This window comes from Acanthopagrus latus, chromosome 11, assembly GCF_904848185.1.
Source record: "Acanthopagrus latus isolate v.2019 chromosome 11, fAcaLat1.1, whole genome shotgun sequence".
In the NCBI taxonomy this organism is placed as follows: domain Eukaryota; kingdom Metazoa; phylum Chordata; class Actinopteri; order Spariformes; family Sparidae; genus Acanthopagrus; species Acanthopagrus latus.
In genome coordinates, this window is record NC_051049.1 from 16,813,504 (window position 1) to 16,957,682 (window position 144,179).

The window sequence follows — 144,179 nt, forward strand, 5'->3', positions numbered from 1 at the left end:
ATAATGCATAGTATGAACAACAAGTCCTCCAAATTATACATCAAAATATGTAATCTATCCATGCCCTCCAGTGCAACAGACATTCGTCCTTTCGGGTTTGGCACCACATTTTACAGGGTGGCATCACTGTATGATAATTAGAGCCATTTTCTTAGGAAATTAGAAACACAATACACTTTTATGGTTAAGGTTTGGATAAGTTTAGAAAAACAGTGGTGGTTTGCCGACACTGTCACAATAATAACTACTTGGTAAGGCTATGAAACGAAATATTTGTCACAGGTAAAAGATAGCATCAACTGTAAGAAATAAACAGCAGTTTGAGGCTGTTCCACATAAAGATAAAGAAAAAAATAAGTTTTTCAACATTTTCTAAAATGACTAATGCTCTTGAATAGAGGTTTTATAACTTCAGATGAACTTTATTTTATCAATCACTGATATGTGCACTATTTCCATGCTTTGGGCTGGATAGATTCAGTAACTCTCTCTTGTGTTTGTGTTTGAATTGTCTTCACCTTTTCAGGTTAATATACAAGTTTAACTCGCCAACGTTTGTGACAGGTGTGTTTTGTTGTTGCAGGGCAACGAAAAGCCAAACAGCTGTAGCATGGCAAGACATCAAGTTCCTGCCAGGTTTGCGCAGTTTCACCAGAGTGTTGTTGTTTATTGTGTCCCAAGTTTTCGCTGCTGCTGCTAAAATTGAATTTCCCTCCCGGATAAGTAAATTACTCGTCTATTATTTCAGAGAGGGGAAAATGGATGCTCTTGATTAAAGTTGTTGCCTCACAGGCAGATTGAAACAAAGGCATTAGATCAAAAAAGCGGCTGTGCTCCGACAACAAACCAATCTTTTACATCATCCCTATTTATTTGCCATTCTCTGCAGTTTTAGCAATCACATGTAAACACATCACTACATAACATTCATTTTAGAGGATTTATTGATCCAGTGATATTTTGATTTGAACGATTTTCAAACAGATTTATGCATTTTACAAGACAATAGCAGGCTGAATATACACAGTGACATGATAACAATAAAAAATGAATATTAGACAGGCAGGTGAACAGGAGCCTATACAATAGAGCATGGGTATTCACTTAAAATTCAAAGAGGCCCAGTTTGAGAAAAACGTCCTCAAGTGAAGGTCCAGAACCTCATAAAGTTTGACTTGCATTATGATTCAGTGCCATATGCAGTAGCCTTCATTGAAGTAGTCTAGTTGTGTAAACATCTGTTTATAGTCAACAACTGACTGTCAAATTAAATCAAGTGCAGTTCTATATTTTCTCCTAGATTTTATATATATGTTTCAGCAATATTATCAGTTTTCAAATTGAACTGCAGGGACTGTAAGTAAGTACTTCAATAACAAATAAGTGTTCTTTTCTAATTACATGTAAAATAAGGGTTGCATCTTGAAATAGAATAGGTGAGAGAAGCGAGCTTCAGCCAGGATTTTGAATCCTCATACACGTGTGTATGTAGGTGTTCAATGTGACCCTGGAAACAATATTTTGTTCAAATAATGTTCACAGTGGAGAAGGCTGCTCTATCTTTGGTGCCCTTAATTCGGATTTGAGTGGGTAGGTTTGCTTAAAAGACTTGTGCTTCGTCTCACAGAGGCACTTCACATTGCTGCCTTTGATAATCAGCAGTGTTATAGAACATATGAGACATACTGATTTTAAACTGCCCATGAGAAGAATAAACATGTTGGAGTCCATTCTCGATTAAAATCTCTGTTTTTGTTATCCACTTCCCACGTTTAAGAGCACAGCATGTGAGATACCTGTTCTCTGGCTCAAACTTCCTCTGACAGGTGTCTGTGTGTATTTTTTTGCTCACTCAAGTCGCCCCGTTCGTCAGAATGTGCTGATTTGATTGGCTACTCTATAGTTACTTTGTTGTCTGTGCCAGGATCACGGTCTGCCACTTGGTGACTTCTGAGATAGAGGATCTGAAATGCTTGATAAAGGAAGTCGGGGACACTGAAGGTTGATCTAATCTTGCTCGTCGATTGTCCCTCTGCTTTTTGTGGGTGTTGTTTTCATATGCTGACCAACAGTCAACCTCAGCATTAACTGAAAACAATACAACTCATTCTCACAGGAAGAAAACCGACAATTTCCTCCTAATGGTTTCTGTCTGTACATCTATACAATAAAGTCTGTGCATCTTGCTTTCCTTTATATCCGCCCCACACTCTGCAAATGGTTGTTTAACGAACATTTTCCCCTTAAGAATTCCCGACCACGCCCTTGAGTCCAAGATATCACAATCTAATCTCAAGCCTCAAAGTTATGTCTGTGTCTGGCAGTCTGCAGCGAAGTTAGAAGCCCAGTTGTGTTATTACATTTCCTCCTGCCAAGAGGGTGTAATGGCTCCCAAGAGCATTTATTCCTGAAATTACCTCTGCTGCTATTAAAGCAAGAGCATAGTACTCCAACTCATTTTATAGACGGATTGTGTGATTGAATTTTAAATGTGAGTCTCGTTTATTAGAGAGCTGGCTTGACCATGCAGGTCATGTGTTCCATTTCAGAAACGCTAAAATCTCAAGTATTTGGTCAAATTCCCTCTGATCAACTGGCATTATTATCCTACAAGCAGTCAAACTTAATAGTTTGAAGGCTGAACTGATTACCCAGGTATGATGACTAACTTCGTATTTACCAGAACTTTTAATGAAGGTTTTGAGCAATGTGTTCAGCCTAATATCATGAGGCTATAAGATGCACAAAATGATTTCCTGCAAAAGATTGAATACGTTACGCAAGACGCCTTTTTGTCAATAGAGACGACAAGGAACTATTTTATTGCCACGTAGCAAGAAAAGACTCAATATATCTGTCTACAGTTGACAGCAGCATTGATCAAAACCAATGACTCAGTCTGTGGTCTCTTATTGAACCTGCAGAACTGCTCAACCAGGAGGGATGTTAATGTAGTGTGAGTGACCGTGTTGTAAGACCTTGTATTTGTAATATATTGAATATACAATATAACACAATCAAGTTTAATAACACCACAAGCTACAGCCTCAGAATTGACCAGAGTTGAATCAACACATCCCCAACACAGTCGAAACAACATCATTATAAAGGATTCAGTGCTCTTTAAACAAGGGAGTGTCAACATTGACTGAATGATGCTCATTTTTTCAACTTTGCGAAACAGATAAATCATGCAGTGACTGATCAGGTGTGCAGCGTTTATTCACTCAGCTGCTTTACTCACTTCATTTTGTAAGAATGAGTACAACGCCATGAATGCCTTAACATGCCTGCCAACACTAGGCTGTGATAAAGAGGGAGATTTACAGGGATGTGAGAGTAAATTCACTCACAGTAAAGTTTAAAAAAAAAAATGTGTCAAATAAAATGTACAAAAATTGAAAACTGAAAATTTCCCATCGCAAAAGTAGCAACACTACAGTCTACAAAGTGGTGGCGAAGAAGGAGCAAGTGAGGCAGGCGGTATATTTCAACAAAGGGGAAAGTCAAGTGGACAACAATCACATGTCACTGTTGAAAAATGAATTTCATGATGTGACATTATGGTTTTGGTTTGGTCTCGGCACAAAAGTTACTCGGTTAGCTAAAGGAAATGGGCCTGGTTTGGATTATTATCAGTACTTGATTTAAGTTAATGCAACAGTGTAGTTCTGGTAAAATGACCCCAAGATTAGAGGAACGTCGTCATCATGTGTGTAATAATACACACGTGGTTAAGGATAGGGAATGATCGTTGAATAGATGACACTGACTTTTGGTTTGACAACTGGATGTTAATGTGTGCCTCCTCCTAACGTAGACTTTGTTGACTTGTGAACTCTGTTGCCCCCATTCTCCCTTTTACTCCGCAAGAAAAGCATGAAAGCCTCAAGTGCCCCTTTAATAAAATGCATTTCTGCTGATAGTTGCCTACATTACTATGAAAACATCAACCTATATGACCTCATTATTATCAGGTTATTACCCAGTTTTTTTTATCCACTTGTTGCACTGATCAGACCATTTTTTGATAGCAGGTAAACGTATTGTGAGCATAATATTACTAAATAGTTTGGCCTTGTTGCCACAGTTCAATGTGTTCACCATTACTAGTCCTTCTATTTATCTCCTTTATACCCCAGTTACATCAGTGTCTGTTTGATATTACCCAGTTGTGGATTTCCAATGTTCATTTAGGTGCATTTGCCTCCCCTCACTTAAATTCACCAAAAATAGCTTTCCTTTGGTGGTTTTCTGATATTCTTCTGTGTTTTTGTTCAGCTTCTTATTTCCAGTTGATCTGTAATCAGTCCCTTTGTCTCAATGATTGTATCAGAGTTATTTGTAAAACTAGTTGTTTACAGCACCGGTCATTCATGTAGTTCATGAAACTTAATTATACGGTTTAATTCTGCCAAAACACAACTATCAAACTGTGGCTGAAGAGCACTATTATGTGAAGATTAATGTTTTGTAGTAGTGAAAGTAGTGAAATTTAGTAGAGTGTGTGACAAAGATGATGCCTTGTCTTCTGTAGTTAAGTTAATGCAACAGTGTAGTGGAGCTAATGGAGATGAGAAAACTGGAAACAATTTAAATTTTTGTAAATGTATATTTTGTCTTTTTCATCCACTAAACTTTTTATCCATGCTAAAATTGTTTCATTCAGTTTAAACTCAACTCACTTGATTTAATGGAATCATTAGAAGACATAAATGATTGTCTCATAGCACACTGAATAATTGATACTCTGAAGCTTTATTCATATTGTTGGCCAAAGCTTTTGTATTTGATGATCGATGAATGACACCCAACAATCAACTATCATTCTCCAGAATTTCTCACCTCAAATATGGCTGTCTTGCAGTTATCTAACGGCTTCATTAATTTTATCTATATAACCACAATAACAAAATAACATTTGTTTTCAGCTTTCACATTATTATGATACATTTCTAAAGTCTTCTTTAAAAACTACATATACTGTATATTATTTATTTGCTTGGGGTTCAAGATATCTGACGAATTTGATCTGATGGTTGATGAATTTATTTTTTATCATTTGTATTTAAATTGAGGATTTTTCTATTTTTTAGGTTGATAACCTCATATAATATGACAAGAGACATCTTCAGCTTCATTGTAAAGCATCAGTAGAAGCTTTGAATGTAAAAATAATCATATTCCCTCATATCTAAATTCCTATCAGATCCATTGTCAGTGCCCAGTACAAGCACCAAACAAAGCAGTGACAGGCACTAAAGCTCGACAGACAGAAACATGAATTTCTTTAATTCCCTCAGACACTTCAGATTTAAAAATAGCACTGTATTGTCATCAGTGTTTGACTTAAAACAGCAATGAGTAGTTTGCATCAAAGATGTGATGTACCACAATCTATTAAACAAAACATCTCCAACATTACCCCAACAGGCCTGTTCTAGTCTTTTCTATTTTCCTTTTAAAAATCCTCTCCCTTGTCATCTTTTTCCTGTTAACAGAAAAGTTTACAATTTATCATCATCACATCATCAGTTCAATAGATATAAAAGCCACATATCAAAACCTTAATTTCCTTTTAGTTCAAAGATCTGATGCAGTGTCCCGATAAAAACAGAGGGAGTCGGGGAGCTTCCCACAGCCAAACGAAAATAATCGTGCGCCTCATAATTTTAGATAGTGGTATTTTGTGAGCCTGGCGGAGGTGCATTACTGCTGGGGAAAAGTGATTTATCAATGGAAAGAATAATAAACCTTTACTGGCATGCTCTTTCTTTTGTCTTGTTATAGATGGAAGACTCAAGTGAAGGAGTGTTAATTTATTGTTTTCACCTCATTTAAAGAGCTATTCTTTAATGTGCCACCATATCTGAGAAGCAAGTGAAGCATTCATCAGGATACAGTGAGATACTTTTACAGTCCTGTGCTATAGGCTTGTTGTTCCCCATCTGAAGGAATATAAATGTATAGTAGATTTCCAGCCATTAACCAGTTTACAGTGATTGATGTAGTCAGGCCATATGGACAAAATATAGAATTCAGGACATGCAGCTCAAGGTTATATAGGCCAGGCTTTTGAAAGGATGCAGCTGCTGCTTAGCATGGTACTGTGAAATAAGGAGAGCAACCTGGTTTGGCTCGTGACTGGACTTCTAAACTTCAGTGTGTTTTTCTATGTCCTCTGATGGAAATATTGACTTTGTTGAAGGGTCTGAACAAGAAGTAGATTTGACAAAGTTTGTGAAAATAAAAGAAAAAAGAGTAAGAAGTGTGGCCATCTCATCCACATTTCACAGCCATGTATTGTTTTATTTTCCTCTATCATAAAAGTTTCACAGCTAGTCTACACCATGTCTCAGTGAAAGAACCCCTAATCCAATTACTCCTTCTGAATTTAAAGCTCTTAAGCACAGTTTGAATAGTGTCTGGATGTCTCAGTGGGGCCCTGGGTGATCAGAAGGCTTGGAATCCATTAGCTCAATATTATAGCAAAATAGATGAGAATGCATTTTCAGTCTGCAGTAACTCTTTCAGGATGACAGCCAAATGGCACGGAGCCCTTTTGTCTGCCACAATCACCTTGAAGCCTTCCCTTATTCAAAACCCTCTGGGTGAGCCCTGATTATACGTACACAGTACAGATTTGTCGTGGGATGAGCTTGATGGACAGATGTATGGCCAAGGAGAAATAACACAGATTTTGTTCCTCTTTTTGTTCCGCTCCTCCTTGTCTTTATCAACTGATGCTGGCATAATTGGCCTCACACAGAGTATTTTTTAGTCTGGCCTGTAGTTGTCTCGTAAAAGTTATTTTACTACTTTTTATTTGTTACTGTTAGTTGATTTTTTTGTCTCAGCAGCCTGATAAATTGCCATACAATTTAACAAGTATTTAGATTATATATCCTATGAATGTGTGACTTTTAATGATCCCTCAACTTTCCCTCAATGTATCTGTAAGTACAAGCATTAGATGATTGCCATTATATTTTGTAGTCCTCATTCAGTGTCCCCAGAGGATGAATTGGTAAAAACTTTGATCCCTGGTCTTTTGTTCACTTTCATTTCCAGGTTATATGTTGTTGTTTATCCATTATTTTGCTTTATGAAGATATGCTGGTAAATACATATGATATGTGATATGCTTGTGCTTTGTTCATTAGCAAATGTTAGCCTACTTGCACAGTAATCTAAGATGAAGAAGAAACGCTACGCCTGCTAAACATCAACATGCTAGAATTAGCTTAAGGGGCGTTTTAACCAAAAACTCAGTTTAGCAGTTGTTATTGTCGACCGGAGTCTATTTTTTCTGCAGCTGTAACAACATAAGGCATCTGGTTCAGAGGCTGTTCAGAGAGTTCAAGAATTGAAGAGGGTTGGCAGCAGTTTTACCAGGAGCCTTTTTATTTTTGATTTGCCACTTTTTCATGTCTGACAGACTATAAAAGGAAAGGAAAAAATTCTCCCACTTCACTCGTCAGCAGGGGCGGCTGGCTGCGTAAATTCCTTTAATCCTTCCCCAAAGCAGGTGAGATACTCAGGAGAGAAATGGAGTAGAAAAGCTTCTGTTACAGCCCACCATGTTGTCAGGTCAATGGCCCTTTGAAAAGGCCAGGCGACTGAAGTTCCCTGCAGCTTGTTATCTCTTCATGCTCAGTGAGCGCTGGTGGACATTGAGTGAAGCCAAAGAGCCAAGAAGCTGTCAGCGAGGGTCAGCTGTGACACAAAACAGATACATAAGTCATTCCTGTGGTTCAGCTCCAAAGCAGCTTTTTTAAGCCAGTGTCACACACAGTGTTTAAAGTCTGTTTCTGTGCAACATTACGGCAAATGTCGCTCATAACTGTTACAACATGTGTGACTCTCCAGGGGAAGAAAGGATGATTAGATATTGAAACAGGACTTCTTAGAAATAATGTGTACAAGATTAATTGAAGGATATACAGAAACACAAATAGAAGGAAGGGGGCATATTGAAGAACAAAACACCACAGAGGAGGTCACTCACCTCTAATTTACTGTATTTAACATAAGCGAAACTGCGACACATAACGCAGTAACACAGTCTTACCCAGAGAACACAGGTGGGGCATGTTTGTATCATAACCACTTGGTACCTGGACATCTGTGTTTTCAGTCACAGCTAGTTCTCATGAAGAACATCAAAAATAGACAGCAACAAGAGTAAAGTGTATTTGGTATAATTACACAAAGAGGGTAATTTCAAAGAACAGGCTGGTTCAGTTATTGTCCCAAAATTTCCCAGTAACCATGACTGCTTGAATGAACCAGGGTCAGGACCTTGGACAGCTCCCTCTTTGCTGATGGGAGCAGGGTCAGATGCAAAGAAAAGATAAGTGATTATAATTTTAGCTTCAAACATTCTTGCTGAGATTGCTGTCTAATTGATGGCCAGATGATTCTGTTACAAATTGTAGGTATAGTTGGACCCAGAAGTGGAAAACAAGGCAGGGAGTAGTGTAGCAAGGAAATGTATTGAAGCTTCACAGGGAGTATGCAGGTGTGAGGAGTGACCGGCTCTGGCCAGAGAATCCACAGGAGAAGAAGAGATGGAGAGGTTGCTCACGGTGGCGCCGATGGAAAGCGTGGAGTGAGGAGCTCAGGGGAACTCAGGGCAAAGTTGTTGGCTGCAGAGGTGCTGAAGGCTGGGTAATTGGAAACAGAGCTGCTGGTAGATGAAACAAGACCACTGACGGCAAAAGAGCAAACTGTATGGTATAATCCACAGGGGCAAAACACGAGAAAACAATCCCAGAGATTAGCACAAGCAGAGGCCAGGTACCACACAGTACTGAAGAAATTACTTGGTAGCATGTAGAGTGAAGACCAGGGCTTTTCAGCAATGTGATGCAGGTGTGTGCGTGTCAGCAGGTTTGGTGAGAGGAAACCCAGCCCAGCCTGTCAGTGCACCTCAGCGAGTACAATAAGCACAGAAAAAAAACCACCATGGTAAATGGCAATTGTATGGACCCAGTGGTAACCTGAACATTGTCATTCCATATATTCAATTCAATATATTATAACGACTCAGCATTACAGACTGTTATGTAATTTTGCTATACATTTTTGAGGATAATCCAAGGTCTATTACATGTCTCTCACTGTAGCAGTGATGCTGATAGATATTGTGTACGGTTATTAAAATACGAACTTCTTGCTCCAGGAAAGAACAAGGAGCAGCTCTGGCTTCTACCCTCATGAAGAAACGACCAGGCCTGCAGAGCTGGAATATCCTCCCCTATCAAGCAAGTCTAAAGTGGCTGAAGATCTCAGTCAGTTGTACTTTGTTAACCATGTGTCCTGTTAAAACTAAGTGGCTGGCTGATAAACATGTTTTTCCCTGCATTCCATGTTTCTGCTACATGACAATACAAAATCATTAGTTTTGTACCCGATTCAAGATTGCGGGGCGCTAAACCCGAAGTTAGCCAGCTCAGTTGGCGATCTAGGTTTTCATAGTCAGGAAGACGAGCTTCTAAACACACACTGAGCTGCTTTCATAGGAATGAGCTGGGCTCCACCTCCAACACCTTCCTTCTTTACACGCCACCACTGGATGTTGGTAATACGGCATTTCTTTGTGCAGTGGAATTTAGCCCGTTGACATTACCTTGTCAGTGGTCACATCAGAGAGTTAGGATTAACAGTGAGGACAACTACTCCCACTCCCCACACCATTGACATCCTCCAAGAGTCATAAATTGCATGTGTGCTTAACTGCCATCTTATTTTTTAAGTAACCATTAATCAGATTCTTTACAGTGCAGCTTTTGTTTATGTTTGTCAGCAGCTGTGATCATTTACTGCAGATGTTTAACTTTAGTCGTGATTAGCTAATTAATTCTCCGTGCCTCCCACAGACTTGCATAATAACTCTAATTAAGATAATTACACTGACAACATTTTCCTAGAACTCAAAGCTTAATTCAAGACATTTCAAGACAATCTCTTCAGCACATTGTTTTACATTTGAGCAGTTATCCTCTTGTCCACCTCCACGGGTCATGCCTCGTTTTGCCACTTAACAGCACATTTTAGAAAGGATTACGCATCAACAGTAATTTAAAAAATTAATAAAAAACAATAAAAAACAGCTGTTACTAACATTCGCTCACAGAATAAAACCTCTGAAAGAACAAATATCTTGTTGATTATTTAATGATCACAGTTGATGCTTGGACTACGTCGGTATCATTACGCTGTAGTCTACTGAGGTGGACAATGTTACTGAGAAGTGCAATTAGGCATCCTAAGTCAATATTGAGTAAACTGGCAGAACATCTTGGCAGCCAGTGTAGTTTAAATAAAATGCTGTGATAGCTAACTGTGCTTATTTTCTGGAGCCAGTAGGAGTTCAAGTGTATCGCTTTAAGAGCTCAATTCAAGAAGGCGGATGTTTGCCAACATGGGGGCTTGAACCCTGCTCCTCTTGGTGAAGGATTGTTAAATTACTTTCCTCCCCTCCCTGCTGTCACGGAGGAATGTTGGCAATTGTTCAAATAGTGAATTACTACCCTGAACAGCTTCTGAGAGCACCTTGGAGCTTTCATGAAATGTGGAATGGAAAAAATCTGAAATCTAATGCTGTCTGCATTTACTGTAAGAGCCTCAGCCATGAGGAGGAGAAACACGGGGACAGGCTGTCTAAATTGAAATGTAACTAGATAGGCCGATGTGTGTGACAGCGCAGATGGAGAGTGACAGGTCAGAGAAAACAGCTGTATAAACATGATAACTCATCACTCTTTCAGAGGAACAAATGGTTTGTCATCATATTGCTGTGAGCACCATTTTTGGTTCTAACCTTCATACAGCAGAGGAGGATGCTCGTTATTTAAAACATCTGAGTTCAAGTCCCCGTGTAGTGCATCAGCTGTTTATAGGCTTCACAGTCGCTGGCTCATTTCTTGTTCAACAGGATTGCTGTTGAAGCTCCCTCCAACACCCTACCCTCCTCCTTCTGTGGTATTTTTGGTTTTGTTGATTTAACTAAGATTTATGTTCATATGATATGAAGGCTTTTATCTCAGATTCTTTGACAACTCCCCAAAACAAGAGTGACTTTCTTCCAAACTGTAAAATAGTTTTCTGTACACTACTTACAATGTTTGTTTACAACAACTTCCAGGTGATAAAAAAAAACCTGCATCATGCACTAGTTTACACACAGTATAATTATCTTTTCTCATTGTTTCAATGTGAATAAGTCTAAATTATCAAAAATAAAATAAATACATGCTTTTATTTATATATATATATATATATATATATATATATATATATATATATATATATATATATATATATATATATATATATATATATATATATATATATATGCTAGTCAGTGATATGTAATCTTTCTCTTAGTAAAAATGAAACACTTGAAACAACTGATATCAGTTGCATCTGATATCTGAGGGGAGGAATAAAGAGAATATCTTTTGTAGGTATCAACAAAGGATCATGTAATCATTATTCTTTCATGAGACACCGTGTACAGACCTCCTTTCTCAGAATAGCAGTTATTTATATTTAAACAGCTACAAACCAGTCAGAGCTGTCCAGAACACGCTGGCTTCAGTCTGACATAAATCTCTGCCTGAAGACGGTAAATGAGCAGAAGTTGTTTAGCAGAGAGGAAGTGTTACTCATTCACTTCTCAAGCCAGCATGGGGATTGAAATCATCAGTCATCTGGAAGCTGACACACTTCTGTGACCCTTGAGTACATATGTGGGACTGGACAAAAAAATGAAAACTAAACAGCTGTTCAATCTGTGTATTTCATTCTCAGTCACAGAAGAATTTTGATCTCTGGGCAGATGGTTCAATAAAGTAATCAAACAATTTTACTGCCGTGTGCAGATTTTATGAGTCCAGACCTTTCGCTGGACACAAAAATACCTGCATGCCACTAATGCCCTGATGTCACAAAGTGACGGGCTGCTTTCTAATTGCCACACAGGGAGAGAAGTCATGGTTCACAGCCAGCAGCATCCTGGCTTAGACTCACTGCTTGTTAGCTAATCGGTTTGGGTAAGCGACTGAAAGAGAAGTACTCTGTCCTGCTGTGGTCTCTATGGAAATCCTCCCAGAGAATTATCTTCTGTGCACACCCGTGGTGCTTCTGACAAAAACAGCTGCAACCCGCAGTTAATGCTATTTCCCCTCATTTGCAGCATGTTCTTTTTGTGATTGCCCTGAATGGATCATTGTTGATGAAAATGGATTCCTTATCTTCAGATCAAGCTGCAGCATCTGTAGCTCTTTCAGCAGTCTGGAAAAGTCTGTCAACAGGGAATGTTAGACAGTTTCAAGATGGGGCTGATATTCCACAGAGCAGGAAAATTACACAGTGAATGTTCCCTTTTTACTGCAATAAGATCGTTGTAGCACCATTTACTGACATTCATCTACACAGTCACTCGATACTAACCTACAGTCAGCTTACCTGACTGGGGCTTTAACTGAGGATGTTTATACTTTGTTGGACTTGAGCCCTGCATAGCAACTCTGTTTGCCCTGGCAACAAATGTTATGAAGACGCTGTTCAGCCTGCGAGATGCTGAATGCTTTGCAGCTCGTCCAAGCACACAGATGTGTGCTGGCTTTTCACATGGAGTTGGGATTTAATGGAGCAGCTACAGTGATAAATCAATAAAGGTTGGTATAGAAACTATGCAGCCAAGTTGTAATAAAAGGACCGCTGCACATCAAAGTTAACCGCCGTGCTGAACAGAGGCCAGGGTTGGTTTTTGATTACAGCCGTTAGGTATAAGGCTGTTAGTGACTCATGTGTTTCAGTAAATCATAAACCAATTACATTAAAACAGACGGCCGGCTCGGTGCATGGAGGCCATTGGCTTTGGTTATTGTGTTACCATTTGTGGTGGACCACTAGTGCTCCAGCCTCAGCAATCTCATCATGTCAGAGCCTGACACTGTAGTTGCATGAAAGCTAAGATCAATACTAAGCGAGTCTATACTACATAAATAAATAAATAAATGAATAAATAAATAAGAAACACTGTAATTACCCCTTGTACAATAGATTTTATATCATGGAGTTTTAATGGTATTTGAGAACAGAAGACTTGACAATCAACTACATAAAACATTTCGATTTACACATTGTACACTCACAGGACAGCAAAAAAAATCAAAAATGGACCGTAAAGAACTGTCTCCTCCCTGAATCCATAGATGTTAACATTTGGAGGCATCACATTTTATATCTCAGTTTACAGTGATTCGGTAAAAGGTCTCATGCTCCTGACCCGAGATTGAACTGAATTGCAATGAGACTATACTGGACCAAATGGAGGCTAATTTGCTTAGCTTGCACATGCCAACTGGATAATTGCAGAATGTGCTGTATGATAAAAGGCTGCTTTGATTGGTGAATATGGATCAGATCACCTCCAATACAATTGAAGTGTCCACAATAGAGGCAGTGAGGGTTGTGTTAGTGTATAGCTTCTCCAGGCTCACTGATGCATCTAGAATTCTGTTTAATACCATTAACAAAGCTGTTTATTCTCCATTCCTGCTCCCGATTATTCTCTCGGAGACTGTGATAAAGTCCTTTAATTTTCTACGCTAATGATGTTCGGGATCTAGGGGCCACAAGGCCTGGCTTTCTGCAATTTAATTTCAATGCATTTGCATCATTAACTTTGTTTCCTGTTTCTTAGTTATCATCACCACACAACAACTGAAAGAGGTCAGGCCCCTTCTGACTTATATCAGACATCACAATGGACTTCACACTGAAGAAGCAAAACTAAAGTGATGACTTTTGCACGCACCTCAAAAGTAAACCTGTTTCCACCTTTGTCTTCAATTCAGTTCATCACAGTGACTTATTTCATGTAGAGCACCTGATTATGTATGCCAGTATACAATGTTACTTTCTCTCCATTTTGCCAGCACCTTTTTTTGTAAGGGCCATCTTTTCAGCAGTGAAATACTTTAGGCAGCTTTTCTTTTCTCTGTTTCATACTGCCACTGCTGTAATGGCCGTCTTTGTCCCCATCACTTCTTAAAAGTATCATTTGTGAAGATTTTTGGAAATAGCTTACACCAAGAAATGTTAACTGACAAATGAGAATAGACACTTTGCTCTCTATCAGTGGTACAGTAACTGGCTGCTGCTGCTACAACATATACTGGAATATCCACATCCATAATCCCACATGTGCATACCACAGTAAATTTAGTCTGTCCATTACGTTGCCTGAAATTGCAGATGCTAAAGTTAAAATAAGTTTTTTTGTTTTGTTTTTTTTGTTGTCTTTCTGAGCCATAATGCCACTTTTCAACACAAAGTATAGCAACTAGCAAACATGACTGTTGCTGTTCAGGTCAGCAATAGAAGTTGTCTCTGTTAGTTTTGCTCTACCTGTTCTTCTTCTCTTGCTGCTTACATTATACACATACCAGGTTCTTGCTTCCTTCTTTTAGATTACTTGCATTTCAAACACCTTGAATTGAGTTGTAAAGGGTTAACTCCACTGATGGTAAACAAGTCTGCTAACAGTTCTTGAGGTAGTACTACATATTGTATGACATTTGATGTATTGTGGCTCCCGATGGAGCTTTAATTGCCTCAATTAATCACTTATGATAACAATATCTCTCGCTCTGCTGAATTGATCCTGGTCCTATTGGAAAAAAAAAAAAAAAGACACATTGTCAGGATGATGCTGTTTGTGAAGAGTGAAGCTTAATAATTGGTATCTTCTTTAAACCAAACTTTAAAAAAAAAACTGAACATCAGCTCTGCTTCAGAGAGGTGTGGAGCTGATTTCCCAAACAGCAAATGTTTTAATTCATCTGGCCATTTTGACAGTTTCACTCGATGTCTTTAAGTTCTTGAAGTGGTGTCCTCTCCATGTTAACTGTGTACTTTAGTATCAGAAAACCCCATGTCAACGTTCACTAAGTGCTTAGTTTAAGAAGTGCTGGGTTGGAGCGCGTGCTGCAGATCCATAATCAATCCTGCCTCTAATGACTGTGAATCTTGTGGTGCTTTTTCCCCAGAAACAAAGCTGCACCCCCAGCACATTGAGTTACTGCAGCCCAGGGAAGCTTGAGCTCCTGTTTAAACAAATTAGCCAAAGGCAAAACCTTGAATATTTTACAGCTCGCTGCACAGACGTGTTCATAAAATCATCCATATCAATGTTCCTGAGCCTGAGCTGGTCTGCACTTTCTACCAGATGGCTACAATCAGTCAAAGCCACACCAGATGAATGCAGCTCAGTTTTATTGGCTTAACTGATGGAGATAATGGGTGTTTTTGCTTAGTAATAGGTCCCTGCTAATGCTGCAGTTATTTATAGAGGAAGGATTTCTATAAACTGAAAGTCTGTGAGCAAACATGTTCTTTATACTGTTTCGCTTTTATTGATCTTAACAGTGGGCATTACAGTTGCTTGAATAAACTGAGTAGATGGTACATTTACACTGGCTGTGGCTTAGCTTTTCATTTCATCTGGCTTCAGGACGTTTTACACCACGCTTTTGACATAATGACAACCACTGGCCGGAGAAGGCTTGAACATTTATCTGCACACATTTCTGTTTTTACATAATTTGCACTTTCAAAAATTAACTGCACCAATCTTCAAAACCTGTGTAAATGTCGCATCAAAAGTATTGGGGGAGAAACAGAATTTCGCCTGAAAAAAGATCTACAGCAGATCTGACTCATAATCTGATTCAGACAATCACTGACACTGTTTACCTTTCTTCTTGGACATTGCAACATGATATATTTCATATTTAGGATCATGTTATGGCTTTTTGCATGTTTGATTCCATTAAGGAGTAGTAGTGTAAACTAATAATTGAGTTTGAGCGAGTAGTTGGCTGAAACAAATATACTGTACAGATCAGATTTAGGATACCCAACCTGAACCCGTCAGGAGCCGATGGGACCCAGGCTGTGCCAGGTTTGGCTGAAATGACATCCAGGTTCAAATCTGGTCCTATCATGTCAATTGACATGGTGCATTCAAGTTCTCATTCTGAAAATAAAGTGTAAAAATAAGTGATTTGAAGTGATTACTGATAATAAGTGATGGACGCACTTACATTCCAGGTTGAGTTTGGAAGGGAAATGTGTCCCATTCTGCTAGAAAATGCATTTTTAATGAGTATCGTCAGAGCGAAATGTGTCAGTATTAGGCGTGTGCATCTATCCCCTACATAAAGAGCCTCGATACAATTCAGGGATGATACATTTTTATTAAGGGATGATTTGGTGCAATGTTATACAACCTAATCCCACTCTTACTATTTGTATGTGGTCGTTCATTTTTCCATTAGAAATTTTAAAAAGCCATATCCATAAAACTTGTGAGAGTCTTGCTTTGACCTTTGACCTTAAAGGAGATTGGAGACACTGTGCAGAATAAGCAGCCATGCTTCAGTCAACTGATTATTTATTTAAAATCAGGCCATCGACCGGTTCTTAGTACAGATTTACATCGATCCATGGTCCACACATCCATCTTCAATCATGAAGGCCGATTTTTTAAATGTATCATCTGTCAACATCGGCCTGCTCAGTCTCGACACAAAAAGTACTGTAGACAGTAGATCATGGATCACTGTGATGACTGATGATAATGACTACAACGCCTTCTTGTGCCTTCAGAGTCATCAGTTCTATTGTTCAGAGGTCACAGTGTCAGGGTTACCTGCGAGCAGAGGCTGACAGTACAACAGGTCATGGCGACAGAGAGGAAGTAATGGTAATGAGATACTGCCAGAGAAAGACAGATGATTAAGTGTCATACTCATGTTATCCTTGTGACTGAGTGACTAGTTTTATTGATAGGCTAATTGAGATGAGGTACAACTTTTTTTGATAAAGCCTGCTCAGTCACAGCAATATGCAAAACGGAATCCAAATAGGAATCTTACTACTCAAGATGTTTATTTATTAAAGAACAGAGGAAATTATTCTTTCTTTATAAGCACTACTGAAGTCCAGCAATCAAATATCATTTCAGCAGTTTCACTTCTTCAGAAACAAACAGATTTGATTTTCCATTAAGCAAAGTGGAGACACTTCTTTATTAATTTCCAATTGCTGGCTTCAGTTTGTCAAGGCCAATCAGCTGATGCCTGAAGTCAAATGACTAAGTAACAAATCGTGAGAGAAATGGCACTAGTTTGTGTGCTTTTGTGCCAAAATATCATTTTGTTCTGAAGTCAGCGACAATGACAGATGTGCTGATTGATTTTGTCGCTGAGACTTTGCATCAGCTTAATGGCAAAACAAGTTTGCTGACTGAGGGGCATCACTTACCCACTCACGCCACCGCTGGTCAATAAAACCACAAGACATGAGTATTTGAAAGTGTTCCAAAATTGTGACCTTAAAAGTGACTTTTATATTCTCAGAAATCATTGTTTTAAATTAAGACTATGGAGGTTTTTATGACCAAAGCTTTTGTGAGATTATAAACTAGTTGAAGATAAATCTCACTGACTGATTGAATACAGAGAAGTGTTTTATTTTTTTTTAATTTGCAGAGTTAATTTTCAACCCAGCTAGCTTTAATAGATCTGATGTGTTTGGCATGGAGCATAAGGACATCATTAATCATCCCAACACTTTAATCTTTAGCTGAAAAGAGTTTCACTATCTTAAACATGGAAATTAGATCCTCATAAGTGGATAATCGTGAACAGAGTTTATGGTTTTTGGGGGAGGATGTGTCTCTGGAGGATAACAGACTGGCATTTCAGTTAAAGAAACGTTTCTAAAAGGCAAAGCTGCTTCGCCTGATGTAATCATGGAGTTAGACCTGAATAAACTGAGACAAACTACTGCAGAAAAGTCCATCCCAATTCCTGGCCATAGCTTTAACTGGAAGCTCAGTTGAAATGGAATCAGCATCATCCCTAAACCTGATCATCATGTGGTGGTGTTGGTGAAGATGTCTTCCTGAGGAGTAGGGACTGTGTTGCAGGTGCAGGTAATTGAGCTGAAAGCACATTGGTTAGCATTTGATTCCTGGATGAGTCAGACAAGAGGCAGTGGTACTTCATGGCTCACTTAATCTGTTTGTGTGAAAGGTCTCTAGGCACCAGGAGGATTTTTTGTATTTTCTGTGATATTACCCTGCAATATGAGAGAATACTCTACTATAATAGCTTAGAGCAGACCTATTCAGCTGGCGGTCCATGTGCTGAATACAGCCATGTAGCAACCTCATTTCAGCCCCTTGATCATTTTGTTTGTAGGCTTAATTAGTCCATTCATTAGTTATGTCTGTTGCTAAGCACAAAAGAAAACTTTTCGGGAATCAAATTGGCAACCTACTTCCAATATTAAAAGGTGCATTTTCTTTTTTCTTTGAAAACTAGTAACATAACATAAGTGGATATTGTTTTAGCACATATAAATCCTGAGTTTTACAGGTCAGACATAGGAAATGTAAAAGTTCAGCCTCTTTTAGGAGGTATTTTTTGGCCGTGTCTTTAATTGGTCTGGTGGGTGTCTGAATTTTTAAACCAAAGCTAAACAATGGCATTCCGGTTCCCCCTTTTCGGCATCAGATCTTCTTGGGGTTCTGTTTCTGTATCGGTGTCTCATGTGACGTTACTAGTAAACGTTATTTTCGTCTTCCATTGCGCTCTCCTGCATCTCCACCATGCTGCTTTGCCTCTGTTTACCATCGAGCGACCAGTGCTGTAAATGGGTCCTTCCAGGTGACGTAAAAATGCTACCACTAAGGAGGAGCGTTGCTGCAGTTACATTAGTGTTCATACAACGAACTTGTTTTGAACTCAAAATTTGGACATCCAAAGGTCATTCCGACATTTAGTTGTTCTTTACACAGCGTGTTAAATCACAACCATAATGTACGTTAACATTAGTGTAGCAACAGTGCTAAACATGTCTCAACAGAGACACAGCCAGTAACCAATTTCAACCCAGAAGATAAAAGAAAAACCGATACAGCAGGTGTAGAAATTAGACACGTGAGGCATGTTAACAGAAGCATGTGAGAAAATATCATCAGTCAGTTCATGCATGAACAGCAGCATAAATGGAACAGGTGGAACAGGAGCGTCTGCTGGTGCCCCTTGGTACATTCAGCCTTTCAACTCGGGCCAAACCGTGAGTAATTGATTATCATAGGAGCTCCTTCAAACGGAAGCAAGAAACTCAAAGGGATGGTTCTGTTTTCTGATGTCTTTATGGCCTGCACATCATAGTTCAGTATTTTTCATCACGAGTCAAATTTGAAGGCAACTCCAAATGAATCACCTCAGTGTCTTTGAAGTGCTGCTATATTCCCTGCACATCAAGTGCTCTTCAACATCCGCCTGTTAAACACCATAGCAGCTTGTAAATGTCAGGCTAATAAATGTAAGAAATAGTTTGTTATCCACCAGATGCACAAAGGGAAAGTAAATCAACAGATATTTTTAATTTTTCCATGAAAGACATACAAAGACAAGCACAGAGACACAAAGACAAGCAATACATGGAGGAGTTGACATAATGCTCATATATATACATACATTCACACATACTTGTGCAGATCACTGTAACCCGGTCCATTGATGATGTATCCTTTATTTATTTAGGGAAGGTCAACTGAGCAAGCTCTCTTTTCCAGAGATGCCCTGAGTACAAAATACATGAAAACCCATACACAGTATGATCATAAATCACAATTACAGACTTCAGACCATTGAAAAATAAGCACTTGAAACTATCTAAAGAAATAAGATGATTTAGCTCAAGAGCACGCTGTAAGTCTTTCCACTTCTGAGGGGCATAGACCTGAAAAGCAGTCTTCCCCAATGCGGTCCTTACATTGGGAAAGTTTAAAATCAAGGACTCTTGTGAATGAGTGTGCAAATTACAAGTTCTAAATGAGATAACATTGGTGAGACAGTTGGGTAAAACATGCAGTAGGGCCTTGTGGATAAAAATCGAGTGCTGTTCCCTCCTTACAGATAAAGATGGCCTAAAGAACACAGTGATGAGTTCTAAACCCATCACCTGTAATAAAATGAAGTACAGAATGAAACACTGCATCAAGGGGCTTCAAAGATGAGAGAGCAGCATGCATGTAGATAACATCAGCATAATCCAGAACAGGTAAAAAAGTACTCTTTAGTTTTTTTAGTTTAGTTCATAAATATGATTTTAAAAGACAGCTTATCATCTGTCCAGATGCCCAGATATTTGTAATTAGAAACCCTTTCTGTTTAGAAGAGATGAAGGTGACAATCCTCTGAATAACATGCATTTTGTATTTTTGGGATTAAGTAGTAATTTGAGGTCAGTTAGTGCTTGCTCTAGAATGTGAAAATCAGACTGTAGCAGAGGTGAGACGGCAACTGTGTGAATGGAAAAGGCAACAGCGTGTGACAGGTGTGTGTCGGTCTGATGGTGTTCAGTCTGACAACTAAACAGATCCTTCTGTCATCAAATAGATAGAGAAATGTCCCATATTTCAACCCACAAAGCAAAGTTACGAGACCAAACAAAAGTCATGTGGTCGTGTCTTCAGCATCTTATATGAGGATAAAAAATACAGCATCCATAAGTGGCAAAGTGTCTCTTGTCCTGTCTGTCCTACAACTATTTGTCACATTTCTGGCTGAAAAACAGCGTCTGTGATGTGATAATGTGATGCGATTTAGAGCAAAAAACTAAACACACTATTGTGTTGTTGTAGTTTTTGTCTCTGGCAACTTGTCTTGAAAGAAAACACCACGACGGTCAGCCTTCCTGAGCACGACGGGAGTGAACTTTTCCCCCAGAAAACAGTATCCTTTCTCGCAAGTGACATTTAGACACAGTTATCTGTTCACTGATGGCGATATTGTAATTATGTAAAACATTTTTGATTTTCAACCAATCATCAGACACATTTTTAGATTAATAGGTGGAAACTGGGGGGAAAACATTAAAATAAACACACAGATGTCAAAGTTATGATGTGTACCGCCACGCCTCCTTTGGTTCCGCAATGTGGGCATGCTGCATCAAATGACACTGGAGCGCCTTGACACCAGGGGACCCTTCTTTGCGGCAATCATGCAGATTCTCTGTGTGTAAAAGTCTAATTTATACCAGCATAGAAAGGTTGTATAACAGTGGAGGGCAAAGAGTCTGACGAGGTGGTCGGTTTGTTGTTGCCATCTGCCTGCAAGCAAGAGCTGACTAACAGAGAATTTATTAGCTAAATTGATTCACCTTAAACATGTCCGGCCAGACCGTTTTTCTAGGAATATCAACAATGTTTATTTACAGCCTGCAGTATGTTCTGTCGACTTCTGGCTCGTGAACTCTGAGAGCACTTGAACTTAATTCACCTTGGAAAGATCTCAGAGTGAAACTAAAAGGGAACAATTGGGTAGAGGGCCGAATATAAATCAGATATATTGTGTATTTGGACTTAAAGCGTTAGGCCTAGCTAAAGAGAGTCCTTAACCAGGATTTACTACCCAATTTGACTTAATGTACAATGTGTTTTATGAGCTATGACAATATAAAGAGTATTATTTTGACCTGAAAGATAAAGGAAAAAGAAAAGCAGTACAAGTCTATAATTTATTACACCCTTACACAGCAGTAGAACAACTTGTGAAACAAATCATCTACAAATATGCTTCCTCTGGCCCAGACTCTCCTCTCCGCGCCGCTCATGCATGCTGTGGGAGAATAGGCAGCACTCTAAATGGCATAGTAAATTGGTGATGTCAAGAATGTAAATTCAGCATAAATGGGGTGTGTCTTCTGTCTTTTTAAAGTGGCTCTTTTTCATCATAATGTCCATCCAGCAAATAGCTCTTTGTGTAACTGAAATCGATCCAGATCTTAAAAGAGTCACCAGGTTAATGTTGAGAAAGCATTATGTTAAACGTTTGTCACTTGAGGAAAAGTCAAAGCAAAAGTCCCATTACGACTTATTATGGCAAACTACTGAGTTACTTACTCAGATCTGTGTATGTAAACATGTTTTTATAATCTCAAACATCACTCATTACTTCTGTGTTTTTGTCTTGACTTTTAATCTGAAACACCATCGTTTTGTTTTTGATTATCTCTTGGATTACTGACGGATTTTGCTTTAATCAGATCTGTTTCAGTATTCATGGCTCTCGAGCGTTGCAGTATATTCATCTCTGCTGTTTATCATGATGCAAATCAGCCGATCGCTTCCCACCGATTTTGTGTCCATTGACCTGAGGAGATGGGAACCACATTAACATAATCAATTATGGCATGTGCATACGTTATATTTAGTTGGCTTTTTTGGCTTCATTATGACTTTGAGAACATGTGGCACCATCAAATAATCACTTGTGGAGTTAGATAATTTAAAAAAGGGCCTGTTAATGAATCATGACATAAGTATATCACAGTCTCACATCAGAAAGTGAAATCTATGTCGCACTTGGGGGGGATATGTAACTGGTTCAGATGATTTATCCTTATCCTAGAAAAAAGTAGAGCCTGCTTCTGAGCATTTCCATGCAGCCACACCCTTGCACCACTGCAGATCTGTCCGTTTCAGTAAAGGCCCTTATAAATCAGATGTGCCCTACAGGTCCAAGTATTCAGCTTTATGTTGCTGATTCAATTCTCAGCAGCCCGAGCAAGAGTCTGGCACCTCCACACCTCTGGCACAATTGCCCAAATTGCCCAAACTTCGTCAAATTTGAGTGGAAAGTACCAGAAGGCAAATTTGCGCAACAGAACAACCCGATCACCGGACTAATCCTGGAATGAAAACCCCTTTCAACAACCAATGCCACCGTTCTCAAATGTCTTTCTCTCTAAAATATTTGTAAAATCCGATCTTCTGCATTTAATTCAATCTCACCCCACATCTCGGGGGGGAGTCTCACAGTAGAGAGACCAGGCCCTTTAACACTGATTTGGGCTGGCAACAGTCCCAGAGAGTTTTACTGGAAAGTACACCGGTGTTTAAAGAACTATTAATTATAATTGGTGCCATTTTCTGTGTGTAAACCCATCTCCATCATGATTCTCTTTTTTTATGTAAAATAGTCAGTAGCAATCCATCACCAAATGATACGCGTTCCCAATACAATAGCCAAAATAATCAATAAGAATCCATCACATTATTGATGAATAATATAAACTATTGTATAATAGTGTGTGTGTGTGCTTCATAACTAGTAACAAGCACACACTGGGGCCCGATTCCCTGAAACAGTGTGACTTTTGATGAAATGAAATCAGTAAATTCGACAGAGCAGGCTTATGTTTTGTTTTTTTTTTCCCACCTGATCTACGCGATGTGACAATAAAGGTGCGTTAGAAGAAAAAGATCACACATCGACAGATCCCTTCTTCTGAGCAGAGGGCCAGATTTGCGCCTGTTTTCCACATACAGATATAACGCATTCTGCCCCACACGCTGTATTTATCAGACATACTGGCAGTCACAATTTGTGCAATTCTTTGAAAGGTGCGACTCTCACCTTTATTGGCTATGCATGTGTATACATAACCTTTATTTTATCAGGTAATGTAATTGAGAGTGAATATTTTCTGCCTGAGAGACCTCAGCACAGCAGGTTTCAGGGAGAATCAAAAATCAAGAGGAGACACTAATTGGATGTCGATGATGGATTCTGTTGGATTCACTGTCGCAGTAAATCAAATGCTGAATACATGCAGACGGCAGACCACCACTGCTGTCCGTTCATTCGTTAGGATCAGCAGGACACAGACATTCAGTGTCCATGTAGTCTGACTTACCTGACGTAGACTGTCAGTATAAAGCCTGTCACTGGGCGCCCATCACCCCCATCTCCCCACATTCAAAACTACTTTTCCCCAACAACATTTTGCAGGGGGCAGCTTCACTGCATCCCAGGTTAAACACCACCCAAGACCACTGTGATTGGTTTAGGGAGATGAACAAGCCAGAGCGCTTTTTCCCCCTATACCAGAATTAGAGTTGGCGCAGCCAGCGATGACACTTTGGGAGACTAGTGTCCATGCTTTTCAGTATTTGTCACTCGTGTTGATGTGTTTGCACATGTCTTAGGTCTGGTTACTCTCTGTTTTTCTTTTCAAACACTTCTGGATTCAGTTTGACTTCTGATTTAATTTTATTCTCTTTGATGTTCCCCCTGCCTGACTGCTACTCACTCAAACATGCAGAATATTGATTCACTTGGGCTTGAATCATGTTTATGTCAGTCTTTACACATATAAATGTTATGGAGTAGTAACCCATCAAAAGAGACTGTCGGGAACAGAAGGCCACAATAAATCTGCAGCATCACTCACCAGCTGATGGAAATGCAACAGGCCTGAGACACAAACAGCAGGTTTGTGTCTGATGAGAACGAGCACACTTATCGTCTGCCGACAAAGATGTTTGATTGAATGAGATCCACAGTGTGTCTTTCTAAGCAAACGTCACTTAGATCCAATTTAAACTGTGATAGATCTGGAACATCACTGGTGAAGAAAATCAATAAAGAGAGATAGAAGATGAATTTTGGGCTGTTGCTATTGCCAGAAAAAGTGAAATGACTTTGGCTTTGAGTCAGTTTCATTACTTAGCGAACATAGTTAAATATTTTTAAGAATGTGCTCTGCTCATAATAGTTAAGGGTCAAAAACAAAGTTTTGTTTCAGTCATTCAGTGACATTTTTATTTCTCCTTTTTTTTGTTTTAGTAAAGCTACACGAGGAACATTTATGGACTACAGCCCAACCAATAAATCAGATGATATTAACTTACCTCAAATATATGTGTCTGTGTGTAAAACGTGGATCTGCGAAATGTCATAAAACAATTATTAGCCCTGGCCTTTTCACATTGAGGCCTTGAAAGTCGATCTCCAGTCTGAAAAATGTAATAACAACTTTTAAAAGTCATCTGAAGCAGAAAGATCAATCAATAACTGCCCTCCACAGGCAGGACGGACTGATGTAGGAGCACAAATATCACGGTATCCAGTGGCCTGGAATAGAAGTTAGTTACAGTCCAGTCAGAATAACATGTAGGGACACTGCAGATGGGCGACGAATTACTGAAAAGACAAAAACAACAACATTCAGCCACTTCTTTCATTCTTCATGAAAGCATCTGAATACATTATGTTTGTTGGAGCATCTGTTCAAGTCTCATGCACAGCAAGTGTTGCTGTGAACGCACCTGCTGAGTTGCAGGTGTTAAAGAAGGAACATTATGACTCATTTCATTCCACTCATCACTTATAATTTCTTCCTGGGGTCCACGTCAATATATTTACAGTCATGATACTTTCATCATAGTTAAAACTGCACTGTGACATATTCAGTGTTATGAAAAAGATAAAGAGATATGACCTAACATTTGTAATTACTCAACACTCAAACAGCGTCAGTTTACTAGTTTAATGACGCTAATTATCACACACAGATTCAGTAAAGTTTCCATGATGCTTCCAGCAGGTATAAAGCAGGAAACAGCAGGGACAGTGATAAATGGCAGAGCAGCGTATTTGAACAGCAGGAAGCACGACCACACATTACCTGCTTGTTTTTGAGATGCAGATGCTGTGATGGGCTCCCTCAGGAGGATGTCCATTAACGTACTTGTGTGTCCCACGCATCCCCGTCCAAAAATGAAAAGCTTCTGGGATTTTGTTTCTGCGTAGAAACTCACCTCTTCTGGGCTTCATTATGTACCGAGTGCTGTCAGAGGAAAGTTGTTGTGGCCCTGGCACAGACATGTTTACCTGGGCACATCAGAGAAATGTTGGAAACTGAATAATAACTCCTTTGATGAGCTTGCACAGTAGGTACAAGACCATCTGTCTTTGTTTTTGAGCTTGGGAAAACTAGAGAGAACTGACTGTAAATCCAATAAAGGTTTGTGTAAATAAATGTACATATGTTAAGTGAAACCTCCAAAATTGAGTTGTAGCTGTAACTAATAATTAAAGAGTTCAATATTTACTTTATATACATAAAATATCATTTTACTTTCGTGGTTCTGGATTTTCACCAATGGAAAGTCAACTGAAGAGACTTTCACACAGTGCTTCCTCTTCACATTTCCACGTATTCACACCCGAGAGACCCAATCCAGCAAAAGTCTCCTGCTGTTAACCACTGAGCCAGTGATGGGGCGTTCAGCGCCTTGTTTAAAAGCACATTGATGGAAATTGTGATGAGAGAAACAGAGTGTTTCTCATGCACCACATTTCTTTCTGGTTTCTGTTGTGTGAAATGCTGTCACAGAGAATACAGATAAATTCTGAATGTGGATCAAACCCGTCATATTGCGGTATATTTCTTATAGTTAATGATTTGATATTTATTTGTAACTCTTTTATCCTAATGTTCTTCCAAGAGGTCACCTCCATGGTTCGCTGCTGCAGTTAGGTGCAACAGAAGCAAAGATAAAATCAACTTTTTAATCCAAAAAGTTAAAAAGTAATTTCTGAGATCTTCTCCCGTCAGTAAATGTCTCAGATGTAACTTTGGGTGTTTATTCCTCCAGAAGGTGTGGGTCTGCACCTGACTACTGCAGCCGGCTCTGAGCAGCTGCAGCCCGGCCCGGCCCTGCCCACACAAAGCTTGGTGTATGTTTTGATTTTTAAAAAAAGAAACACTCGGTGGCAGACATGACAAACACTACAATCAACTGCATACAGAGTGCAGCACACAAAAATAGTGATAAAATAACAGAGTACAACAATGAAATGCCTGCATCCAGCAGTGAACTGTCCTTATATAGGGGGAAATATGTCATAAACTACGTATTTCCACCATTTCACATACACTAACTATATTTAAACTATGTGTATTCATTGCCCATTTTCCAAGTAGTTTGAGCCTGATATGAGAATCCTCTTTTACAAAGCTCTAATTTTGGTTTTGGCAAGACTTACCCGTGTTTACTGAGTGTCTGTCTCTCTCCACATAGAAATACCGCTACTGGCTCGTATTTGAATGATTTCCTGATACACTTAATATCTCAGTTTTTCTTTGTTATGACAAACAAAACCTAATGGATTTTTCTTGGGCTAAATTGTGTACACAAGTTTGGAGAGTCGCCCCGCGTTTGCAAACTGTCCCTGTTTAAAGACACTGAGCCGAGCTGTCGTCTGGTTTAACAAAACATTTATCACAGTATTTGTGTTACTGCTCTCAGTATCTGGCTCTGAGTCACGACAGTTTGAATGACTGAGGATCAGACTCGGAGGGGGCGGGCTGCATCAACCCTTACTGTAGGTCAGCCCGATGGGATGCCTTTTTTTTTTTTTTTTTTTTTGTAATACTTACTGGATGATGGATTTAGAGCAGCAAAGACAAGGACTTCTGGGAAACAAATGAAACATCAGACTGAGATAGATCCACACTGAGAGAGAGGAATCTGCTGTCTGTTCTCTCAGCAACACAACACAGCTCAGGAGCGTGAATAATTCATACAATACCTCACCTCGACAGGGTCAGGAGCAGGAGAAATATTCCCTCCAGCTCAACCTGCCATCAAATCCATCCTCTCCATGTCAACGCTGACAAAATCATTTCCTTACTCGAGGACTTACTTGCTGCTCCTCTAACCTGATGGACTCTAGTTGGGTCTCTCAGGGGAGGTTGCAGGAAGTAACACATGGCCGACTGATGACTCCTTAGAAAAAATGGGCACATCCAATATATCTCAGCAGGCAGAGGGTGATAATGAGAAACAAGAGGCAATTTTCTGCTTGATTTATTTCCACACATGTATATAGAAGACAGCTTGTCATGCTGTGGCGGTACAGATTTTAGCCCCAAGTAAAGAACATGCACAACATGTATTGACCTTTGCTTGAGATTGGTGAGAGTTTCTTTACATACAGGAACATAAAGCATACAAACAGTAATGTATCTATGGAAACTATGTGTATGTTGCTACGCAGGCAGCCGGTGAACACAAAAATGAAAATGTTGCTCTTCACCTCTCTCTTTTTCTTTTGTTTTCTATAGATTTCTTTTATGGCAGTCAGTGGAAAATTGGCCATACTGTTCTTTTGTCTGATGTGATGTTACATTTCTCTGAAATAACACAGACTGTCGATTGTACGATCAGATGAGTGTGTGTGTGGTGCCTCTAAGTGGGGTTTGTTTACTGCGTTCATGGTGTGATCCCACTTCAGCTATCCTCGTCTGGCGTATTAAGTAGACATTCTCTGATACTGCTGTTCAAAACATACGCTCATGTTTTTAAAATGCAGGAGCCCATGTGAGCTTGTCCTTTTTTTGTTTGTTCCTCCACTACATGTAAAAAACAAAAATAATACTGTGCAGTAATGTGATATCCTGTCATTGTCACACTCTCAACGCATGTTTAATCCATTACACCAATCGACCATCCAGGGACCGTAATTGGCCATTTTTCAGCATGGCAGGCCACGACCAGACGATCATTGTCAGAAATATCTGATTGTGTGATGGTCAGATGAACACAGACATTGAATTTTCCAACAAAAAAAGGGTACAAATCTGTAAACTGTAATAGTTCTGAGTTCAGAATTGGCAGTTCAGACTCTTAAAGGACCCGGCCAGGGAAATTGTACCAGGTGCATCTCTCGTGTTATGTCTATAAAATGCTAATAATTTCAGTCAGTATTTCCTAAAGAACAGTACAACATCCTCAACAACTCAAAAATATCCAGTTTACTTTCATAGAGGAATAAAGAAGCCAGAAAAGATTAAGATTGAAGAAGCTAGAATTAGAGAATTTAGACTTATTCTTAAAAAAAAAATAACTCAAATCTAATCAATTATCAAAATTTCACCGGTTGGAAACTAATCGAATATACGATTAATCATTGTGTCACATCGTCCATCACAATCTTGTAAGCATAGTACATAATACATACAATATATGCTGTACTTAATAACTACATTTTAAGGTTTGCTCATCTTTGCTGAGCTTTACGTCTGTTTTTGTATTCCTCTGTGTGTACTGTAAGTGAATTGACCCCTGAGGCCAAACTTCATCTGTGTGTCATCCTGCCTGCCTACTAACATTGAAAGGGAACAAGGCAACTTTGTTTGAGTGCTCTGCTGCTGCAGGTAATGCCAAAAATGTATGAACTCTGCACTCATTATGGATAGAAGTAGCCGCTAAATGGTGCATATGTAAGCACAATTTCATTATCCTTGCAGAACTGTCTCCTGCCAGCATCACTCGTGACCTTTTCTATTCAAAGCCACTGAGCCGTGCTGCTGATCAATATCTACTGTAACAAGGATGCAGATGCTTAAAGGCTCATGTGGGCAAAGCAGCTGCTCTGCCTTTATTTACACCAATGCTAACAATAGTTTATTTTCAGTATGTTTGTGTTGCCAGTTTGAACCGTATAAGTTAAATGTTACCTTGAAGATGAAAAGCTGGTGAGGACAGCCCATTGCAGCGGGAGTTTGACTGGAAGGTGAAGATGTGGTATGTCAAAACTCTATCTAACCCTAACCCTCAAAATACAGTAACACATCTGAACTTTACCGGAGAGCATGTGGATTAATAACGGACCTCACACTCTGGGATTTCCAAAAACTGCTCAATTTCATTGAACATTTGGGGGGAGGTCGGGCAGATTTTAGGCATTTCTTTAACTTTGGATCCTGCACCATTCTGGGTATACCCCCTGAGGATATGACAGACAGAGGCATGATCTCCTTATTATTGCAATGGAAAGACAGGGCACAACATGTCTACATCGTGGAGACAATCACAGCCAGATCCCCGGTGAAAACAATCCGGCACCTGTGATACAAGCAGTACCAGAATTATAACCATCTCTTTTTTCTTGTCTTCTTTTTGGTCATTTTATTTTAGTGTTTCCATTTGTATTTGTGCTCTGGACAAACGTACGTCCTTTCATCTTTTTTTCTGTAATTTGGGCCTAAAATGGGACCGTCTAACTGTTGTCAGTATAACTGTTGTTACTAGGGATTTACCCTTAACAAAGGGAAGAGGACTATTTATATTAACATTCGCAAAGACTTGAAGGGACTACTGACTGGACCAGGGGAACGTGTTTATACATCTCCACATTGTTATTTGATACGTATTGGGTGTTTTGCTGACAAAAAGGGAGTTCAAAAAGAAAAGAAAAGCTGGTGAGAGTCAGTATGTTTTTTGGTATTAATTCAGCCATTTGGTTAGTACATTTGATGAAACTTTTTGCCCTGGGCCATAGTGATTTTTCCTTTCCGGCCATTATATTTAATAGCAGCGGTGATGTGTTTCAGCAGATAACATCCACCATGAGTCAGATTACACAGAAGCACTGGAAAATGTCCTAAAAAGGTCTGTTTTCAGGTGGCTGAGCCCTGCTGCGTGTATGTGTTGAAGTAAGCCACCACTCACAAGATCGACCCCTGCTGCTGTTTTCTAGTTTTCCCAGAACAGCAGCAAAATTGACATGATTTAAAATCAATACAGGACTAATTACGTTCTTTTCTCTTTTTTTGATGTAGAGTGGTTGAGAGAAGAATGGGATTGAAACCATTCAGATGTGTAATCGTTTTCTGTCCATCTGACTGTGTTGAATGGAAGACCTAATTATAGATATGCTTTTAGCAAATTGTTGTAGTGATTTTCTCTTTTTATAGGCTGTCAAATGATAAAAAAAAAAAAAAAAAAGACTAGAAATCCGAGTTTTAAAATGCACCACCAAGAAGAGGACAATATGTTTAGCCACTGCTTATGTCTTTTTTTCACTGTCCTAGAAACCACGTCAAGTGTGAGATTGAACACTGTGTCGGCACGGCTGAGGTTCTGGGCTGCAGGACCATTTATAACGGCCGAGGCGTGTTTGACGTGCTATAAAAATGAACATAAATGTTGGACTCCATTACAACTAAGCTATATAACATGACACCGTACATGAAGTGTGATACTCTGAAGGTCAGCTCACAGCGGAGTCATTTGTTGTGTGGTTCATTTGGTTGTGTCATTCAATCTGCTGCTATTTCAAGGGCTAATACATCAATTACTCTAACACTAAAGGGCGGTATGTTCCGTTCAACACGTTTTTTCTGTAAACACACAATCAGATCTGTACTGGGATTTTGAGCTGCGGCTAGTTTCCTCGTAACTCTCTACAAGTCCTTGACGCAGATGGGGCTTTATTCAACTACAATCAGGTTTATTTACCTTTTACTTTACACACAGTAATTTATGAGGAAAGTAAAAGTCAGTCCACACACTGACTGTGAAACATATTGTTGCTGTTAAACAGCAGGTCTGGACTCCATGCACACAAGCTGGTTAATGTGTGAGAGAGTTAATGGGTCCAGTGTTTATTCACCATCTAATCAGGAACACATCCAGACCTGCTCCCTGTGTTTGACCAGATCCGGATTTTACTTCACCAAACCAACGGCTCCCACAATCAAGATGTATAATTGTTCTGGATGTAACAAAATGTAGTTTTGATAAACCATGGTGCTGCCCTCTGTCTCCATCACAGTTCTGAGACAAGACATGGTTGGTCGAAGTTTACAGCCTGCCATGCTGTTGCTATAAAATTGACAAAATGTACGACCTTAGCTTTGAATGGAAAAAAATGGGGCAAAAGCTGACCAGCACTTCTGAAGTTCACTGATTAATATGTTATAATCATATCGCGTTTATTTTTCCAAAACCTTGAGTGTAAAAACAACAAGTTGTGGTACTACATGGGGTTATGCGATCGGCTGTTCCTTGGCCGTGAGCCGTCTGCACTGGTTGCCTGGCACGAAATCATCCATGTGTAAATCCACAGTATGTAAAGTAGCTGGTTTATTTATTTTTTTAACCGTGATGCAACATGTTCGATTCAGACATTAGGCGCCACAACGGCCACTTCGTGTTTATACTGAAGTCTTCTGCCTCATACTTTGCTAAATAATGTTTGTTATCACTAGTTAAACAACAGTGGATGGAAATTCATAGTCACATCTGTAAAAAAAAACAAAAAAAACACCAGAAGCCCACACAGCCACATCATAATCTCCCATGCTTCCTGTTTATATGCTCGTCAGAGACTTTTCTTGACGTTAAAGGCTCATCTGATGAGTTCTCTGGCTGATATACTGAGAACCTGCACTGAATGATGATGTGTAACCACACACTCAGACCCCACCATCTGAGTCAAGGCAGGGAAGGTTGAGAGCTGAATTTCAGACCCTTCAGTTGCACCTCTACTTTCAATGCATAGCTTTAATCCTGTTTCCAATTCGACGAGCAGTTTGCCCTCAGAGGAACAGGTTTCAGCCCTCTAAGGTGGTGCCTGTGGCTGCTAAGGCTGAATTCAGCAGCTCCTCAGAAGTGTAAAACCCATTACATGGTCTTAGGTTACAAGAAATTAAAAATTCCCAGGAAAGAAAATCTTCCAGAGAGAGAATGGAAACCTGAAGTCTCCCTGTGGAAATGTTATTGATGGCTCAGTCATTAGAACAGCAACTACCTCATTTGATCCATCAGCTAAAACCCCAGTGTGCAGGCCCTTCACTACCAGGGCTAAATTGGTTTTGGCAGATCGACTTGCTACGGTTACTGATGCTGAACTCGCGTTTGTACAGCGGGGCGGTTGAGAGGAAGTGAGAGACGCAGAGACTTATACTGCAAACTGATTTTAATGGATTTGTCGGTTACATAAATGACATTGATCTTGAGTGGTCTTTCCCAAATGAAGAGTGTGCTCGAGCAGCGATGTGATGTGTGACTACAGGAGGAGGAGGAGGAGGAAAAGGGGAGTGCCTGAGTGAAACACAGTAAAATAAAACAATGCTTCCCTGGGAGACGTTTTGCTTTTGTCATCGACCCAAATTCTTTGACTCTAGTTCAAGACCACACATCAAATGTTATTCTGAGTTTGTCCATGAGTACGTTGTTAATATATAAAAAGAAAAAAACTTGAACGTTGCTGGGGAATGCTGCTCCAAATAAGGCATGAGTCCCAAACACTTGCCCGGTTACTGGCACATATCCTGATTACTGTGAGGAAAATGAATCCTCCCCTCTTCTTCACATTTATTGAAGCATGATATCAAGTTTGAGCCAAACAAAACAGTTTTTTCTTGGGTTTATTTGCCATGTCTAACCATTACTAGTCATCATTTTTGAAGCGAGACATTCTTAATATAAAAATGATTTAAATGGCAAAGCAGTAGATGGCAGTGAGGAGGAAATATGGCTGATTTTTTGGACAGCAGGTGGCAGCATTAGCTTTTCTCTGTATGAGTCTGTTAGAGTGATTAGAATGTATTAATACATACTATATGAGTTAGAATTAGGAGCTTATAGCTGCAGATGTACTAAAGGGGCAGTGATATAAAACTTTCCATTTGGAGACCGTTTTGTGCATCAAAACTAGAATGCGGCCTGAAGTGCACAGGGTTTTTTTTTTGTTTTTTTAGCAAGATTATACAGAAAATGTTTGGTGTTTTTCTTCCAGAAGCTCAAACAGTTCATATCAGCCTTGACTGAATAAAGTCTGAATTAAAACAAAAACACGTACAAACATATAAACAAAGCAAAACCGGCAAAAGATAAATAAGATTACAACTGATGTTATAGCAAAATAGGCATGAGAGTGATTCATAGAAAGCATGTTTTTTTCTTTAAGTTGTTCCCTGATAGGTGAATCTCTTCTGTTTGTGCACTGAACAGAGGTATGTTGATCCGCGATGATTTAAGGCTTCGGGTACCTCCGGGTCCTCATCTGCCTCGAGGACGCTCCTGAGGACACTTCACTTCTTTGGATGCTTTTAACAGACAAGAGGCAGAGAAAATTTGATGAGTGAAATCAATACTCGTTCGGTCCACATCCAGGAAGCAGCAGGCATGAAGCTACAGTTAATAACATGCTAGATGATGAGTGCAGTAAAGGCGGGACGAAAAGCTGATAGACACAGAGCCCCCTGCAGAAAACAGTTCAAGAAAACACACACACACACACACAAAAACAGACCAACCATTTTACAGCTACAGATGGTAAACTGCTCCAACCCACTCATAACTTCCAAATAATTAACCAAGAGCCCAGTGTGTGAGTTTAAACTAACCCTGATGAAGACACTTGACTTGAAATTCAACTGCCTGCCCCAATCTGACCTGCTGTCCCAACCAATTAAACGCTTCAACCATCAAGAGGTGCCTCTTCCGGGGCCCACAGACAGTCATTAGAGATATTTGTCTCCATTTAATTTCCATTTGCTTCACATGGGCGGCAGAGGGACTCGGGGACATTATCTGAACCCTGAGGAGAGGAGGTGCAGGCTGCAGTGCAGGATATGGCTGCATGAGGTGGCAAAAAGGGGTTTGAGGGAGCTGAAACGGCTCCTCTGATGGTACTGCAGCCAGTAGGTGGGAACTGGTGGCGAATCATCTGAACACTAGAGGTCAGTTAATAGAGTTATAATGTGTTAAAATCTCAAACCAGCGTGGGTCTTCCTGAGCCAGATTGAGCTGATGCACTCTAGCTTTTTCATTAGATTCTTTCCACCCCTTCATGCTGGATATAAAAAAAACACACATCCACAACCTGGAAAGAAAAACAATGATTCAATGATGAATGAAAACCTGTGCCGCTGTGCCAGGGCCAAGAGAAATGCAGAGGTGTAATAAAACTTCAGATGTCGACAGCAGCCGTATGAACAGAGAGAAAAAGGGATGGATGTGCAGATGTCTGGATGAGAAGAGCCAGATCTGAGAGGCAGCGGTGCACGGAGGTGACGGAAAGTGAAGCTGAAGCAATGAACTTGAAAGAGAGCAGCAAGGATGATGTATTTCTGTAGGTTTATCCGCATGTTATCATCACCTTGATTCCCTGTGGGATCTTTTATTAAATGATTATTTAAATCACTCTGTGGCAAACAAAAGTTTAAGACACTTTTGTTCAGACAATCTTCTAAAGTGAACAAGCAACATACAAACTACACGGCGGTTCCATGACTTGTTGTCACCACTACCAGGCTTCTTATGAGGGATGTCGTGATACCTCCATTTTCACAACAACTCTGATATAATAGAGTGATACTGATACGGATATCATGTCAGTAATACATGTGATATCATTTTGATCATCCAGGAAAGATGTTCGGCCATCTGCCTAACCCTGATATCATGACTGTCGTACTTTTTACTACACTATACTATAGACACTTCACCCCTAACCCTATAAATTGATCAGTCTTCATATATGACAGGTAGATGGCTAGAAAAGTTTCCACTTAAGCTGGCTTGTAAAGACAAGTAGATGAATCTGTGCTCAGTGTGATGCTGTTTAGAGTCCCAGACAACTTCTGTAGTCTCATTCAGCCACTTGTGAGCAACTGTCTTTTTAAAGACATGTAATCATTTTATAATTTATATGTGGAGTATTTAATCAAGCTTTTAGGTTGTAGAACACAACATGAAAATCTCTTAAGCTTGTGCTGACCACAGACCTCATTTCACCCATTTAAAAAACCCCACCGACTTCCTGATGAGGGAACCAGAACTGCAAAAATGCATTCATTCCTGCAGCACTCTATAGGGTAACACAAAAGAGAGTGGCCATAATATATAAACTCTCAGGGATTTGCTGAGCAAGTGCAAATGGTGGAATATCCCCCAGTGTACTGCACTGATAGGGTCTTACCCCAGATTGAAGCAGAGATGCAGAAGCCTCACAGTGTGTGATGGATCTGCTCGTGCAGCCGGAGAATTGGGGTTTATGGGATGGGTGGATACGCCGCAGCCCTCTACAAAAGAGCACAGCTCTGTACAACCACTGCATACCTAACTCAATCCTGGTCTGCAATTCTTCCTGGCCTGGCTCTCCCCTAAATATTCCCAAGATAATTGCCACTTCTTGTCCAGGCCAGATTTGTCTTCATTTTGACAGACGGGGCCTCCTTCTGCACCAAGTATAAAGTTGGTTGTGTGCTCTGAACTGTGCTTTAGTAGTAAACAAGAAGCAGCTTGTCTTGGGAACAGTTCCCTGGTTGTTGTAAATTAGCTCATCGACTCTATTTTTGATGACGTTTATAAAAATATATTGTGAATGCACATGTATTTTCGTTTTCTTTTTTACTATCAGGTTGTGATATCAACACGTGATATCCCACACCATTCTGAGATTAGATATAGACCAGTTAAGCACACAGAGTCCTTGGTGCTTTCATACTCTGATTAATCATTAGCTCGTCACGCGTCTGCTGGGTCCCCTTCACCTCAAACCTTTAAGTGTAGAGTGAGCAATGTTGCCGTAGTCAGACGGTTGCACATTAAATACAAACCGCTAACCCTAACCCTTTTGCGAGATTTTCTGTATGGCGGAGTTCAAATTCAGTGTCGACAACACTGACAGTTCCATGACCACAAACCTAGATGGCAGTGTTTGGCACTCAAATAATGCAGAGTATTGTGGATGTTACTTACAGCAGCATCCAGCGCCTGCCCCAGGTCCTCAATGATGTCGGCCTCGTCCTCCAGTCCCACAGAGAGTCGGATCAGTGTGTCGCTGATCCCCAGGACGCTCCTCTCTTTCTCTGGCACTGATGCATGAGTCATAATCGCCCTAAATTATGACAGAAGATGAGGCCACTCCGGTATGAGCCAAACACAGAACAACATCCTGCTGTTTCAATAAAGATTAGAGCAGAGGCATTGACTTCATAATGGAAATAAATAGTGTCAATTAAAATGTAAGTCTGAGAGGGAGTTTGTTTTTTCCTTGATCTCTGCTGCCCCCTTGTGGTGTAATGTCTTACATTACATCTGAGATTACAGTGACTGAAGGTTTTTAATGTAGTTGAATACCAAAACAATGCATTTATAGTACTCATTAGTAACTTGTAAAGTTATAGTTATTGCAGTTATTCGACTTTTAACAATGACATACTTTACAAGCAACAATAGCTTAATAAATGGTTTATAAAGCCTTTAATTGTTTAACAGTAAAATCACTATTGAGTTACGTTTAATTAGCTATCATTTTTCCATTTATATTCATGGTTATTATAAAGTGTTACCAAACACACTATCAAGAGAATCATTCTGCAAGGATACTTACGGATGTTCTGCTAAACTTTCATAACCACCGAGACTCTCAGCTACTGCAAAAATCTGTGGAACAAGAGACAGATCAGGAAGTGAAACAAAGAGCAGGACATGAATTATGTGTTCACCACATTTAAATAGGAGGAAGTGAAAAATTAGCTCACATAAAAAAACGAGAGAGAAACCACTCAAAATGTGGGTTCACTTTTTGATTAGGATCATTTTCAAAAATGTACCAGCAGTTAGCATGCAGAGGCTGCCAAAATACAACATGAGGCTCTTGGGACAAATGGACCAATTTAAAAACAATCTTTGAGAGTATTTTATGTGATCATAAAATTTAAACAGTGCATTCCTTAGATATTGCGTTGTTGTACCCTTGTTGTACCCCTAGTTTTTTCAGTTGTCCCATCAGGCTAATGAAAAGCCCCTCCATACTGATATTACCGACATTACCCACTAACAACCAACAATACATTTCAATTTACTGCCAAATTACTTTGAGGTTACTGAGGAAGGCGGTGGCATGCTCGAGTTTCCCCTTGATGTAGAAGGTGATCATCCCCGGACATCCAGTGCACTGTCTCTTCATCACCTCATGCTGAGGGTGAGAGGGCAAGCCTAAGTAAAGTGAGAGAAAACATGAAAAAATGAAGTCAGGTGGTGATCACAGGATGTATCCACTTCACTAAAGCAGGGACAAACTGAGTTGTGTCATTTCATGGACAGTGTGTAGGTTTGATGACACCGATGTTGATTTCAAATTAAAAGGTAAAAAGGTTTCCTCACGCAGCCTGTTTGCATCTTTGGTTAAATGCTGTTCAAATTCCTGCAGATGTAGACCTACGGTGTGGCTGCATATGTCAACAGAGACAATGAGCTGGAGTTAATGTGTTTAAGGAGAGGAGAAGGCCTCAACTACATGCAAAATGTAGAGCAAAGTGTAATGTTCTTCATCCAACGTGGAATTAAAAGTAATCGCAGGGACTTGTTTGTTTTGAAATGTGGCTGTGAGCCATAACAGGCCTGTCTCAACAATAAGCCGGTATGATATGAGCAGTGAATGATCAGGGTTATATAACAATGGTTATGGTTGTATTGCTACAGTGCTGATAGATCACCTGGGAAGATGACTCGCTCCACTCTCGGATCAGCCTCCAGAAACTTTGCAGCAGCCATGCCGTTTTTGAAGTGTCGCTCCATCCTAAGGTGTAGCGTCTTCAGGCCGCGGTTGCAGAGGTAGCAGTCAAAGGGGGAGGGTACACCGCCCAGGGCTGAAGCGAGGCAAGAGATCAGAAAGGTCACAAAGCCGCATAAAAACCCAGATCAGGCAAACGCAGCAACAAATACTTCTCCTGAGAAGGATCTTTGGCACCAGGAGCATGGTTTGGTTGTTTAATGAGTGAATGTAGGTCAGGTAGAAATAACCAGGCCACCAAATACTGAGAGTGGCAGAGTAGGAACACACAACAGTGGAGCGGTTTGCTTTCTGAGAGGTGTGTCCTTCAATATGCTGGTTAAACTGCGGCTAACAAACATTTGGTGGCCTCTCGGATAATAAATGACTTAAACCATAAATCAATCATCTTGATATTTGGTGACTTTCTGTCGACGCTCAAGTACTAGTCTACTGATTGGTGGACCTGAAGTTTTACTAGTCAACTCACCATTTTGCAGAAACTTCAGTCGCTCGTACAGATCTTCCCGGTTGACAGAGACCAGACCCATCACCACATCACTGTGACCTGTCAAATAAAATGCAGGAATAAAAGACAGGCTGATTAGTTTGATGAGAAGATGAGTAAATAGGAAACTGAATGGCTTTGTAAATAAAAACATACCAGTGACAGAGACTAATTCACTTAAGAAAAATAATACACCATTAACACAAAATATTTGTGTGTAAATTTTATGAAGTAAATCTGATCATTTTTCAAATTAGGTTTGTAATGTTAAGAATAAAGTCAAAACAAAACGGCACGGATTATTTATATAAGTAAAGATTAGATTGGTAAACATGAGCATGTTTTAGCTTTGCATGTCTACAGATGCTGTTTTTCCTTTCACAATAAATGTTTGATTTAAATGCTGAGGCAGATCAAGCCCTGCTCTCAATGCCATGAACCCTCTAATTATAACATGCTTGGTGAAAATTACAGGCTACAGATCCTCAAAAAACTTCTTCACAAACTGCCCACGGTTTATCTTTCACCACTCTGACGTGTTCTTGTAAACAGTGAATAAGGCTACATCTAATCAGACTAAATCTTGCTTTTGTAAAATGAGAAAAAGTACTCAACCTACCGTTCATGTATTTGGTGGCTGAATACATGCAGATATCGGCTCCCAACGACAGGGGGCGCTAAGGAGCGAGAGTACACAGGAGTTAATCAGTAACCAAGTTTCTGCTTGAGCAGGGGTTCGAGTGCAGGAAATGATTAAAGCGCCATTTCAAAATCAAGAGAGCGTGAAGTGCACATCTGTTACTCTGACCTGGAAATAGGCAGACATGAAGGTATTGTCTACGACCACCACGATGTCTTTGTTCTGTTCGTGGACCAACTCAGAGCAGGCCCTGATGTCGACGACCTTCATAGTGGGGTTGGTGGGGGTCTCGATCCACACCAGCTACACCAAGAAAGAGATGTGGATATTTGATTGTAGCAGAGTAGAGGAGTGATATGGGAAAAGGTGTGGCAAACAACAGTCAACACACAATTTGCTGATTCACAATGACTGTTTTTAGTTTGCCAAAATGATGCATCTGATTACGCAACTATCTAGCAAAATCAGCTCTGAAGCTTGTCTTTTGATCATTTTAGAGACAGAATAAACAAATCTATTGGGATGGAGGCCACACAACACAACAGCACACAAGGAACACTTTTTTCTGGTATCCTTGACTCACTTTAGTGTTGGCCTTCAAAGCGGCCTTCAGCTCCTCCAGTTTTGTACAGTCAGCAAAAGACACCTCCAGGCCAAGCTCTCTGGCAATCTTTTGGAAGTAGCGGTTTGTGCCTAGCAATTGAAAAGAGACAAATACTCACAAAGTGCCATTTTGTGCTAGTGAATAAAGTTGTTGCAATATTTTTTTTTTTCTTCCAAGTTACAAATGGAGTCATACCTCCATAAACATCATCCATGCAGACGATTCCATCGCCGGCCTTCAGCATGTGAGTGATGGTCACTGTAGCTGCCAGCCCAGAGGCGAGAGCGAGGCCTGCAGGGGAAAAGCAGGGAAGTCACTGAGACCGTTTTAGAAACTGAAGCTGCATTTTTGTATATAATGTATCCATTGATGACCTAATTTGTTAAATACAATGTCATTAATAAGTCTACTGTCTCTCTAGAATATGGGTGCTATGATTATGTGAGTGTCTGTTAAAACAGTCAAAAAATATTTGTGATATTCCCACTTCACTTCAGTCACTTTACGTATTTTAATTTGTGCGATATGCAAGAATCGAAGTCGGCATATCACCAAAGTAACTGCCAAATGCAGCTGTTGTCTGCTGTTAGCAGTGTTACTTACAATACTTTGCTCCATCCAAAGCAGCCACAGCCTTCTCAAGACAGTTTCTTGTGGGGTTCCCACTCCGGCTGTATTCAAACCCCTACATAAAGACATGGTTATAAGGCTTTTATAAGTATGTACTGTGTTCAAACAACAAGAAGCGGGTTGCCCCAAACAAAAGTGCAAGTTGATACATTTGATGTTTTACCCCCAGCTGCACTAGAGTACACAATATTCCTTCAGGGCATCATAACTTCTTTATAACCTTAAAAACCCAGCTGGATGGCAGCACCCAGGGTTCAACAACAAATCTGTACCTGTATCAGCTTGCCTCTCTCACAAAGAGCAACATGAGTGTCTTTTGTTTGATAATCTGTTAATAAGCAAGTTTGTGCACAGGACTTAAAACTGTGAGAACCGGTCATACCACTGAAAATAACAAGTCAAAGGTGAGAAAAGAAGGCCATACTCAGTAACTTCAGACACTGATTATATGACCTCACTGTGATGGCTGCAAGTGTGTACAGTCACACACTGTCTTGCTGTTAATATGAGACAGACCCACTAGTTTATATGTAAACCAGTTTTTGGGTCATGAAGTGTTAAGCAATTCAAATGGAGGTTTGTTTGTTTTCCGCACATGTATCATTAATACAAGCCATGTTTGAGTAAGTGACCACTGGAGGCTGCTGCCTTCAGTCACACATGGAGCTCAAACAGCCTTGAGTTTGGGTTTGTGCAGACTATCCGCAAACATAACCATGTGTAAATATACAGGGGAAAAGCAGATGGTGGATCAGCTTAACATTGCTGCTCTAGTTTACTGGTATTTCACAGCTGAACAAGCAGCTGAAACCGTTTTAAAAAAGGTGAAATGTTGTTAACAAACTTTATTCAAATTGAAGTAGAGGCGTTGTAAGCTCAGTATCAAGGATTTACAAAAAAAAAAAAAAAAAAGGTCAAAAGAGGTCAGGAGATCAGCGTGAGTGTGATAGTGGGTTGGGGGATTTCTTTTTAGTCTGGTAATTTCATTGAGGATGCATTTTTCGCTCTTAATGCTGCACATATGCCTCGTGGTTAGTCTTAAAAAACAGGGAAACATTAAAGACAATCCTTCATTGTGCCTCGGTGACCTGGTCTATCAATCAGTAATTTTATTGGGTATCTGTGTGAGATTGTGGAAACATGGCAATTAAAGACCTGTGATCTGATCACTGATAGAGACAAATGAGAGTTGTAAAAGTCAACCTTGCTTGGAGGAAAAGTGCCAACAGCCTTGTTTAAACTCTAATAATGTGTGGCAAAAAAACTGAATATCTATCCCCCACAGCATGGTCATAGTCCGGTCTTCTCAGTATGGCCTTGGGTGTATTTGCACAAGGGAGGAACAATTGAGTGCTCCAATTCCAAATTCGACTGATGAGGCAGACGAGCACCCACATAGGTGGTCATTAGTTTGACAGTTGGTACAGGCTTATGACACACACACAGGTTACATTTATTACATACCGCCTGTACAGTCCTGTATTGTACGTATCTGTGAGTATTTGGGTCATTCCATGGCAACTTCCAAAACGTCTATTAAATTCATGGGGTCTTGCAAAAACACTCCCCTAATACTAAACACTAATATTCTGCAGGACGTTAAAGAATTTCTGATTCTGATTCAAACTCCTTTTTAGTCAAGTTTGGCCCCTCAGAACTGAATTTCATATTTTTTTTTTTTTTTACGATTCTTTGTGTCTGTTTAAAGCCTCAACAATTGGCTTTTTTCACTGGACTGGCTTGAAACAGACCGAGGGCAAAATTTCTAAAAAATTCACAACTTTGCAGTGTCACATAAATGTAATCAAACTTAACAATGTTTTCCCCCCAGGAAATCCATTACATTTACTGGGAGTACATAGGTGAGTTGGTAGGAATGACCCATTTGTATATACAGCACTCAAAACTAGTAAGGGATACTGTGGGCAATAAAAGTCTAATAAACGTGCCTCATTATTTGTGGGGACCATACATATTCATACAACACATAAAAGTTCAGATGTCGACGAAATAAACAGTTGAAGTGAAGTGAAACAATGAAATATCCCCGAATAATTTTGAGTAGTACTGATCTGTGTCTTTCCAATGACAATACATTACAGGACAATATGCAGACCCCCGATAACCATCTGTACGAACAGGCTATACTGTTCTAATGACCGTTGAAATATTACATTTAGATCTGAAGGGGATCTAGAGGGACTCGAACTTCGAGACGTCGCTTCATGAAGATTACACAAGTTTACCATACGGTGACTCCTTCTCTTTGTGTTCTTCCGTTATTTTACTTCACACGTATTTCCACAGAGCACCAGACTGGTTCACATACATCATATAAATACACTCTGACACAAGATATCGGGACGGTTTTCGTCTGCCATCTCCAACCAGAAACCCATCCGCTGAATATTGATCTGCAGCCCACTTCGTTCCTCGCGGAATACACCAATATGATTATAAAATTGTCTTGACTGAGGCACGTGCGCACACTCTTACCCCCTCACCCCCTGCTTTAAATAACCAAGGCACGCCGGGAGGCTACTTACGGAGTGGTTTCCTGGTGCGTGCTGCTTGAACGTGGTGGACAGAGAAATCGGCGGCACCACAGCCATTGACTTCCACTGCTCCGGCTCCTGGCCGACGTGAATCGCCTCTGTGGCGAACGACTTAAAGGCCGTTTTGAAGCCGGCGAACACGTCGCTCTGCCCGTCTTGTTTGTGATTCTGCTCCATGACAGTGTGCGTCCGCCCCGACCGTGAACTTAACTGACCGGGGGATGAGTATGCATTACCTTTGTATGGTACAGGGGAAAACCATTTAACGTAGCTGGGCGCTGCGCTCGTCCACGTCAGCCAATCAGCGCCCATCAACAAGCAGTGGAAGGCGCCGATTGGCGCTTGAGCAGGGGCGTCGAACCCACGTGATCCGTGCACGTTGTATGCGTTTAGACTGTGTACTGATGTAACGCTTCCTGTTGCTTGAGTCAGAGAGGGCACATTTTTATGTCATTTACATGATTTTATTGACTAAATTAACTTCACCAACTCATTGAAGCTGAATGTAAATGACGTTTTTAGAGATGACTTGAGAATAGTGCAAAAAAAAAAGAGTGCTCCATGAAATGTCACAATAAAAAAATCTGTCAAAATCTGAAAAGACGCAACTGAATAGAAGGAACAATATCTAAACTCTACAATGATCAGCCATAACTGCTGTTGTGGTTGTGGAATGACACAGTGACGTGTGCATTTTTGTTCCTGGTGGGGCACACAACAGGAGGATCAGCTGTGTTTCCGTTCTTGGGCTATAGGGGGAGGACGTGCCTCACTACAGGCCTGTGCTGCTTCACCCTGTTTAAATGTGGACAGGTTGATAAACGTAGGCAAAACGTAGGTGTCACTGAGTTCACCTGCACTGTGCAGTGGTGGAATAAGTGCTCAGATCCTTCATTGATGTAATAGTACTGATATCATGCTGTCAAAATATTCTGTTACAAATAAAGGTAAAAGTATCGAAGTGTAATCGAGAACTTGAAGTACTCAAGTGCAGAAAAATGCCTTCTGTTGATGTTAATATACAAACAATTATTAGATTGTCATTAGTCATGCATTAATGTAAAAGCAGCATAAGATAATGCCTCTCTAAAAATAAGTTAAAACAGTGAACAGAACCTTTTATTGTTTGTAATAAGTCAAAGAAAGAAAAATCTGCGAGTGCAACAAGAAAAAAAGTGTCTACAAACATCTTCCATTTATCTCACCGAAATGCCAATTTATAGATGATTTTATTTTTATATTATGTGTATGAGATGCTTTTGAATAGCAATATGAAATTTCATCGGTAGGAGTCTGGATTAATCTAAGTTTTTGATTTCATTCATCAATTTAAATTTTTGGTTTGTAAAGATTCTGAAAATAGTGAGAAATGCCATCACAATTACCCAGAGCCCAAAGAGAAAACTTCACAATGTTTGTTTTGTTCAACCAAAAGTTCAGAGTAATGTACAAGTATCTCAAATTGTACTCATGTACAGAGCAAATATACTTAATTCCATGCCACCATTGGCAATTGGTCAATTAAAAATACAGTATGATGTGAGTATTCTTCTTTAGTTATGACAGAAAGTTTTCAATGTGTATACAAAAATGTCAGTTGAATTTTTAAATTTTTCTTATTATCCTGATTTCTTCTGTAAATAAAGATTATTTTAAGCATTGATGTGGATCTAGAGGTGTTTTTATTACATAACGAAGAACAAAATGATGTGTAATCTTGTATGACTTTACCCTGGCAGTCAACCATACATCTTTGATAGATTTTTTTAATCAATATGTAAATTTAACTTTTATTTGTCTTTCATATATTCTGAAGAACTGAAGAAGCCCCTTGGATGAGAGGTGAGAAAACTTCAAAAAAACTGAACCAAGTCCAGTGGCCTAAGATACACCATCTAGATTTACCATGACCTGGATGACTTAGAACCTTCATCAACATCACAGTATGTTTATTATCAGGTGCAATATAACTTATTTTTTACTACCTTCAGTATCACGGCCAATTAACACTCATTGTCTCCTTCAGTTTTCTCTTGTACTTAACTTGTCTTGTTTTTATTGCATTATGCACTGTTTTTCGCAATTAACTCCACTTTTAGATATTTTGTATATTTCACTAATATTTAATAGCCTATGTTATCTGTGTGTGACCATGACAGAGAACCCACTGGTTGTTACCGTTTTTTCCATTATACTATACATTTTTGTCGCAATCTCTGGCATAACAATTTCCTTTGAAATTAAATAAATTGTATTTGATCAACAGACTGTGTAGAAATGCTCAGTGGTGGAAGGGTTAACCCTAACCCTAACCCTATTTAAGTAAAAGTAGCAATACCATAATCTAAATGCATTCTAAAGACTTCAAGTAAAAGTTCTTGAATCTAAATTATATTTATGGAAAAATAAATAAGTAACATCAAATGAAAGTTAAAGTAGCTAGTATGCAGAATGATTGTTGTCAGTTTTGCATTGAGCTAATTTGAGCTATTTAGCTAGTTTTTGGTGGACCATCTAGTCAATGTAACACCTACAAAACGTTTAAATAGTGTGTCAACTCGTGACCACAAAAGCTGTGAAATATCCAAGTTACTCGACTTTGTACTTACGTACAGTACTTTCCCACCTCTGCTGCTGTATACAGATAAGTACTGGCTAGTGACCGTTAGTAACCCCTTCCTGAACTCTCGCGATGCTACGAGGCGGAAGACATCAGCCGAATCTTCCGTACTAGTCAACTGGAGCCGCTTATGTTGTGCTGCAACCAACGGGAGCTTTGGACGACAGGAGGAGAGCGAACTGTTTGTTTTCATAGTGAACCGGTGAACAGAAAAGTGTACTTTCTTCAAACGATCGTTTCTACCCGCCCGGTGGAGAAGTAAGTGTTTTTCATGTTGTGCAATTTACAGTGTTTGCTTGAAGACTTCCAACGGGCGAATCGCATCAGTTCGCCCGGAGGGTCATCGTCAGCGACGACACCCTCTGCTCCGTCAGCGTCGACTGTTTAGAAAATGACCGGAGAGAAGATCCGCTCCCTGCGCAAGGACCACAGGCCGAGCAAGGACGAGGATTTACTGGAGCCGGACGAGGAGGCTGCCACCGGGACGTTCACCGCCTCCAAGACGAACAACAAGAGCAGAGCGAGTAAAATCTTCAGCAATCACAAGTTAATCAAGTCGTCAACCACGCAGCAGCAGAACCAACAGTCGCAGATTAATGCGAACACCAACACACTGTCAACGTCGGATGTCATCGATGACAATAACAAAAACCCCATTATCAGAACCGGGCAGGACTTTCCGGTGCATGAATGTGTGTTTAAAGGAGATGTTCGACGCCTGTCTTCGCTCATACGGACGCAGAATATCGCCCAGAAAGACGTCCATGGTGAGTCTGACAACTGCTCTATCTCGTAAAGGCAGGACCCCCCCCCCCCTAAAAAACCCCATCATGATCTACCATGATCTCGGTGTCCATTGCAGCTTAGTTTTAGTTAGCCAATAGGCCATCAGTCCCCAGCAGCACTGGAAGTAGGCGAGGCTTTCCCTTTTAAAGCTTGTGCAGCTGATCCCCAGTATGATGAATAGTTTGAGTGCACCACACTATGGTTTCTGTAATTCCAGTGTTTTCAAGTTAACAGAACACAAACTAATCTATTGGAATTTCCAGATAAGCCCTATGTGGTCAAATCAGTGTGTTTGTGGATGCTTTACAAGACTTAGGGAGGCTGAAAGGACCTGTTCTGTGCGGCAAAGTCAGATAACACCACAGTTCCCAAAGAAACAACCCCTGATCTAGCAAAACGTTAAGATTGGTTGGTCAAGTTCACGTGCCGAGACAAAAGATGGCGTGCAGTCCTGCTCAGTGTCAGCACAGGAATGTGGTTTGTCCTCAAATCAAAGCTCTGGCATGGTGTGTAACCACAGCAAGGTGTCAGACAGGGCACTTGCCTCTGGTCCTGTTTTGGAACAGGATCCTGTATTGTTCAGAGGGTTTTGCCTGTCTTGTTGAGGGTCAGTATGGCTCAGTGGCAGCAGTCTCTAGTGTGTTTACTCACACATAAGTTTTGCTTTCACTTGGATACAGGATAACGTCGCTAGAATCAGTTATTGTGTTTACATTCTGATTGGCAGTCAGAAGAATATGACAACAAAAATAAAGCTTTATGATTACTTCTGTTCTTCCTATTGGCCTAACATGAGCAGTATGGCCTACTGTTAATCGTTACAGTGGTTTCTCACTTTGTGCACCAGTAGTTCTACCAAGCCATTCGAAGATATTGGTATAGTATTCCAGTTTTTTCAGTTGTCCAGTGTAATTGGGCTTATTATTGATTAATCAGACAGTTATGCAATCCTAAGACAATAATTGGTGTTACATTAAATTAAATTTTCAACAGGGAAATGCATTAAGCCCTCAGAAGCTGGAACCATTTACTTTTGACAGTACTTGTCTAATGAATGGATAATTTCTTTTAAAAAAGAATGATGACTAGTGTCATCAATTAATCCCAGAGACCGATATCTCCAAACTTCAGCTGAAAAACACCCTTTTCTGCACCATGTACAGCGTTTGAGCCAGTTATGAATTAAGTAGCTTACCCAAGGACACTTCACTGTTTGGTAAAAGACCTACGATGTCTTAGCAGTGCGCAGAAGATCCCTGTGTTTGTGCCACTGCCCTACCTATAACATTTATTATGACACACTCAGAGGGACTGCTAGCTGCTTGGTCTCCAGCTAGTATTTTCACTTACATCAGGGTTTTCTATTGGGTGGGCCCTCTTTACTATGGGTGCTTGTCCACTGCTCTTCCCCTGGAAGATAAGCCTGCAGGAGCTGACTGGGCAGTTTGTCTTCCTCTTGAGGGATTTTCCAATGCTTATGAGGCACATTTCACTATGCTGGGAAGAAAACCTGTGCTTCTCCGCACCTGACTCAAATGTTATTTTACCAGTCAGTGTTTACTGTTAACAAGCCATGTCCCTGTCAGTTAAGTGCAGCTCATTTCGGGGGGTTCAGTAGGTTAATAGACTATAGTAGTGCTTGTCATGGTAGGGGAACACACAATAAGCATGTAATTCGCATATCACCAGGAATTAAGTGGATTCTGCCTCCCAATTTAGACATTTAATTCACCCAGAGTGTGACAGCCTCTCACCTCTTACTATGAATACCAAAGACTGCCAATAAATTCTGTTTTTTTTCCCCCTCCTCCTATAGGAAACACACCGCTGCATCTCGCTGTCATGATGGGGCACAAAGGTGAGTTTAATGACGCGCTAGTCCATGTGGTCCATGGTTGACTCTCTCTGTGTGTCTCTGTGGCTTTCTAAATGAATGCTCTCCGTGGGTTTGTATGTCTTCTGTTTGTGTTTGAGTTTATTTGTGTGTGTGTTTCCGTTTATTTTCCTGTCTTTTGTGTGTGTTCATTTGTCTGGCTAAGCACCACCAGACATTTGTCACAGATCACCACACAAATCCCAGACGGCAAGATGCTCATGCATGAATGAAGAGGTTCTGTTTATGGATTTTTGCCTGGTGAAAAAAAGCAAATTTAGCAAGGAGACTATTTTCCTCCTTTTTTCACAGATGTCTTTTCTTCAGTTTAATACATATGTGAGTCGTGCCAATCAAAAAGTGTGCCAAGTTGTGTATATATCCTAGAATAACACTGAGAACAAATAACAACAGTTTGGTGTGCATGATGAATATCAAGACTTTGTACAAACATTTTTCATGATTTTGTCTTTAGCCAAATTGCACCAACCAGACTGAAAGCATGTGCATTAAACATTAATGCGCTGCCCCCCGTGAGTCGATGCTTACATTGAATTTCGCAAGCAGGCTTTAGGACATGGTACTGAAAAATTAATCCCCCTTTTTTCCAGCACACACTCCCAGTGAACAGCTCAGATAGAGTCACTCGCACTGCACATTCACATTTGTTTAGTGTCTGTCATTTGAGCATGGGTTTCAATTGATTTCACATTTGCAAAGTTCAATTCCTGTCGCTGGCGTGAAAGCCCTGCCACTGACTATTGGTATTGGAGTGCTGGAGTGAGGTGGCGGATGGGACGCTATGGAACTGATTGTGCTAATGAGGTTGCCTATCTCTTGCCTGAGCTGCTAGCTCGTCCTCCAGGGATGCTCTGGCCAGACAGGCTCAAGGAATTAGATCATAGAGTAGTCTGGGTGTGGCTGCTGGTCTGATGGGATGGATAGGACAAGGCTTTCTTTGTGTATGGCTGAGTGTGTGTGTTTATGATTGACCTGACTAGTAATGGGAGTAATGCTCATCTGTAGTTCCTTAGATTTTAGATTTTGTTATAGCAGAGGTCCAAAACTTCCTTGCAGATGAAGAAGCTAGACTGTATTTGTCACTAACAGCCAAATTGGAGCTTGATAGAGTCCTTATTTGTGATTCTGCCATTGTTAACTAATGAAATATTGAGAAGGAGAACTGTATTTATATGCACATACATTCAGATGCAAGGCTAAATTAACATTTGTCCAGAAAAAAACAAAACACTTACCCTCTCTTTAAACTACACCAACTAGGCACAGCACATCCAGGCATAATACTTTGTCTGCCACTGTTATGCAGATTTTTTCTTTCAGAGTTGCCAAAAGTTTTCAGGGGAAATGTTAACAGCTGCTACAGCAAAAAAACATTTGAATCATTGATTCATCTTACAGTTATTTTTTTCGGTTATTCTTGGATTATAAAATGTGTACTATACTGACAAATACCTATTGTACTTTTCAAAGGCCACGCTCAAATCTTCAAATGCTGTCTGACCAGCATTCCACAGCCCAAATCCATAAGGCTTAACATGGAATAAAACAAGCTATAATAGTATGTTTTTGGAGGAACGCGGCTTAGTTATTAAAGTGCAGCCACACAGTATGGAAAAAAAATCATTCTATGATTATTTTTAACAGATGTTACAATGACAATATGATTCACGATTACAGGGAATAACCTTTTTTTGCATCACAATATTCATCTTCACTGTAAAAAAAAAAAAAAAAAAATCTCTCTCTCTCTCTCTCTCTCTCTCTCTCTCTCTCTCTATATATATATATATATATATATATATATATATATATATATATATATATATATATATATATATATATATATATATATATATATATATATATATATATATATATATATATATATATATATATATATATATATATATATATATATATATATATATATATATATATACCAACATCGGTAGGTCAAGGCATCTCTGCAGCACTGCAGTTCTTCATCATAATGCTGCTTTGTCACACAATTAAATGCCTCAGTCAGAAAATCCCAGCTTCTATGATTTGGATATTACACTTGTCAATCACCTAATTGATGAATCAACCAATTGTTTCAGCTATTAAAACACAGGGAAAGTAAAAAGGTGATAAAAGTGAATAAACCCAGTGTGTAAGTATTATAAATCCTGAACACATTCTCTGGAAATTGAAACTAGATGTACACTAATTACTGTATTTATGCCCAGTTTCAGAGGAAGACAGTTTTCTTCAGAAGCCCGTTTCGTCAAAGGACAGAACATGTTTGCTAGTGGTTGTGTTATCTGTTCCCATGGCCACAGATATAAAATCATATTTCAGAGACAGTAGATATCAAACAAGTGGGTGTTTTTAGCCAAGGTGCCATTCTGGCGAGGTTTGCCTTCCTCTGAAACGGCACATCAGGCAACTTTTATCTGATTGTCGTCAATGGGGGCGGAGGGGCGGGGGGGCGGGGGGGGGGGGGGGGGGGTAGTCAGTTAAATTGAAAGAGCAGATTAGAGTCCCACTATGTAGATTAACAACCTAGCAAACCAGGTGACGTGAAATGGCATCAGTTTTTCCCCCTGAGACTGTGACGATGTGTTCCTTTAACTCCCATTTGATTTGGTGTGCTGAGGAAGTGATCAGTGGCGAAGAAGTGAGCAAAAAAGCCAATTTATAGATGCACTCATCCTCGATCAGACGGGGTGCTGATGGTGGGGGGTTTTAACAGCTCACAGAGCCTCTTAACAAGTGCCCCATCTGTAGCCAGTGCACGTCGTGAAGCATTAGATTAGCACTTTATTTTCTCCATCCCGCTCTGCCTCATTCATTCCTCTGTTAAGAGTTGTGACTCGGGCAGGTCCTCCATACAGATGCTGCACATGCAATCAAGACCCACAGGGAGACGTCCTTTTGTCAGTACTTTCATGACTGCGTATTGGATTGAATTGAGCGGTACACACCAAGGCTAACGAGCTCTAGGCTAGTTGCTAATGTATCCAGGCAGCCATTTTTGATTTGATTGAAATTAATGACCTGCAGTGTGTTGATTATTCGTTCCCAGCTTACTACAAGTAAGTCAGAAAGAAACGCATCATTTCTATATTCACCAAATTTGTATGACAGTATATCATCACTGAATTTTATTTGTTGATTGTTTAGACCTTGAACACATATTTTAAAGCACATGAAGCAGATAGTATAGATGGTCGGACAAGATGGTAATTCAAATTGCCACGAGTTAATCCAGTCTACTCCGTGTACCTGAAAGCCTGAAGCCAAACCAGAAGCTAACCAAGTTTTTAACCAAGCAAGTTTGCCACTGAGGACACATGGCTCTTCTCTCCATAATCATGTAACGTATATCTGCTAAATGTTGTTTTTATTATTATGCAATCATTGGATTAAGCGGGGTGATGTATAGGTCAGAGGCCTACGGGAATGCGAGGCTTATGTCAGGAAGCGAGCGCCGTCTGTGTCTTCTCGACAACCTCTGTGATCAGCTGCTCAGTCCAGGCACACATCGGACTAATGCATGAACACAGAGGCTGGCCTTTTTGTTCGCTGATGTAAAGCTCTTTGTGAGGCACTCTGCAGTTACATCCTTCCTCTCTGGTGCCAGCACAGCTTCTTTATTATATTAAAAAATGCAATATGGCCAGTATTAGTCAATCTTTCTGAAGCGGTCAGCATTTGGATGCAGATCACGTCGAGCAACACTTTTTTTTTTAAAATAAGAAAGCAAATTCAGACTCGTCATGAGCCCAGTCTTTGATCCTCAGCTGCTCCCCTGGTGTGAGCACGATGACTTCCCATTGGCCTTTTTTATTCATTTTTTTTTATTTTTCTCTGCTTTACTTCCACCTTAAAGAAAGCTGTGCATTAGAGACATGGTGTTGCCTTTTAATTGCTTTTGTGAAGAATATAGCCTAAATGCCAAGGGTGCTGTCACAACAGACCTTTTTATTCCTCCTGCCACTACTCTCTTGGGATGGCCACATTTCTCTTTGTTGTGTGGATAATATGTTTAATTAGGTAGAGTTTCAAAATGTGTTCCTCTCTGTCATAAAGAATGTATGAGACCCTGGCCTCTCTCTCATTAAAAAAACATAGTGAGTACGTGGATCAGAGGGGTGTTGTGGTATATTAAACCATGTGACAAGGCAGCTATGTGTTACCTGCTTCTGGGCACCAGGTTTGCTCTGTGACTCCGCCCACTTGAGGCAGGTTTTTTTTTTTTTTTTTTTAAATAACTTTTCATACTGATGAGAAACAAGTCTGAACATGAGAGCAGAAACCGGTTTGCTTTTGTTTAAATGACTAATTGCGTTGACTCAATGGATTCCAATGAAAGAGGCTATACCGAGAACTTCTATGAAGCTTTTACCAGCCTAAATGAACGCTGAAAATAAAAAAACTCTAATAAAGTTTCTGTCCGTCACGTGAAAGCCCCTCAAAACCACTCGGCAGCAGCCCGTTAGCAATCAGCCTCTGCTTTGCATTCGAGTGGTTTGTTGCTCACAGGATCGTGACTACTCCGGCCCCAGTGCTGGGACAGAGCTGCACAGACGCCAACATCATAATGAATGATGTCACGACCAAACTGACAGCTGAGCCGGAACAACGGGCTTCATTTTTGGCGAGCTGTAGTTAGTTGACAGGCTGCCCAGAGAGTGAAGGGATTTTGTGCCGCACTTACTGCTGATCTGGCCATAGAAAGGGGATGAGGCTCTTTGGCTTTTTCCCCCATTGTCGGAATACAAGCAGAACAAGGAGGGTGAGACCGAAACAGTTACCAGAGGACGTCTATATGCAAAGTTTCACGATATCGTCCTGTGAATCCTCATTTTAGAGCAGTATGGACTAAAGTATGATGCTTGCTGAGTCTTGTGTAACTGTAGGCCCCATATGTCACTTTGGTTAATGGGTCAACTGTCATCTCAATCCTACACACAATCTGTCCCTCTATAACACCGGGATTATCTTTATATGGTTGAGATGAAGCTGCAGCAAACATCTTTAGTTTGAATAAAACATGTTTATAGTGGCCAGTCAACATTCGTATCAAATTTACTGCAAAGTTGGGAGAAGGTTTGTGATTGAAGTGCAGTAAAATTAAACAGAAGCCACATGCGGCACCATTTGTGCAGGACAAGAAAAACAAAGTACAGCCAGTTAAATTGTCCACAGTGTTGGCGTGGAGTAAAAGTTAGTTTATTAGGCTTTTATTTGTCAGTTTGATTTCTTTGCTCTGTATCGTAACATTTCATCCAGCGTGGCAGATGTGTGGCATCAAAACATCAGGAAGACACACAAGGAAGAGCTTATTCACCCCTTACCGTTTGTCCTTTTAATTAAAGGTCAATTTTGCCTAATAGCACATCACATCTTCTGTCCATCTGTTCCTCTGTGTGTATTTTTGCCACTCTTGTTAGCAGAAAACAAATTACTTATTTCTTTTTCTGTCTTTTGCTTTTGATGTTTCCATTCAGAGTCTTGTTTTGCGCTGGTCAAAAGTAATGGGGCTGCATTTATCTTTTTCTGCTGCATCCTTTTTTTAAACAGAAGGCAGCATTAAAAATTTGAATGTGGACAGAGGAAAAAGGGCAGTTAAGATGTTGCTTCACTGTTTATCTATTTGTTGCTGATGAGCCTGCATGCAGCCCTCTATCCCTGGGCAAACCTGTGCTTATTCCAAAAAAAAAACCTAGAGTGAAGACTACAAATAAACCGACCTTTGTTAAGGGTGCACCTACTGTTCCTGAGTTGTGTTTGAATGATATGTAAAACTGTTCCCCTTTCCTCTCTTGGGCTGTGTCTTTTGTGTGCATATGTTGAATATATATACATTTACCTTTTATTTTGCAGAATGACCTTATGATTTACAATTACTTATTTGATTCTTTGATTGTTTTTCACAACAAAAAAAGATGTCCCATCTGTGATGCAATAGAAAATTATTATTTTAAAGTTTAAAAATATGGTGATGACCATCATATCGTGAATCACATTTATGCTGGACAGGATAATTCTGACTTGACATTTTCAAAATGTGAGTACAAGGCCTGTGATATACCCAAGTTCGTGAAGAAACATTGTATGAAAAAAAACACCAGTGATCAACATCATACAAAGTGCAAAGAAATTAATACTGAATTATTACACATGCATGGAGTGCAACTAGATAAAGTTGTTCCGTCTTCCTTTCCTTCTTACAGAGTGTGCCCACCTGCTGCTGGCCCACAATGCACCAGTAAAGGTGAAGAACGCTCAGGGATGGAGCCCCCTCGCTGAAGCCATTAGCTACGGAGACAGACAAATGAGTGAGTATCTTTGGCTGACTTAAATGGCCGTTTAAAGCTCCACCACCACTGCTACATACAGAGATGTGGGTCACTCAGCTTATTTATTTACTTCCCGTGAGAAAACGGAGACAGAGGAGAGAGAAGGTGCGTTCAACAGATGCAAATCAACAGTTGCTTCTGCACATTCTTCCACGCCGCTGCCTCCGAGTGAGGTCACGACGCCGGCCTGCCCCCTTTGTCCCTCAGAGAGAGGGGACATTCCTCAAGGCCCTCTGGCTTTTGTGCTGCAATGAAAGGCAATTCATTAGATGTCTCGCTCTCTCCTCATAGGACGATTGTGATCAAGCCCCTGCCTCGCCCATTTTCTGCCCACGGCTCATAGTCAGAGTTTGATTTGAAATGCTTTTAATGCATTTTAAGCATTATATTTTCACAGTAGATTTAAATCTATAACTATTACTTGTATAAAAACATTACTGACATGCAACTGAAACTATTTATAGGTACTGGGTGCACCTTTACAGTTTGTTTTACCACTCATGAATACTGAAATTTTGGAAATGAGCATTTCCCAGAATTTACATTTGACCTATGTTAGGCTGTTTTTGATATCTCAAACTCTATTTTTACTCGAGAGGTACATTTTGTTCACCATCTATTAAAAGCTCTTGATGTGTTGGTGATGGGAACAGGAACACTTGAGGTTTGGCTCTATGTGGTGGGGCAGTGGTGAGAGAAAAAAAACACTGAACACTGAACCCTGAACACTTTCATACTGCTAGAAAACCACACCCAGGCTAAGATGGAACCAGTGTTGTGAACTGACATTGACATATCACAAGCATGTGGGGTTTTCTAAAAAAATAATAGTGATTCTTCCAGGGTTTTCTAAGACATTTGCAACCCAGAATCCCTGAAGCTAGAAGAGTGGTACATTTTTCTCTAACAACATGTGAAGTCACTCAGAATGAAGGAGGTTGGAGTTATTAGCGCAGCCACTTGGCACCAACACTCAGCAATCGTACAGGGAAGCAGCTTAGAGTGTCTCCATTGACTGCATCCTCTAATTAACTCCCTAACGCCCCTCACAGTACCAGGTTTACAAGTGTGTCTATTGACTGAAGCTTCTCATGAACTCCTGCAACACCATTTTTCTTCTTCTTTCTTTTTGCCCTACTGAAAAAACTTGCAGTTTTGCAGTCTCTATTCACCACTGCTGTTGCATGTTAAGTGTGGTGAGTGTGTGAATGTTGTTTGAAGACAGAACACATCTGACTGACATGCAGAAGCTGAGGCAGGTGGAGGGGAAAGCTGTTGTGCCGTTAAAGGAATTCACAGCTCTTGATAACAAAACATGATTTAATCTAAAGGTTTTTCTTTTAAGTAAAAAGTGTAAGCGTTGAAGTTTAATTGTTACCCTACATTGTTTAAGCACAGTGCTGACTGTCAGCCAAATGTTCTGTTTTCACAAAGTAGAAGTCATTCTTTTCATTGTTAAAGCAGCTTTGGTTCTGGATACTGTGAGGCAGAGGTGCACCAGGTGTGGAACCAAATTAATAGGGATTTAAAGGCCTTTACAGGGATCCAGGTTGTGACCACTGTGGTCACACTGGCACCAAAGAAATATGTCATTGACCTCACTGGTGCTCCTGAAATAAAACATTGCATATTTTAAACACAGTTTGTTGTTTTCTCTCTTTTTTTGGCATGAAAAATGGTGCACTGCTGTTCAACCTGTCCTCGGTCATCAGATGCCTAATCTGCAGTGTTTTGTCTGAGAAAATTTTGCCATGGCGACAAGTGGTAGGAGACAGAGAGGCAATCTAGGGATTGGAATTTTTTGTTGCATTCGCTGTGATTCATGTTAAGAAAAACAGCATCATGGTTTACAATCATTGACCCAATGTATTAAATGGTATTGTATTATTGGGTGTACCAAACTAGGCACTGGTGCACTTAAATTAAAAATTAATGTTCATCAGTTTTAAAGGTTAAAACTTTGGAGCCCTGCTGTATGTGACGTTGTTCTGCAAAGGCGTAAATTCACCGGGACTATTTACTTCTCCTGGATCTGGGCCAGAGGAGTTTGTGGGCCAGAGCTTAGTGGCCGAGCCTGAATCTGTCTGCTGATTCAGGAGATCGCTAGACAGGTAGAGGCTCGATCTGCTGGCAAACAGGAACAGTAGGTCAGTCTGCTAATAAGCTGGCAAGAGTGGACTGCACCTTCTGTTGCGCTGAAGTAAAACTGTTGTTTTTAAAACCCTCTTTGTGCTCTTTCATGTCGCTCCAAGGAACAGCCTCTGTTGCGACAGCTGAGTCTGCACACTGTAAAACTGACACATTTGGCCTTCAGTGCATAAAGGTTTACCTGGCTGCCATGGAGACAGTAAAGGAGAAAGGTGCTGAGGGAAACTGTGACTGTTTTTCCTATTCAGGGCAATAAACGTTGAGTCCTTTACAGACTCAGCCTCACAGAGCCCTGCCCAGCAGTTATTTAGTACAAGCTGAGTCAGCATCAGTCAGGAGTCTGTGAGGGAAGTACAGACTGAGGAGCTTTGATTGTTTGATTTACAGTAGGGCAAATGTCCTTGCCCAGAAAGCGCTGAAAACAACACAACAAGGACATTTTTACACAGTTACAGAGGTGTGCAGATTTCTATAGGAACTGTCGGATAAACAATTTCTTGAATGAGATCAAATTCAAGAAACATCCATACTCTGCACTCCTGCTGAGTTATTTTTAGAGTCACATTTGTGACTAATGTCCACTGATGTTGACCCACATCTGTTGTGATTTGATGTCACCTGATTTTTCTCACTTCAGATTTTTCATTTGAACAAAGAGGCAAAATGTGGCTCAGAAATAGATGTTGTCATGTGTTTTGTTCAGTAAGAGCTATTTCTGTCCACAGTTGCTTTCCACTCACACAGCTGTAATTTCAGTTGAAGGAGTTTGATTTAAGGCTGCCACATTCACTTGTGTTTATAAGACGGGAAACGGCACACTTGATTAAAAGGCACATCGGACCATACATTTAATTTGATGAAATTTTGGTCTTGACATTATTATTATTCTGTTTTTTGCATGACTGTCGAACAAGTTAAAGACTCTGGTTTTGTAAGGTATCAAAAGCTAAGCTTTTTTTTCCTTCTAAAGGCTGTGGCTAACCAGGAGTGTCTGGTCTGTACTTAAAACAACTCAGATCAGAGGAAAGTGTGGCGGTGACACCATTTTCCAAATTCAATTTTCGTATTTATTTCCCCTGAAGAGCAGTGCGGTTAGGCCAGGTAAGATGTTACTCTGTAGGAAATCATCATCACCACCATTGGCCAGGGTTTGATTTTCACCATTTCCAGTCAATTAAGCCAAATTGGAAAATTTGTAAAACACTGTTGTTGGAGCCGAGCCTGTACTGGAGTCCTCTACATTTGTAGTATTTGACCTCCTATAGTCTAATACTTCATAGGTTTCATAGCAAAGTGAAATCACATTTGCTTTCCATTTAAAACCTACTTAAACAATTTTTGAAAATAACCAAGAATTAGATAAAAAAATGAGAATGAAACAATAAATCATTCATACTTCCTTGAAAGCTGCTTGTGATTAAATGTTTTATCAAACAGTAAGAGCTCTCTTTCTTTAATCTTTTTAATGTGGCAGTTTTGAGCCTTTTTAGATGTCTTGTAAAATTAACTGACGCCTCTGTAAGTTTAAATATTTGAAACTATATTCAGACCAACTGTTTGCTGCCCCTGCCCGCCTCTTCAGCTCTATTCCACTCTGCAGCGTACCTGTGTCAATACCGACTGTTCTCACACTCCCGGAGACCCGCCAGCAGGACTCGTCCAGTTAGATCCAAGGCCTAATTGTTAAGTAGTAGCAGTTTGTGGTGATGTGAATGCAAACTTGTCCTGACTCTGTCTCTTTTCATTAATGCGCAGTGGTGAAATTACTGAGATCACTCGCCTAATTAATGCCAGGAAAGTGCCCTAATAGGTATCTGGGTGAATTAGCGCCAGCACGGAGAGTCAGTTTGGGTTAGTGTTAAAGCGGTCGGCCCTGTGTTGGCTGGGTGGTCTGTGTGGGCAGATGGTGAGTTTGTAGTCCTTTCCCTGTCCTGCTGAGAGGCGGCGAGGATCAGGAGGAGCCCCATCCAGAGCTTGTCCGCACTCATTAGGCAGCCGGGCCACAGAGACACCCTTGTCCTGGTCTTGTGTCTGTACTACTTGCTTACTGTTGAGCCCTCTTAAATGCCAGTAAGACGATATGAACAACAACATGTGTGTTGATGTGTGTTGTTTAGTTATATTAATGATGGTATTATATGCCCAAATTCCTGTTGATATGTAGGTCAGTCAACTGTTATTGCTGCTTCCATTAGTTCATAAGTGGCACAAACATGTTGTCATCTACTCCCCTTCTGGCCTCACCCAGGCACCACAGTTATGTCGGTGAACAGCTGATGCTCCAGTTCCTCTTAAAAACAGCAAATAGACGCTCGCTAGTCGGGCGTGGATCCTTTTTCCCTCAAGCCTGCTTTCTTTTCGCATAAACAAGCAAGTCTCCTGCAGTCAACAGGCTAAAGAGCCGTGAATGCTCCTTCATCGTACCCGTCATGCTTAAAAGTCTCCTGCGAGTGTGTTTCTCCCGCAAGTCATTAAGGAGGTTAAAGGCGCAGTTCGTTAGCAGGCAGCTCCGTATCTGCCAGGCTCGGCCCCTTTGAACTTCCTGGAACATTTTGATCCCTGCAGGCGGCGTGCAGCAATTGGCGCAGTGCTGTTGAGAGTGTCCCATCTGGCTCCAGGAAGTCAGGATACTTTATCTGTGAAGCAAAAGTCATCGTTACTGTGAACTGTGTGATCTTTGCCCTCGGCGTGTCTTATTTTTGATGGGATTTGCATAGTGAGCCTGTTTCTAAGGCAGCGGTGGTGACTAATGTTATATTCATATGGCAGTAGTGCTGTACCAGCCTTTTGTACAACTTAAACCTCACAGTGACACAGGATTACCTTTTGTCATGTTGTAGGGGAAAATAAGTCAGAACAATCACATTGCATTCACTTGTACAATCACTTTTGGCACTTTGAGTATTTGTTTTTGTCTGATGTGAATAGTTTAAGAGCTGGAGCTAATGATTATATTCATTGTTGAGTAACCTATTGATTAGTTTCTCAGTGTTTCCCAAAGCCCAAAATGACATCCTTTAATACCTTAAAATGTATTGTCTGTGACCTAAAAGTGTTTAGGTTATTGTCAAAGGGGGGTAAAGAAAGGGGTAAATATTCACATTTAAGAAACTTAAGTGAATCTTGACTTGTGTTTATCGTTATTATTAGATTATGGATAGCTAATAAGCTGTGCCTCTGTTTGTCTCAGTCACATTTTGACTTTTAAGGTAGATGAGGGGGCTTTACTCAGAAGGCAGATGCTCTCAGAAAAGCTCCAGATGGAAGAGAGAAGCTGAGAAAAAGTTCAGTGTTTCCAAAAGGCCCCCTTCAAAAGATGTATTTTCCTTGGCCAACTCATCACGATTAGGGAGAAAATTGCTTAGATGCCACGTAGAGAAGGTTTGCCAAAACGAGACCAACATGGTGTGAAATTAGTTTTTGGTGAAGAGAATAATTTTTTTTCTTCTTGGAGAAAGTTTAGTGGTGGGATCAGATTCAGCAAAGCAAGTTATTTGGGAAAAATTCACAGCCGCTGTGGGCATGAGACATTCCTCTAATAAAGTTGAAGATTTTTATGTGTGGAAAAAGTGACCTTATTAATGATGCTTTTGGTCCGACTGATGCTTCACTTCATCTCTCATTCTTCTGTGTGTTTCAGTCACGGCGCTGCTGAGAAAGCTGAAGCAACAGTCCAGAGAGACTGTGGAGGACAAGAGGCCCAAGCTGCTGAAAGCCCTGAAAGAAGTGAGCAGTCCCCTCTCTGATAGTGCTGCACATGATTTCTTGATGCCTTTTTTTTCTTGTCTGCTCATCAGATCTTCTTGTATCTTAGTTTTGTTGTCCCTTTTTAATCTCTTCTTTTTTCTGATTACCCATCTCTTCAATCTTCAATAAAATTGTAATTATACAGCACCTTTCAAACAGATCAAAATGCATTCCAAAGTGCTGTATACGTGTCCTCTAACAAGAAATGAAATTTCTTATTATGTGCACGATTAACGGAGGAAAACATAATGCTTCCAGCCAAAGCTGTTGCAGTTGCAGAGGCATTATGCTTTCAGTTTTTCCATCTGTCCATCCCAGTTACATGAACGTGACATCTGAAGAATATCTTGGGGGAATTTCTTCAAGTGTAGCCCAAAAACTGATAAGATTTGGATGGCTAAATGTCAGAGGTCAAGCTTACTATGATCTTACAAAACACATTTTTGGCCATAACTCAAAGTGTGTATCATCATAATATGATACACATGTTTGATAGGATAAGATGATGAAGCATCCTTAGTTGGCAACTAGTTTTCTTTCATTTGACTGAGTGACTAAACAACTGATTGCTGCAGCTCTACCACAAATACACAAACATCCCTTTCAGTCATCAGGGAAGTTTGCCATTCACAAATAACACAACAAATAACATTGCAACATTAGCAAAGCCTGGAGGAGGACACACCCACAAAAGACACACATCATCAACTAGTCAGTTGAAGACATGTTGTGTAAAGCTAAATTACATGTCACTGTGTTTTTGTGGCTGCCTGTTATGACATCACATGCGTACGCACCCACACACTCTGCGAACTTACAACTGCTAAGCGACGTGCTGTACAGAGCTGCAGTTATCCTTCAGGGTTTGTTGTGGCCGTCGGCCTGACATGATGCCACACATACACACTTTAAACATCCAGACGTACAGACCAATATAGAATAACTAAACAAGGAGCCTTTCCGTATTGTTGAACGTGAAGTTATGGAGGCCAAACTCGTGGGCGTCATCATCTGACTATTTTAGCTTCCAGGTCAGCTGTGAAGCAGCGCCACCCCCACAAGAGAGCAAGTGAGCAGATGTACAAGTACAAGACCAAAAGAGGCCAACTATGTAAAACCCCGTGTTTCAACTTAATTTAAAGAGGTCACCACAGTATAGGCAGTATAGGCCAGATTGTGTGTAATTGATGTCTGCGTGAGTTGTTTGACACTCAACCCAGCCTGCAGTTGAGGTGACAGGATGTCATTCCTTCCTGGATGATGTGGCAGAGAGGACATTTTTCTGCATCATCGTCTCTCAGATTACATAGCTCTGGGAAATGATGACCTCCTCCCAGCTTGACATCATTGCCAAATGCCAGATTGAGACCACCAGCAGTGATGAGATCAGAATGATTACCTCAAAGGACAATTAGGCTGTATTGAGTTGTGTCAGTCAGGTGTGATTTATTCTGGATGGGACATAAGGGCTCATGTTTACTCTTGTCCTGGTAACTGGAGGGTATTGGTTCAGCATTTTGATTTCTGTTCTGCAAAGATGTCTTATTTATTGTTTTGTGAAATTGGTTTCCCATTTTTCACTGTTTTTGTTGCACGCACAGGTGATAGCCACAAACAAATATTCAGCCTTGTGCGTCATAACCCGTTAACTCTGTCTCGTCCGTTCATGTAGTTTTACTTGTGATTGAGATTTCTTTGTCTTCTTTTGCAGCTCGGAGACTTTTACTTGGAGCTTCACTGGGACTTCCAAAGTTGGGGTTAGTCAAGCTACACCTTCTCCTGACTTATAATAGTGAGGTTGACAGAAAACATCATCGTTCACAGACATTTTCCACTCTGGAATTTAACCCTGTGCTACAGAAAATGTGATGAAATCTGTCAGTTTTAGTGTTTATCTGTGCCATGATGGACTTTGACTGTTGATGTGGCTACAGGCTGAAACAAACTCCCTTTGCTGGACATGAACTGACACACCGTCCTCTAACATCAGTGTCCCTCCCCGTATGACTATATCAGGAATATCTGCTGATACTAGAGGCAGCATATGTCCTCCAGTTGCGCTGAATTCACACATATTTTCTCCTTGTAAACAGTTTCAGAATACAGATGAAGTCTCCTGTATGACAGTAGTAAATGTTTCTGCTGCTGTTCCAGCTTCTGCTTAGTCTGCACAAGTCTGGCCCCAGAGTGTGTGAGCCAGGGCTGAGTCTGTGTACTCACTGTATCTTTGTGAATTATTGACATGGTGGGAAAGATTACGTAATGGATGCATGATAGTAACTGAATGTAAACAGGTTTGTGTAACAGAGTGTTTGCAAATTGTCATTGTGTAAAAGTGAATACTTGGATGCTGCGGCAGTCAGCTAAAATAATCTGTAGTTTTTTGAGAGCTAAAGATTTTTGTGCTCTGGTTTAAACCGACACCATCTCATGGACCTCAGGCCTGTTTAGCCTACATGTCGAGCTCTGCTGAGTCGGGGGAGTCACTTTTCAGTCCTTCACAGAACTATTTTGGACTGTTGAAATAGCTCTTGAGATATGTGCAACGATAGAAAAGCGAAGGAAGTTTGTTGCTCTCTGTTACTCAGCCTGACTGAGTTATTAAATATTTAGCTGCAGATCTACATGTTATATAGCACTTTACACTAAGGCTTTGAATATATGCTGGTCTTCATTATTAAGTGAGCTTTTCTAAATTTAGCCTTCACATGTTCTCACCGTATCTTTTCATGTTGCAGTGCCTTTGCTCTCCAGAATCCTGCCTTCAGACGCATGTAAGATCTACAAGCAGGGCCTCAACATCAGGCAAGTCCTGTCAACAACTGTAATGCCTTGAAGTAAAATGTGTGACGCTTGAATACAAAGAAAGGCAACAAGAATTTACTGAATTAAGCTTTAATTCTTTTTTTATTGAGGCACGTAGTTACTTTCAACACTCACTAATTCATCCGTCATCTTGTGCCACACAGAACAGCTTCTCCTCTTTGTCCCCTCTATCTTCCCCCCCCATTTTCTCCTCTCTTCAACCTAGTTTGGTTAACTAGAGTGTGAAATCAGTGCCTGGCAGTGAGAGGAAGCAGAACGGCAGTGCTTCTCTGCGCAGATCTTTTTTACTTCTGTGTTTCAATTTAAATCAGAGCCTCAGAGAAGAAGCTACAGTTGTGTGTAATGTGCCTCCCTTTTAGCTTGATTTCAAAAGGGCGTCAGCAGAAATTCGTCACACTCTGACGCTCGCTGACACACAGTCACAACAATGAATCTGCAGTACACTTTGCTGTGTCTCTTGGCCTGGAGGGCAAAAAGTTAACAGCAGGCAGCCTTGAGTTCAGCTCGCACACATGGGGCACACGCACATTTGTTCCTGTGTGCTTTCCTCCAACACATAAACAGATGCAGCTATATTTGGGCATCATAACATATCAGTGAAATCTGTCTGAAGAATGAACTCTCCGTGCATTAAAGTGTGTGTTTGTGTGCTCCTGTAAGAGATATCCTTGATGAGGAGCCTGTCATTATTCTGTGAAACTGCTCCTGGCTGCCTCATTTGGTAGTCAAAATGCCCTCTTATTATCCTGGAGTAGCAGGGAGAGAAAGAGAGAGAGAGAGAAAGTGAAAGAAAATAACTGTCACGGCAGGTTCATTGAAATTCTAGTGCTACAGTGTGTCACGGCTGTCATACTTACCCACAGCACCTACCACTTTGTGTCTGGTCTTTGCAGCAGATCACATATTCCCTTTGCTGTCATGGCTCATTCCCGGACGACCCAGAGACTCTTGAAATGTGCTGCTGGTCTCCCATGGCAATGATTACCATACACATTGTCTCTAAACTTTTCCGAGCAAACACGTGACATCCATCACAGTTTTTATTTTTTCTGTCTAACAGTTTTGTGTTTGCTTGTGTCATGCATGTGGCCAAGTTAAACTCAGCCTTTTCCTGCCACCCTCTGTTTCCTTTCCCTGTGTTTGGCTGTCTTCTCCTTTTTATCTGCCTGAAGTTCCCACGCTGAACTCCCTCTCTGTATTTATAGATTGGACACTACACTGATAGACTTCACAGACATGAAGTGTCAGCGCGGCGACCTCAGTTTCATCTTCAATGGCAACGCCGTCCCCTCCGAGTCTTTTGTCGTGCTGGACAACGAACAGAAGGTCTACCAGCGGATACACCATGAGGTGTGTGAGACACATGCTGATAAATGACTGAGAGACTCAAGCCTCACATGTGCCCCCTGAAGTTTATAATGTTCATTACAACCCCACATTTAATTCAGGGCTGCAGCTGACTGAATTATTTTTTATCATCAGCTAAACTGACATTGTTTTTCTCAATTCATCTTTTCTATTTGGTACAAAGGAAAGCAGAGAGAAGCGAAAATAGTTTGTTTCCTGTCTAAGAAACAGTTTTAGCTCTACTGCATTACTGAATTATTCGTTGAAAAGAACAACATTGAGGCCGTTCACATTTGGTATCAACATTCGTCCTGAGTGATCCGATTGCAAGTGTACACCTCATCAGTTCTCATCTGGCACTAACGTGTCTAGACATGCGCCTCATTTGACCGTTTGTGATTGGATCTTACTGCTTTGCTCTTTATTCAAAGGAACACGTACATCACTGGAACAAATAGATGTGATGTTTTTACACAAATGAATTAAATATCTTTCAAGTATGACATTTCTTGAATTAAAAATAAGGCCCACATAGTTAAGAATTTGTTGTAGACAGTGTTTTACTTAGTTTATACAGTTTCTCCTAACTCAGCACGTCTTAAAGTTGAGTGTTTTTGTCAGGGAGCCTGTGACTCAAAGAAGTAGAGCCTGTATTAGATACTGTCTACTGTATTTGTAAAATTTGACAAAATGTTTTCCTCTGTCATGAACTTAGTGTGGAGGTAAGAGGCGCTTTAGATACTCAGATGCAGCAAACATGCACTTTTCATAAGAAAAAAAGTGTGAGTGATTCAGTCTGAAATCCGTCTTCAATGCCTCTTGTACTAAGACCTGTCCACTTCTGATCAGATCACACAGGATACATGTTCATCCCCATTCTGGGCAAACTAATACTGCAGTTCTGCTATTCTCAAAGCTTCCTCTCTGCTGTCATGTTTTTCGAACAGCTTGTCATCATCCCTCCAGCCTGTGTTGATCCCTTTGTAGTTTCCTAACGCAGTCCTGTTTGTCCAGGAGTCAGAGATGGAGACAGAGGAGGAAGTGGACATTCTTATGAGCAGCGATGTGTACTCGGCCACACTCTCCACAAAGTCCATCACCTTCTCCAGGGCGCAGACCGGCTGGCTGTTCAGAGAAGACAAGACGGTGGGTGTTGTAGTTATTGTCATGATATTATTTCTCCCAGCTTTTCCAAAGTCAGCTGTGGGTCACAGGGGTTCACCTGGCCGTGGAATTTTCCCCCAGACAGAGAGTTGGGAATTTGACGAATTCCTAGGGGGAGGCAGGAAATGGAAGGCAGACAATATACAAGGACACAGATGTATATCAGAATGTAGTTTTTTGAGCGACATAACTTCAGTTGCAATATATGATGGTTTTCAGCCGGTCAAAAGGTACCCAGACGTTTGAACCTTTTACACCTTGTCTGACTTGAAAAAACAGCTTGGTCAAACCAAAATGGATTCTATAATTTAAAGTCCTGAAAGTGCTCTGTAATGAGAAACTCAGAGAGACTTTTATTTTACTGTACGAAGAATAATACAATCAAGTATCACAAACAAACTATACTTTGACAGATGGAGCTAGATTTTGTTGTTATTACATATTTTTAGCCTGATCTCTAAGTGTTGCTGCAGACTGTCCATTTTACTCATCAAGTTTCTTAAGCTACATTTTTCTTACCAAGCAGGAAAAATACAGAAGGAGTGAGGGAACCACTGTCACAGGTGACAGGCTCAGCGTTATAAAAAAGTTGTAATAAAAAATGCAGACAGGACAGGGAGCATGAAGGGCAGTGAAGGAGTTGTGTGGGTATTACTTTCTGTCTTCTTGCCCCTCTGTCTTTTTGTCATGTGTTTAAAAGGGAAATTGGTGACTGAGCAGGGGGTGCACTTGTCTAACTGTTTGTTCTGCCTCCAGGAGCGCGTGGGAAACTTTCTGGCAGATTTCTACTCCGTGAACGGCCTGGTGCTCGAGTCCAGGAAGAGACGGGAGCATCTGAGCGAGGAGGACATCTTGAGGAACAAAGCCATCATGGAGAGCCTGAGCAAAGGAGGGAATCTCATAGAGCAGAACTTTGAGGTGAGTCATGCAGTCGAACAAGGCTGATTCAGCGGTGTGATGGGAGTAGGCAGAAAGACTCAAGATTACAGCCCCCGTCATCATCACCCATGATGTGATAACTGGGGTTGTGGGGCCATCACATCACAAACATCCTGTCATAGACCGGTGCTTGAAATGTGTGCGTTTATACAATTACTTTACATTAAAAATCCACCTCGACATCCTTAAAAAGGAGATTGTGAATCTTTACCGATGCCTACAGTCCTGCTGTTTAAATGACTCTTTATACACTCGGTACTTCAAGGCAGCGTCCAGTGTCAACTGGTCAGGTTACTGTAAATTTAAGGGTTTCCACCCCTCTTCATTCTATAAGTTAAAGGAACTAAACTCACTTATTTTTTTTCACTTTGTGCTTCCAAAGTATCTGAAGAAGATAAAGAGGCAAATGTGACAGATGACAAGAAATGACAGCAGCTGTTTATCAGAAGCATGTTTGAACCATTTGCACACAGAGTAAACAATGGATGGATGGATTCTTTTCTTGGTATCTATTGTTGTAGGTTGTGCTTTGAGTTCAACTCAATAAATCAATGAAAATGAGACGCGCAGGGCAGGAAAAGGAGACTTTAGATGGGTTAGACGTCATGTTTTAGAACGTTATGGCCATAAAACTATCAACAGGTCATTTTTCTCCCTTTTTCAGTGGCAGCTTACTCACGTGCAGCTTCCTCTCTCCCCTTTCTCTCTCTCACTCTCTTCACACTCTCGCACACATAGAGATATATGAGATACAGGTTTGACGCCATTATTGTGTCACATCTACATCCCTCAGTTTATTTTCTTACAGGTGATGAACACAATTCTCTGAGCAGTAAAATCCCACCGGGAAGGGCTGGGTGATATGGCCTTATGGGAACACTGGAATATTTGTTGGCTGTATTGCTGTATCTAGATAATTAGAAATCTCTTCATAACCTCCTCCTAAATGCTAGGACTGTGTGACAAGATCAAATATTAAAACATCTTTTACCTAATACCTCGATATTGAAATTGCATCAATATTGTAGGGACGATTATTGGTATATCAACAGGTGTTTACACAGAAATGTTGAATCATCTTCAGTAATGTGAATATAATGAGTAAGTGGATAAAAAACAAGTATTACAACATGTAGAAAAACCTGGTAAGTTCAGAAAATGATATCCCTGTACTGTAATGCAGCCTTTAACACCAGGAAAAGACAACACTTATGCCATAACACAATTAAACAATATCCCAAATCTCCCTGGTTAATGTCGAAGTGTTTGAACAGCTGCTTTGTGACTCATCGCGAGTAACTTCCCCCGAAAATGAGAACCAGTTGGATCGCTGCGCTGTCGATGAACATCCTGTTTACTTACACCTGCAGCGTAACCACCAGTCCAGTCCTGAATCTGTCCTGTCCCGCTGGAACCTTGGGGTAGGACCCGAGTCTCAAACAAAATAAACCTCACAGTTCTCACTGCCGCATCCGTACAAAGATAAATCCTGTGGAAACAGCATGGACTTCCTGCCAGACTCTGTCCATCAACTTTGCATGGTTTATTGAAAAATTCCTGTCTGACTCCACGCTGTTGTGTCTTTGATGTTTTATTTGTTTCAAACATGAAAACAGACTCAAGCGCAGCCCCTTATCTCACCCCCCTCCTCATCCACTATGCATGGGTTTGTGTCTCAGCACTGCCACCTAGTGGGAAACGCTCTAAAGCTGCAGCTTGTTCACAGGGATGACTACCACCCTTCATCCCTTCACTACAGTATGTTCTAGAGTTTGCTTAGCAAGCCCTTGTCTAAGCACTGAGCATAAAGCTGGTCACACAGTGAAGACAATGCCTCTCAACACTCAATGGATGCCTTTTAACTGCTCGGTTGTTTTCTGTCCACTCCCCTTCATTCAGTGCTGGGCTTTGTCTCACCACAGTGTCCTCTGTTGTGTGTCAGTCTATTTACACTCTTAGAATCAGTGCCCACTCATGTTTAAAGTGTAAAAGCAGTGTTGTGTGTGAGCTGGGTGAGTGGGTGCCGATGTGGAAACAGTCTCTACTTCCAGCCCAACGGAAAATGATCCTTGGGGGTGGGCGAGAGCGAAAATAAGCAGCTGCTGTGACGTGGCTGTGTTTACCACAGAGAGGGAGAGCAGGTCAGCCCGTGCCTGTGGACACAGAGAAGCCAGGGGGGCTTTCAAACAGGGCTCGACACTATTGATCACATGGATGAAGGCTAAAACCCCTGGTGCCATGGAATGACGGAGGGGCAGGACCGGCATACCAGCAGATCAGGGCCTCTGCAGGCTGTGTGTACACTGTCCTCATCACAACAACACAGCAGAGCTGTGTGAGAGAGCGGGCACTTCACCAGGCCGCTGCCCATCGTAAAAACACCAAAACATTTCTGTGACGGCTGCAGCGTTAAATTTTCAGTTCTGTTCACACTGCAAACAGCTGACTCTGGGCACAGTCAGGTGTCTCATCATCAACACAAATTCTCCACATTATTCTGCCCTAGTTGCCTTATTTAACCACGGCTTACAAAGGAATGGTCAGCTGGTTTGAATCGATTCTGGGTTTTTTTTGCCCCTTGGCAAGAACAGTGAGTTCATTTTCAGAGAGAGAGGAGATTTGAGGAGAGACCGAAAGGAGCTCATCCCAGTTCTAATTCAGGGTCAGCGAGAGCAGATCTTAAAATACACTGTCACTGAAGGAGAACTCAGAGTTTATTCACAAAGGCAGAGGCAGATCCTTTTCCTCAGGAAACTTAGATCATTTGATGTGAGGAAACTGCTCCTTGGGTTTTAGAAAAAGGTTTCTTTTCTGCTGCTTTGCTGGTTGGCAGAGTCACGGCAGATAATACATATGATCAGAACGTCAGCTCTGATGTTAGCCTGAGCCTGAAAGCACTGCAGAGGAATCTCAATGAAGCTTCATATGGTTTTGCATTATAAAGGCCTCTTTTGATAGAAAACAATAGTTTCCCCAGCAGTCACATTTATAAACAAGCAGCAGTCCTTTGGCTTAGAGATCCACCCATGATAGATTATGAGATTGAAACTGATTCTCCTGATAATGATATGTGGGTTGTTTGTCTGCACACTGTATATAGGGATGGCTATATTTACTGTACATGTTCTGTTTGTCTTTCTGTTCATCTGTCTGTTAGTCCTTTATGCGAGGTCTTTGCTGGAGATGTTTTCAAAATGCAATTCAGTAGTGAAAAAAGTACTTAAAATATAAATGATGAAAAGTGTTCATCCTCCATCAACAAGGAAAACATCCACCTGGAGTTGTAAATTAAACAGACTGTATCTGTGAGGCCCAGGAAACCAAACAGGTTACTGTAGTTTAGTAATGCACCGGGGCCCTCTAGTGGCATGTGCTGGGATTTGATTTGTCTGAAGGAGTACCTAAGGATGGGCAAGATGAACGTAACGAGTCAAACTGCCTCTAAAATAACTCATCCTGAAGTAGTAAAAGTATATTGAAGGTTTTCTTGGCAGCTCAGAGATTCTGAGATAATCATTTTGTCACTTTGGACCTTTTGCTTCTTTGTGCATTTAATTGTGTGACTCTGCAGAAGTTCAGCATGAAATCTGACTTTTCCTTCTGCCCTTCTGCCCTTCAGCCGGCGAGGAGGCAATCTCTAACCCCCCCATCACCGAACACTATATCCTGGGAAGAATACATCACAGCTGACAATGGAAAGTAGGTGTCTGAAAAAAAAACGAAGGCTTCATTCTAGGGATTTTACTGGGAAAAAGAGAAATATTGTTGCTGTAATTCCTACATAGATTTGTCAATTAAATTTGTGATTGCCCCTTTTCTTAAGGAGCCATTATTTTAGTTACTCTCTACTCTAATTTAAAACTAATTGCGTCTCCTTCACATGCAAATATCTGAGTTTGAATGACAGAATGTTTTATCTGCGTGTTTCAGAATATGAATGAGAGAAAGCACAGCAAGTCACTTCCATAACAATAACTGAATTTCAAAACTATGACGCATATGGCAGATTTCTGCATAATAACAAGCTGCAGGCCTTCATCATGAGATGACATCCTGACAGACTGTTGTTTCTCCCTCCTCTTCAGAGCACCTCATCTGGGAAGAGAGCTGGTCTGCAAAGAGAGCAAGAAAAACTTCAAAGCCACGATAGCCATGAGTCAAGACTTCCCTCTGGGCATCGAATCGTGAGTCTTCCCTTTAACTTGGCATCTTAACTTAAAGCAGGCGGCCAAAACTCCCTCCTACTCTTTTCTCCTGGCATGTGCACAGTGGCGATACAGCGGGAAGTTACTGATTTTTGCAAATGATTGAAGGACCGATTATTTATTTTCATTATATTCATTAAGAACTCCGGCTTTGGTTTTGTCTTTCTGTATTTACATACACTGTTACAGTTCTATACTGTGTAGTTTAATTTCATACAGATATTTTTTAAAATCTGTAACCTTACCTTTATGTATTTCATCCAGAAGTGTCATCTGTCAGTAGTTGTCTTGTCTGTAAATATCTGCTGGTCTTTTGTCATCTCGTTCAGGTTATTGAATGTTCTGGAGGTGATTGCACCCTTCAAGCACTTTAATAAACTCAGGGAGTTTGTTCAGATGAAGCTCCCCCCTGGCTTTCCTGTCAAACTTGGTAAGCAGAGTCGCTTACAAAGTAAATATCAGCAAAAGATGTGTTAATTGAAAGGCTTTTTTTCTCCTGTTCAGCAACGAAGAAAGAAATAAAAAATGTTCAAAAGCACGCCTGTTAGATGTTTAAAGACTGAATTTGTCCTCCTGCTCATGTCTCTCTACAGACATCCCCGTCTTTCCGACCATCACAGCCACCGTGACGTTTCAGGAGTTCCGTTACGACGAGTTCGATGAGTCCATTTTCACCATTCCTAACGAATATAAAGAAGACCCCAGCCGCTTCCCTGATCTTTAACTTCCCAGCTGGAGCAGGAGACACAAGTGCAACAAGGCGACACAATGCTAAAAGACAAACTTTTTGAATAACAAAAGGAAAAATTGAGGGAAAAAATATCGTTAATCTTTTCTTGACAATTTCTGGATTCTATTGCACATCCCGCCCCCGAATACAGATGGCAACAAAACGTGGTTGATGTGACGGGACTAAAACGGCGCCGTAAGAGGTGACAGAGGCCGCAGTGGCACATTTCCTCATGTTAGTCAAGTGTTTTCAAGCGCAGCATTGCAGGTTCTTACTTTCACCTTCAGATTGAATCCAACAGCCAAAGCAGGAAGTAATTTGAAGCTGAGAGTGTGAAACTGTCATTAGTGAAGGCCAGTGAAGTTCAAACAGGTGACAGGAGAGCAGGTGAGTTACTGTAAACGGGGTATAAGTAGAAGACAGACAACCAGTTCAGTTGATGCTTTGTATGTAAGTATGTAAGTAATGTTTATAAAGGGAATGTTTTTAACTGACTTGTAGTAAAGCACTGATATGACTAAGTTACACGTTTGGGAGGAATTCCAAAAAAAAAATACCTTTTAGGTTCTTTATCCTGCTTAAATAGACTATAATAACGATGTGCTTTTTTTGTACACTCATTTCTTTAACATGGACACATTTAGTCATTTCTCCCAAAGATCTAAAACACTGCTAACAAAACATTCAGTTTTAAAATGTTAAGTGAAGTGGCTTCTTTCATAGGTTAAAAACCTAAAAATCAGTTTTTTGCTGAATTCTCCCTAACTCTGCACATTGTAAAAATGTGTGTGTGTATGTGTGTGCGTGCGCGTGTGTGTGTAACATTGATTTTCATGGGCATGGAGTAGCATCACTGAACTTTTGGGCACTATTTAAATCCACTACAGCCACTCACCATTCAGCAGAGTTTATACACACTCATCTTAATTCCTGCATTTGAAATTGCAATTTTTATGGTACCGCAGAGTTTTCTCTTTGTTTGTTTGAGTGGCAGCGGAGGAAGGGCTGATGTCTAAGCCTTTTGTTTCTAACTACACCTTTGTAAACTATGTAACTAATTGTAAGATCCTGCTAAAAGAAGAAAACTGGGGATTGTAAAGGAAGTAGATTTTAGGGAATGAATGGATGATGATGACATTTATGCCATTTTACACATAACAAAGACCGGGCTTTTCCCCCTGCACAGTATGTAAATACAGGTTTGTCTTTTATGTTCTTTGACTTATTCTTTGTGCCGATGAATTTAAGATGTCCTCTGCAAGAGGAAGAGTTGTGGTTTTTTTGTTTTTTTTTAAGTAGGGTCTTCATGAGTTCATTGGGGAGTTAATTGGTTTGTAACATGGTGGCAGTTGCTATTTTTGTACATACTTGTAATGTTTTAAAGAAAGAAAATGAATCTCCTAGTTCTCCTGTCATTATTTCACTATATGTGATGAATCTCCTCCAGATGTATGGAACAATCAATCACCTCCACAGGGTTAAAAGCACAAAGCACTGAGGTTCCTCTGGGAATGGATTCTGTAGGAGCCCATGAGGCGTTCACTGGACGCTGGGAAAGTTCATTTCTTAAGGGGGGGCGGTGATGGCTCATGAGCTTTAAATCATGTTGTTGTGCTCATGTTTGTTAACTTGCATTCTCCTGGAGTTTAAAATGAAGGTGTGCTAGACGGAGACGGAGGGTGAACGTGTTGTAAGAACCATTTGCTTGTTTACGTCCATACTAGTACCCGTTAAACCAAATACGATTTATTTTTCACATGATGGGCGACTACAGCGTCAGAGACCGGGCCTCCTCACCTACACTACACTTTCTTTAATGCTCCTTCCTTTCTTCAGCTGCTTTCATTTTCCATGTTTTATGTAGGACGTTCATCATTCATCTAAATGCCCGTTGTACAGTTGTATAAGTCTACGACACTATTTTCATAATAAATGTACTCGAATAAAAACGTCACATATCTAACAGTTTGGGCTCCATGTTCTTTCACGCTCATGACTCTGGCAACCTTCAAACGGAAAGGTAGCGCTCGACCTATTGAGAAATGTGCTCAGTCGCTTCTAGCGATTAACATTGTCATATCTGTCTATTATGGAGCTACAGATGGTTGTCATTGATCATTTTATGTATTTTTTATGTTCCTAACTCGAGCCTGGTTGCTCTTGTAACTGCCGTTGGTTAACGTTAAATAAAGTGTGTACCTAGGAAAAAAAACTAGTTAACCGCCGCCTCGCTAAACTAGCTGTCCAACATGAACAAAGACATTTAACATGTTATATCGCTTGTTTATATGTACAAAAGTAAAACCATGAATGACGTAAAACCAACAAATTCACTGTTTTGACTGAGGTAAAGGGGAGGCTTATGTGTTCAATGGCTGCTAAGCAACCAGCAAGTTGCCTAGCAGCCATTGTTACCGGAAGCGATCGATCATAATACAATACTTGTGACTTCTTACCACACTGTCTGGGTAAGCAAATAAAGTAAGTCTTCACAGCTCAATGAAGATTTTATCGCAACAAGCACACGTATTTTTACTTTTAACTATTACTCCTCTTAATAAGGGTTTAATTGTCAACAAACATATTCTCACAGTTCTACCCTTCTACCTCTCTTTACTCACAAGAATGTACATGAAGGTGGCATATTTTACACACGATTGTTTTCTTAATTGTAGTAATACAGTGTAGCAGCATGAGCCTAAACAACTGAGGTGGATGGGGGATATTCAAGTCAACTTTAGCCATGAGATCCCAAATTGTTTAGAATGGACCTTATTCACAAATTTTTCATAAAAGAATAACTCTTCTCTCTGGGCGTCATGGGGGCACAATGGTAGGCGCTATCCCACCCCAAAGCTAGAGGGTACCAGGTACGAGATCCTCCCAGGGCACTGTGGCTTTCTCCCCTCAACCCAGACAAATGTTTTGTGGGTTAGGGTAAGTAGAAATTGGAAAGACAAGTTAATCAATTACTCTAAAATTGCTGCCACGTGACCAGCTAACCAGTTACCTACAGAAGGGAGTAACCACGATGGCACTTCCCAAAATGTCAAACAATTCAAAGTTTAATTTCAATGACACTTCAGGTTGACAGTGTGACCCAATTTTATTAGTTTCCTTTGGAAAACCTATTGCAGACAAAGTATTTCATTGCAACAACACATTTCAATCTACAGTGTACACTTACAAAGGGGTGTAAATAGATAGGTCAGCTGAAACATGACTGGGTGCATTACAATTAAAGCAAAAATGGCTCAGCAACCAAAAAAATGACATGAGGTTGTTGCCAAGTGGTGACTATAGGTCTGACTGAGGGGAGGACTCGATCCCAACTTGTAAAATATTTACATACACAGCATTTCAGTGGAAAATGCTGTGCATTCTACTGTCAGGAAGTTTAAACACAAAAGGCAACAAAAAAAAATCAACAGGATCTTAAAAAAGTACAGTAATGACAATTTAAAACCAGGTCTCATGTTATTCAGATTTTAGTTCTTGTTTTCTCATCTTTACAAAAAACAAATTTTCCTTCTACACCCAGTCCCCTCCGCAATGCTTCTACAGTTAAGACAAATCTTTTTTACTTTAAGTGATCAGGCACGGACACGTTGTGGCCTATATTAAAAATATAAAAGAGTACAGTGGAAAGATAACACGGTCGGTTTGGGGTGTTCTTAGTCGCTCATCTCCATGTCTTCCTGATGGTGATCATCTCCATTCAGCTTGGACTTTTTGGGGATTTGGCCCTCAGATCTCTCCATCTCCTCCTGGCCTTTGGGGGATGACACAGAGTCAGAGTCGCTCTTCCTCTCATCTTCATCCTCCTCGCCTTCTTTTTCACTGTCATAGCCTTGCTCCTCTTCGTCATAATCCCGCGTCACCTGTCAAGGCAATTGTTTGTTACAAAGAGTTTAGAGGCTGTCCACGTTGTGTCCTCACAAAAAGCACGACTGTATCAACCTGACAGAAAAATCAAGCTCCAAACACACCTTAACGTCTCCTTTCTCACTATCAGACTTGCGGTCTCGATCTCGTTCCTTGTCTTTGCTCTTCTTCTTCTTACTGGTTGAGCGTTCCCTTTCATCCCTGCTGCGGTCCCTGTCCTCCCTCCTTTCTCTGTCCCGGTCCTTCTCACGCTCCTTGTCCTTCTTTTTCTCTTTCTTGTGACTGAACATGACAAATACATAACTTTTAAGTTGTTGTCGCAATAAATATGAATTAACTTTATGTTAAATGCACAAGACAACTCACCGTCTGGGAGATGGGGACCTGGACAACCTCCTCTTTGGGGACCGAGATGCACTTCGGCTTCGCCTGTGCCTCCTAAGACACAAAGATAGAGATTTGTTTTTTGTAAATGACTGATTTGCTGTTGCAAATATAGCAGAGCGTGAACATCATTTGAAAAAAGGTGCCGCTGTTGTGCCCACCATATTTCACCATTAAACTGTGCTTGACCCACTCACCGACTTATGCTTCGTGACCTCCTGGCACTGCTGTAGCTCTTGGGAGGCGTCTTTGACCTCTTCTTAGACTTTTCCTCCTTCCTCCGGTCCCTGATCAAGACAAGCAAGATCACCAGTGTTAGCCAACAGCAGTACAGTGCAGGAAAACTGGGGAAGCTTTGCTGAGCAGGGCATCTGAGTCAAAGTAGAGCTTACTGGATGTACTAGAAGATCTTTCAAGTTTTTGCTAAATTATTATGTTCATTAGAAAGAGCCACATCACTTCACTGCCAGGCACATGTGGTCAAGAATAAAATACAACAATAAAAAAATTGCTATTTTGATCCCCCAGACAACGAGTGAGATACTGACCTAGATCTACTGCGGCGGCTTCTATCCCGGGAGTGAGACCTCCTCCTTCGTGGACTCTTGGACCTCCTCCTACTCCTTGAATGGGACCTTCGGCGAGACCTGCTCTTCGAACGTCTGCCAAAAGTAGCATGTCTTAAAATCATAACAAGTTATTACCAGACAATAAATATACACCAAAGCTCACATCTTATATTTCTGATTCTTGTAATGAACACATCTTTACCTGTGTCTTGAGCGAGAGCTGGATCGCCTGCGCCGTGACCTGGAACGGGAGCGGGAATGTTTGCGTTTGTCGTCTTTCTTATCTGCAAAAAATGATGACAAAAGGTAGATATTTACTAACAGGTTGGAGACTTGTTGTTCACAAATCTTCCACAGTCAAATGAAAGCTGAATTAAGAACAGAACACCAGCGTTTTCACTCATCATGAAATGCAACAAAAATGGAGCACTCACTTCCAGGTTCAATAGCTGCAGAAATGAGAGACTGAGCCTCTCGGACTCTCTTCATGGCCTCTTCTATCTCCTTATTTGACGCATCAGTCTTCAGCCCTGGATTCAAGTTCAGTCCGGCCGCTAATGGATTCAGTCTGAAAGAGCCATCAATTATTTAGACCTTTCTCAACAGAAGGTTTAAAATCGTTGGACCGCAGCGTTTGAAGAGTGCATATAATATTTCTTACTTGGGATCCATGGACTGCATGAGCTTCAGGAAGTCTGCAGAGAGAGCCTGGAAAACATACAAGAAGGATGTCATCATAAACAAAACATTTTGCTTCAATGTGCAGTGACTATGAAGGTGACTGACTGAGTTCTCACCTGTGGGTTCATGTTGGGTCCCGGCATTCCCATAGCAGCCATTTGCTCCATGTTGGGAGCTCCAAGACTTCCAAACGGCGTCCCTCCCATCTAAGATAACAGACACAGACACACATTAATTTAACAACACTTTTCATTTGGCAGGTAGCTGAAGGAACCCAGCATCGATTACTGTGCCGTTTACATCATTGTTGCCAAAATCGCCATTAAAATGAAAGTCTACAGTTATTTAGGCACTATTAACACTAAACACAACAACACCATATCCATTTAGTGTTGTGAACATACGCAAGACTTGCAAAGATCACAAATATTATGTAAGCTTTTAAAAACTCACCGATGCTAGAGGATTAGGTGTTGGGAGAAGGCCTCCTCCAGGCATCATTCCTGCCACGGCATTGGCTGGAGCGAGCAGCGACATAGCTTTAGATTCATCAGGAATGACTCCTGGAGAAAAACAGCAACATTTCAGTCCATGCTCCAAGCAAACATCGATAAACACTCAGACAAGACTTGCAGACAAGCCACCTCAGTCTAACTACTCTGTAGTCAAAAAATAATAAAAAAATCCACTGTTGTCTTGTCTGTAAATCTTGATCCCTCACTTTTTTTGTGAAAGTATGATTGTAGGATTAGCAGCTATGAGTTTAAAAGTCACAATACACACTGTGGTCAACACTGCCAAGATTTTATCACCTGTACTTGTTTTTTAAGTCATGAACCAAACGTAAGCAAGCACAGCCAGTTGTCCCGTGGGATGTGCTCTCAACTTTCATTAGATGTTTTATGAACAAGCGACTCGCGCCGGCTGCTTCGCTATAAAGCACACAAAAACATTGAGATACAGAAAACAAAGTTCATGATTTGGTTGTAGACACAAGGGTACATTTCAACATCACTTACCATTACCAATACAAAAACAGAAAAGGTTCAGTCATATTACCTTTTCTGGGCTTTTGCTGGTGGTTACTATGTACAATCCCACCACAAAAAGAAACTTACTTGGCAACCAGATAATGTGCTGCTTACAAGCTACAGTACTGCTATGTTTTAGCCCACAGTTTGTCACTAAAAACACTAAACAATGTCAAAGGTAAACTGCATTAACAGTCAAATGCTATAGCCAGCAAATCTGATAAAATCATGAAAAATGTGCCCAAAGCTGAAGAAAAAACCAAACAGTAAAATCAAAAGGGAAAATCTTATGGAGATGATCGTCCATGTTGTGCAATCTGAAAACAGGCTATGTTTCTTTAAATCTGACACTTTACATTTTAAAAGGGGGGAGAGAGAGAGAGAGAGAGAGAGGGGGAGAGAGAGAGAAAGGGAGAGAGAGAGAGAGAGAGAGAGAGACATACACACATGCGCACGCACACACACACACACACAACAGAAAGGACACTTGAGAAACGGGATAAGGCTGCAGAAGACAAAACTGTTGGTGGCATTTTCAGCAGGGCCTGGTATATAGGGCTGGCTGAACCAGGAAAAAGAACTGTAAAACACAACAACAAAAGAAACACCACTGTTAAACGTGAGAGTCACTCAACTCTTTCAGAGTCATGTGTGGAGAGGGTCAATAAAAAAATGCATTTTTACTGCAACATCAAGCAGAGGCGTAAACTACGTTTATCTCGAGTGTTAGTGATAATTTGGAAACAATGCACAGTGTAAAATGACACAAGGCTTTGGCGCATAAAGCAAGTAAATGCCAAAGGCAGTTTGTGTGCTTATCATGATTAATGATCAAATTATGTGCCGATTAATTTCCACCACATCTGATGACAGTAACTGTGTAGATGATGGTACACACCGTCACAATCTATTCTATCATGCACAGCTGATTAGTTCATCTATCCTGCATGCTTTGTGCAGGGATGTCCCGAACATGTTCTCCGCGTCTCAGCCATATAATATATGAGGTCTCTGCCATCACCAAGTCCTGCCCCACTATTTGTATTTTCTCTTAAAATGTTAGCCTCATCAGGCCAACATTACATTTGATAAGACAGTCCTGCTTGGATGCATTTGGTGAACCACTCTGAAGTACACCCATGTCAGTGTTTTCACTTATTTGGCTGATTAGACCTCTCTTCCTATGCTTGGCTGACTCTCCCTCATTCTTTTGCTAAGTTTTGTTGCACCTGTTAGACCCACCACTGTCCCTCCCAACTTACATCTAATCAGCCAGTAACCAAAAACATCAATGGACAAAGGAGTGACAGTGTGGATCTGTTATGGCAGCAAATCAACTACATGTATGTTACACAGTGTAAATATGTTTAAAAGGTCCAGTGTGTAGGATTTAGGAGGATCTATTGACATAAATGATTGAATTATGATTTCATTGGTGTATTATCACCTGAAACTAGTTTTCATTTCTAAAGAAGGAACATTTTATATCTAGAAGTATCTTCCATGGAGCCATGTTTCAGCTGTAAACTAGCAGACACAAACACTAAACACTGCCTCTGTACAGCTTTTTGCCTTTTTCATGTTTTTAGTTGCACTATAGAGGAGGGTGAGGTGAGGCCTATTTTGTTGGTTACAAGGTCCAACCTCACCACTAGATGCCATTAAATCCTACACACTGCGCCTTTATAAGGGTATATTTTCTGCAGATCTTTTAGTGGTATACAAAACCTCCAAAATGTGCCATTTAATCTGCATGTTGTCAGTGCAGATGTCATTAACTGAAACTGAATTGTTGACATTTATTTGTTCAAGCACAATGAGACATTTTGTGCAAAAGTGAAAATATAAACAGTGGATCAGAACTGGTTCCAACTTCAAGTCCACATCAATCAGCCTGTATAATCTGCTCGGGGCATCCCCAATTTGGTGCATACCTTCTATTTGACATACATTTTATGCAAAAAAAAAATTTAAAATCCTTTTGAACATGTGAGGAATCGAGATGGCCTGCACCCTCTCCCCCACCCCCTCATTTTGCTTAAGAGTTGTGTGGCTAATTTTCTTTTTTTTTTCTTTTTCAAAGAAAAGATGCCTTGAACATAGAGAAAAAAATAATGAGTTAATATTTTACTGCAGAACAAGAGACAGAAGGGAGCTTGCGAGTCTGGTGCCATTATTTTTTCTAATCTCCTGATGGCAGCAGAGGACCACTTTCAGCCAGCAAGGAAGGGGCTCTCTGCAAATGACTTGTCCACTATGAAAACCACAACACAAATAACAGAGAGAGAAGTTTACAGCTAGATTGTAAGACATGGACACAAATGTACATTTCCCTTTCTGATACCTAGAAATGCCAAGCACAGGAAAGCTTAGCTAATTTTGCTTGGTCAGAAAAAACTCACAATGGCTCAGATAGTGTTTGCAATTCTAGTTAAAACAACCTACACACATTGTGATGTATGTTCAGAAATAGCCGTGTGAGTGATACATAAATAAATGAGACACCCACCTTCAGCAAAAGGGACCACGATCAAGGCTCTGTCCACGAAGACGGTGTTCGTCAGGTGTTGGGAAACGCCCACCGATTCAGACTCAAGGAACTTTACAAAACAGACACGTGAAGTCACAGGCAAGGGAGAGTCACTGGAAAAAAATACAGATATGTTGTGCAAAGAATACAAACAAGGACAGCCAACATGCCTTCTTCAAACTGAGTTTTGTGTCCCCAGGGACAGCTAAACTAATAATGGATTATGGGCTATACAATATTGTCCTCTTCTGAGACCAACAAGGTATCTTATTAGACAAATCTGTTGAAGAGCAAATATCACAATCAATCACTATCTATATTCCCACTGGTTGTCTGCAAGAAACTAATATTGAATTAAGTTCTTGTTTCAGTCCTTGACACATCCTACCTGCTGAGATGCCAGGTGTTACTCAATAGAGGTGGATACAAAGGAGAGAGTGATCATTTCCTACTGTGTGTTGCAGTCATTTAGTGGCACCCCAAGTAAGATGAGGGCATTCACAACAGGAAGTCACTGACAAAATTAACACTTGAATTACAATTGGGATATTGGGATATTTAAGTATTTCACTTGATTATTTGTTTTGTGACATATCTAATTTTTTGAATATTTTGTGTCCCCAAGGATGGGACTCATTTCATTTGACTTTAATTTCACGCACATGCATGCATCCATATCCCAATATCCCTAACTTCTTGGGAAAAAGAGTAGTGTCATTTGTTTTTCCAATTGGTAGAAATAAGCATTAACACCTAGAAGTCCAGTGATTTATTTACATTACTGATTAATCTGCCAATTACTTTTCCAATTAAACATATCGGTTTTCAGTCTCCTCAATTACAATAATCGGCATTGGCCCTAAATAATCAACATCTGTCCACCCCCATTTACTTCTATCTGAAGAATTACCACCTTGTTTTCTTACATTTAGAGGCCAACCAATGACCCGTATCATATACAATTAATACACATAGCACAAGGAAACAACCCCCAATATTTAGTTAAAGTCCTAGTAGCCTTAAAAAAATCGCGTAAGCTGTTGCGATTAATTACCTGCCCACATGTTCGTCGGCTAACAGCTTGGGTTTAATGCACAATGGTTTTAAATTTAACTTATGCTAAATGACTAGCATAAACACACAGCGGGCGAATAATCAATAATATCATACGTCCCTCACGCAGGAACGTTACCGCTGAGGGGAGTGACAGACCGCTGCTGCTGCATTCACTGAAGGCGCGGGCAAACATTATTAGCATTAGCATGCCGTGCAGTGAGGCCTACTCAACACTACAGGCCTCAGTAAGAGCCGGCGACAGAAAACGGTTTATCCATTGAAAGTTCACAATACTCACTCAGGTGGGAACAGTTTGAGCTCCTCTATGTTTCCGAGGAATCCAAAGAGAGTCCTCATTTGTTCGGATGTTGTGCTCGGGGACACATTTGTCACCTGAATGACGTGCGTGCTGGAATTCATTTTCGCGAGTGCTAATCAAGCTAGCTAGCTTTACGCTAGCAACGTGCCTGAATATAAAACAAAAAAAGACGAACTAGGTAACGTTTACAACCGAAAGAACATCAAGCGAACACAAAAGCTAGCATTGTTAGCTTAGGCGGAAGGTGTTCGACATTTGCTGCGGACGAGAACACAACGGCCGCGAGCGGAGAGCAACAATGCTGCTGCCCAAAATGTCGTGAGGCAGAGATGCTGCGTTTACGAGCAGTTTTGAAGCTCGTACTTCTGAAATTTAGCCGCGCAAATATGGAAAATAACAAGTGAAGCGGAAATAGTAATGAAAGTATTAATCGGTTCATAAATAAAAACTTAATTTCAAAGTAATTCATCATTTGATATTTTAATGGACAATAAATAGAGGAAAATAGAATTTAGAAGCGAAATATTTATCCATCAATAAATAGTTTAAATTAACAATCAATATATAACATGGATATTAAATAAATACAGTAAAGTAATTTCTGGAATGCAGGAAAGTATATAAAAATGGCATGAAAGAAAATACAAGGAAATACGTTAGGACAAGCTACAGAAAAAATGATGTTATAGATGAGAAAGTGTGCATCATATGCGTAGTATATGAATATGATTCGGTGTTTATGTTATTATGTTTTCTGTTTTTAACAATAATGGAAACTATATATAGTATAAGTGCAGTTGTAGAGACAACCTGACAATCTGATACATCTCTGCAACTCCACCTGATCTTAACAGGTTTTCCAAAGAATGATTTTAGACATCAGAACTTTGACATACAGAAACATTTTTGTTACTTCCTAAATGCTGAGTAAGTATACACATTTAATTCAAACTGTAGAATATTTATCCATGGCAAAGAAAAAGATCTACATGGGCTCCTTCACCCCAAATACAATTTACGTAATCAGCCAATTCCAGTGAACTATATCAGAAAGTAAGATGAACATTATGGTTATGAATGCACTGAGAGTTGTAAAGTTTAGAGATCTTTGTTTTATTGATGCAATGTGTCTTGTTTTTGTTTATAATCCTGTAGACATGTTCGTGTTTGTATTTTCTTGGGTGAGACTATAGACAATATTCCTGCTCCGACTGGACAATACATTTATTCTATTCCTATACTTTATTCTAAATGAACTACGACAAAGAACGGACCAAAAACAAGGAAATCGATGACGAAGTTCCACACGTTTCTGAATCGTTTTCAAAAACAAAAACAAACAAACAAAAAAACAATCGATCTGCCAATTGTCCAACTGTACCAGAAGGCAGCATGGGTCGGAATACGGCTGACATCACAGTGGGTGTGGCTAAGGTTGCGTCACAGTATTTTGTTGCTAGCTCGCGGTTTCTGCAAAGAGGCTTTTTTGGCGTTTTTTTTCTTCTCGAAATCTCAAAGCCGTGCACATACCGTCGTAAATTAACAGGCACACACGCATGCAGAGCCACGTCGGTATTCTTAAACAGTCAGACAGCTCTGTTGTGTGCTCCGGTTCAACAAATAGCAGCGGAGGACAACTCAACGACACACGTCTTGGCGCAAAGTCGTCGCTTGCTAAGTTAGCATCCTCGTTTGCAGCTGGCCATGTCAACAGGTTGCTCCGATGTTTCTGACTGCAGAGATTGCAGTTGTAGAGAATTCAAGCAGCGTTAACAGTGTCGGTGCATTTCAGTGTGACGTTTGCTAGCGTGCTGTTGCATGAAGTGGAGGATTTACTGACGTTAACAACTCAGGGCAGCTTAATCCCCCCGAGCAAGCTGTCAAGATGCAACTGCAGAGATCAACAACATGAGACGGGCAAGTTCCTTATTCTGAGAAGATGAATGATATTTTATGTTCATTATTGCAATGGGATTTTAGACACAACACACAACAAGCATCAGTGTTTAGGGCCCAACATTGCCATGAATTGTATGTAAACACTGCCTGCAGAGCTCTGACAAAACCTTGTTAAAGGTAATATGAGATAGAGAGATAGATAAGTGTTACTGGCAAGTCAAAGTAACGTTACTACATAAAACATTAAAGGCGCACGAGTGTAAAAATACCATATTTATACCTTTACACTGTCCAGTCACGGAAGATGATGGTACTGGAATAATGACAGGAAGAGAGGGGTGGTTACCCAGCAGGACAGGCACAGTGATTTTTTTTCTGAACAAGATTTTTTTGTGGCCTCCAGACACTGCTTGTACCTGAATGAAGACACACACACACACACACACACACACACACACTAGACTGATTATCTACCCTTGCCAATAGTTGCTGGCCATATTTCAGCATTTTCTGATCACTAGTATCAGTGATTATTTCTTGTTGTCAGACTGCTGATAAAAATCGGAATTGGGCTTCTTTGGTTTTGATGTAATATCCTCTTGCAAAATGTCCCCCCAATAACACCATCTGATTTGTTACACGTCACAATTAATAGATTGTAAACATGGATCAGTCTGAATGTGCAAAGTGCCTAGTAACCAAATGTATCAGATAAACGTGGTGGAGAGGAGGTATGAGTTTCATTTTTACTGCAAATGAATGTCGGTCCCAGTTATCGGTTTTTAGTCTCCTTGATTTCTACTATTCCCCGAACAAGCCATATCGGTCAACCCACATGTGCACACACGTTAGATAGGGATGAAAAATAAATTGTCAACAAATGACATCATAAATGCTCTCAGTGCGACAGAGGTTGCTCCGAAAATATTTCATAACACCCATGTAAATATATCACCTTAAATCAATTATGTGTTTTTTAAAATCTAGTCTGGAAGGCCTTATCATTGAACATTGCCATCTAGATTAAACTGCATCCATCCACTATGTCCAAATACAACCTACACACAATTTAACATAGTTACAAAGCAAATGATACAGTATGGATGTTTAGTATGCAATGTATTAAAATAAAAAAGCGTTACAAGAAAAGTTGGCAACTTTTATAAATTCTAAGTGAGGCTTGCAGCCCTGACTTATATTAACAAACTAATGGAAAGAAATCAAACTTGTTCTTATGAAAAACATCCCAGAATCAGCATAATGCAGTTATTGTTTCTAGCCAGCAAACCAGGTTTAATTTAACTATGGCTTTGCTCGCTTTCATTCAAACAAGCACTTTAATTTTGCAAGACAACTACCAGATTCATTCAATCATTCATTCATTCATTCAGTCATTCATTCTGTGTCCTTCTCTCAATATTTAATTTTCCCTTTCTTCCTCACCTGAGCATCTGAGTGTTTCTATTTGGAGCCATTTGTGTGATGCTATTTGGTTCAGCAAATAATTCCGATGAGCAGATTTATTGCAGCACTACCAAGCAGACTCAACAGGATGCCGCAGCTACATAACAAAAAAAAATGTTGACCAAACACAACCAGCAGCGTCGCTGCGTTACCATGGTTATGCACTTGAGTGTTTTGGAGTGAGTGTTTCGACTTAACGCTACAAACACAGTCACATATTGTGTGGCCCTATGTGGCTGGCCCTGTAAAAGATAAAGACAAACTATCCTAAAACTTTTTTGATAAAATTCACTTGCTAAGAAATACCTGGAGTTGTTTTTAAGTGGACCGTTTCTAAATGAGTGTCCTTTTTATTACAGGAAAATGCTGGACCAAAAATAACTCAAAGGACACCCGATGGTGAATATTTTCCAATGTTGACCCCCATTCTCATGACACCAGCAGGGAGATATGGGCATCCTCAGACTGGTAGCCAGAATCATGGGTAGGATCAGTACTTTCAGGTCCTATCAGTTTGTGCTTCTCCTGGCTGCCGCACTAGCTGTTGTAGCTTTTTACTACTTTGGCTCAGAGCGGCAGAACTTCTCCAGCACCACAAAGAGGATCAAACAGAGCCAGGCCAGCCACAACACCAACAGGAACGATGCAGACCTGACCGTGGACACTGGGCTCTCACAACCTGCTGGATCTGAGGAGCATGAAGGAGAAGAGCAGCGCAATGTGGGCGGAGAGAGCAAGGGATTTGGGTCCAAGACGGGGGACGGTGACGACGGTGTCCATCGCTACCACGCACTCATGATGTTCACCAAGGTGGACAAGAGCCGCAGCCTGCAGGACAAGTTCAGGGTGGCGATGTTGTCTATGGTTAAACACGGACGCTTCCTGGAAGGAGAGGTGTTGGTGCTTCATTTTGTGAGCGACCCGGCCAGCAAAGACATGGGAGAGAGGATGCTGCAGGAGTTTCTCCTTGATGCAACGTTTAAGTATGAGGTATGCAGTCTGAACCCAAAGTGTTTGCACAGTACCACAGCTCGGTTGTCTAGAGGTCTCCTCTGCACTAAACCTGTAGGTGCTGTTTAAAGTTGAAACTCATGGGGGCAGTGTTGTTCTTCCGTATCAGTCCCTCACAAATGGGGATACCCTCCTCCCCTACTGTGTCTTCCCTGCCAAAACAGAGAATTATGTCCCCTCTTTGTTGCTCTTTCTGTTGAATGCAGTGTCCTGCCCCGTCTTTCCTCCTTTGTATTCTACACAGACCACAAGATCATAAACTTGTTTACAAATTACTTATCCCTTTCCAAATCCCCATCACCGTTCCTCTCAGGAATGTCTCATCATCGACAACATCTGCTGTGGATGTTGCAGCTCTGTATTAGCTCAGGCTGATCCCTTGCCTGCTTTGGATTGGTTGGAGGTTTGCTCAGCTTGGCATCTTTGGCAGTTTTTTGAGCCTGTTGGTGTGATTGCTTTGTGTTCATTTCACTCTCTGAACTCCGTGTAAGCTCAAAGTATCGGGAGAGTACAGCTGAAGTGTGTAATATAAAATACAGGACAAGTTTACTGTTCAGGTCTGACATGTGGTGGTGGTGCTGTGAGACACCAGTATGAAATAGATCAGCTGTGTTGCCAGGGTGCTCAAGGCAGTCAGACAAAATTGGCATGCAGAGATCCCTCCTTCCACCCCTTCTTGTAACAAGTGATTGAGTCAATACTAGTAGTTGCTCTCTGTGTAACTGTTAACCAAGATACACACTTGTAGGACTTTTGTTTGGGTATAACAAAGTATTGGCAGGGCTGGCAAGGTCTTGAGGTGTCATAGAATGACATATTACATATAATTGATTGATTGATGTTACATTGTTGGTAATATTACTTAATCTGCCAGAAAAGGCATAACTTAGAAGCAGATTGTTACTGTGGAGATACAGTGTTGATATTGTGCAGTGCATTGCAACTGAAGTGTACTTCGCATACTGGAGTGGATTTTATTTTTTAAAATGATTTTCTTATTTGAGCCAGATGACAAATCTGTGGGGTCATTATTGGCTTTTTGCAGATTAATCTGTACTGATGTGTATCTCAGTTGATAAGTAACTAGGCTTAAAGTAATTTAGAAGAAGTGTCACTATTACATAGTTTGTCCAAAGACACATTGGGAAAATGTTCACTCAGTGAGCAGCTTCATCAAAATTCCTTAAGCAAATGAATCTAAAGGATCCATATCAAGGTTGTGTGTTCATGCTAATTAAATTATAGTATAAAAAAAAGTCTTGAGCCCTGCATTCAATTTTTAAATGTTTTAAATTGATATACACTGTATCATCATCAAAATTCCAGTATTTGTCAGGCTTTAATGTTAAGGGTTCCTTGAATTTAAAGTATTAAACAATTGTGACTGACAAAGGTATCTCGAAACATATTTGTGGGCTATTGGGTGCGTACCACGAGCTGTTCTGGGACTTTTGGTGCATGTCGTTCTTTCATCTCGCTCCCAAACAATGACACTAAATGCCTGTAAAAATCCTATTACAGAGGGCTGGTCTATCTGCACTGCTACACTGAAGTGTCTATTACTCACCAGCTTACATTGGCGCTGATGCCAGTGTATCTGTGATAAGCTGATACTTGCTGAAAATATCACTGTTGAAGTATCAGTCAGGCTCTAGTTGATACATTATGGCCCAGGGATGGATTGTACCAACAGGCTGCACACACAGTGTTATTTTCATGGCACCATTCCAGACCAGCTGCTTTTACACATCAGTGGTTGAGATAATGAATCATGGAATTTCATGTTCTGCCACCACTGACACAAGTACAGCCACTGTGTCCCGAGTGTCTCCGCAAACAGACACAGAAGTCCTGCCAAAGCTACAGATGGGACGGGGACTCCCGAGGGGCTGACGGAGATAGTGCACAGAGCATGTTGACATCCTTATCTGTTCATCATGAGCCTCATTGCTTTTAATTATTCATCTTAGAGGGGGAATGAGACAGCAGTTACGCAAGATTCTTTTAGCCTCCATCACTTCCCGCCACTGGTAAAATTCAGCGACCCGCTTGACATTCGCAACAAACAGCCGCCAGAGTCGGACTGCCCAGAGGCTGTGCTTGTTACCGCTGACCAGCATGAACACAGCAACACACAACATCTTTCTGCACTCATTGCTCGATGATTTCATTCATGTTTCAATGTCATTTTAGGAGCGCTATAACACCTGAAGTACATTGCCAAGCTCCAGTAAATACCAAAACAACATTACATGAAGGAGATAGTATCATGTTGTTCCGATGGCCTTTCGAGGGCTTCAGGAGCGTGTATGTGCATCCACAACCACAAGTTTCCCATCTCCTCTAAAGTGAATGTCCTTGCTAAAAGGCACTCTGTGGCGAGCAGCTGTTCTGAATGTACTCTGTAAACTTTTATCTTGTCCCAGTGCCCTTGAATTAATTGGAGGGTTTTCATTTAAAAAACCTGCACACACAAAGGCAATAAATGTTGTTAATAGTGGAACTTCAAAATAAAAGGATGCGGTTGTTTGAAGCTTATGTGCACAAACAGCTTTTCCTAGTAATATTTTTCAGTCTGTATTCGAGCGTAGTCGAGTTTAAACAAATCGAATTCTCATCCTTTGTCTAGTACAAGTTATGGTACGCAAGCAAGTCAAAAAAGGACATTTTGCTCAGCACTATTTAAACAAACACTTCAATGACTGCCAAACATGTCCAGCCGCTTAAGTCAAGAATGTGCAGCTGGTTTTGTGTGAGAACTAATAATATCACTTCGCCAAACACACTGAATGCCAAAAGTATCAGAAATATGGATAACAGAACATTATTCATATTAGGACTGGAGAAACAATGTTGTGTGGCCACTTGGCACTTGTCAGTTTGTCCAAAAATGTGTGATCTTTGAAAAGTTTGTGTTGAAGGAGAACATTGTGAGCTCTTACACATTTAAATGTTAAGCAGGAGCCTGTATGCAAGATATAAAGTTCTTCAAACAATATCAGAAGCTCTTTCTAAAACAACAATAGGGAAATCATAGCTGCTAATGTGACAAATCTGTGTCACTTGCACTTTTAAATGGAAAATATGGACACACAAAAAATATATATATATTTTGCATTGCAGTTAGATTTGGGTGGGCTCCCAAATATATATAAATAAAATAATTGGTATATATATATATATATATATATATATATATATATATATATATATATATATATATATATATATATATATATATATATGCTGTATGCATATTGTAAGTCAAAACAATGGACTGGTGTGGTCAGTCCATCTTTAAGGCCTTAGAAATACTCAGAAGCCTTCCCTGTGTCTGTCTTTATCATAGTTATTATGTTGCTTGCTGTTGGCTGTTTTTTTTTGTTTTTTTTAAACTGATCTGAAGAGACACAGTGAGAGTCTTTTGTAACTATTTCATCAACACATCAATTGTTGAGTAAATTACGCTCAGTGTTAGAAATGTCTAAAGCTAATTTCTAAAGATCCTGTTACATTATTTACTGTGAGCAACAGGGGAAGTATTAAAATTATGGTTCAGCTGAATTCTCACCATCAATTTTTAATAGAAACATTACAAAACAGTTTATCAAATATACAAGAGGCTTCCAGAAATACACAATATAAAAGGTGCATCAGGTTTGTCTGTCTCCAACTGATTTTCATTGTTATGTCGCCCCATGTTGTGCTCAAGGGACAGTCCCCCCACAAAACCAAATTACATATTTTTTCCTCCCACCTGTAGTGATATTTATCCATCCAGATTGATTTTAGTGTTAGTTGCCGATTAGTTAGTTGGCACTCAGCTAGTGCTACTCAAGATGATGCACAACACTTGTTGAGCAATTTCATTGAGTAGCTATTTTCTTTTGTGTCACAGAGAGGATGAATTGTGCATCTGCTCATCGACAAGATGTTAGCTAACTGAGCTAAGTAATCTAGTTAATGTTACAGCTCAGCACAGAAGGACGCCGTCATGAGCAGATGCAGGTTTCCTTCTGCGCGGCATTGTAGGTGTAGTTTGGTAGACAGTAAATAGCTGAAATTAAGTTGTTGAGATATCTGTATGGTCAGTATTTCCAAATCTCTTCAACTCAAACACAGAACAATCTAGATGGATAAATGGCACTAGAAGTAAAAGGAAAAACATATGAAACAGTGCACATTCTGATATCATTACAACCACAGTAATTTAGTTTGGATGACTTAGGGAAATCTAATAAATGTAAAAAAATGTAACTGCAGTTTATTTATCAGGACTTGTGGAATAAAACTCTTTGTTAAACAGGCTTGTATTTCTACAGTGCTTTACAACATTCACATTCACACACTGATGGCAGAGGCTGCCTTGCAAGGGGACAACTGCTCATCAGGAAGCAATGTGGGGTTCAGTATCTTGCTCAAGTATCAAGTGCACTTTGAAATGCGACTGAGGGAGCTGCAGCCACCCACAGCAGTGATTTATGTGCAATTACATCACATTACAGACAGAAGTCCAGGACAGCACTAATTCCCACAGACGACAAGGGCTTACCTTAATCTGTCAGGGATCATTAAATGATCTTTGCCCATTGTGGCACAGCGGCCTGATTTTAATATGACAGCCATATGGTCCAGGTTTATCTGAAGCCTGTAATGTCCACATGTACTGATGACAGATTTAACCATGCCAGATTCTCCCCATGATGCACTGTTTTGTCCTAAACCAACGCATTTATCTTTCCTGGTGTAGGAAAGTGTTATTAAAAACCATTGCTTTATATAATTAAAGTCCTCTTCCAGTAATCTGTAGCAATGTCTCCTGTACATGATCAGAACATAAACTACTGCCTCACAGCTGTCGAAGGATTTTAAGCTCAGAGGAGAAACACTAAGAGGCTGGAAACTTGGACAGAACAAGGCGGTGTTTAATGGATACCGGCTTGAAGATCAGCCTGACTGTGTCTCCTCATCATATAAAGCACCATTTATAGTCAAAGTCAAGACACTGCTTCTCTCTACTAATTGTGGACAGTCAAAGGTTTGTTTTAGAGGTTATGTAAGGCTGTTGTAGACTGTAGACTTGCTATCCATGTTTATTGTCAAATCTTTAACTTGAACTACACAGTCCTTCCCTGTGTTTACGGCTTGTCCTTTTGTTCTAATTTTAAAGGCCACTTGAGAAGTTGGTACGTTTTAAAGTCATTGACATTAGTGTTTCATTGAGTGAACGTTGCTGTCAGGAAACACTCAGTTATTAAGTTAGAAATGTTTGTGAGTCATTCAGATTGACATATTTTAATTTCATTTCAAACTGTGTCACATTATAGTGACTAAGACTTGCTCGGTCTGAGTTTGAGTGTCTGAGACACTAACTGCAGCTACTAGCAGGAAAAGGCTAATTGATGCTGGCAGGTTCAAATATTCAGATACTTTTGGCCAAACATCGTAGTATGATGTAGATTTAACTCATTTTAATGTAGTCATGTGTTAGGAAAGAATATTTGTGCTTAAAATGATGATTACCCATCGGGAAAGTCGTTGTAGAGGTTGATTTGAGGTGTTCACTGCCTCTCAGAGCTGAACAAACAGAAACAAAGGGTTACATTTATAACAATTGTCACTAAGAAATTGTAAATGTATCGTTATTTTACTGATAACAAACAATTAAATGTATATAAACCATTTATTAGGCAAAATTATTAGGTTTATAACACAGTTGCAATTAATAAACTACTGATTAATACATGGTTTATAAAGCATTGAATTGTTTGTTAACAGTGAAACAACTGTAAAATACAGTTTGATAACTCTAAATGTACCATTTATGAATGATGGCTATTAGAAAGTGAAACAGAGCTGTTAAGATGATGGAAACACACATTTAACCCATGTTACAATTACATAAAATGTTATCTTTAGTAGGTATATATATATACTATATGTCCAAGCTCTTCTGCAGTTTGAACATATTGTGCTAACATGACACCACCGTGTTGATCTGCCGTGCAGGTGTTGTTCCATGACGTGGTGGCTCTCACACAGAAGCTGTTCCCCATCGTGGAGGCCATGCAGAAGCACTTCAGCGCTGGCTCTGGGGCGTACTACAGTGATGCCATCTTCTTCCTATCAGTTGCCATGCATCACATAATGCCTGAAGGTAAGAAAAGCAGACATTGTAAAAATATTCAATCAGATGCAAAAGATTTAGATTTCACCTCTAGAGAGTCCCACAATGACTATTAACAGGTGTTTGTGTCTTACTGCAAAGTTTTGTCACCGCTGCATATTTTCTGTCCCAATCCTGGCGGTAGGTGTCTATGCAGATAGTTTTGGTTTATTTGCAGAGGTTATGAGTTTTGAGTCTCTGGGATTCCTGCCACCACCCCCAAACAGTTGTGTTGAATGGAATCTCATTTGTGGAGCTCTACACTCTACAGCAAAATGTCTTCCTAGAAACAATGTTCCATAGATGGCAAGTAGATAGAAGGATGCAAATTCTCTGTACAATCAAGTATTCACCAAGCGTTGATAATATATGAAATATGATGGGCATATTTTTCCTTAAAAAAAAAACAAAAACACTGTAATTCAGAAAAAGGGCAATGGAAAAGCTCAAACAAACTATTAACATGTACAATCTCCATCACAAAAAGGTTTCAGTCACCAAAGTGGTTGCTAGTTGCTAAGAGGGTCTGAAAAGTTGGTAAATCTAGCAACAAAGTTAGCAAGTTGGCATCACCAATTTCTTGTATGATGAACTAAATAGATAGGAATTCAGTTTAATTGTAGAGCTCCCATCTGTCAGGGACCCAACAACAACAAAAAATGAGATCATAAAGTAGATGACAAGGCTTTGGGGGTGTTGTACAGACATTATTGATGTAATCAAACCTTTAACAGTAAACATTAAAAATAGGGATGTCTTGATCCGATCTGCAGGATTGGGATCGGGGCCGATATGGGCATTTTTCCACTGATCGGGGATCAACAATTTTGAATGTGGACCCAAGGCCGATTTGTTTATTTTACAGAGCACAATTTGTGGCAGAACTCAGACGCGCACGTAATGTTACTCTGGCAAACCTGTGGATGAAATGTCTGCAGTGTGGAAATCACTTAAATTAGAAAGCGAAAGCAGTCCAATGGCGAAATGTAACTCCTGCAATATGACTGTTTTGCGAGGGGGTAACAACAGAGCTGCATTTCATACTACACATTTGGTATGATAAAATATTACAGAGAAGGTAATTGAATTAATCGCTCTGGATAAACAGCTCATCTCTGTGGTAGAGGATCAGGGTTTTCTTCGTCATCTGGAGTTTTTGAATCCCCAGTATGCCCTACCATCTTGCTATTACATTACATTTATTCCACTTTTGAGTTAAAACGTGCCGGTATGCACCCTAGTTTCATGGGTGTCATACAGCAGAGCATGTAAAACAGGCAATCAAGGGGATTCCAAACACGTGTGAAATAGACAAGCAAAGCGTCCACGTCATCTTACATGACAACGTAAGGAATATGTAAAAAGCAATGGATTATATGGAGGTACCAAGCTTGGGCTGTGTCTCGCACACACTTAAGCTGGCTGTGTACAAGGGTCTGCTGTCACAGTGCAGCGTCACAGAGTCACCTGCTAACACAAGGAAGGCAGTAGGCCAATTTTGTAATAGCATATGCAGAATAAGAAAGAGCCATAAGAAAGTATGTACTTTGCTTCAACAAAATAAAAAAAAAAACATTAAGGAACAGCTTGGATGCAGGTACTTTTTTGTCAATGTAGCTGTATTATCCAGGAAAATATCAGTAATGGCTAACCCCAGATTTCCACTGGATACATGTCCGCTGCGTTACGTCTCCGCCATGCCAGTGGAACAGATAGGTTTCACTTTAGTCTATGCCTCTATGTCCTCCACTAGCTCATCCTGCTACTTTTCTTCAGCTGAGCACAGACAGATGAACAGTGATGAATGCATGTTGTTGCTGAATGTCTTTCTGATCCGCTCTAAGCACTAGAAGGCAAGACAATAGTAAGATACAAAAAAGTCAAGCTGTGTTTTTAATGTAGGACTATTGGATGTTGACCATAACCCACAGTTCTCCTACTGTACTGTGCTGTTAAATTAATTACAGTAGATGCGCTGTAAAATTACCGTAACCCAGTTATCCTACTGTCTTGGACTGTAATCCAAAAAACGGTATTATACTGTTGGATAAATTACAGTAGATGCGCTGTAAAATTAACATAACCCAGTTATCCTACCGTCATGGACTGTAATCCAAAAAACGGTATTATACTGTTGGATAAATTACGGTAGATGCGCTGTATATAATAATTATAATAATATAATGGTAAAATAAATTGAATCAAAAAAGTCAAGCTGTGTGTTTATTGTTGGACTTTTGGATGTTGACTGGATGTGGGGATGAATGTGGTAGCCTAGGGCTGGGTATTTTAGAAGCCCTGCATACTTTATTTTTGAATTGGTGAGGATTTATATGGATGCAAAAATAACAGAATTCATAACACACTGGCATATACGGTAAAAGTACCATAAACCACAGTTCTCCTGTTGAATAAATTACAGTAGATATGCTGTTAATAACCACAACACCCAGTTATTCTACAGTCATATACTGTAATCCAAAAAATGGTATTATACTGTTAGATAAATTACAGTAGTTGTGCTGTAAAATAACTACAACATCCACTGTTATTCTACAGTCATATACTGTAATCCAAAAAACGGTAATATACTGTTAAAATAAATGACAGTATTTGCATTTTAAAATACTGGTGTCTCTGCTGCCAGTATTTTACTGTTTACAGTGAAATTCTTTACATTGTATCGAATCGGGATTCGGTATCGGCATTTACTAAACATTAAAGGACTCTGATTGGGATCAGGGTAAAAAAAAAACCTGATCGGGACATCCTGAATTAAAAACTTAGAATTGATTGGTGTTTAGTGTTTTACCATATATTGAAATGAAATTGTGAAACTTATACCAGGTTGCAATACAATATTTTAAAATGTGTTGTTAGAGCTACCATTCAAATTTCAGGTCAAGAATTCTGCCTTAAAGTTTTTATGTCTCTTTCTATGCTACATCTTTTCTGTAGGTTGCATTAAAGTTAGCATTTTGCTTTGATTCTGTGGCAGAGTAGTTTTTAAATTCACTCAGATGCTCACTCCTCTGTCCTGGCACTGCTGGTGCACAGCTGGAAAAGGCGGTGTGGACATATATCTAACAGACACGTGGCAAGCTGCCGAGCCCCCGGAGAGTGAGGAGGAAAGGAAGTGCTGTGTCGCTGTTGCCCACATTAGAGCCCCCTGTGTCGGTGCTGACCCATGGCGGTGACCACCTCTGGTGTTCACTTCTGTAGATGTGCCACTCTACAAATGCTCCACAAATCCAAACCATTGGGCTCTGGGGCATAAATATGATACCTGAAGTGTCTGTCTTGCAGACAGCAGGGATGCATCACATTGGACATTTTTAGACTGTATCACATGGTGCACAGCGGGTATGATGAAACATCATCACGTTTCTTGTTTTTTAAAATATAAGCAGGAAGCTTTTACCAAAGAAAGAAGCTGTGTGTCCACTTTTGAAGGATGGACAACATCTGTAGTCGAATTCAGGTTTTATTTAAAGTTGTCTTTAACACATGAAAGTACACGGTATTACTCAAGAAAATGTATGAATTAGTTTGCGGAAGAAGAACATACTGAAAGGCAAAACATTCATTGTATGATAAACGATTTCTTTCACCATCAGTCCCTTGTGTGAGGTGGAGGTGTGTGTCTGATGTTGTCTCATGCTGTGTCCATTGATTTACCACGTGAGCCCCCGTCTGCTCCGTGGGTCCAAGTGGTCACGCATTTCTATTTAAGGAAGCCTTTTATCTATAAAGGACAAATTGTGGTCATCTTAATGGGGAGAGTGAGGGGCTCCATCCATCTTTGATTTAACTATTTCTCTGATACTCTCGGCGCACACACGCACATCGTTTGTGATTAATGACACAGGGAAACAAAACTGACAGCCACAAATATAAATAGCAGCTGTAAGTGGGAGGGTTGAAAATTTAACATCCAGTAACTTGTGAAGTGGGAGACGTGATTTCAGCAGGTTTAAATTGGCGTTCAGAAGAAGAAATCGTCCGCACTTCGGGTTCAGTGTTGAGGCAGGGCTACACAACCCGATTATGAAAGTGTTAGCTCAATATAAATGAGAATTTAAAATGTTTACGGCTGCTATATTTAATTTTTATCAGACATATTTTATACTCATAAACTGACATTTCTGTCAAACAGCAGAGCCAATTATATGCTCAGCTATATTTATATATGATAAGCTACACAGATGAGGGCATGGAATGGTTACTTCTTGTACAATACCACCAGAAAGCCTTGCTCATAGTAACAGTAACAGTCTCTCTATACTTCAAAATAGAGATTGATCATAAAGCTCTATTTATGTATTCTGCTTTGAAAGAAAGCGCTTTCAGTGTCAGCCTTTTATAGGAAATTGAGACAAACTATCATCTAATACAGATCCACTAGCTAGATGAGAATAAGATCGGCTGAAAGAAAAGTTTATTAGAGACAAGTTTCAACCATAGTTCATCATGTTTTGTATGATACATTTTGAACCTGATTCAACCTTTACTTCCATAGACAGTTGACATAAAATATGCACCAAAGCTCAACACATTCATGTCATAGTTTACAGGACTGATCATGTTATTCCAGCTATCATCTAGCCAAAGTAGAATGAATCACAGAGGGAAAGACTGAAAAAATGACTCCTCACACTGATCTGAGCTCTCCGTATGTTAAAGAGATTTTTCTCTGGCAGTGAGATATGAAGTCACTTAAGTCGACCATGAGTGAGTTCATTCTGTTTTATTCAGTCTGTCTGCCAGAAAGCTAACGGCAGCTAGCCCATTGTCTGCAGATATCAGACTGATGTCTAGTCAACATGAACAGCACCGATGAATTAGTAAGCAGACTTTCAGTTTCTGTGCTGTCTGAGCTTGAAGTAAAAACTAAAGTGGATGTGCTGAACCCTCATGTACTGTGACAGTTTGTGCATAGCTGCAAGGGATATATATTATTTTTTGAAACACTATTTGAAACACACTAAGGGGACCTGAAAAGAATATATACTGGTCATGTTTCAACGAGATGGTCCTTTTCTAACCAGGAGATGTGTTGACAATTTAGCCTATAATGTCCTCTTTCAGATGTAGCTCATTTTTATTTATCCAGTCTACATTTGCAAGCATCCAAAGATGTGATATACTGTTTATTTGACCAGGTTTAAAGAGTACTTCATGAGAAAAGTGTAACACTGCATCCAGCTGACAGACCATGATGAAAGCAGGTGATAGACTTGTGGCTTAAAAATAGGACTTTTCACATTAGCTGTCCTTGGAGGATGAGAAATTGCTCGATGGAAACCTGTAATTAATGACAAGGTCCCTATGAAACACTGTTTTGGTTCTCGAAGAGGTGTTCCATGTTTTGTAGCCCCTCTAGAGGGCTCAACATGCTGGGACTTGAGTGTTTCCTACAACCACAACGTCAGTTTCCCCTCTTAGGCAGAAGTGGCACTCTTAATGTGTCAAATGCTTTGCCAAGTGAGATGGATGTTACTTGGAGGCACGAGAATGAATTTTTATGTATTGATTAAACCATGATCTGAGGTTTGTTTGTGTTGTACGGCAACATAACGAGGTTTAAAATTAATTTTAAGTGATCTCTTTCAGAAGAATCGGGATGGTTTCCAGTGAATCTTGGCAAAAGCAGAAAACAGTGAGCCATATATAAAGGGCTGTAAATGCTCACCTCAAGACTGATATTAGGGCTTAATAATGTTGACCTACTTTCTTCTCTGTGTATGTGATGTTATACAACAGTATCTGTTGTTTCGTTGCTGTGGCTGAGTTGAGCACCGCCTGATCTGACCAGAGCCTGAGGCGAACTCGTAACGACATTATTCCTGCAATAAATTGACAACACCCACGCACCTGGTCCAGATTTAATTCTACCTCTTTTATTCTATTTATCCATTTCGTTTCGCAGTCGTTGAAAAAAGTAGTTTATGTTTGACCACAGGGGTACATTCTTTCTCATACCACATACCTTTTGGGGATGATTTACATAAAGTTAATTTAGTTAGACAGTTCGGTCCAATGTCTGCTTTTCAATTTATCTGTTCATCTGAATGTTATTTAGATGATTGTTATTGTTTCTATTATTCGTTATTCTTCATTCTTGAGAAACCTAGAGTTTAGCAGAGGTCCGCCATCATTTACAATGTCTGAGTTTGTCTGCTGGGAGAAGACGGAGAGTGAATCTAGGTGAACAGCTGCTTTAAGGGCCTATGTGTAAAAATGTATTATAATTTAAATGCGCTGACCACTTTTTTTTTGGCCATATGTGAGTAGATAGTAATGTGACGTGAAAATGTTGACCCTTCCCGTCTCTCTTGGTCGCCTATTGAAGCACGTTAATGACTTGTTAAAGTTGTTTAATCCTGCTGGACTCGGGTCGGAATTTCCAGGAGAGTCCAAAGAATGTGACTTCATGCATGTTCTCGATTGCCATGGAAATAATGCAGTGGTGAAAACAGAACATCTATTATATATGCTACCAAACCTCAAACTAAGCCCTACCACATCTGTAATGCAAAACTGGAAAAAGCAGCAAAAGTGACTTGTAATAGATTTATTCACATTTGTGTAGAAATCGGAATCATACTATGCTGTGAGACCCACAAAGCTCTACTTTCACCTTCACAGGACTTTGTGTTTAGTCATTGATCTTACATCAAACCCACCACATCACAATGTTGTAACAACTTACGGCCCTCTTCCTGTAATACTCCCACCAGTTGAGCCCCATCAGTACAAACAAACAGCGCCGACCCGACCACTCACAGATTAGTCTTCCGAGCCCCTCTGTGTTGCCACAGCACATGAAGGCATTGTGGTGGCAGCTTCCTTGTTTGGAGAGCACAGAAAACAGGTCGCTGCCATGTTGCTGAGTTTTCTTTTTCCGTTGCTTGTTTAAACAGACAACTATGCTAACTAAGCCATGATCTACTCATTGTTTTTAATAGTCACAGTTTTGACTTTGTAGAGGCCAAAATTGTCTTTTGTTCCTTAGTTTAACATTGTGATGAAATGTTTTGCTTGGTAAGACTCGGTTTGACGAGGCACGTCAGCCCAGCTTGGCAGCGAGATGCATTTCCATTAAAACAGGGGTACCTGCTTGAAGGTATGTCTTTAACTGATGACACGCTCATCTTGAGTAGCAGTCAAATGGGCAAATACTCTTTCTATGTGGGATATTAACAAAGAATTGCCACTAACAATGCAACAGCACTTTTTCTTTCTTATATGTTCTTCAAAATAAATCCCTACAATTAAAATGTTAAGTCACTGCTTTTTCACTTATGCTAATTTTCTTATTCATTTTTATATAAAACCTACAGCATTTACAACAACTGTAACACAAGTGACAACATGGCAGATTGAAATTATTTTGAAACCATTCAGAACTTTTGACTATTAAGTTTTAAGCTGATTATGGTTCAACTTTTTAACTTCTCTTCATACAAAACCTGAATCTCAGGATCCACCAGTTTTAAGACAGACACGTGAAATTAAATAAGCAAGACACGATCGCAGTCCTGTTTTGTAATCACTGTAAGGCAACATTGATGTACATTATGAAAACGCCGTACAACAAAATGATGGGACAGTAGCATCTAGATTAGAGCATTAAATGTATGTGTCATACGCTGCGGTGAAGATGAAATTCAATTACTCTGCCTTGTTTACACATAAACTGAACCAGGAGGTGATTATGTTTATTTTTCAGGTGCAGCCACTTTAATTTCCTCCTCATAAATATGTCTTGGCGTATACTTGGAAAAAACAAAACATTTCCCCTTCTTATATACACATTTTGGCTGCTAGATCTCAACAAGGCTGTGAGGGACCAAAACATACCTGATATTTCTTCATTTAAAAGGAACCATGTATGATATTAAGCATGAATGCTGTCATGATTTGATGTGTTGCATCAGAGTTAGTCTGAGGCTAGTTTTCATCTGCAGTCCCCTGGAATCATGTTGAATTGGACTCTAACGGTCTATGATTCAGACCCAGCAGCTAATTAATTTTAAGTACCCTATTCTATTAAGTCCTTCAGCACCAGTTGTTATTCCACAGCTGTTGTCAAACTAACCTTTTAACTTTGCCAATCATTTTTTATTGCACTCGAACTAAACAGCGTCCACTTTGACAGCATGTCTTAAGCTGACGAGTGTTTTCAGCCGTCCAATAATCGCGTTGTGCCCCCGGCGCACCATTCCTGAGTCAATCCCATCCATTCATCACCATGCCAACCTGCAAAACATAGGAAGCTGAAACAATGAACAGATGAGGGCCTGAATATCCTGGATACAGCTGTTACACTTCATCCACAAATAAGACGATGTTAATCATTTACTAGTTGTACACACCCAGCTGCCCAAATGTGTTTTTTTTTTCATAGTCAAGCCCAACATTTCTCCTGTCAGTTTCATACTATTTCATTTTTTTACACGACTGCACATCATCAAGTGTCTTCTCTTATTTCCTCTAGCTGTTTATTCGTGGAAGGACATCTTTTCTTAACAATCCATGTAGTTTACACCTGTGTACAATAATCTCAGATGTATTTCTAAAGTTGTGCTCTTCTTTCAGGTCTGACGCGCATTGTGCAACTTGACCTGGATCTGAAATACAGGACCAACATCAGGGACCTTTTCCAAGAATTTGACCGGTTTCCTCCAGGAGCCGTGATAGGCATCACCAGAGAGATGCAGCCAGTCTACAGGTAGGCAGTGACCGACTCACCCGATGAGGCATTAATTCAGGCTGTTTACAGGGCGCCATTAGGATGTTGTTATTTCAGCGTCCTTTTGATCCACTTAATGCACTCAGTTTGGTCTGAACAAACCTTAAGAGTATCCTTTCTGTTTCCCTTATATCTCTTTCTCAGTAAGGGGTTAATAGCCACCACACTGATCTCACTCACTCTTGTTGACCCCAGATGGAGTCGAATTTTTACAGGCCTCACTCACACATTCACAGTTTCTTGGTGAGAAAGAACATCAGAAGTCTCTTGCGCAGACTCTGATTCACAAGAACTGCTGTAGTGTCACCAGTCTGTCGTCAACCAACTACAAGCCAAAATCAGGGCATCGTACCAAAAACATTTAGTTGCTTTTGGGATGATCAGTGTAATGATTGTCAGTCCAGGCTTTGGATGATAAATTCAAGTCTCCAATTTATAAGCAGGTGTTGCTACTCAAAGTGAAATACCCAAAAGTGTGGAGAATGAAAAAATATGTTTCAGTGGTAGTGAATTCTAAAGTTAATACTGGGATAAGAATAGGGATCTAAATGTAAATCAAATTCTCCTCTAATACTAAGTTTAGAGTCATTCATTTTGTGGTCCTTGCCACCCAGTAAAGATCACATTCCTGAATCTGCAGAGGAGTATGATGGTCATGATCTGTCACACTTGAATCACCTTGGTTTAGTTTGCATAATTTTCAGGCAGAATTCATTTGATGTGAAAAATACAATGTTACCAAATCCAGGGCCTCTGATCATTTACAGTGTGCGGAAGAGTTGCTGATAGGTGTGATCCAGCCGTCTGGGCCAGACCCTGCACGGTAGTCATCCATGATAGCGGCTGTAAAATCACAGCTGTAAGATGCAAGTGCAGCATTGACCATGTGATATGTTTTCACAAATAAGCTATTTTAAGTCGTCCATGCCAGATAAATAATTGAGGATTTGGCAGAAGAGAGATGGCTCTTGTCAGGAAATGTTTTGCTCTCATCCTGTGATTCAGATGTGTCTCCTGTCTCTTTGCCAGAGCTGTCTGGAGTAAATAAAAAAACCTGCTTATCCTCAGAGGCAAAAAGTACACCATTACACACAGAAGGCTCTGGAGCTGGTATGATTTTATTGGAAATTTAACATCGATCAAGTAAACTGATTGAATCCATTGTGACTTTAGGTTACGGCACCCTTGTCTAATCCTCAGGATGGCATCTTGTGCTTTTTAGTCCTCACAAAGGTTGTCAATCAGTGAGAAGCTTTGTTTTTAGTTCCTGGAGTCGAGATAAATCTGTGCTTCTGTTGATATATTCAAGTCACATCAGCTTGAAAGTTGTTAGGTAAGAGGTTTTGTGGATGAGGAGATGTGAACTTTTTTAGTCTTATATTGACTTCCGATTAAAGGTCTTAAGATATTGTAGATAAACACAAAACACTCAATAACAATAACAACAACTGTTCCAAATCCAAATATCATATTCATTACTAGCTATGAGCTGCGTGTGTGCACGTAAACAAGGGACTGAGACTTTCAAAGTCTTTGTTCCTCAGCTGATTTTTCCGTCCCTCTTGCAAGAGAATAAAACAAACATGCCTCGTCCGTTTAGACTACTTCACTGTTTTCCAGCCAGGCATGGCATCAAAACAGGACGTCACTATGTGTGTGTGTGTGCATGTGTGCGTGTGTGCGTGCGTGCGTGTGTGTGTTTGTGTGTGTGTGTTGGGGGGGTAGTGAGACTAGATGAGTGAAGGTCAGGTGGGAGGTTTCATAAAGCAGCTGCTCACTCTCATAAACATACAGGCAGGTGGTTTCCCCTGGGCTTGTAAAGATGGTGTGTGAATGAAACATTGAATCAGAACATTTTGATTTAAGTTTTAATACATAATAAGATAACTCCTCATTCTGTTGGGTTTTTAGTTGAATCTTTTACTCATAAGCATTTTAATCTTTCAGTATCCTCATGAAATTAGCTTTTCACTGCATTTTTCAGTGCATGTAATATTGATGTTTATGGTGCAAATTTTTTTTCACTCTGACGTTTTAAGCACATTCACATCTTATGACTTCCTTATGACCAGGGATCTCTTGGCTCCAGCCAAAAGGGAGTTTTTGTTTTAACAATGCCTAACGATATTAACATTTTTGTCCTGCTGATGTTGCCAGTTACGTAGTAAAGATGTCCCGAGTCGATCCCAGACACGACAAGCAGGTTCTCATTTTTAGCCGAGACTGATTGTCGCTTTTAAAATGACAACCCTTGCCAGCAGCCGATCACATCAGCTGTCGCAAATTAACCCTGCGAGTAACTTAATAATGGGACGCAATTAAACTGTCTGTCGCCGGGACTGTGTTCTCTATGCCGCCAGTGTCTGCACTCAAAGATTGTTTATGCAGGAAGAAGCTCCACCTGATACCTCTTCTCTCTAGATTTAAGAGTCACATTCTTCCAGTTAATCTTTCTTAAATATATAACTCATCATTTTAGCTTATCAAATTTATATTTTTTAACCGGGGCCTCCAGTGTTTAGATCAGAGAGCTTGTGAAAAATAAGTGCAAAATTTAGTAGCACGCAACAGTTATTTTTACTTTAACACATTTAATCAACATTGAGGTAAATATAAGATCAGATCAAACCCAATGTTAAAGGATTCAGATTGGGACCTCCCTAGTAAAATATCGATCTAATGTATATGAGTTTTTTTCCTGATTTGTTGGATGATATTGTTATTAGGGTGTACAAAGTTGTGAAATGTCATCAGTGGAAAGTATTTGGACATTCATGTGACAGTAAAGCTCAGTTACTGTAAATGTTGTGATGTGATGCCAGAGTTCTGCATGAGTAGTTTCAGAAGTGGAGTTTTCCTGCCAGGCCCCAGCTGGCCCCAGCATCTCAAAACAGATCTGTATCTCGGCCCCCCCCCCCCCCCCCACCACCACCACCACCACCACCACTGTACGGGCTCAATGAGTTACTAACCCTGGGAAACCCCTGTTGACGTTGTTCCTGTCGGCTCAGACGCACTCATTTAAATCACATCGTGCAACTGGGCATGCACCAACGCACTGGCTGAAAAAATGTGCACACAAACTGTCACCAGTAGTTCTTTGTCTCTGTGGACCAGTATGGGTGTCTATAGATTTCTCTCCATGTCCAGAAGCCACAGTGTAATGAAGGACAACTCATTCTATCAGAAAAGAGTTCGAGGTTCAGAGTGTCAAATCACATCCTCAAACCAACAATAGATTTACTTTTTTCCCCTCCTTTTATCAAAAGGACATTTAGGATAACTTGGCTATAAAGGTTGAGCGCATCTTTATTGTTTTGTGATTTGTTGGATTTCATTTCAGTCTGAGGGGTCAGGTGCGTTCAGTGCAAAATCGATGTAGTATATAGGTGTAGTATCAACAGGTGGTTTGAGCATCATCAACATTACTGGCCTGAATATGGTTTTGGCTAACTTCTCTTTAACATGCTAGATGACATGAGGGTAAAATAAATTCCAGATGAGGAAAAACAAGCTGAAACCCTTTCCCAATATCGAAAATCGCCAAATCAAACCAGCAACTGATCATATGTGTTATATTTCTAGGTGACCCAGAATGTCATGAAAAGTCCAAGCAAATCATTTGGAGGGAATATATGACTGAGGAACAAGCTGGATTTACATTCTACTTAATGGAAGAAGTTGAGGTTTCACTTTACAAGAGAAATGTTTTATGTGAGAGTTATTCATGGATTAATACTATCAAGGGAAAACATTACTTATAATCAGAGTTGTCTTTTATTCAGAGCGATACGAGAGTCTGCTGGAATTTACTAACATACCATCACGGTTACACTCTCAGTATATGAAGTCTCTTCTTTAAGGGAGAATCCAGCTAGAGTGAGTATTTGAGAAACAAATTGTCTGCCAGCTTTGTTAGCCCAATGAGCTGGCTTGTTAGCCATTAGCTCATGTCCGGTGAACATTATAATAGTTTAATATTGAAACTGGGTATTAGCGATGCATTGTGTGAATCCTCTCCACTGGTGTGTTATCCTGTGCTAAGTGAGGAAGGCTCTCAGCTCCTACTCTGTTGTGGTGCTAATGGACAGAGCATTATGCAGGAGAAGGCATCCTCCCACCAGCTGCATTCAGAGCACATCCTGCCACTGAAAAGTTCATTATTGGAAAAAATGCCCCGCGTCGTTTCCCTGCAGCTGCATTTGTAATGTTTTAAACCCCCAAGAGACAAGACCCACTTACATAAGTGTCACAGTCAAAGCCCCAAACACAACGCGAGACATTAGCGAGAAGCAAGTATTGAGTCTCTGTTGTGTGATACAGCCCACGTATTCACAGTTTAGCTGTTATCAACTGTTTAATATGAAGTAACTCTGCAATGGTCTAGTATGTTAGTGTTTTACAGTCCTGTTGCTGCGAGCTGTGTCACACTCTCAAACTTAAACAGCCTGATCAAAAGGGGAAAGTCGACTGATGCTCCGCCTCGCCTTTTCGGTATTAGGCGTACAGAAAAGGGGGGAACATTGTTGTCACGACTTTTGAGATAATTACAGAGCCGAATCAAAAGCGTGTGTTACAGGGAGTCTTCGCTGTGGCAGTGGTGTAGGATCTCTGTGTTAAAAGGGCTACTTGTCTTTGTTCTAACCAAAAGGAGGTTCACCAAGTAGCAGACATAATGTTCTTGAAAAGATTGGACCACCAGCATCCTCTAACGACACATTCAGGAAGTTTTCAAGGCTAGAATTCATGAGGTATGCAATCAGTTAAGTGCTTTAGACTTGTTATGATTGTGTAATCTTTTATTTTAAATCTGCAACACCTTCTTCATCTTTCTCAACTACTCTGTGATGAACAGGGCCAGACTGTTCATGTGTGTACTCCCAGAGCCAGACTCCCCTCAGTCAGTGAGAGTGCTCTATGCTTTTTCTAGAGTGCAGGCTGTTTTCTTGTCCTGAACAAAATGGAGGACACGTTTGGATGGGACAGCAACACACAATGTCCCCTTCACCTGCTAATGCTTTTCAATCTTACGTGTCTGAGAGAGCGACGCTTAAATGAAAGGCTGGCAGTGAGAATTGGAGACAGGAGATGATGTAGGTTTGAACTGGCAGAGCAGACGAAGAGGCACTTGCAGGAGATTTGATCTGCGAGGTTACAGGTCTAGTTTGATTGAGTCTGGTTTGATTGTACTGCTATGAGCAGACAAAAGAAAACTGAAGGCATTGTGACAGAGAACAGTGCTGCGTTCAGCAGGCCGAGGTGACCAGTTTCACTGAGTTCTGAAGCAAGAGAAACTTCAAGAATAAACATGACTAATGGGGAAAAGATGCTGTTGATATTGAAGTTATCCCATGTGTTTTGTATTAGCATGTAAGTTATTGTGTAATGTTGCTGAAACTCTTTCCAGGTTTTTCTGTACTTCGAAATGAGAATGAAAACAAACAAGTTGTTTGATATGAGAGATGGTGGATGGTGGTAGTTAAGATAGCATTTGTCCATCACGCCACCAGTTCCTCTGTAAACAGTTGCTGATGCTATTATGTAAGAACTTAATTTGTAGTATTTTGACACAGATTTGATGTTGCTAATGTCCTAAAGTGAGGGCATGATTTAAAGAAAGTGAGTCTTCATCTGATTCCATGCCAGATCAAAAATATTGATACTGTAAACTTTCTTTCAACAAAGCCATCTGTAAATGTTAATTATTGTTTATTATATCTGATTTGAGGCCAGTTTTACAATGCCATGTGGATTAAAATATTTCATGTTACACTTTTATTGTGTCTGTACAAACACAAATGAGCAGATCCTCTACAAGAATACAGCAGTTTAAAGTTTGGGGAAATCAGCCACAAAGAAATCAAATGCGAATGATCAGGTTTATTGAATCATAACTGCAGGATTGTTGGTAGAAATTATATTATATTTCAATATATGTTAATTAACAAAAGGTCATTTGTATTTTTTAACCACAAACACCAGTGTGCTGCCAGTCACATATTTTGAGATTATGCAGCCTGTTTCACTGTGTACATTTTTATGTCAAAACAGCAGAATGAAAAAAGTCTGTGTACATGTTCCCTCACCAGCTGTGCTCACCCTGAATGTGTCTCGAGGCACGTAGACCCCAGTGTACGTCTTTAAAATGGTAAGAGCTCCATGGGGGCAGCAAGTCCCTAGACACCAAACCACCAGACTGTAAGACTGAAAGAACACACTACAGCTGCCGAATATAGGTCAGCAATAATATCAAAGCCTGATTCAGAGAATATGCTGCTCCCTCTAGATTTGGTCAAGCGGCACAAAGAGAGAGAGAGGAGTCGCCGCTACAATAAGAAGCACAATTATGCTGCACTAGTTTCACATGTGTTTTTATCACCAATTTATGAATGTGAATTGAAGGGGGATTCAATATTTTTTGACTAGATTAACTGTGCTGTCTTCTAAATGTCCCCAGATATTTTCACCATTAATATTTAATCTACTGTAGGTCTCCTCAGGCTCGGCCAGTACTAAAAATATTCACAATTCTGTGGAGAGTGAGTGTGTGTACAAGAAAAGGGTTTATTCCCATTCATCCTCGTCCTTTGTAGGAATGAAACATCACTGCATCGACTAAAAGGACATTTTGTACTTTCTTGAAGGAAACAGCGAAATATAAAAATAGTTCACTCACAGCATAAAATCCAGCATTCACTGTAGACTAGATACAAGTGTAGAAACCACAGCAACATGAAAGCACAGTAGTAACAGACAGTACCCTCTGTTTTTTATTTGTCCCATATGAGTTGTTTCTGTTTCTCCTGAGAGATAAGATAAATAATTCATACATTAGCCGCTGAATAGTAAAATAAACACTGATTAAAGGAGTATATTCTCCTTTTCTGTCTGCAGGACGACTGTCAGTTGAACTGGCCCCGAACCAAATGTTACTTCCTCTTTGGGATTCTCACAACTCTCCTTCTGATAAGTGGAGCTCATGTACTTTGGACAATTGGTCCCAGTTTAGAAATATTTTACAGAGATCTTCCACATGTTCTATTATTAATGTTGTTGCCTCATCTCTTTGCAATTCATTATTTCAGAAGAGGGCAAAGGTATTGGACAAATACAATAAATTCCAGATTAATAAATTGTACATTGCTCCTTGAGGCTACAAGTCCGGATGGAAATGCACAAACCTCTTCATGCTGGACTGCTGCTGGCACCCACATTGGTCAAGTGTGCCAAAAATAGTGACCTTGTATTTCACTCATTACATAATATGAAGGAAGTGCTATCTATTAGACTAGACTCGAACCTTCCTTGCCAATGTAAACTTTGGAAATAATGTAAGAATAATAATCCAGGAAAGGGTCTTAGTTCTGGGCATACAAATGCTCTTGAATGAACCTCTGTGTGTCATTCAGCTGCTTCAGTGTTGGTGTGTTGGCAGAACAGGTTGCTGAGTTGGCACCAGCCTCTGGCACTCTGACATGCTCTGACACTCCTGGACCAGCTCTCTTCCTGTTTTTGGCCGCAGTGCTTGTTTGTTCAGCAAACGGGGACTGAAAGTTGAAAGAGAAGAAGCGAAGAAAGAGTTGACCCTCACTTTTCTAACAGCCCAAACATACATATGAGTGAGACATTTTACCATTGGTGTTCAAGTTCCAGTCTGTTCAGAGGGACGAGCTCTCATTTTGAAAGTTACTCTTTTTAATCACCAGCACAAGAAGTTATTGTGTTCAACAGGCAGCTGTCTAACACTGTGTTTCTGTCTTTTTTTTTTTTTTTTAGTCTGTGAAATATTCGCAACAATACAGGTAGATATTCCATTGAGTGATTAGCCCGTCTGTTTACTTTTGTTTTACCTTGGTTTCACTTTGCTGGTGAGACCAGGACCCTTAATACCTCTCACTTTCTTCCCTCAGACACACCTTCTGGCAGTATCGTAAGGAGAACCCTCAGACCAGAGTTGGTGAACCTCCTCCCGACGGCCTCCCAGGCTTCAACAGCGGCGTGATGTTATTAGACCTCGGTGCTATGAGGGCCTCAGCTCTCTACAACCAACTGTTGGAGCCCGGCAATGTGGCCAAACTAGCAGATCAGTATCGCTTCAGGGGCCACCTGGGCGACCAGGACTTCTTCACCATGATCGGCATGGAGCATCCTGAACTGTTTTATTCCCTCGCCTGTGGCTGGAACCGGCAGCTGTGTACCTGGTGGAGGGATCACGGATACGGAGATGTGTTTCAGCTGTATTATCGCTGTGGTGGGCCAGTCTATATCTACCATGGGAACTGTAACTCCCCCATACCAGATGACTGATGCTGGAACTGAAAAGAAGTCTATGACATCTACAGTTTAGTGAAAGGGAAACATTTTACATTGTACTGTCAGTGTAGTCACAGACTCCGCCCCCTGCTGGCCAAGGGGCGTCTGAAGGGACCACTTACCCTTGTTGCTACAAACGTGGTGCTCATCTGTGTCATTTTAGAGTCAATTTTGGCATTCAAGCCAAAAAGCAGCTTTTCTTACAGCTAGGGCTGCAACTAACAAATATTGTTAATGTTGATTTATCTGTTGATTAGTTGATTGGTTTGGTCTATCAAATGGTTATTCAGGATTTACCAAAACCCAATATGACGTTCTCAAATGTTTAATTTTGCCCACGACCAAAATATATTCAGTTCGCTGTCATGGAAGAGAAAAGAACTCGAAGAAGCTGGAATCAAAGAATTTTACCTTTTTTTTCTTCTGTACTTACAGAAATGCAAGAAGCTGCAACAGTGTGGAAATGTTTCTTCAGGTACTGAGATGATGAAAAGAAGAAAGCTGTTGACTGTACAAATTCACTGCTCAAATCACCATGTAATCACACCGTATCATCAGGTGCCTAATGTCAGTATGAATGCGGCCAAATGCATCCTACATTGTCAGTGTTTAGTAATTTGTCTTGTCATGGGCTTCTTTATTAACGTTCAAGAAATTCTGGTGTCATGTTGAGGAGGATCCACTATCCTTTTACACAGAGTGGCTGTATGTTTGAGTTGAGGATTCACAAAGAATTCATAATGCTAACAAATGTTACCTGCAATGAATAAAGGGGTCAGCAAATGTGGTAATTGGCATCCAAACAAAATAGTCTTGTACCTTTTTTACATATATATATATATATATATTTTTTTTTTTTTTTTTTAACTTTATTTACACTGTGTGCTGCACCTCAATCTATCCATCAGTGGCCCGAGTTCACCCTGCATCGCCTTGTCCTTGTGCAACACTCCACCAGGTGAGGACTAATCTGATGCTGTTTAGTTCACCTCTGTCTTGTAGAAGAGCAGGAGGGATTTGCTGCAGATTCCTCTTGGCGCAGCCACGTGCAACACACTGCCACAGTCCCTTTCGATCGCATCTTTCTGCAGGTTCGAAGACAGGTTAAAGAAAATCACGTCAAGAGGCTGGGGGAGGCTTTTAGAAAGATAACAGTTAACAATTACAGCACTGATGTCGATTGTTCGTGCCCTCCATTCGCAGTTTATCCGAGGCCAAACACACGTTTCAGACGTAGCAAATGAAGGAACGTGACTGCACTGACCCACTTTCTGAGTTTTCTTGCTGTGCTCAGTGAACTGGCACTCGGATTCAAAGAAAATGTCAACACTCAATATTCATCAGTCAGGAAATTGTCTGAGGTGATGCACACTTTAACAAATGCACGAGCAGTGAGAGCGAGGCGGCTGAATACCGGGCACCATCACAGAGGACAAAGGAAAGGCTACTGAAGACACTTGAGAATAAACATTACGCCAAATCAATACACTTCCCTCGACCTCACCCTGAAGCTGATCAATATTTTTACCCGGCTCTTTCAGAACAGCATATTCAGTCTCTATGGCTGTAAAACACATTGTTAGCCAGAATATGAAATGTTGAAACAGGCTGAATACTGAAAAATAATATCTATTCTCACTTCCTGGTTCCACCTTATAGCCTCAAAAGCTTTATTATGAAGGGTTTGATGGTTAGATTTATTTTACTGTATTTATGATTATTATTATTATAAAGTGCTGCAGGGATGTTGAAAATGATTCTGATTTGGATTATTGCATGAAATAAGCTCTCTGGCAAACACAAGTTAATGATTCTTAGGCACTGACTCAGCAAAATAGTCTTCACGACTGACCGCCATTTTATATGATTTTGCGGCGTAAATGCAGTCGACAGAAGTAAAATGATGACGTAAGGCTATAAACAAACTACATTTTAACTAATGCTGCATTCGCATGCTGTTCAGATGATCCCATTTCTTCATGTCATTCCTTCGACTTCACTGTGCTCTTGCGCGTCACATGCATTTTATTCAATCTGTCGCTCAGAGCATTTAAACAACACACCAATAGCTGTTTTCAGTATCTTGGTGACAAGTAAGAGCAAAGGAAGCTTTACTTTTTGGTAAAAGTGTCTTTCCATCAACCCAATGTTTACTTTGGTCTGCCATGTTTAGTGTCATGATGTCAACTTGACAACTCACGCACACAATTTTCTAAGACTTTCTGAGTTGTTCGAACTTTAGACTTACCCTTTCATTATAAGTGAACCAATTCACTTTCTCTACATCCCTGTAATAAATAGTGAATTAAATACCTGATGTTCTTGACAGGAAAATGCTTTGAAATGATAAGGAAGTTATTAGCTGTAATATAAAGTATTATTTTAAGTGTTCATTTTACCACTTTCAAACACTCCTGTGTTTCACATTGGTCACTGAAAATAGCTGCAGATTACAGATGATGTTTAGTGAAAGTTATCTGTTTTAACTTAAAAAAAAAAGGGAAAGAAAAACATCCCAGTTTGCTGCTTCAGTGTGAGCAGAGTAAATGGCTGTTGTCTATCAGCAAATTCAATATGCAATTATCATCTTAAAGGGCTAAAAGATGTTTGTAAATATGTGTTTAACACATGCAGTGTATTAGAAACTCTTTTACAGATTGCAAACTTGCTCTTTTCATTGTTAAAATCTGGAGTTGACATGTTTCTGTCAGTGACATGACATAATCAAACGTCTTCTTTTAAAGGCCCCTTTTTAAAGATTGTTCAGGCTTAGTGACCTTTTGTAGATGATGAGGTTTCTGTTACGCAAAATGTAAGTGTTACAGTAAAGTTCCCATTTTGTTGATCTCTGCTTCTTTTCTTTTGTGTTCAGCTGTACTAAATAAATTATATGATCATTTTCCTTTTTGTTTATTTAAACTAAAGCCTTCTTGTTTCAGGTGTAAGAACGACTCACATTAGGGAGAAAGCGCTGACAACACTCCCATCCTCATGATCAAGAGGGTGCTTTTAGTCACTTAAGGGATAGAACAAGGTGATGAAAACAAATGTATGTTAATGGAGCACACTCGCATTTCTCACTCGGCAAACCTCTGCCTGTGTTCTTGTTTGTCGGCTGCGAGCTAGAAGTGACCTACTTCTGTCACTCAATGTGCCAACACAGGCGGCAAACGCTCTGTGGGCAGAAAAACACCATCAGTCTGCCCTGACCCCTGAATGTGCTGACATTAAAACAACCCAATTAACGCCCAGAAGTAGAACTTTTCTTCAGTTGAGATCTGCTGGAGTAGAGCGATATTTTAGTTTGTTATCTTGCTCTTCTTGGTTCACTTGTCCTTGGAACATTAACAGTAGCTTTATCGATTTCACACTGTGATCCAGCGTCTTCTCGCACAACAGCTTCTGTAAGTTAGACAGACAATAGATGACGGAGATGTACAAGACAAAGTGTACTGTATGCATTTCAAGCCCTCTATGAAGAGTTTTATTTGACAACGCTGAGTGGATAAAATGGCACAGGCAATATGGAAAGCTTTTCATTAGTTTTTTAGCCATCAAATTGTGCACATGCATAAGCCAAAATTTCCGCTTGCACAATTATCCATGATTCAGGCCTTCAGTTCTTTCTCAGCTGTTCATCCTATTTTGCAGAAAAACAGACTGCACCATTAACAAAGTAGTCCTAGTGCCTGGACTTGCATTACTGCCCCTCCATTGAAATTAAATTAGGTTGGGCATAATAACCCTGGGCTACATAGCCTTGCTGTACTTCTTAAAATCCCTCAAACCGGATTCATCGGCAGACACTTGGAGCACATTTACCTTGAGGGCGAGCAGCAGAAACAGCAGGCTGCAATAGATTTGATACAATAGCAGCAGTCTTATCCAAGAACACAACAGCTCAATCTAGAGCTCAGCGAGACTCAGAGTGTTCTCTGTGCAGCTCTGTTTTCAACAGATCGACAGCAGAGGGAAGGCAAACAATCTGCAGAATCTGTTGCTGCTCTGACTGCTCGCCATAGATGGATCACTGAATTAGCATCGAATTGAGAGCCGACAGAAATATCGCACCATGCACACAAAGTTAAAGGCATGTGGACATGTGAAGGAGCCAGTGCACATTTGTACGGCAACAAATCAAAAGCTGTTTTTTTTCTGTGAACCTCTAGGGAGGTGCCTATCACAGTGAGAACTGGAAATGAATTTCAGCATATATTGATATAATTTTCCATTCGTTGGTCTTGTTTCAACATATTCCAACTCTGCTTTATACCTTGGTAGACAACTTCGTCCTTGTTGTTGGCTGTGACTGTTGTGTCGAAGAATGTGCTACCCAGTCTAATCAAGGCCTTCAAAAAAGTTGGAAGTCTACTATAAAAAAAGAAAATGTCTTAATTTGTTTTTAATTTGATTTGATGTAGGGGCAGTAAGAGGAGCTCTGGCTCACTGTCATCAGAGAGGCAGTTAATCCTGTATCATGCACATTTTTAGGGCAGGTTTATTTTACCTCAGAACTGAAGTCTCCTAATGACACCCATGATATTCAGTGAGCATATCAAACTATGTTTTATTTTGGCAGTGAGGGTTTAGTTTTTCCTCCTGTGTGGCCGCTTGAAAAAACGACTTGGAAAAGCACATTTTGGGTAAAAACAGCGTGGTGAGGATGTGGAGCAGAGAGATCCATGCATATCATCTGTAGTTAATGGAGGAAGCAGTGTAACTCGGCGCTTTGCACCGAAACTCTGAAAGGCAGCACCTAAGTCTGTTCAAAGACGGTCGTTCCAGTTTGACGTAGATGGATACTTTCACGCCTGTTTCAAACCATTTTTCCTCTCTGGCCAAGATGTGTACAAGATGTTGGACAACAATGTGCACGTGTACACGAAAGAATCCATCTACAGCAAACTGGAAGGACCGTCTTTGAACAGAGGTGGTGGCCTCTGACACCACATATCACCTACCTGCAATGCAGTACTGAATTGCCTCCCCGACAGCTTAACAGCCATTCACACCTGGGCTCACGTAGCCCTAGCAACCCACATGAAGGCTGGTTGGGTCAATGACTCTTAAACTCAGAGCTACACGTGACGACTCTGTAAGGACACTCCCACACAGAGTTTAAAACCTGCAGCTCTCCCACACAGAGTTTAAAACCTGCAGCTCCCCTCCAGTTAGTTAGAACTGAGGAAGCCTCTTGGACGAGAGGTGAAACGTCTTCAAGGAAATGAAACAAGTCCAGTTGCCTGCGATAGAGCACTTGGGCATATCATGGCCTGGATGACCGAGAACCTTCATCAACAGCATTAAATATCTCAACTGCTGGCTTATGTTGAAAACTGCTGTGGCAGAAAGAGTAAACTAATTGGAATTCCTCATACTTTGCCAGTCATTCAAAAAAAATTTAAAAATGAGACATTTAAAATCCCAAAATATATTGCTGTGCCTGCGTCGGACACACATGCACAGGAGCCCTGCATTATGGGGGGAAACATTCATTTCCACCTGTATGTGTTTGTTCATCTGACACAGTGCTCCACTAGACAAAATGTAGGCCAGTGGCTCTCTCTTCTCTCTCTGTCTCTCTCCTCTCCCGCCGCCACCCATTCCCCCAGACAGCGGGCAGTCTGCCCAATGACAGGCTGAACGTTGCGAGACCTTCATCCGTCTGTACACATCGATTGTTCCGCCCTCCACTCTCCGCTCTCATACTGACTACAGTTATTTTGGAACCAAAAATAAGCAGAAGGACGTGTATATTCTTGGCTGCTGCAGGGTCAGATTGAAAGAGTGATCATTTATGTGTATTCAGTACAGTCAGGTGGAGCTTCATGGCTGACGCTTCAACCTCAAAGCCACCGCGGCTCTTCCTGTCGAGCTATTTATTGAGACACCAGCACCAAAAGAAGTCCTGAGTGACGCCTGGAGCTAACAGCTTCGCACACATTCATAGTGCTCAGCGAAAGATAAAGTAATTATTTGACTTGGGAGATGACAAGCTCATGTTCTAACAGTCATTATTGAAGGAGTTGGAAGGCTTTTCTCTTCTTTTTTAAAACTTTGTAATGAGGGCTAGCTGTTTCCCCCTGCCTCCAGTCTTTCTGTTAAACTAAGGCTCAACACCCCAGTCAGGACCTGTCTCTATACTGGTTAAAAAAAAAAAAATCGTTATTTTTTGAAAGCAAAATTAATAATCCGTAATTTACAAAGAGTACAAAATATTGTTTTCTTTGGAGAAGGCATGAAACATAGAATCCGAAACATGTCTCCTCTGTCACGGCATTTTATTCCTTACTGGAGTGTTGCATGTGAACAGGGAAGTCTCAAGTTTTCTGTCACTGTTTAACAATAGTTAAAGATACAATAACATTTCTGCATCAAAATGTCACAAAATGGCTCAACCGTTGTCATATAATTTGTTGAGGTACATTATCCCTCATGTTCCAACCCAGACAAATTAATAATTTCATTTAATGGTAACGGTGTGTTTCATTTGGTCAGCTGTTGCTATGACTGCTGGGGTTAACATCAGATCATCTGTCGGAGAGTGAGGAAGGCAACCAGCGAACGTTCCTAAACACGAATAAAGCTATACTTCATTATGATGTTACATCATGATGGCTGTTGTTTAACAATGAAGAAAACAGCAACAGGACATCATCAAACTACCTCTTTACTGAGGGACCCCTAGTGGCAACAGATACAAACTGTGCATTTGGCTCACATGTTTGTTTCCGAGGTTGTTCGATTTATATTTGTCATGTGTCTAAAAAGCACGCAAACGCAACATGACAGATCCAGCCTGTGTACAAGGCACCATAGACGTGAATGCTGATTTACAAAAACACGCGTTTTTGAATGTCAGACTGCAGCTTGGCCTTCGATTACCAGCATCTAACAATTGCTTCATGACAGCACAATGATAGTAAAGCTAAGCTGTCTCTGGCATGTTCTTTTAAATTAACTGCACGTGCTCTGCTCAGCTGTGGCCGGATGCCTCGCCGCTGCTCACCAGTTCTGACTCAGCCTCTCCTCACATGGAATATGAATCTACGTCTTTCATGCAGGTACTGCCACAAAATGTGCTAAACTCTGATTATTTCCTGACACCATTCAGTCTGATTACAATGAGCAGCCTCAAGGTGAGTGTCAGCAGTGACAAACAAACAATGAGCGCTGCTGCTCGTACAGAAAAATCTCCCTCGTGCCTGTGAATCCAAAAAGCGAAAACTGGTCGAAATCACGTGTGATTCAACGAGGGCTCCTTAAAAAGGTGTGGAGGTTTGTTTTTTGTGTGACCGGTGATCATGTCCCTACACCACCACCACAGTTCAATACTGATCTGAATATATAAAAGAATAAAATGGTCGTTCAAGAGCAAATAAAAGGGACAGCTGACTGTATGCAAATGTTCTGTTGCTGCTGTCAAGATGTCGTCTTGTGTCTCTTTTCAGTTCTGTTTCTAGCCGTGCTCCGATCTTCACGCCCAAAGTTCTGCGTATGCATCATGAGACACAAATTATAATGCGCTCACACACTTGCCATCTGTGGTCTTCAGAGATCGGTCTGTTTTTCCACCTCTCGGTCTCAGAACAGCTGTAACTTATAAACAAGGGGGAAGATTATGATGACAGCAGAGGGTCATTTTGTGAATCACCGACAGTGATGTGGCACAGCTTGAAATTGGGCCACTGACTGTCAGCATAATTTCTGCTGCTCATTAGTTTAAGTATATATAATAGCAGGCCTGAATCATGAGTGTGATTTTACAATTTATCTCATACACACCACTATCCAAGTGGCAGCAGATGAATAACCTGAAATCTGTAGATGGACAATATTGCAAACAGGAAAAAAAAAAAATGGTGAAACAATATATGTAGAACCCTGGAAAGACTACGTGACTGAAAAGATCAATAAGTTAAGGACGTGAGGAAGACTGAAGAGCATCTTATATTTCCACACTAAATATTTTTTCTACAATGGATTTCTCTGCTTTAACTTGTTTAACACCCTCTGGTCTACAGCAAGGGTACATTTCTTGGATAAACAGTTTAAAAAATATTCCTATTGCCTTTTTTGTTGAGATTTGGATTAGAAAATTCCTGCCTACGGAAAAAAAACATTAAGGGGTTTTTGTGCTGGACAACATTTTTGCTTTAACATTGATTGATTTTATTTCACCTGTTTCTGGTCTTTTAAGCTATGCTTGCAAGGTAATAAGCTTAAATTAGACAGATATGAATATACTGATCTTCTCATCTAGGCCTTGGCAAGAAAGCAAGTCAGTGTATTATTCCTCCAAGAGATGCAGGTGTCTCAGCCAACCTCGAACGAAAATAACACAATATCTAGATTTCAATGAAGACTTGCTTACACTGAATTTCTAAATTGGAAAAAAAGCAGACACAAAAGCGGGTTAGCGGTTAAAAGTTGTCAAAAAGCTCGATCTAATAGGTTGATATATTTTAATACACAAAATCTAATCTTACATTTCTGTGAATTTTACACTTTTGCATGCATTATTCTCCCTCTTTTGACTGTTCAACAGAGCTGAGGAAATTGAGAAAATGAAATAGTGCTCTCCGTGCACAATGATGACATCTCATCTCCTCCTGTACGTCAGCATGTACAAAGAATATACATGTATGATATCCACCTGTAAGAACATTATGTAAGAAATACATTTTCACAGACTGCTGAAAGTGAAAATAAGGTTTTCAGATTTTCGACCCAGTGTGATGTGATTGTATACACGTACAGTTAAGGCACAGCAACGGGAAGTACAATCCACTGAGACATGTAAGTCCGTGGTAATCATGCATTGTATGTGCTGGTTTCAATCAGGTGAATGACTGGGATAGATAACATGAGATCAGGTGAACACATAAGAAGGATTTGGAAGGTGCGTCACAAACGGCAGGGAACACGGCAACTCACAATGAGCAGACAAGGAGATATATGAACAGACTGTCTCAAGAGCCACACCTAGACATAATACAGCCATTTTATTCACAAAATATGGAATCACAATGCCTTCTGGGCAGATGCAAACTGTGAACACTGGCCGAGAGTCTGACCCACATAATATATAGCCTCATCTACCAGAAATTAGGTCTCTGTGTCGCCCTACTTCAAAGTCCAGGGGGAGAAATGTCCACGTTAACATCTAATCTTGTATTCAGCTGCAGAATCCGATTTAAAATATGAGGTGGTGAGCTATTCTTATGATGGGGTGAGTTTTGATTGAAGTTGTGCCAAATGCAGTGGAGCTGAATCATTAGATCTGCCTCATGTGCAAAAAGGAGATATCACAAAGAAAGAAAGTTAAATTGATGTTAGTTTCTTTTGTGATTTGGCAAAATCTTCATTACAGTTTATCAGCTTCCATCTGGTTCTGAACACAACTTTGTATAATTTTCGACATCATTTAAATACAGCACAAGAATAAACAGTTTCCCTCTGAGTTTATTAGTAATTCACAAGATGTTGTGCATCAGAGAGCATCAGATGAAACACGTCCTCTCACTGTTTACAACCCTGATTCCCCAAAAGTTAACACGCCGTAAAACATTAACAGCATGTGATGATGTTCTGATCCCTTTTGACTTCTTCAATTAAAACAGTTCAAGACAACTATTTGCAGATCTTTGTGTAAATATATGCTGACAATATGCTGTAAATCCATTTTGCCAGGCCTGATGCTCGTTACGAACCTTATTCATCGTTCACTTAAAAACTACAATGGCAGCTCCTGAAGAGGTTAGCATAGCTGCTATCGCATCATGCATATGTACATTTCTTAGAAAGAAGACCATACAAAAAAATGGCACTTAGGATTTTTCTCAGTGGTAAAGAAGTTTTTTCGCAGTTTCTAGCCGTGTTACGAACCATCTGGTGCATCAAGTTAGAAAAGGTTGTGGAATGTTCAAATAAACCTGTTTGGAACATTCCACAGGTTAACAGATTCATTGGTAACAGGTGATAGGATCGTGATTGGGTATGAAAGAGGCATTGTTAGAACGGTTCAGTTCACAAGGAAGGACAGGGTGAGATTCACCATTTTTATGAGACACACTTCCTTATAAAAGGACATTACTACATGGGCTCAGGAACATTTTGTAAAACGGTCAGCGGTAAACACAGTCCTTTTGCAAATTATTGCATTTTCTTTTTATTCATGCTTTCCACAGCACCCTAACTTTCTTGGAATCAGGGTTGAGGAAAAAATAAAAATGCTTGCTTATCAGTATCTCTCACACATGCCACTGATGATCATTGATTAGCTGACCTAGTTCTTCCACTTTAGCCCAACTCCGCTAAGAACTGTCGTGAAGCCCTGTGGCTCACGCTGGATGTGACTAAGCAGAAAATGAATCGCCCTTCCTGTCGAGTTTATTGAAGATTCATCAGGTTGAAAAAAAAAAAAATCCATGACCAAAGAATCAAATGAGATTATAGCAATCAAACTGGGTCATCTTCTCTCCCGTAAAATCAGTATATTTGATTATAAGACACTACAGGGACTTTGCTGATGGAGATATCTGCCCTGGAAAATGGCCAAAATCAAGGGTTAGGTGAACTTGCTTGGCGTTGAGCCTCACACTAACATCACGGGATGTAAAAAGATATAAAGGCTGGTACGACCTGGATTTTAAAGATGTTTTTAAGACTCAGCAGCTTGACCATATAAGTCATTATTTTTCAGTCATATATCAAGTTTATCCCCACTGTGCACAGTGAGAAATGGCACGTACAGTATATGATTCTGCTTCTCAGTGCAGTTCCAGTGACCTCATGAGACGTAAATGTGACGTAAAATGACCCCATTCTGTGGTATTTGCCATCCGATGCCTACTGGGACCACACAGAACGCTTCTGGCGACGTCTTAAGATGACGTTCTTAAGCACAACTTGTGTGTGTGTTGTGTGTTTTAATTTAATGCTAAAGAACTCCAGCTTACGAAACACTTTGAACGTGTGCGTACTGATGCAATAACACTGTGGCTACCTGCGTTTCTCATAACACATACACAATGGAGCTATGACATACACGCACAGTCTGCCACTCATAATTCATACACACAAAGGCATGCATACACACACACAGCTCCTCTCTTACACAAGCTGGTAAGAGAGACGGTGTCTAAAAAGGTAAAACCAGGGGAAAAGGTCTCGATAATGAAGCACTAATACGTCGGCCCACTCTGCTGCCTGTGAGTCAGGCGAGATATAAGTCTCAAACATCATAAGTAGGTCAGTGTGCTATAGTGCACGCAACAGGCTAGCAGCGGAGAGGCTCCATCGGTGATTAACAGCCGCTCAGATCATGCCGCAGCATATCTTACGAGGGTGACTCACGTCATGTAACAGGCTGCAGGTACCGAGGTCGCACTCAGGAGACCTTCCGATAGTTTGTCTGTTCAGGAAATGTGTTTTCTGCCACATTAAAAAACTTGAAAATTCATTACCATTGCCTGCAGGATGGGGCAATAGACGAACAGAGACTGTCAGGCAACCAGAAGCCTCCTGACGAGTGAGCAGCTGCCCTACTGAAAGGCACTGAGCTCCCATCAGTTCAAGCAGCGCTGTCCTGTAATTGATCGTTGACCTCTCACTTCTATGTGGAGAAGGGCAGAAAAAAAAAACCAAATAGACCACCAAGAATCAATAGCAGTATCAGGGGAAAATACATCAGCGTCTGTCTCAATTGAACCAAACAGGTTAGGTGTGAAAGCGTCCTCATAGTTTACACTGAAACTGAGCAAAGGGACATGGTTTAGACTAAGCCTTGTCTAACATGTCCAAAAAATGTCCATTGTATACTTGATGATTCCCGTCTTACTTTCTGTCCTCTTTCCTAGTTGTTTGTCCATCCAGATGCTTTATTTTCTGGATCTGTGTTGAGAGTGAAAATCTCGTGGGGCTGCCAGCATGACTATAGGAACTTTCATTCTCATTCGGACACAGAGTGAATATCAATTGCTCCATGAATCAATTATCAATTCCTAGACGAGATGCTTGGTACAAACACCCAGCATTACCATGGCAACAGGCGCACTGTAACTTCCCAACAGACCCAGTCTCTATTGTGGGGAGCATCATTACGAACCACCGTCAACTGAGTGCATGCCCCGCAGGCAGTCTGTGCGTCCACAGCTCTGTCCTCATTCCTTGGCCCAGATGGCCGAGGTCCACACCCTGTATCCCTGCCAAAGCACTGGTGGTGACTTACTGGCATATATGACAGAGACGTCAGGGCCTACTTAGCTGATGAACATGCTACTTCAAGACTAACATCACTGACAAGGTGGTGTCTCGATCACAATGTCCTTATGTGGACAAGAGATGCACTTTTTATCTGTTCCGATCCGATTCCAGAGTTCATTTTTCTTGAATATCATTATGATCACGATTTTTGTTGTTGGTGGTGTTATTATGTATAGTTTTACTTGAAGCAGTAGTCAACCACACAGCCATACTCACCATACAGGAGCTCCATTTATCTCTTTTTATCAGTCATGTGCCTCTTTTTCGGTGCAGCCAGTGCAACGTCACCCTGAACAAAAAAAACAACCAAGCCATGCATATAGTGATTTGGACATCAATTACCATGGCATGGTAGGAACTTTGAATCACATGATACCTTGGTGTCTTGGTGTCCTAATTAAAACAGTTAAAGAAATTACAAAATTAAAATGTATTCTAAGCAATGTAGTTGAACTGTAGGTTGGGTGGGCTTCACGTACGCAAGAAGGAGTAAGAGTCGAAATTGCTGTGGCAACTCATTTAAGGTTTAAGGAATTTTAACGAAGCAATTGCACAGCAACACATTCTCAGCTATCAGCAAGGAGATTTCGATGTAAGTTCAAAAATAATACGAGAATTTCAAAGAGCGCAACGGGAAATTGACAGCCCCTCCATACATTAATAAAATAGCTGCGATAAAAGCTCTGTGGCTGTAACAGATTATTGATAAGTGAATGGCATCAGTAACTGCAACAGATATGGATACTAGACCTGCTCATGCACAACTCTGACACATCGTATTCTGGATATCATCATGGAAAATGTGACACTTGATCTGTGACAGAGTGGACCGTGATGATGCTAACTGTTTCTGACACAAGAGAAAAAGACAAAAATAAACCATGCTGGTGTCAACCCAAACCCGTTCATATGCCCTGTCACCAAAATAACATTTCTGTATACCATCAGTTATCTGGACATGGATGACTACACAAGAGAAACAATATCAACAAACTGCAGGAATAACAAGACGCAATTTGCTGCATACATACCTGACACTGTGAATGCATGTCCATGGAAAAGCACACCTACATAAATCTTAGCTGATGTTTAACAAAGGTTAACACTGTGTAGTCTTTGGCAGTGTAGTCTTTCAAAGATACAGTTCAAGCATTGGGACCCACCGAAATGGTGAATGATGAGGCCGACTGCTGACATTCTATATCCGCTCAACCTTCAGCTCCACATGCAGGCAATACTAACTGACCTAGAGCCACACAAGCCCTGCTCATTCATCAGCTCAGTTTGAAAGGCAAATTTTCTGAGGTCAGAGGAATTGCCGTCTGCATGTCATCCATGAACAGTACTGGAAATTGTTGCTCCTTTTTTCCTTTTGTACTCAACAGAAAGCCAGTGCACTTAGAGCACAAGGTCAGTTGTGTCTATGATGGCACTCTGAACACCCACTCTTAAGATTAAGTACTGAGCGGAGTGCTTGCATGTGCAGTATGAACACATGCATGCTCAGTGCAAGTATTGTTTTAAGAGTTCTTTCTCAGCTTAAGAAGCCACATTAATCTTCATTCACTTTATGACATACTGTGACTTTCCTGAGTTGGAAAATGATCCTCCAAACAGACACACGTCATATGTGTGATTCATGGCACAACTCAAACGGGATTCAAAAATTGTAAGTGTCTCTCTATTAACTACCATAATATTTTCTTTTTCGGAAATAGAATCTTAAGATGGTCCCCTAGAAGTGGACTTCACCTCTCTGTGTGACTGTCATGGTCCTGTCACTGTGTTCATTGTATGTGTAGTTTCTATGTTCTTGTTGTGTCTCTAGCCTTTTTCCAGTGTTCTGTTCTCCCTCCTGTGTTCTTGTGCTCCTCATCAGCCTAATTCTGCCCTCCACACCTGTCGTGTATCTGTTTAATTAGCCCAGCCAGGTGGTTACCTGAGTTCTTCCCAAGTCTGCTTTCCCTCAGCACCTGCACTTTATCTCCTTTCTTAGCAGCCCATCAGCCGCTTCCCTGTTTCTGGTGTTTTTCCATTCACAATCCTCTTTCTCCGCCGAACTCCGCCTGCACCTCATCCCCTCATTAGTTTAATTTGTATTCGAGTCCAGTTTTTAGTTCAGTCATTGTTGAGTCATCTGTTGTGTTCCTGCTGCTCTGTTTCCCTGATGCTGTGTTGTGTTCGCGTGTCCCTTGTATTACCGTGACGACAAGAATGAAGCATTGGCAGTATTAGTCCGTTTCCTAATTTAAATCTGCAAAATATATTCCTTTGGGCCAACTGTACACTAAGTCCAATATTATTTCTTTCTCTAGTTTTGTTCATCACTGACTCTGAGGAAAAAATATCTGGCTCTTTGGCTGCTAAATGCTCCACTGTGTTCGGCAGCTAATTGCAACCTGTGCCTGTCTGCAGGTGGTGTACAATGGGATTATTTGAGCTTGGTTTGCTAAATTGCTAAATAAAACTACCTGCTGCAAATGGAAATGAGGTTGATGAGTTTGCAAGTCAGAAAACCGAAACAATACGGTTGACGAGAAAGACTTTCATCATTATTCTCTGTGGCTTCATCAGTACAAGTGATCACTTCCACATTTCACGTAGCTTTATTTTCTCTGCTGTTCTCTTTTTTCCCCTCTGTCTCATATGTGACCGTCCCTGCATGAAATTACTGATGACTAAGTGCTTGTGCCATATCCAGTGACCTCAATAATATGCTGCTAATGGGCAGCAAGGGCACTCACTAGCATACAAATGAAAACCAAAACTTGCTTCTATTGCTATCTCTCGCATTTACATCACTCAGACACGGAGAGATGTGATGCATTTGCATTAAGTATGGCAAAGCATTTGAGTTGGATATGTTCTCAGCTGATCCGCACTAATGGACTCATTTAGCGGTCACACTGAAATCAATCTACATCCAATAAAGTCTCTCACTATGGAGCCCTCCATCCTAAGTATATATATATATATATATATATATATATATATATATATATATATACGTAAAAAGTTCCATTCTATGCTACGTTCACACAGACTGCTACGTGTTTTCATACACATGCACACACACAGAAAACATACACCTGAACGTTGCTCTGCTTTGGCCCTGGGACAGTGTTTTCATAAACTACTGCTCCTGTGGAGGTTCACCTGATGAGAAAACAATAAACAATTTGTGCTGAATATATCCTGCTCAGCCTGGACTGGTATTATTATTTTTTTTCCCTCTGGTCCATGGAGTGAATCTTCTGCCTCACTCACGCCGGTGTACAAATTTGAAACATTATTTTCAGATAAGGGCTGATAACAAAACATCTGCTTGTTTTTTTTTTTTCCTTTTATTTTCCAAAACACTTGACCTTTATGAGGAAAGACTATTAACCAGTGTTAGAAATGGAATAGAAAAAGGCCATTAACGACATCAAAGCTGTGGATGACGCAGAGAGAAAAAAGAGGGGGGCGGATGTGTGCAGGTGAGCAGCTGACTGATTAAAATCTCTTATGGTGACGATGATGAGCAGATGCAAACAGAAACATGTCCTTGTGGAAGGAACACACACACACCTGCACACACAGACACACTCTCTCTCACACAAGTGGACACAGCCAGATTTAAAAGCCACTGAATAAATTAATTCCTTCTGGCAGGCAGAGGGGCTTTCTGTTGACATGGCAGGCAAAGTGTCTGGCCTTCATGAGTTTGACCCACATTCTGTATCAAAACAACACACAGGTGCTCCTACTGTTCCAATCTCACTCCGCTTTCTCTCTTTGTGTTGGTTTTCTTTTATCACAGATGAGCCTGCTTTGTGGAGAGAGGGATGACTAATGAAAATGAGTCCTCTCCCTCAGGTGAAGGTACTTCAGAAAGCAGCTGGGTCAGCCGGAGAGGATACTGACATAGGAGTAAATGTTCAGCTATTCCATCCACGGTGCGTTCTGCTCAGGGAATATTTTGTTCCACGTCAGAATAAAAGCTTTGATTAAATTATAATCAGCGGAGGTGGCGGCTCAGTGTAGCGCATGTTCAACCTCCAGTCAGCTTAACTTCAATATGAATAGCGGGGCCCTACCTAGACAGCACTATCTGTCTGAACAGTCTGAGTACACCCAGAGAGGCTTTATTGTAACTTGCTTTGACACAGATGACCTTGGTGCAAACGAGGAGTCCAGACCACGCGCTGTTAAAGAAACAGTGTCCTTGTGTGTGTCTACAAAACAGCTGCCCGGGTTTTGTCTCCTGATCTTTCATCGGCCTGCTGGTATGTGTATGCCTGCATATTGGTGTGTGTCTCAAAACCCTAATGTGAATGTAACCTGACATGCACGTGTCGTCACATTTCTCTACACGCAGCACAGGCTTGCTTTATACCTGCGCTCACGTTCCAGTTGTTCGTCATCATCACCTGCTTTTTCTCTGTCAACGTTTACCACTAATGTGTATGCGTATCCTAATGACACATACTGATGGTGACGTAAAACAACACCAGAGGACAGCTGTCGCTGGCCGACTGCTGAACAACCGTTACGTCCGGTCTCCATCAGAAAAACAGTAATTGGTTGATTCAATCAGCTTTGCAAATACATCCGGTTTTATAGTTAGTCTGGTAAGGTTCAGTCCCTGGACAGAAGAAGAGCTGATTCAATAATTCTTACACTGTGGTCCATTTATCTTTATTGTGCCTCAGTAATAGGATTACGAGCAGAACAACCATGAAACTCGGCTCCTATCACTCGCCCCACTCCAGAAACTAACAAAAACCATGAATCCCGGTGAATAATTATGAACTTTAATTAGTCCTGAAAGTCAGCCGCTTGGCTCCCCATGAAATGTGTGCTGCCAGAAGTGATTGGTGATGTAGGGCATAGCGTAGGCATGGCCATTAGATCAGGCTATCAAGTGTAGCTGAGGAGCTGACTGCTCACACCAGGGCTAAAAAAATCAGCACAAGCCAAATGCTGGTAAAATATGCAAATGATTGCTCCATTTGCTTCACTCGCCAGCCAGAACACACAGTGGTATTCAAACGAGTGGTTTTCAAAATTTGAATATTCACTAGCCATTAGAATGGTAGACATTAAAGTTAATTTCCTATTTTGACTAACTACCTTATCTTAACGTCTGGTAATTTGATTAAGCAAAGAGTAAAACAAAAAGCTATTTTAGCTTGCTAGCTAGCTGTTGGTTTGCTGTCAAACATCAACATTAATAGCTTGGTTGCTGACAGGACAACAAGTTCACACACTTTATTCGACAAACATATTTATATCGTCAGACTTTTTTCTGATATTTTTCTGCAAACTGTGTCATAGTTGTGCAGAAGTTCACACAAAGGAGGTTAAATAACTGGGTTGTGCAGCACAGCTAACAAGCTCTGATAGCTTCCTTCGTTTTGGATTTTCTGGCTCTACACCACTCTCAGGCTTGCTAAGTGCTATAAACATCTGCATGGATTTATGCCGCTAACAAATCCATTGATTGTTGCAATTTAATTCAAATTGATTTCAGCACAAAGTGTCGCCATTTAAATGACTGGGCAATAACTGAGGCTCAGCTTGAGCACTTGAATGACACTGAGACTTGCCCTTACGCATATTTAACACTTTCACCAAATAAAATATGGCTATTGACAGCTGTTCTACTTGCTTTCTCCTCTTTTCTAGAAATCTTCAAATCTGCCGACATTATTTGATGAAACACTGGACTGTAAAACATGGTGTGCTGTGTTCTTTGCAGCATTCAGGGTTAATAAACACATCTATCGACTGTGAAGACATTAGCAGCTGTCAGTGGCACTGAATTGAAAGGTGTGGGTGGTGAGGATACTGAAAATATATTCTCGCTCGTTCTGTCTTTCTTTGCGTCTCATGTTCCGTCTGTGCCTCGCTGTCTCTGTGGCTGATGTTCAGCTCTCATCTGAAAAAAAAAAAATAAACATCCATCCTGTACTCATCCAGTCAACACACAACACGGTTCCATGACTGTGAAGGTACTTCCTCTTGCTGTATTTTGTCTTTAAACACACATTCTTGTAAACTCAGCTTTATGCATACTACATACTTGTTATCTTAAAAAAACTTAATAAACATTTTTATTTTAATAAAATAACCAATCTCTTTATTTTACGTCAGCAGGATCTGTTTTTTTAGTAACCAATACAGACATAGCCCACACATTCACATTCTCACATAATACACTCAGTGTCTTTTTTAAAGGACATTTATGATAAAAAAAACAAAAACAAGACTGTAAGTTAGTGTTAGTGTTTAGGAATAAGGAATAGGTTTTAGGCTAAGTAAGAATTTTTCATACTTAACCTAAAACCTTCCCCTCTACATCAATTCCTTCGTGCTATAAACTGTTTACTCTTCCAGTTAAAGGAACCCGGGGTCTATCCCAGCATACACTTGGAAAGAGGCATTAGACATTCATTCACACTCACACATACAGTATGGACAGTTTAAACTCCACATGCACAGGCAGTCAGCGTAAATTAGGGACATGTGCTCATGATCATATAATCTGACTTTGTGAGAGTCTTTGATGCCTGAAAACACATTAAAACGAGATCTCACAGGAAAAACAGTACAACCACCCGTCCCCCGCCCCGCCCCCGTGGCAGAGCCGCTTCCTCCGTCTGCCCCAGAGAATCTGTCAGTTCAGCCCTGGCACAACTCCCCATCCAGCAGCCTGGACCACCCACTCCTGTCTGCTCTGACTTCTGCTGGTGTGACACCGGCCACAGCAACTTTGATTTATGATAACTAGTATAACTGTTTATACACAGTGTACATCTAATACTGCACACACACACACACACACACACACACACAACATTCATAAAGTCATGTGTCCATGAGTTGGAAAGCATAGTTGACAGCACTCCCTCATTTCTTGGCTCATCAACTAAGCTCACTGGATTCTTTAAGGTTGTAGTCAGAGATTAGCCCCAGGTTAAAACAACTGCAACATGGCTGGTAATTGTCGTGTGGTAGATTATACACACTGCGTTAATGTTGTCAAGTTCATGCCTTTATCGACACTCCTTTTTAATACACACTAATATACATTATTTTATGTAGACACTTACTTAATTTGATTAGGAGTCAAAGACTCTTGGCTGTAATCCAGGAAGGAGACACGAGAGGACAAAGTGATATCTATGAGGAAATCTCAGACGTCTCTGTTCAGCACACCCTGGATACGAATGCATGTCTGCCCTGAAGTGCACACACAAAATGCACAGCTGCTCCCCAAACCAACAGTTACGCCAAAACGCTAAGGCATGCATGCACACGCACACACACACACAAATTCTCATCCTACAGCATGTCTCCTTTCACACGGAGGCTGCAGTTAATGGGGTGATGGTGTTTGGCTCTTCTTGGAATTGCTAATGAATGCTGCTGTGCCTACAGCTAATTGTGTTACGTAACTTTGGTCATGCCTCATTATCTATGGCCATCGCCGCAGGGGGGTTTGATCTATCAATGCCAGTTTGATTGCAGCTGCGCTCATTCAAGTACTTGCCGGCTCTGTGTTTGAAGGAGCAAGAGCACAATGCATGTTAATGTCTGTGTTATCATTGGTCATCTCATGTGTACTTACACACAAAGTTCTCTTTGCTCATTGTGGTCTGGTGAGGATGAATGGCTGTTTGCTACACAGACCCTGTGGGCTGCCTTCAGGGGGCACTGCTGTTCTCTGAGGCCAGTTATTCAAAACAGTGGCTGGTCCATGCAGAGCACCATGTAATGTGTCTCTGTATCAACTGTTGCTTCATACGAACAAAGAGGACTAGATAGCGTGCAGGTTATGTTGATGGAACATCAAGCTTTTCAGGTATGAGAAGTGTGCAACACAAAGGTGGTTGGAAAATATTTTTTACATGTTTTTTCTGGGCCTGTTAGTCCTGAATCACCATCGGCAATGATTCAGGGTGACTTTCCTACTGGCAGAACAGCACCTTTGTGTTTTATGTGTCTAAAAACAATGCAGTAGTTTTTTTTAAATTGACCTTGTGTAAAACGTGCTGCAAAGCCCACCGGTCCAGTGATTTTATTTTACACATATAGATACATACAGAGGTTTCAGAGAGGTGTGAGTGTGAGAAAGTGTAGCAAGGTGAACCAGAACATCTAATATGATTGAGCTATATACTGCGCGGCGGTTATGAATGCGAGAAACGCACATTATTAGCAAGAGAGAAAGCGTGCGTATTTACATATCTGCATCTAAATATTTGGTCAGAGCCCTGAACTTAAATAAGGCGGTAGAAAGCTCTCTAGCTCTCTAGCATAGCTCTCTATGCTGCACAACAACAAAATTTGAAAGGCCACAGTGACTGGCCTTTCACACAGTTTTGAGGCATAACTATAAATAAATGTATGAATTTGTATTGTATACACAGTGTTTGTTAGGAGCAGCTGACCTACTGCATGACATCTAATTGCACAGTTACACCCTGTGATCCCTGAGCAGTCCAAGGCCATGCATAATTTAAAGAGAATTGAATTCCCATTAAATATATGACAGCATTCTCTTTATCTTTTTCCTTTTTCTCTTCCCCCTTTTTCCACCTCTCTTTTGACTAACCTTGCCATCCCTCCTCCACCACTCTTTTGCAATAGCCCACTCCCCTCATATGGTTCATTTAATCATCTGTTTACCTTTGTTTGGCCCTCTGTTCTTTTATCTGTCTCTGACGCTCTGCTCTCTGAAGTTGTATCCCTCATTCCTAACACACTGACATACATTTCTGAATTGATGACCTACATTCACAACTCTGGGCTTCCATTGCTCACACTGTAGCAACCCTCCCTCTCTCCTCCCCTCCTTTGTGTCTCTCCGTCACCGTCTCTCATCTTCTTTCCCTCTCACACGCGGAAGCTGATATTCAGTCATCCATTTGTTTTCATCTGTAGCTGCCTCATTATTTGCCTGCCTTATTGTTTTTATCCGCCCTGCCTGTCCTCGCTTTTGTGTGTGAGAGTGCAAGTGTATCCGTCTGTCCATGCGTTGTCTAACCGCTCATCCTTTTTTTCGGAGGACCGTGGCAGGGGGGCTTATGACATTGGGCAGGGGCGGGGTACACTCTGGACAGTTTGCCAGTTCAGCTCTGGGCTGAAGAGAAAAACCGAGTGCACATGCACAGCATGTATTACTGTGTATGCTTTGGTTTCGAACAACATGATTAAAGATATTTTGAAGAGGTGGAAAAGGTCTAATTAAGACCTACAGCGGGCATTTCTCTGTTGAATTAGACTGATTGAAACTTTGGTCAAAACAGTGGGGAAAATGTAATAATTTACTAGATGATGTCGAGAAGATTCTTTACATCTCAGATTACCGTTTATAATAACCCCACTATCCAGTGGTGGCCTCATGTCAAAAATAAGCCATAAAAAAGGTGTCCTCTTTGATTCCCTTATGATAGATAAAACCTTATGAAGTGCCCTCTAGGGTGCCTTCCTGTAGAGAAAACGTGATGCAGAGCCATTAAGTCTGTCTCACGTGCTGCTTCTCTAAATCAGGGAGGCCTAAAGTGAAACTAGTAGTAGTTTCATCCTGTGAGGTAAAATGCTCTCAAGAAATATTTAGGATCCCTTTTTATAGATTTGATTTTTATGGACTGAGCATGGCAGAAGGAGATCAGTCATTTAAGTGGGTACTCGTACCATTTTGGCCCGTAGCCCACTACAGGGTTACAGGTTTGGCGCTCCAAAGAAAAGGATCCCTGTGTGTTTTTATTACAGGGGTCTAATATGTAGTTATATCTGAATCACATGATAAAAAAAATTAAACAGGGTTAGTAACTGTTTAATGACTTTCTGCAATTTGTGAGAGAAATCCTCGAATGTCCCTTCTTATTTTGATATATTGTGTTTGCATATGAAACATAACAATAGATGCAACATTATTATTCAAAGTATTGTCAAATTGTATTGTTGGCGTGCTTCCAACATGAGTTCTGTCTTGTGATACCTGTGTGGGTGCAGTGTGTGAATGGATGTATTCATGTATTGTATGTGGTGTAATGTGCCGTGAAAATTAATGTAAAGGAACTTAGGTAGGGAGTTCATCCTGAAGGGGGGTTGGTGAAGCGTCTTCGGTGTAAAAGTCTTTTGATCTTAGGTTGACTTACAACACACAACAATGGCTGAACTGTATAAGACGTGTATGTGTATCATGAGATGGAGGTGGAGATGGTTGGAACAGTGTTTTGAGGGAGATCATATGTATTCTTGTGACTGTTACCAGCCGAATGTATTGTTCCTAATTATCATAAAGGCTGAGGACAGGCTGCCTCTCCTCGGTCAACATCTATGCTCTGCTGGTGTGTGACTCTAGAAGAACATCATCTGTGCTAGACAAGCGGCTGATTTTCAGTTGCCACGACAGTTTCCCACTTCTTGCTGGTGCTCTTTTTTCATTTTCTAACTCTCTGAAGCCCAAGTCTGCCACAGGCAACCAGTGCAAGAGAAGAAAAAAAAAACACTGGCACAACCACAGTAATAATCCAGCAGTCTCTCCTTAGATTTTCACTTGTTCATGCCAGCTTCAATGTATAAAAGTGAATACCCAGCAAAACGCCTTACATGCAGCATATAAGCAAACAGCATTCTGAATGTGCTGTCCTGTCATTCACTACACTCCTGGATACAATAAAACAGGCAACACGATTCACTCTATGCTAAATCTACACTATAATAACTTATAAATAATGAAAGTGATGAACACTGTCTGACAAATGTCTCAGTGAAGCCATAAAGAACATGAAGTAATCTCTGTCTGAATGACACAAAGCCAAAACTTCAACAGATTACATCTCCGAAAAACGCTTGATAAATGAAATTCTTTTCATCTTGCCTCTAAACATATAAATGGTAAATGTAAATATAATATGTTGATGAAGATGTTCAGTAGGCTCCCTGATGATGCAAAATCGACATACAGTTGTGGCAAAACGTTTGCAAACACCTGTAAAGAACACGTACGTATATAATTACAACGATTGCTACAAATCATTCATCGAGTTTGACTTCTGAAAATGTGACCAAGTCTGCTGGGTCAAAAATATACATACAATAACCTGGATGACCTCACAAAGATAAGGGTCATAAAGAAATATACCAGAAGCTGTAAAGAAGTTGTTGTTGCCCTGCTCATGTTCGTTTTTTTCCGAATAACAAAGCGCCACTCAATCCTCACTCACAGGACTGGCAGCCACGCTGACTGAAAGCCTGTGAACGTGACGCTCATAATCAATGAAAAAGGACCGCCATCGTCACATGCGCTGCACACATGCACTGAACGTGATGAGAAACAAGAGGCAAAAAATAGATTTTTTTTTGTCCTTCCACGTCTGTCTGTTTGTTCCTCCTGATTCCTGACTGCAGCTTCTTCTAAACAGCAGTTTATTGTGACGTTTACAAGAACTCCTCTGCTGTTTGTCTCTTTCCTGACTCTGAATCTGCCTTTTTTTTTTTAATCTCCTGCCCTCTGTTGCTGTCTTTTCATTTCATCTCTTGTTCCTTAATATCCCCCCCCCCTTATCATCTCCTAATTTCCTTGCTTTGTTTTTATATCTTAACTTACCATCTCTATATCTTGAATCGCTGTAATTTTTTTTTTGTTGTCATCTATCATTGTGTGTCTCTCTGGGCACTGGATGGCTGCTGACTGTTGCCTCTGTGCAGCAGGTGATCAACCCGTCCTCTATTTCCTGCACACAAGGCACCGGGGTGCCACAGCAGGCGACCATGACACGTGCTTGCGCCTTCCCCCTCTGATGCATGCGCTCAGAGATGAACAGCCCTCCGTCTCTACTGCTGAGCTGTGCGTGCATCTTTAACACTGTGCTATCCATTACTTGGATTGCAATTTTATGTTATCATTCTTTCTCATCCTATTCATGCAGGACTCTTTGGTTCTGCATTTGAGACTGAAAAAAAAAAAAAAAAATCACTTTTGAAAAATTACCACAATTTTTGTGCAATTACCAACCCAGACAGCAGACTGCTTATAATTCGACGACCTCTTTTCTAATACACATTCGACCATTGTAATAGATAATAACTGAAGGAGAAAAAGCAGCCAGAGAATGAGACACAAAAATCAATTATCTTTCTTCAGAATTGCTGGAAGACTTAACATAACTTTGCCTTAAAAGTCCACCTTACTGCATGCACACTAGTTTTTTTGGCTTTCTTCGGCTGCAGTATGTTTTTTTTTTTTAAAGTTGCCCAAACGAGTACAACATTCTGATAAGTTTAGAACATCACATCACTTTACAGTCATGCAACACTTATCACACTTATATCACAACATGAAAATATTCCAAATCTAAGAGGATATCTAGTCACATATCATGATCACAATATAATGATAATATCAATATAATGCCCAAGCATCTCAAACTTCCCAATAAATCAAACAAATACACTTATTGTCATTTCTGTTTTCTTTTTGTTTTTTATCCACATATTAAGCCTGGATTATAAAACCTTGGAAACAGCTTCTGTGGAGCCAGATGGCCACTGTATTACAATCTCACATGAATTTTCCTTTTTTTTCTGATTGCTTTCTCAAAAGTTTATTTTTTTTCCACACAGGCTTTGTCCTCCATAGGCCCACCCACTCACTCCTGCGACACAGCGCGCTGAAAATTGTGTGTACCAGTGAAGACAATCATGAAAAGCTCCCTAACAAAGATGTTTATGTGGGGTTTTCAGCCATTACTCTGCTGTTCTGCTCCTCATTAGCCGCAGTAGCTCAGCAGTCATTCTGTCATTTGTCATTCTTTGCTGCTTATACATTTAACTCGTCCGGTCACGGTGATGATGGCTTCCAACCGGTCGATAATGTTTATCTTGGCTCATCTTTATCACAGTGATGCCAAATTTCATGCATAAGGTAATCACCTGAAGTCAAATGGTCAAATGACAATGAGCATCTCGTGTGTCACTAAAGAATGAGCCTAAAAAATGAGAGGGGGTCAGGAGACAGCCGCTCAGTGCAGTTATTCGTTCGCCTCTGTTTGTGAGGCGGATGACAGAGTGCAAAATATAAAAAGAACATGTATCACAGCTCGGCTGTCACTCACAGTTTTATTGGAGTGCCGTTGAATTTTACACCACTTTATCACCTTCTCTTGTCTCCTGAGGTGATCTCTTCTCATAGCAGTGAGACAATATTCAGTGTTTTCTGCTGTCTGGGTGAGAGGCTAAAAATATACTTGTGCAAACAGGCTGAATTCATTACTGATCCAGCAGAAAATATCTGCTGTCCACTATCCTTCACTCTGCCATGGACATCATCTTCCTGCATGTATGGGGATCTGTCCTCTGTGTACTCTGAAATACAGATATAATCAGGACACGACAGGCCGCCCACCATTAGCCACACAACTAATTTGTCTGTATATTTACATACACACACTTTAAATCTGAAACAATGATTTTCAATCTTGATTTGTACTTCAGATTATAGAGGTGTCTTCTGATACAGTTTCATGAAGTTGCATTCTGCATGATAATTTAGCTAAAAGAGGATTTCAGTCATATAAATGTTTTGTTTCTTTTTTTTTTTCCTCTCGTCTTTTTGTCTTGTTTACATACATATTGCTTAGGGTCTTGGTGGATGACGTGTGTGTATTTTCAGCACGCAAAACTTTGTGTTTTAATAAATTGGGGTATCGAATAGAGAGAATTACCGTCTCATAATGGAAGGAGAGAAAAGAGTTCACCACCATTACATCTGCCGACCTGGCTCTACTCAGTTTGACTTGGCAGAGCAGCCAATCACAAATGGGTTAGGGTTAGGGTTAAAAACTAGTGACGCAAGAATCACAGCTAAAAGGCGCTCCGCAGGTCTCGGCTCAAGTCGGCACAGTAAAACTGGTTATGGAAAAGAAAATGAGCATAGTTTGATTTGACGTGAAACACAAAAGGCGCCAGTGGAAAAACGGCGTGAATTTAATTGAACTGTGTAACCAGTTTCATACAACCTTGCATTTTTTCCCAAATACTCTCAACATTTTGTGTCTTTCCAGTGTGCCAATTACACCAGATTTATATTTTGCCATCAACCAGGTGACCTAGAGGCCCAAACAGACAGCCCATCTGTCTTGCGCCCACGCTCACTGAGCTGCTTCCAGTAAAAAGTCTGCTGGCAGACTTTCAGCGCTGAACCACCGTAGAGAAGAGACCTCTACATCAACATCAACGACACAGAGTTCGCCGTGAGGGAGTTCCATCCAGCGCATCCAGTGCTTTGGTTCTGACAGAGTTCTCAGCCCCGGACTGCTTTTGACATCTAAAACTAGGTTGAGCCATCGTCTCGAACTGCTCGTGACTAGGATGGTGTCGAAATAATATTATAATAAAAGTAATTCTACCATCAGTAATTCAACCTTCAAATTTCGCATCTTTCTTCAGTATTAGTTACAAGAATCCGTATTGAACAGATTATTTCCTCCACCATTCTAATGTTTCCTCATTCAGTTCACTATCATCATTTTTAGATATTTCAGATATTTTGACTGAACTTAAGAAATTATTGATTTGATTTTCTTTTTTTGAGGTTGTACCTTTAAAATGAGTGCAAAATCACTGAGATTAAACCAAACAATAATGCATTTAATTTGTTAAGGTACAAGTAGAGGAAAAGTCTGCCTGCCACTAGGCAAATTCATGTAAAATGCCATAGACTAATAAAGCCAATGAGCAAAACGCAATTGTCATATCAATTGCAGGCCCCTTAATTGAAATAGTACCGTGGCAGATTTTGTGATATTGGGAAAGCGCTCATCGTTGGCCAAAGAATGTTCTGGACATAATATCATACGGATGGAACTGGTGATTTACAAGATTCACACACATTTACATTTATCTTTACTGTTGACCTGTGCATCCATGTTGTCCAGACCTCAACTCTGCAGCTCGTTACAGCCATTAGAGGCCACCGTTGTCGTATTAAATCCAACTCTCTCTCTCTGTTTCTCTCTCTCTCTATTCTAGCCTCGGCCTATGAACTGCAACTTGTCAGCAGAAAAAGATCAGAGAAAGAGGAAATAGAGCAAAATAAAGAGAGAGATGCAAAGTGGGAGATAAACATAGAGTGATCTCACTTTAAGTGCTGAAGTTCTGGAATCCAGGATTACAGCAGGAGCTTTGCCAAAGATTTAATTTCAGTCATTTAATGGAGTGAGAGGGGGGATAGAGAGAGGACAGAGATAGAGAAAGAAAGACAGGGATGGCCTATCTTTCCACATCTCCACACACTGTTCAGCTGACACTGATCGCCGCGGTGATAGAGACGAGGGAACACTTTGTACTCTCACCTGCAATTTCTTGTTTTTCAGGTCAGGCAGTGTAAAGCGACACCAGAGGTATTATTTGGGAAATTTAAGCTCCATTACTATTATGGAGTTGATATGACAACCAGGCCGTGGTGGAGGGGGTTTGAATCGATTTTTCGCATTGAGTATGTTAGTCAATTTACTCATAGTAGCAGCGCAAGAAAATTACATAATTGTACTTTAAAGATGTAACTGTTAAAATTTGTAACGTTGTGCTTGTGGCCTGACTGCGATGTAGCCAAGGGATCCTAGTGCAGGTAGGATGAGGCTCGGACGGAGGCTCGAGTTGGTGATGGTTTGGCTGGCGGCTGAGACGAGAGAGGCTGTGGAATGAAAAAGCTGCGGTATAGAAGACCTGCTCTTTTGAGCTGGTGCTCATGAGGAGATGGGCTGCAGGCACCCATCCTTATAACTTCCAGTGAATCCCCAGATGATGTGTCAGAAAGTGAGGAGGGAAGACATGAATATCATTTTAAAAAATGACCTTGTCCATTCACGTCAGGTCGAGCTTCATCAGCAATCGTGGCTGTTGAACTATGAAGCCAACAACTCCCATTCCCAGGTCAGATGAGATGAATGACCCCTCCAGCGGTCTGCCCCAGGGTTGCGCCAAGAAAACCTTTATAGATGAGCCCAGCCACCCCACGGATTAATCTCTGTTTGGCCACTTGCATCCATGATCTCGTTCCCTCAGTCAGTCCTCATAGCTCATGACAGGTAAATCGAACGCCTCGCCTTCTGGTTCAGCTCCCTCTTCACCACAATGGTTCTGCGCAACTCCTGCAGTACTGCTGCCGCTGCACCAGACCACCTGTCCGTCTCATCTCAGCTCATGCCCCATTTTCCCCATCACTCATGAAATCAAACTCCTTTGCTTGGGTGAGGAACTCTAAGACTAAAAAACACTTGAAGACTGGATGGCCAAACTCCCATAATCACCCCAGCAAGCCTGCAAGGGAAAAAAAGGGCTGCATCCACACTCGAGCAAAATTAAAAAATGACTGATCGACCACAAAAATCAGCTCAGTAAACACAGGGGAAGATTCAAAAAGTTTTCTAAGTGTCTTTGCATCCCTTGTGTTCAAACTCCACCTGGCAGAGAAAGTAAGCAGTGGGTATGACCTGGAAGTGTCATCCTGTCCTCATCCTATCTCTGTCTCTCTGAGCCTTGCGCGCCAAAAATCTGAGAACAGATTCTACACTGAGCGTGTCACAGAAAATCAGGATTTTGTGCTCACAGTTCGGCACACGAGAAATCCTCTCCTGCACTTTTCTGTAATCATCTGAAATTGTCTTGCGCTTACTCATAAATTCACCTCAGTGCATGTTAACTGATGACCTGTGCATCCCTGTGGTCTGGACGCCAACTCTGCTGCTCATTACAGCCATTAGTGGCCCTTGCTGTCAACTTAAATCCCACTCCGCAATCTGTCTCATCACTTCAACTTAAAAATTAAACCCTCCCTCTGTCTGTTTCTGTTTCTCTGTGTACTCTGACTGCCAGCACCACCTGCAACATCACATAGTCCCCGCTCCTCTTACAGTAACCCATTTCCTGCATTCTAACAGTTGCATAACTATTTTTCATAACCGCTCTGGTATTTTGTTCACATTCCGATTCAGCTGGGCTCCCAGTGGGATGTTGGGGAGTACCCCAGGCACGAAATATATGATGCAAAATAAAGAAATAACAACAGCTTTTGTCAGATTGTCAGTAGCTGTGTGATACCTCAACGTCCCATTTTTCTTTTATATTGTTCCCTTTTTTAGCGTCGCCTCTGCTGTTGAAAGTGCTGTTGATTCGTGCTTTGTTAAACTGATGCATGATTCAGAGAGCAGCCCCTGGGAGGGAATGACAGGATAAAGAGCGGAGAAAGAAAAAAAAAAAAAAGAGAACAAAAAAGGCTTTTTGAATAAAATTACGTGCTGCTGAGGAAGCTTTAACACGTATTGTAATTTGTTTGGTGTTTGTCCATTTGTTTGTTTGTGTGTTTGTTTTGGTCTATCTAGCCTGTTGTGAATGCTGTCATTCAAACGCTGGTGTGGACCGAACCGCAACCACCAAGACCCCATGAAAAAGACGACACACCAGTAGGTGTTTTAGTTTATATGTATTAAATACACTGAAAAAAATATGAACGCAACACTTTTATTTTTGCTCCCATTTTTCAGTAGCTAAACTCAAAGATCTAAAACTTTTTCTATATACACAAAAGATCCATTTCTCTCAAATATTGTTCACAAATCTGTCTAAATCTGTGTTAGTGAGCACTTCTCCTTTGCCGAGATAATCCATCCCACCTAACAGGTGTGGCATATCAAGATGCTGATTAGACAGCAGGAATATTGCTCAGGTGTGCCTCAATAAAAGGCCACTCTGAAATGTGCAGTTTTCCTTTATTGGGGGGGGTCAGAAAACCAGTTCGTATCTGGTGTGACCACCATTTGCCTCACATCTCCTTTGCATAGAGTTGACCAGGTTGTTGATTGTGGCCTGTGGTGTGTTGGTCCACTCCTCTTCAATGGATGTGCGAAGACGCTGGATATTGGCAGGAACTGGAACACGTGGTCGTATACGTATCGTATGCGTGTCGTATCCAGAGCATCCCAAACATGTTCAGTGGGTGACATGTCCGGTGAGTATGCTGGCCACGCAAAAACTGGGATGTTTTCAGCTTGCAGGAATTGTGTACGGATCCTTGCAACATGGGGCCGTGCATTATCATGCTGCAACATGTGGTGATGGTGGTGGATGAATGGCACAACAATGGGCCTCAGGATCTCGTCACGGCATCTCGGTCCATTCAAAATGCTATCAATAAAATGCACCTGTGTTTGTTGTCCATTACCTACGCCTGCCCATACCATAACCCCACCGCCACCACGGGCCGCTCGATCCACAACGTTTGACGTCAGCACACCACTCACCCACATGACACCACACTCGCTGTCTGCCATCTGTCCTGAACGGTGAAAACCGGGATTCATCTGTGAAGTTAACACCTCTCCAACCTGCCAGATGCCATCGAATGTGCGCATTTGCCCACACAAGTCGGTTAAGACGACAAACTGCAGTCAGGTCAAGACCCCGACGAGGACGATGAGCATGCAGATGAGCTTCCTTGAGACAGTCTCTGACAGGTTGTGCAGAAACTCTTTGGCTATGCAAAACAATTGTTGCAGCAGCTGTCCGGGTGGCTGGTCTCAGAACATCTTGGAGGTGAACATGCTGGATGTGGAGGTCCTGGGCTGGTGTGGTTACACGTGGTCTGCGGTTGTGAGGCCGGTTGGATGTGCTGCCAAGTTGTCTGAAACGCCATTCATGGGCAACAGCTCTGGTGGACATTCCTGCAGTCAGCATGCCAATTGCACGCTCCCTCAAAGCTTGCGACATCTGTGGCATTGTGCTGTGTGATAAAACTGAACATTTCAGAGTGGCCTTTTATTGTGGCCAGCCTAAGGCGCACATGTGCAATATTCATAGTGTCCAATCAGCATCTTGATATGCCACATCTGTTAGGTGTGATGGATTATCTCGGCAAAGGTGAAATGCTCACTAACACAGATTTAGACAGATTTGTGAACAATATTTGAGAGAAATGGATCTTTTGCGTATATAGAAAAAGTTTTAGATCTTAGAGTTCAGCTCATGTAAAATGGTAGCAAAAAAAAAAGTGTTGCATTTATATTTTCTTTCAGTGTATGTGATATTCAATTGCAATATGATTTAAAAAGCTAAAACTACTTTTAACAATTCATTTTTTTTCACAATCGCTCTGCTGATGTGATGGAACGGAGTGAGCTGAGGTGGAACATGATCTGTTTGTTGAAAGCTAATAAAAAAAAGTATCTTTGAGCACAGATTAGTGGCAGCTTGGAGGGGACTTATGACCGAGTCCTGTGAAGGCTTCCTGTGGGGGGCACTGTGGGAGTATGTGGTGTCAGTCCCCATCTGGCACACGTTCACTCTGCACTGCATTTTCGTGAGCTCCATAGTCCAAAATTGTCTGTCAGAGCTCATGTTGGATTTCCAGCCGGCATGTTGTGCCAAAGTTCTTTCCTGAGGGATGTACGGCACTTTACACCCTCTGCCTGGGTGTGATCTCATTATGGCCTGATTGTCTGGCTGTTAATATACAGTGATGCTAAGGGGGATGTCAGGTCAAAGGATTGACTCAGAGAGGTTTCACCGTGGATGTTAATTGGTGCTCTAGTCAGCCAGGGGCAACTCTCTGGCCGCAGTGTAATTGGGGGAAGTGGAGAGTTGGCCAGACTGGTCAGTCCTCTCCCTCCTATCCTGTCCGTCTTTTTCATAATTAACTCGCTCTCTGTCTCTTTGTCACACGGACAATTTGACATGAAAGAAATGGAAACAGAGGAGGGGAAGATTGTTTCAGAGAGTAAGCGAGGGGGACACAGAGAGGGACTTTGGATTCATCTGGAAGGAAATGTGCCCACAGTTTCCAAGGAGACAATGAAGTGGCAATTGTGATATGTCACCGTTCCCCCACATGGCCTTAACAAATGAACACATTATGCTGAATGTGTATGAACAATGACTAACAAGCCAAAATTAAGAAATAAGAAAAACTAAAATCACGGACACCCATACCACAATGGACATCTTGTTTGTCTTAATATGAAAGCAGTCACGCAGATGTTCAAGTGCCAAAGATAGCTGTGGCTGCATTTCGGTAATTTTGACAAAAGACAAACCTTGAAAAAGTTTTGCTGTCAAATACACGTGTGACTGGATTAAATTCCCTCACTCCTCCGTCTCCATGACTTGACACAAGCAGACAGGATGGAGGAGTCATACTGCTGCGTCGTAAAGTCTGAGAAGTTCAGATTAAGTCTAAAGACACAATTCTCCCCACAAATCTTCATGTCAAAAAAAAAAAAAAAAACGTTTGTGTCAACCAGCAAAAAAAGGATAAATGGGTCATTCTCAGAGTAAATATTAGGGAGGCTACAATAAACAATGGTCTGCTTCAACACAATCCAGACCTGACAGACATCTGATAATGCTATACAAGTTAATATGATACAAACCCAAGAGAGCTCTAGCAGCACATGAGCGACACACATATGACAGGGAAGAACCAAGACAGATTAGAGAGGCACCGTGATGCCACTCTGTGTGAGCTGAACGTCAGTCTACACTGTCACGATCACTGAGACTCAAAGAATCATGTCCAGCATTACAAAGTGGCGGTACAAATGTATGAAGTTTAAGGCCAGTTTGAGTAACATATTAACAACAGTTAATATTTCCAGTACTGAATGATTGCCCATTGTGGATCTTCGCTCTTATTAGATCTGTAATGCCTTATTCACAAATTTGATTCCAGCTTTTGAAAAGTCAAGGGCACTGTTGCAGTGCTGATGTTTCCATTTTACAAGTGTTAAACTGGCAACTTTTAGACAAACATGCCTTGGGTTACCATGGACAGAAGTTAGCTTGCTAGTATTTGTCTTGTGGAGTTTATTACTTTAGTAGAACGCCTACGCAAACAAAGCAGCGACAAAAATTAAGGCATTGTCTATGATGAGATATTCACTCTTGCTCACTCAGCTCTGTGGAGGAGCCAATCCTGTGCAGGGGGCGGGGCAGGCTCTGTCTCTCTCATTCACGCCAGCACAGACGGACACGGGGACCCTGCTCCGAGTGGCAATGGCAGAGAGAGCCAGACGTTGAGAAGTGTGGTTATACTTCATGAGAACGATGCAGACAATGCTTGTTGTCACAAATCTTTTTTTCATGTAAGGGTGGTAATGCGAGCAATCTTTCAATCTCTTATGAGTACAGCTTAAGTACCGGATCAATAGAAAGTATCAGTAAAAGTAGTAGTACCCATAAAATCTTAACGATACTTATCCCTAGCTTTCAGCATGGCAAATCTTCTCAGCCTCACTCCTAACATCTTCCAGCACTGTCATCAAACCTGACAAAAATGCACTGATAAACAAAAGTGAAGAGGCTCTTACGACTATTGATGCCGCTGTGTCATTGTCCAAAATTGCCCTAAGTGAAGGTTTCTACCTGCCGATGTCTTTGTGACCGAACATTTTCTAAACCAGACTGAAATGTTCCAACAGAAATAGCACATATTCTCGGCCTCTATTGAAAAGAACAGGTGTTCTTGGCACATGATAAAGGTGCTTTCAACATTCTGCACGACCTTGTGGTGTAAGTAGACTGCATGCCAGGACATTTGTAAGAACTGACTTGAGCAGCACAGCGGCGCAGTGGCAGGACTTTCAGCGCAGAGTGTACATGTTCTCCTCATGTCTGCCGGGGTTCTCGTCGAGTAATATGGCTTCCTCCCACAATACATAGACATGCAAAAAGTTAGGTTAATCGGTTACTCTGAATTGTCCATAGGTGTGAATGTGAACGTTAATGTTTGTCTGTCCCTTTACGTCTTTTCTATGAACCGACATACTGGGGACTTCTCCAGGGTGTAGGCCGCCGCTCTCCTAAAGTCAGCTGATAGTTCACCGCACCACAGCACACAGCTATATGTCACTTACTTGCAGTGTTA

At 40.7% G+C, this 144,179-nt stretch overlaps 4 protein-coding genes across 9 annotated transcripts; 2 read left to right on the forward strand and 2 right to left on the reverse strand.

Annotated features, from left to right (window-relative positions):
- Positions 1–32,639: 32,639 nt before the first annotated feature.
- Positions 32,640–43,510, reverse strand: cth (cystathionase (cystathionine gamma-lyase)). Its single transcript, XM_037115609.1, has 12 exons — positions 43,175–43,510; positions 40,602–40,683; positions 40,194–40,289; positions 39,978–40,087; positions 39,563–39,697; positions 39,374–39,431; positions 38,737–38,814; positions 38,191–38,343; positions 37,569–37,690; positions 37,083–37,135; positions 36,449–36,587; positions 32,640–33,789 (listed from the first exon to the last, which is right to left on the reverse strand). The coding sequence occupies exons 1-12, from the start codon at positions 43,493–43,495 to the stop codon at positions 33,775–33,777; spliced, it is 1,362 nt and encodes a 453-aa protein (XP_036971504.1). The 5' UTR covers positions 43,496–43,510; the 3' UTR covers positions 32,640–33,774.
- Positions 43,511–45,885: 2,375 nt separating this feature from the next.
- ankrd13c (ankyrin repeat domain 13C) lies at positions 45,886–73,339 on the forward strand. 2 transcript variants are annotated; one of them, XM_037115602.1, is made up of 14 exons: positions 45,890–46,005; positions 46,093–46,570; positions 48,406–48,447; positions 54,705–54,809; positions 60,619–60,704; positions 62,437–62,482; positions 63,464–63,530; positions 64,757–64,901; positions 65,913–66,044; positions 66,819–66,980; positions 70,621–70,700; positions 71,087–71,185; positions 71,536–71,636; positions 71,800–73,339. In XM_037115602.1, the coding sequence occupies exons 2-14, from the start codon at positions 46,195–46,197 to the stop codon at positions 71,928–71,930; spliced, it is 1,572 nt and encodes a 523-aa protein (XP_036971497.1). In that variant the 5' UTR covers positions 45,890–46,005; positions 46,093–46,194; the 3' UTR covers positions 71,931–73,339. The 2 variants fall into 2 exon arrangements, with proteins under 2 accessions (XP_036971496.1, XP_036971497.1); XM_037115601.1 differs by having other exon boundaries at positions 45,886–46,570.
- Positions 73,340–75,023: 1,684 nt separating this feature from the next.
- On the reverse strand, positions 75,024–82,737 carry LOC119029061 (serine/arginine-rich splicing factor 11-like). Of its 5 annotated transcripts, none has more exons than XM_037115603.1 (12): positions 82,371–82,737; positions 80,996–81,129; positions 77,909–78,018; positions 77,572–77,661; positions 77,436–77,482; positions 77,209–77,342; positions 76,977–77,058; positions 76,754–76,885; positions 76,403–76,492; positions 76,188–76,259; positions 75,926–76,103; positions 75,024–75,817 (listed from the first exon to the last, which is right to left on the reverse strand). In XM_037115603.1, the coding sequence occupies exons 1-12, from the start codon at positions 82,490–82,492 to the stop codon at positions 75,611–75,613; spliced, it is 1,398 nt and encodes a 465-aa protein (XP_036971498.1). In that variant the 5' UTR covers positions 82,493–82,737; the 3' UTR covers positions 75,024–75,610. The 5 variants fall into 5 exon arrangements, with proteins under 5 accessions (XP_036971498.1, XP_036971499.1, XP_036971502.1 ...); XM_037115604.1 differs by having other exon boundaries at positions 76,754–76,867; positions 82,371–82,736; XM_037115607.1 differs by lacking the exon at positions 82,371–82,737 and adding an exon at positions 78,268–78,387 and having other exon boundaries at positions 80,996–81,133.
- Positions 82,738–83,810: 1,073 nt separating this feature from the next.
- Positions 83,811–110,796, forward strand: xxylt1 (xyloside xylosyltransferase 1). The gene is made up of 5 exons (XM_037115418.1): positions 83,811–84,308; positions 86,114–86,744; positions 92,775–92,922; positions 101,533–101,665; positions 109,597–110,796. Exons 2-5 carry the CDS (start codon positions 86,205–86,207, stop codon positions 109,991–109,993), a joined length of 1,218 nt encoding a protein of 405 aa, XP_036971313.1. The 5' UTR covers positions 83,811–84,308; positions 86,114–86,204; the 3' UTR covers positions 109,994–110,796.
- The last annotated feature ends 33,383 nt before the right edge of the window (positions 110,797–144,179 follow it).

Excerpts from the sequence above, each read along its gene's own strand:
- cth (XM_037115609.1), bottom strand. The coding sequence starts at position 43,495 with ATGGGCGCTGATTGGCTGACGTGGACGAGCGCAGCGCCCAGCTACGTT. Across the intron at positions 37,136-37,568 it reads CCTTCCTCAGTAACCTCAAA|ATTTTTGCAGTAGCTGAGAG; the intron begins GTAATTTGGCAG and ends CTTGTTCCACAG. Across the intron at positions 36,588-37,082 it reads GAAAGTTTAGCAGAACATCC|GGCGATTATGACTCATGCAT; the intron begins GTAAGTATCCTT and ends GTCATAATTTAG.
- ankrd13c (XM_037115601.1), top strand. The coding sequence starts at position 46,195 with ATGACCGGAGAGAAGATCCGCTCCCTGCGCAAGGACCACAGGCCGAGC. Across the intron at positions 63,531-64,756 it reads AAGCAGGGCCTCAACATCAG|ATTGGACACTACACTGATAG; the intron begins GCAAGTCCTGTC and ends CTGTATTTATAG. Across the intron at positions 71,637-71,799 it reads TGGCTTTCCTGTCAAACTTG|ACATCCCCGTCTTTCCGACC; the intron begins GTAAGCAGAGTC and ends GTCTCTCTACAG.
- LOC119029061 (XM_037115603.1), bottom strand. The coding sequence starts at position 82,492 with ATGAATTCCAGCACGCACGTCATTCAGGTGACAAATGTGTCCCCGAGC. Across the intron at positions 77,483-77,571 it reads GACCCAACATGAACCCACAG|GCTCTCTCTGCAGACTTCCT; the intron begins GTGAGAACTCAG and ends TATGTTTTCCAG. Across the intron at positions 76,104-76,187 it reads AGGTCCCCATCTCCCAGACG|TCACAAGAAAGAGAAAAAGA; the intron begins GTGAGTTGTCTT and ends TGTCATGTTCAG.
- xxylt1 (XM_037115418.1), top strand. The coding sequence starts at position 86,205 with ATGGGCATCCTCAGACTGGTAGCCAGAATCATGGGTAGGATCAGTACT. Across the intron at positions 86,745-92,774 it reads ATGCAACGTTTAAGTATGAG|GTGTTGTTCCATGACGTGGT; the intron begins GTATGCAGTCTG and ends TCTGCCGTGCAG. Across the intron at positions 92,923-101,532 it reads GCATCACATAATGCCTGAAG|GTCTGACGCGCATTGTGCAA; the intron begins GTAAGAAAAGCA and ends CTCTTCTTTCAG.